Below are 112,803 nucleotides of genomic sequence, written 5' to 3'. Positions count from 1 at the left end.
CTGTAATTCAGGGCATGTGAGCCAAATAAACCCTTTCTCTCCAAGTTACTTTTGGCCACACAGCGATAGTAACCCTAACTAAGACACTCCCGATATCGTCCAGTGAACTCACAAATTGGTCCAGAAGGAGCCAGCATTCGGATGCCCGCCAGAGACAAATAAACAGCACACCCACCCAGGACTACAATCCCACTGCAAAGTGAAAACCAAGTACAGCTCTTCCTGATCTCTCCAGGATACAGAGACACCAAAGAAGCATGAGATGTGGTGGACGGCGGCAGAGAGGAAGAGGCGGGGCAGCGTACAGACACTTCTCTTCTCCCTAAGTCCTCAGAGCCGTGTCTAGCCCAGGCTTGGAGGGAGAGAGCTAGCTGCTCAGCCGTTAAGCTGAAAGAAGTCTGAAGATTCAGCCTAGACAGGACTGGCTTTGTTCGTAACCGAAAGTGACCGGGAAGTGATGGGGTAAACCTGAGAAGCCACGGGGCAACAGAAAGGGAAGGTGTTGCCGAGCTTGCTCGAAGGCTGTGGTTAGGAACAATTAATACGATTTCATCTCTGCTCGTTTCCTCCATCAGACTCTTCGATGAATCCATTACTCTTATCTGGGTCTCAATTTTCTCCTCAGGAAGTTGGAGCGCTTCCCAGCCTGGTATTCCTGAAGAATCTGACCCTTAATATCACCTGGCCAGGATTTTCCTGTGGCAGCTGGGTCCTCTGATGCTGTGTACAGTTTGTGAACCCACATCCAAACTCCATCCTCAATTCCAAGTTCTGCTCTAGTAGGAACACCATGGAAATTAATATTCTGAAAGCATGGCAAGTGAGTCATGAGCTTTCCCCAGGGCTGGTATCAGTATTCTGGAGCTCACCTGCCAGATCCCAGGTGTCCAAACATGGTAGCCCTGGTCCTGCTTTGAAATACAATTAAGCTTCTTGGCCTCTCTATTTCAGCCTAATACATATAATCAGGTTACTGATACTTGTTTGATAGATGTAGTGAGCTTTAATAATGTTCTCTTTAAGCCACTAATAATGGCTCCTGTATTGAGTTTTTCTTTGGGGGGTGTTTTCAGTTTTTCATGGAAGGCAATAATGAGCCATTTGTCTCCCACTAGTAATTAACAAATCATTTGCTCCCTTCTGTTGCAGCCATTATTAAACATTGACAACGGGAATTTTGTTCTGAGTTCTAATGAAATCTTTTCCCTTGTAAGAGTACAGCTTTTACATAAATCTATGGAAAATATACCAGCAAAGTTTACGTGTGTGTGTGTGTGTGTGTGTGTGTGTGTGTCTGTTTAAAAGGAATTCTGTATGGAAGTATAAAGCAAATCGTATTGAGTATGTTTTCTTTCCTATAAATTCCATTTTATATGCAATGTGTTACAATTGAGCTCATCTGATTCTTTCAATGTGTTGTTACAGGATAAGCTAAGAGATGGCAGAAGAGGCTGTTACACCAATCAGTACCCTCCCAAGTCCCAGGCTCCTGAGTACACCAAGAGCACACTGGGAGGATGAACCTGAACTATGTTTGCTTTCCCAGTCCATAACCCTTGCAGATGATAAGGAATTCCTGGTATTTGGGAAGCTAGGCTTGTTTTTCGATCTATTCTTCTATGAGAAAAAGTAGGGTTGGCTTTAATGGGATAGCAATAATTGAGTTCGCAGATTGTTCTTATAGCCAAAGTAGTTGGCAAAGCATTGCAGGAGTTGCGTCATAGAGGAACCCACAGGACATGGGCATAAGTAAAGTACTGTCTTTGTTCAGCTTGGGGCGGGCTATGCAGAGTACAGAATGACCCATTTTACAGAAGCATATATTTTTTCTCTAAAATCATAGGCGGTATGTAAGTGAACACTGTTTTAATACGTGTCGTTTAAATTGGTGATAATAGAAACAGACCAAGTATATTTTAACTGGGAGAATAGATCACAGAAACCTGGACCCTAGACCACCAAACTGTTTACACTCTTGTTTACTTCTTGTTTATGTCTCCTCTACTGCAGCTCTATGAACTGGGTGCCTAGGGGGGCTCTTGTTGGCTCTGCTAGAGGAGAATTTTCATAACCATCACAAATCAATGTACCCAAGAAACTCATTTGGCTCAGTGAGTTACAAACATTAACAAGCACAGAGCCATGATGAAGTGCAAAAAAATTCAAACATGAGGTTGGTACTATGGTCATTAATGAAGTGCAGCTTCTGAAATCTACTAGTAAGCCAGATGTGTAGGGCTGTGCCCATAGGCTTATAGGAAAAGCCACCATCTAAGTCACGTTTGCTCTGAATTCAGCCATAGCGCCATCCAGTGGCTGTCCATCCTCATTCTTGCCTATCTGCACCCCAAGCAAAGGGTCCAGTGAATCTCATGGCCTTTCTCACTTCCCAGCTTAAAATGTTTCTACACCATGACTATCCATCTCTACTGAAACGTGTGTTATTTAAAGCCAATTTCTCAAAGCTTTCTATTGATTTCTGTTTCCAAGTAAAACACAAAGAATAAGCAATAAAGTCATCATTTATCACTGGTGACGCTCACAGGGAGTGTCACATCTAATTTGAGTGAAAGCTGTGCCATAGTGGTGTCCAACATGAATGCCAACAAAACAGAATCGAGTTTGGAAGCAGAGAGGACCTGCATATTTCATAGCTAAGACACCTGTTTTACAAACAGAGTGAAGCTTAAGCAGCAAGTACGTTGAAGATTTGCAGCTGGGGTTTTGGCTTAGGCACCACTCACATCCAAGACCTTTTAGCATTCAAGGCTGGCACTATATGCACCCAAGTTCTCTTCACCAGCTATTGATGGAGATATTTATGAGTCCCCTAAGAAATCTCACCTGTCTCAAAATAGATGTGGTATGGTCCCCTTCCCCATGGGCATGTCTCCTTAAGACTGTGCAGACTGTCGCGAGTGATCTGAGATTCAGAGAAAGGTAACCCTTGATCTTTGCTTCCACACCTTCCTTCTCCAGATTTGTTTAAAATTGTTTTGACAATACTTCACATATTATTCTTTCATTATGCATCGTCTCTTGTGTAGAATGAAAATGAGAATGCTTTTCTGATTAGGACTCTGATTCCAACATGTTGATGTCACTACGAGACACAAGTATTCTCAAGTAACACAGCTGACTTGTGCTCACTGACTTAGTTATAGGAATGCAGTTTTGTGACTGGTACCTGGTGTGGACTGAATGTTTGGGTCTCCCCAGAGTTTGTAAGTTTAAATCCACAACTCCAGAATGGAGTCTTTGGAAATAGATTAGGTCATGAGACGAAGCCCTCATGAATGGGCTAAGTGTCTTTATATTTGATGCCTGGGATATCTGTGAAGAGAACTCTGCATTACTATGCTGCCAAATGTTTCCAGGCCAGTGCTGAGACTATTCCCTCAAATTTATTCCAGAGCAAGGACTACACCCTAAGGTCAGTGTTACGTATATCATGTTCATTATTATATGACCTCAGAAACTCTTTGGTTCTTCTGTCACCCCACTTCATAGACAAAGAAATTAACTTGTCTAATGGCTCCTACTTTGTAAGAGATTTGAGTTCAGATTTGAACTTCCGTGTCTTCTGCCTTAGCTTTTCTTTGCCTCCAGTAGCATTATGCCTGCTTTCTTGAAGCTACATCTTCTCTTTCATCTGTATTCTAAGCCCACCAACTCTTGCTTGCCTTGGGATGCTCACTCATCTGGAGACATTTGGAGTTAAATGCCCTCTTGCTCTTGGTCCCTGTCCCCCAGTAGGACTCCACACCTTCTGGCCTGTTCTTTGCCAGCTGACTACTGACACAAGGCTGGCACGGGTTTTATCTGGCTGAAGATGGTGACCTTGTGTATATCAAGTACAGAAAAACCTTGTGTTTTAAACATGTCCTTCAAAGCGTCCCTTCAATAACTGTACAGTGTCATGATATCAGACATCTAGGTGGGTAGCAGGAAAAAGAAGTATTTATGGCAAAATGTCCAGGACTGATATTTCACAAATCCTCCTGCTTTAGAGAGTGTCACTTTCTTTCTGTAAAACATTCAGAGCTGAACCCCTGCTGCAAAAGGATTATACACCTGATCACTAGGGGATCAATTTTCCATTAGCTCAGTTGGGCTGGTCCTATTCAGTCATTCTTCCCACCGTAAACATGAGTGCCATCCTTTAAGGCCCCATACAAGGTTCCTGTTTCTGAAAAGTACCAGAATCTGCTTCAGTCTTCCTTAAAGGAAACCCACAGGGAAAAGGAAAGAGAAAGGGAGAGACGGAAAAAACAAAGATCGGATCACAGCCTCGCTCTTGCTCTGTGTCTCATTTTACTTCAGCTCACCCGCACGATTATCTAGATTATGGTTAAGAAGCAGAGCTTCCCTTTTTCTGCAACCCCTCTCAGAGGTTTGTATTAGGTTGGGGGAAGGAAGGTTAAGGGAAAGTTCCTCTGAACAAACGGGCTTGTAGACGGGACCTTTCATTAGACACACAGCTCATTGATTCTAATCCGGGATTCAAATTGGAGAGGTCACACTTGACCTCAGCCCTCTTCCACTGGGGCGGATAGTAGGAACTCAGCCTGGCTCTGGTGTCTGAATATCAATTAGAGCAGAAACGTCCATAAGACATGCTTACATGGATTATGCATAATGAAATGGGGTTTTTAGATCTCTTTTATTTCCTACTTTCTGTCTCCACGGGGAACAAAGTAAGTTCCCTTCATAATCAGAAAATATGCTCTGCCATTTTAAATAGCATTACCAGATCACATTTAAAATATAATAGTAAAATGACAGTAAAAAGGAAGAAAACAAGGATCGAAAATGTAACAAAAGAAAGCAAAAGTTAATAATTTTAGAGCAGGAACTAAAGAACAGCAGCCATTCATAACAGCACACAGTGGAGACACATTTATTTAAAAATGCATAACTAGGCACATATTATTAAAAACAGAGCTGAAAGCTGGAAAATGGACAGTGGAAGCCTTTCCTTTATGAGGGTAAACCAGCGCTTATTTCTGAGTGGTAGAAAAAAAACATATTTTGTTTATAAATGTGTCCCCCTCCCCTCCAAAAAAGATACTAAAATCCTAAAGCCCCATACCTCAGAATGGAAGCCAGACTGTCTCAGACTGGATTTGTTAAGATGCTGGCGTACAGTGGGCCTGACTCTGATGTGACAACTGTCCTTCTCTTGGGAAGAAGAGAGAAACATGAAGAGAAATTGTCATGGGAAGACACAGACATTCAGGGCAAAGATGGTGGTGACAGAGGCAGAAGCTGGAGTGACGCAGCAGAAAGATGAGAACCATGGAAGATTATTGACACCTGGCGAAAGGAAGCAAAGCGTTCTCCCCCAGGCTCCCATGGGATCTCTTGATTTTGAGCGAGTGGTCCCCAATGGCTTTGAGAAAACCAATGCCTGTGGGTTTACATCATCAACTTTGTGGTATCTTTATCAGCACATCTTGGCAAGCAAACACAATAATGCTTTCCAGACTTGGGTTAGTTTGTTGTTAATTTTAATAAGCCTACCTTTTGTGTATTTAGAACACTCTTTTAATTTTAAAAGCTAAGAGAGGGAAAGAAAACTTAATGACTGACATTTTAATTATAAACCACCATAGATGGTGTCATGGGGTTATGTTCATATCTGATAAGGACTCTGAAATTCAAAACACAGCTGATGGGGTCTCTAGAGCCCCGGGCCATTCCACTTGATGATATATAGCTATGTCTTCCCCTGGGCTAAATCCTTCCTACTTTTAGCAAAGGTTTTCTGTTCTGCCACTCACACACACTTTCCCTCCATCAGCATGCCCTAGCTATTTTCAGTCTCATTGCCCCAAAGCTTTCCTCTCTATATAGGACATGATTTCATTTATTCTTTCATCAATCATTTCCAGAGAATAGCTCTGGAGCCAGGCAATGAACTCAAGAGGCAAAAAAATAAATAGGGACCATCCTTGCCCACCGAGAATTCACTGTCTAGTGAAGCAGAAAGAAAAGAAAGTTCATTAGAGTGCAGGCGATACCTTGATAGGTAGAGACTGTCAGAGGTCTGTGTAGCGTATGCTGTGAGAGCCTGGGGCAAAGCCCTTCACACAGACTTGGAAGGGTGGGGGCTAGAAAAGCAGAAGTAAATGCAAGAGGAGAGGGGGGAAGGAGGAGGAGAGGAGAGGAGGAGGAGGAGGAGAGAGAGAGAGAGAGAGAGAGAGAGAGAGAATTTAGACATAAAGGAAGAAACTCTTAGCAGATCCAGAAATGCAAAAGAGCCATGGTGAATTTGGAGGAGCCTTGAGATGGAACTAGAGAATGATGGGCAAAGCTACAAGAATGGAACTCAGAGCCCACAGACCATGAAGCAATGACAGGTCAGAGATGGCAAAATAAGAGTTCTGAGCTTGAACCTGTGCACAGGAGAACAGGTTAGACAGTTAAAGCTGTTTTATATAAATCTTATCCTAGAGTTGGGAGGAGACTGTCTGGAAGGCCCAGGGACTGCTGGCATGACTGGAAGGGCAGACAGGAGTTAGGAAAGCTGCGTGGCAACAGCAATGGAGTAAGAAGGAGTGAGCTGCAGTGGGTGAGCATAGCAGGATGGTTGGGAAAGCGGGGTGGATGGGCAAAGTGAATCCGCCTGTGTCCTTTACTTTTCAGATAAACATAGACACAGTTACTTTACCCTGTACACCTCTGCTTTCCCTCCTGAAGATTAGGGAGAGTCTTGGACTCTTTTGTTATTCATTGAGTGGTGAAGATTAAATGAGCCAAAATGTGTCAAGTGCTTCAAAATATTCTAGAATGTTATCATGGATTCTACAAGAACTGTTGTCGTTACAAATACATGCACAGAAGATGGGCATGCCAGCAGTCTTTTTGAAGGGGTGTGGAGAGCAAGGGAAAGGGAAATTCTAATGCAAGTCTATGTTTTAAGATGAGCACCAGTAGCAGAACTTCCTTCGCTTCCTTTTACTGGAAGCCTCACAGGATGTCTTCTTTGAAACATAGAGGGTGGGGTAAGTGTGATCAGAGACTATATACATATATATATGTGTATATATATACATATATATGTATATATATATCCAAAACAAAATACTTTCTCTTAAGTACGTATATTAATTTAAAGTTAATCAAAATGAATTCTTTCTCTATGAAGCGTTCCCTCATGACTTAAGTCCAGGTTAAGTAATCATCCCACGTTCACAATGCATTTTATTGCCATGCATTTTCCTGTCACATATCCCATGGTTCTGTGATTCTTTCCGTGCCTAAGGCAGTCATTCCACTGGACAACAACTCCAAAAGGCAAGGCTGAGTCATAGTATTTATCCTGGTGTTGGTACTGGGTGGCACTTTGTATTTATGATGCTTGTATGAGAACTATTCTAGATAGAAGACAGAGAATGGTGAGAGCTGGACATTCCCAAACTGAAATGTCTATAGACTATCCCACTGCAGTTCCATCATAGGGAATTGTAAACATGTTTATGGAGAGCCAGAAAATATACTAATACTGCAAACTGTCAGCATTAACAGCCTTTCTAAGCTGAGACAAAAATGAGAAGATACAGGAAGACAGAAATAATAGAAGAGATGGAAGGAGACACCACAAGTTGATATGATGATGTCTTTGCCTTCTGAACTGAGACCCTGTATTTAAAAATAAATAAGTAAATAAATAAAAACTTTACAGATCTTTCTGGATTTTTTTTTTGAAGATAGAACTTAGATCTTCCAAAGAACACACAGTGGCAGTCCATTACACTAGATGGTTTAGTCAGTTTGGACTGCTGTAGCAAGCACTATAGATTGAGTGCTAACACATGAAGGAAATGTATTCCTTGGAGTTCTAGAAGCTGTAAGTGAAACTAGAGTCCACAGGCTTAGGTTCTGGGAAGATCCTTTGCCTGGGTCACAGATGACCATTGTCTCAATGTAAGCTCACATGCCAAAAAGGTGAGAATTGTCCCTGTGGTCCCTTTATACAGGCACTAATCCCATTTATGAGGACTCCAACTGACCTACCTATCTTCAGAGCCCTACTTCATAGTGCCACCACGTCACATAGAAGATTCCAGCATTGCCTGCAGTGGGCTTGGCATCAGACACAGCCAGTCCACTGTACTACCTGTGCATTCCTTTATCAATAGGTGCTCAACGTGCACAAACATTTAGACCTTCATATGTGCCAAGTTCTAGACCAAATACTCTAGATGGGTTATTTTGATTAAACATCGCAATAGACCTATGAGTTCTTACCAATGTCCCCATTTCATAAAGATTATAGGCCTAATACAGTCTTTCAAGTCTTCCTCTTGATGATGGGATCTTGAAGCTGCCTGTTGCTAAGTAAATGGGTGAGAAGACAAGGTGACTTGCCAGGTCAATGAAGTCTATGTGTGGATTATCCACAAGGTCTGAGGGGTTTTAGGTTTTAGGAACGAAACCCCACTTCCCCCCAACAGAAACACCTCTTCCGCACTGCTCGCTTGCAGCGCTTCCACTGGCACCGGTTCCTGGCAGCTGATGGAATACATTAAATCAGCCCACAGGAATAAGCCAAACTCTATTAGTCACTCTGCAAAAACGCTAAGCCTATTTATTTATTATGAGTTATTCATAAACATCAGGACAAGACTATAATTTAGCACCACCTGCAATGATTCCTGAAAGTGGCGGTATTTTGTCACTACACGCTGATTAATTAACCTGTTCAGACAGCGCTCCAGATCAGGTGACACGGCTGCATCCATCTTCATCTCAAGGCCACCCTTCTCGACCCATCAAAGAGGAACAAACCAGCCCGTCTGAGAAAGTCAATGAAAATGATCAGATGTTGACATTGCATCCACTCAAAGAATGCTGATGATCTATTTCATTTTTTAAAAAACTGAACAATCTTACAAACTTTACCATCTCAGTCACATATGTTCAAAATCATTGGAGTATAATCCATGGTGGCAGAACTTGCTGACTTGTCCCCAGTGGCTGTCCCTGCAGGTAGAGACTAGGGCAACCAATGCCTGGAAAGAAACAAGAATGTGTGTCTAAGGCACCGCGTGTGTGTTCAGGGTGTTAGTGTCTTAACTGTGTTCTCTTTGTGAAATTTCGTATTATGCACACTTTCCCCTATACATTATACATGTAGTATGCCAATTAAAATTATCAAACGTGAAAAGATATAGAAAACGGATAGCTCATACTCAACTACAGCATCAACCAGAGATTTAGCTAAAGATGACACTATTGTAACAATTTCAAATCCCAGAGTCCAATGAATGGGCAAGCCATATTAAACGAGACTCAGCAGACTTGCTTATAAAATAAGAATTATATCTATTTCATATACAAACTAAATATGACTACATGAAATGTACTGCACTCCTAGGTACATGCATGTATGCATACATAAATGGAAATACACGTGTATCATGCACCATTTAACAATAGGGACACGTTCTGAAGAATTCATTGTTAGGTCAGTTTGTTATTGTAAAAACATAATAGAAGCACTCGGGAGGCAGAAGCAGGCGGATCTCTGTGAGTTCGAGACCAGCCTGGTCTACAAGAGCTAGTTCCAGGACAGGCTCTAAAGCCACAGAGAAACCCTGTCTCGAAAAAGCAAAAAAAAAAAAATAATAATAGAATATACCTACACAAACTAGTCCTGTTATGGCAGCACTAGACAATGCTACCATGTAGGTGACCATCCTATATATAACCCATCATTAACTAAAACATATTTATGAGGTACAGGATTGTATATACAGAATATGTCTGAGCGTGTAAATGTGTGTGTGTATATACATATACACATATACAACTGTTGGCTTATAACTTACAAATTGTACTATTATTATATTAATCATATATTCTTGCTTTCAACAATGGTACAGACCACTCTTATTTGAGGAGATTGATACCAAAACTTAAAATATTAATTTAAAAGTAATCCTACTATTCCTGTGATAGCAAATGGGTTACACTGACTAGCAGCCAGTTTCACTGTTCTCTATGGAGCCTGAACATTTAGTCTTTGTGCCACTTCTGGCAGAGGAGCCCTTTTTCCAGGATAAGTTAGCAGCCCTTGCACAAGACTCTTCTGGTCTCATCAATCTGTTATTCTAAATGAAAGAATCCCTTTGGCTGACAATAGAAAGGACTGTTCATCCCAATTTTGAAGAGAGAACCTGAGACATTATATGTAATTCAACTCTTCTTTTTGGATATATTCTTGTTTATTCCTTGATAACGTCATGCACATATGCAATGTATTTTGACTGCATGCATCCTCCATTCCCCACCATCCAACTCCTAACCCAACATCATGTTTCCCTCATAACTTCATAATTTTTATATGACAGAGTCTTCTTAGTAATGCCCATATGATATGGGTGTAGGTTCACCCACTACAGCTTGGACAACCTGTCAGGGGCCACACTCCCTAAGAAAATTGGGCATCTGATTTAGAGACGTTTTTCAGATAAGGTCAGGGACATTCTCCAGATAAGGGCAGGGAGAGGGAAGGAAGCTATGCTGTCTGGAGGGATCTCCATTTTGAGCTTCTTGGAATAAGCTGCCAGGTCATGGGGAGGCTGCAACCTCTAGATATTAACTAACCAGCAATATTTTCCAACAGATATGACCTCTGGTAGACTGACCATACGCAAGAGCAGGCCCCAATCCCAAGACTTACTGAGCAACACAAATTGAACTCCATAGAGAAAGAAAGAAAGAAATAAGGAAGAAGCAATCTCAAAGTTGGTTAGAAAGGGATGAAAATGTTGAAAGGGTGGTAAGGAGAAAGGTTGAAGAGCATGAATACACTCAAAATGTATTGTCTGAAGTTCTCAGAGAATTCATTAAAATTATATTAAATTGTGGGTTTAACTACCTATGGGATGGGTATCAAGGTAAGTATTTAGAAGCTTGATACTGTGTCCATTTAGTAGATAGTAGTAATAGGTTCTTATGACTTCCTCAGCCACAGATTCTTGGCCAGACTTTCAGTACCAGGCACAAGTTCCATCCTGCAGAATCAAAAAACAGCTGGGTATCTTCACAACATTCATGCCCACTATTTCAACAATGGGCATAGCTTGCCAGGCTGCTTGTTATTACAGCTCACAGAATTCACAGTTCTATATGACTATTAATGAGTTTTCTTTCCCAGCATTGTGCACCGCATTTTCTGGTACAGCAAAAGCTATACATTCAGGTTAGTGCCAACTTCATTTGGCCCTGTGGTCCAAGTGTGTGCTGTTTGAGCAACAGGGTTTAGCATCAAGTTCTGGTGGTCAAGCAGGAGCTATGTTGATAGGTTGTGTTGTTTTAGGATTCTGTTGGATCCCCTGATCAAAGAACTCAAAGGGAAGTGGCCCACACCTTTCACTGGACTTTTTGTTTGATAAGTTATAGTCTGTGACAAACGCATAATTCCCCAAAATAGGGTCATTCTGTTCCATATATATGCATATATATGGAAGCTTATAAATGGCAGGTTTCTATATTGCATGTTTTAACACCCTTAGTGTGTAAATCCCCTCTTCAGCCCTATCTTCCCATACCTCTCCTCACTTAAACTTTTGCTCCTTCATTCCACCTGTGTTCTACCAGCCACCGTTCCTCCCTGAGAAATCATTATTTTCTCCTAAAGTAACCCCTTTGTAGTTTTCTGGCTTCGATAGGCACTCCAAATTAAGCCCACAAATTTAAAGCTAGGACCCATGCATGCACAAGAACATGAGCCTTCTATCTGTCTTGAGTCTTGGTTACATATCTTACCCAGCATGATCTGTTTCAAATTCATTTTCTTGCAAATTTTATAATTTTATTTTTTTCTTTATAAAACTCCATTGTGTGTATACTCCATATTTTATCCATTCTGAGACTGTTAAAGGAAAACCTTGGGCGCACCCTTCCCCACACAGGCACAGGTAAGGAGTTTCTGAATAGACTCCAGTAGCACAGGAAATCAGATCAAACATCCGCAAACGAGATCTCATGAAACGAAAATGCTTCTGCACAACAAAAGGAACAATCAACCCCGTGAAGAGGCAGCACAAAGAATGAAAAAGAATCTTTGCCAGATATATGTCTGATGCAAAATTAGTGTCTGGAATATACAAAGAACTCAAAGACCTTTAAAACACACACACACAAGAAAACAAGCATCCCTACCTAAAATTGGTGATGGCACTGAAAAGGATGCTATCAAAGGAAGAGATAGAAATGGTTATGAAATATTTAAATGTTGTTCAACATCTTTTATCCATCAGGGAAGTGCAAATGAGAACTACTTTGAGATTTCATCGTGCCCCCAGTCAGAATGGCCAATATCGGTAGAATAAATGATACCAAATGCTGGAGCGAGTATGAGGAAAAGGGAACCCGTATTCACTGCTGGTGGGATGCGAACTGGCTCTGCTACTATGGAAATCAATGTGGAGCATCCTTGGAAATCTAGTAGAGTTACCACATCACCTGCTCTACCACTTCTGAGCATATTCCCAAATTACTCTACATCCTATTATAAAAGATACCTGTTTCCATATGAGTATTCTGTTCTATTCACAATAGCTAGTAAGTGGATGTCCATCAACTGAGGAATGGATCAGTAATAAGTTTTCTGAAATTATTGACTTTTCCAGCCACTTTCCAGAAAGTAAGACAACACATGGAGAGAAAGAAAGAGGAGGTTTCTGCCTCTGGACCATATGGCCCACCGTTGTCTGTTGAATAAGTAGATCCTTCTTTTCTTTTTGACTTGTGGATTATTTTCATATACAACTACCTTCCAAGTTATTTATTCTAATGATCAAGCATTATAGCTAAATACTTTCCGTGACTCAGCAATGCTCAAAGCAAAGCCAAAGTTTCCTGCCCTCACTGTGCTTCCTGGCTGATGGCAGTGAAAGCCTGTGTTAAGGGGTGAATCCGGCAGACTCTGCATACCAATTCTTCAGTGGGGAGTCACAGCCCTAGCAGTGTTGAGACCTTTCCTCTGCAATGTCTCAACCTCCTTGGCTGCTTGCATCACAGCACACGACTGACTCTAGGACTCTGACGAGCAATGATACAGTTTCAAACAGCTCCTCGAGCCTGCAAGGCAAGTTTTCACATATTGGCCACAGAGGCCACATGGGTGCTTAGGAACAGCAATTTTCAAGGGACTCTTACTCACACTAGGAACGCTTGAACCCCAAGTTAAGTGGCCAAAATGACATAAGGAACAAAAAGACAGCTCCAGAGAATTCAGTGGGGAAAGAACAGGGAAGAAGTAGGAGTGTTCAGAAAGGTTGAGATAAAGGGATCGATGCTCTCCTAGATGAACTGACTCTATTTGTCTGAGTTAGGGCTTCTATTGCTTCTTCGCCAAAACACCATGACCAAATACCAAGTCAGGAAGGGAAGGGGTTATTTGGCTTACACTTCCATATTGCTATTCATTGTTGAAGGAAGTCAGGACAGGAACTCAAACAGGGTAGGATCCTGGAAGCAAGAGCTGATGCAGAGGTCATGAAGGGGTGCTGCTTACTGGCTTGCTCCCCCCAACTTGCTCAGCCTGCTTTATTATAGAAACCAGGACCACCAGCCCAGGGATGGCACCACCCACCATGGACTGAGCCCTCCCCCAGTGATTACTAATTAAGAAAATGCCCTACAGCTGGATCTCATGGAGGCAATTCTTCACTTGAGGACTGCCTCAACCGATGACTCTTGCTTGTGCCCAGTTTTGACATATAAAACTAGCCAGTATACTCTTTGTCCTCAAGCATTATGGTGGTTCGAATGAGAATGGCCCCCAATGGCTCATATATTTCAATGCTTGGTCATCAGATAGTGGAACTATCTGGGTAGGATTGAGAGGTGTGGCCTTGTTGAATGAGGTGTGTCCATGAACTCACCATCTGAGACTGTAAACCAGTCCTAAAATTAAGTGCTTTCTTTGATAAATTGCCTTGGTCACAGTAATAGAAAAAGAGCAAAGACAAACATGAAATATGACTTTTCCTTTTCATTCCTGCAAAAAGCATTAATACAAACAAGCTGAGAACCCTGCTGGCTCCCAAGCACATGCTTAACCCACACCAGTCTGCACTATAGTCCGCACAATGGTACAGTGCCTAAATGTGGAAGCTTTGGCAAAGAAGTGGGGGTATGTGGACAGAAATACCCTCTTTTCTGGTTTCACTGAAGCTAGCCTGGTGGTCAATGGAACAGCCAGAAGGCTCTGGAGCCAAGGAGTTAGAAGAGCTCTCAGCCTGCTCAGGTGCCAAAGATTGTGTCCTCATTGGGGACAATGGGGCTGGGTTCACAAGTACATTGACAAGACTCATAAACGGTGGGGTATTCTTTCACTAATCTGCATAAGGAATTCTGTGCTTAATAAAGGACCTCACAACTATAGTTTGCAACCTATGATTGAAATCAATTCAGTATCACTCAGCCAACATTCCCCCTCTAAATGAGACAGATAGAACTAGAAATATCAGAGCATTGGATACAGAGAGAATAATTATATCTCCTGAAATATTTATCTGTGGCTTTGAGATCTGCTTCTGCATGGATATGCCTATATATGCATACGATGTGTACGAATATGCACAGTGGGTTATAATACAAAATGTCTTACTGTGAGTTGCAGCCATTAAAAATAAAGGTCATTGGTGCAACCAGTGCCCTCATATCGTATCGAGGACACTGAAGTCCAAGTAGCAAAGTAGCATAGTCAGCGGCACTGCTGCGATTACAGTGCAGCTCCCAACTCATTATCGAGTATTCTGTACTTAAACAGCTCTCCAGAACCAAACCTACACCGGCCTCCCACCTTCGCAAGCAGCGCGCTCCTGCCTAGGGCTCATTTAAAGATGTCTTTTCAGTCACTCCATTCATAATCTTAAACAAAATTTTAAGCTAAATAGTAATGCTGACCTTTGTCGAGCTCTGTGTCAGACAGATGGGGAGCCTGAGGCAAAACACCAAGGTGCTTGGCTGTTTGTCTTGTAAATTTCCTCATGAAATATGACAGAAGGGAATATAGCCGGGAGCTGGGAATGTTTATTAAAGAAGGTGTGTCTTAAGAAGGCATTGCTGATAAACCACACACGTGGTCCCATTTGCTTCTTTATGATCTAATTCTCTCTCTCTCTCTCTCTCTCTCTCTCTCTCTCTCTCTCTCTCTCTCTCTCTCTCTCTCTCTCTCTCTCTCTCTCTCTCTCTCTCTCTCTCTCTCGGTTTTTTGAGACAGGGTTTCTCTGTGGCTTTGGAGCCTGTCCTGGAACTAGCTCTTGTAGACCAGGCTGGTCTAGAACTCATAGAGATCCGCCTGCCTCTGCCTCCCGAGTGCTGGGATTAAAGGCATGTGCCACCACCACCCGGCTGATCTAATTCTCTTGTAGGCAGAGCTTAAGGGTTTTTTTTTCTTCTTAAAAGAAAAAAAAATCCTTACTTCAACTATGATGATGACCGTACCCACAACTGAAGAGATCTATCCTAAATAACAGCAATATGATCCTCACGGTTTAAATTGATTTTAAATTGCCTAGAATTCTTTCAAGAGATTTGAGTCAAAGGGGGGAAGATAAACAAGAAAAAGTTGCCAAAGGTGAGAAAAATGAATGATGGTTTTCTTTTCCTCTCCCACATCCTTCTTCCTTAAATATTTAACAAGTAATTGTATGGGGAGCTTCAAAATACTTTGATGTGGGAGTCCCCTCTGTGTGCTGTGATTACCATTGATTAATAAAGAAACTGCTTTGGACCTATAGCAAGGCAGAACTTAGGTAGGTGGGGAAAAATAAATGGAATGCTGGGAGAAAGAATGGCGGAGTCAGGGAGAAGCCATGGAGCTGCCCCACCTCCCAGACAGACGCTGGAACTTTAGCCAATAAGCCACAGCCACTTGGTGATACACAGATTAATAGAAATGGGCTAAATTAATATGTAAGAGTTAGACAATAAGAAGCTAGAGCTAATGGGCCAAGCAATGTTTTAATTAATACAGTTTCTGTGTGATTATTTCGGGGCTAAGCAGCCTTACTCCAACAATACTTAAACTTAACTATGAACCTGCAAGAAAATATTTATGCTCATATTTCTGGAGATAAATCCTCTACAACAGTAGCCAGCACATAGGAAAGTGCATGTTGACAGGCGTTTCAAAGACAGACATGTTTATTTTTATTTTGGTTTATTCCCTAGGGCAAGTCTGTGAGCCATTGTATTTCTTAGGAGATTTCTCTCCCCTGAGGCGTTCCACATCTATGCAATAATAAAATAAAACAGATGTCATCCAAAGTGTAAGGAGGGTGTAGACAGAATGGATTTTATTAGAATCCAATGGCACCAGCATGAGAATCAGGAGGAGTTTCCACTGAAGTGCCTCAATCCACTGAGTTTATGTTACAACCTGAGGGAAGAATGGCCCAGTACAATGCCCAACCTTCCACTGGTGAGCTGATAACAAAATAACTAGATTAATATGTCAAAAAACATTGCATAAATTAGGCACCAATATATCTCCAATAAAAGTAAATTCTGATGTTTCTTGCAAATATTTGAAGTTCAATATTTTCAGCATTCATAACAATAACAATAGTTCATGTTTCTGAATTACTTACTTATGCCAGTCATTGTTCTAAGGACCTTGCACATCTTAGCTCACTTAATTTTGCTGGCTAGTGGATAAAATAGCGGGTGAGCTCTAAACAGTGGAAGATTTCTGCCTGCTCTAGCTCCACTACTTAAAATTGTATCCGCTACATGTGTGATAGATGTTCACTGAATGTTTGATGTTGGAAATCTCCAGTAGACAGAGGGCAAAAGTGAAATATGTAGAAGTCTTTGGTCCAAGGACATCTTAGTTACATTTTCCTTTTAATTTTATTGAGGTAGAGGCGGGGGTGGGGGTGGGCAGGCCATATATGGAGATTCTGTTGAAGTTGTCCATATTGAGTCTCAGAGTCTAAGTTTATGAGGATGACCCAACCAGGTCTCTTCCTCAAGAGAACACCAGGTCTCATTACAGACGGTTGTGAGCCACCATGAGGTTGCTGGGAACTGCACTCAGGACCTTTGGAAGAGCAGGAAGTGCTGACTACAGTGACTTCAGGGAGAAAGTGTTTATTTTGCCTCATGGTTTGAGAATACGATCCATCCTGATGGGGAAGTGCTGGCAGCAGGAGCTCCAAGCAGCTAGTCGCTGGCTCCACCAGGAGAAGTGAAAAGGGAGTGAGAGAAAAGTAAATGTTTGCTGTCAGCTCACTTTCTCATTTTGTCCAACCTGGCACCGTAGCCCACGGCATGGTACCCATCTCCCATTTAGGGAGGATCTTCCTACCTCGGTGAATGTAATATAGATATTCTTTCACAGACATGCCCAGAGACTAGTTTCTTCCTTGTCTCAGTCATCAAGTTGACAGTCAGTATTAACCATCACATGTAGATGTTATAAAAGTCAGTCAACAACTCGGACATATGGGCAGAAGGTGGTATTGAGTAGACGCAACTGTGACTGGGTAATAGGTATTTCCTAGTGTTGGGCTCTGCATAACACACTTTTTTCAACAATACTTGGCAATCTCTACTTTAAAGAGGTCTTTTTACAAAAAACTATGAAAGTTAGGAAATAAGACTTCTTGTTTTTTTTTTCAATAGATACAGTTAACATTTCAGAGTGGTTCAACATCTCCGATAAATCTATGGTTTAATTACTGGGTTTAAATGCATGAACTCAAAAAAATATTTTTGAAATTGGCAAGGCAAAGCCTTCTGTTCTTACACAAAAGCAGGACCAGCTCACTGTGATTTCAAATTTCATTTTCACTAGCAGTTAAGAAAGTTGAATGTTCCTCATAAGCATATTACCTGTTCAAATTTACTCTTTTGAAATTGTCTATTCATGTATTTCTTATTTAAATTTTTGTTTTTTGAGAAGTTCACACATGGATACTCTATTTACATCACTTCCACCCCTCTCTCTCCCAACTCCTCCCATGTCCCCCACTTCCTCTCAAATTCATGACCATTTCTATAATCATTATTGTTGCATAAATGTACAGACATACAAAAAATCTCCTGAGTTTATTCAATATTGTTCATGTTAATTTAGCATTGACCACTTGAGATAACCTGTCAAACAGGAGGATAGTCCTTAGGGGGGAATAAAACTGATCTCTCTCACACAACAGCCACAGATTGCCTATAGCTCTTCATCTAGCTATAGGGTCTTGGAAATTTTCCCCCTTTCTCATTGGCATGTTGACTAGTGTGGTCTTTAAGCAGATCTTGTTTATATAACTAAGCATTCATGGGTGTAACAACCCTGTCCTATTCAGGAGATGCTGTCTCTCAGCAGCAAGCTTCCTGTTCTGGCTCTCATAGGCTTTCCGGATTAAGACTATCAGAAAGTGATGGAGGTATCGAGATGTGCATGGAAATGTAGGAAGTATAGCACAAGAAAACTCAAGAGGAAACAGCCTAAGACCGAATGTTTTTCCCTATTATTTCCTACTTCCAGGGAAGTACATTGGAGCATACATGTCTATCTTTCTTTCTCTTTTTTTTAAAAAAAAATAGATTCTTTTCTCACATAATATATCTTGATTACATCTTCCCCTCCACTACTCCTCCCAGCTCCTCCCACCTTTCCATCCCTTCTGGATCCATGCCCTTTCTGCCTCTCATTAGAAAAGAATGAGATAATTAACAAATAAATTATAGTAAGATAAAACAAGAATTATTACACTGGGATTGGACAATAAGAGCAAACAGAAGGACAAGAGACCTGAGAGATGACACAAGAGTCAGAGACTACTCATTCGCACACTCAGGAAACCTATAAAAACTATGCTGGAAGTCATGATATATTCACAGTAGACCTGGTGAAGACCCATGCAAGCCCTATGCATGCTGCCTCAATCTCTGTGAGTTCCTATAAACTTTGATGATGTTGATTTAAAGGGCCTTGTTTTCTTGATGCCTTCCACCTCTTTTGGCTCTTATACTCTTTCTGCCTCCTCTTCCTTAGGGTTCCCTGAGCTCTAAAGAGTGGGATTTATAGACATGTCCTATTTAGAACTGAGTGTTCCAAGGCCTCTCACTCTCTGTATATCGTCTGTCTGTGGATTTCTTTATTTGTACCCATCTTCTGCAGGATGAAGCTTCTCTGATGATGCCTTAGCAAAGCACTGATCTATGAGTAAAGTATCATTACAAGTCATTTTATCATTTTTTTTTCTATTTAAACCAGTAGTATTTTGGTTTTATTGTAGGTTCCTGAGCTATGCAGTCTAATGTTCTTGGCCACCCAAACAGTGTTGGTTATAGGTTCCTAAAGCCACTCATGCAGCAAGTGAGCCTTAGGTCAAATCAGACATTTGTTGGTTATTCCCACAAGCCTTGTGACACTATTACCCTAGGATATCTTACAATATGGATACCATTGTTGATCAAAAGCTCTGTGGCTGGCTTGGGGTTTATGCTTCTCTTTTGGTAGAGTTGAGCATACATTCCTAATAGACATTTTTATCAGGCATGTATATATCACTGTACTAATATAGTATGAATATTGTTAGCCATTTCTACAAAATAGATATAAATAAATATAAATAAAAATAGATATAAAATAGATAGGATGCAATCAGTTTAAAAGTAAGTAGGTACCTATAAAAGATCATTTTTTCCCCTAGAGAAATACACTTCAACTAGAGAGGAAAATGAGGGATAAGTCCATGAGATACAAAAGAAGAATCTGCAAATCCCATGGAGAAGCTCCTCACAGGCGGACGGGGGACACCGTGAGAATGGTGCCTGCTAGCAAGGTCGCAGGTTCAGGACACGGAAATCTAACTACAATCAAACACCCAAAAGTGAAGCTGTAGACATGCCCTTCCTTATTTGTCTGCTTCAAAGAGCTGTGCTTGACTGAAGGCATCTCACTCATCCTGCTCTTGGTACGTTTCTGTTATGTTTGTGCATGTTTCCCATATTTTGCCGTAAAACTTTATAATCAGAGTCATTTCACAGAAGAAGCTGACAGGCCAACTGACGATCCATTCTGATTCTAAGATTCAATCTCGAAGTACACATTAGGAATTCTATTATACTGGGCTGTATTTTCTTTTAATGTTTAATAAATTCATCCTTACTCAAAATATGTTTTTATTTCCTTTTGTGTATATCAAAGAAGTGCTGCACTCCCTGAGGTACACTCACCCCTTTCTTAAATTCTGTTTTATTATTTTGTATATGGGTGTTTTGTGTGCACCACGTGCAGGCAGTGCCCTGGAGACCACAAAATGTTGATCCCCTTGGAATGAAGTTATGGATGATTGTGAACCACCATATGGGGGCTGGGAATCGAACCTGCATCTTCAGCAAGAACAAGTACTTTTAACCACCAGGCCGTCTCCCCAGCCCCCATTCACCCTTTCTATTGAGGCGGTCGGTGGTGATAATTATTGCTCCTACTGGTTTTTAGTCCAGGTCATCACCATCTACCTGCAGTATTAAAATCTCCTTTTTTTCTGCACAATCTTGTCTTGTCTTGATTATTTTTCACACGAAAGTCGATAAAAGGCGAGTAATGGTTCCTAAATCACAAGTTTATTTCATATCGTTCTCTCAAACCAGAAGACATTCATTGTTTCACAAGAAGGCAATCCAAGATAGAAATAATAAGTCAATTAAATAATGGAAAGAGCAGCCAAAAGAGGGGCTAAAGATATGGCTCCAGAGATAATGGAACTTGTCCCAAGTCTGACAATTTTGATTTTGGTGCTCCAGACATGCATAGTGGAAGGAGAAAGCCAGCTCCAATAAATTGTCTGCTGATTTCCACATGTATATACACACACACACACAGAGAGAGAGAGACACAGACACACACACACACACACACACACACTAAATAAATATTGTAAGATAACACCTAAAACAGTCTTGAACGAAAAGGGGGAAACTCCAAACGACTAATACTTTCCAATCACAAGACTTAATTCAAAGCCAGCATTAGCAAGCAGAGTAGTTCTAGTTAAAACTGATATTATTGCATGCCTACATGTTTACATCCACGTGCATGCACTTTACCAGCAGAAGAGGGTCTAGGGTCCAGAATGGAGACCTTAAATTCTAGCCGAAGGATGTGTAACAAGAATGAAAGACAACTAAATGGGGAAGGCACATTCCTGTCAACAAACAGTGCTGAAACCAGATGCTCAAAAGTAAAAGATTTTGATCTCTACCTTCAACTCATATATAAAAATTAACTCAAAATTAATGTAACTATAAAAAATAAAATTCCTTACAACTTGAGCAGGGGAGTGAATCCCCATTCCCTGTTGATGGAGCACAAGCTGGTCCAACCACTCTAGAGATCAGTGTGGAGTGTTCTCAAAAGGATGAAAACTAGGTCTGCCATGTGGCCCAGCTATGCCGCGTGTGGCTCAGCATCCTACTCCATGGGTACTTGTTCAGCCATGCTTATAGAAAATGAAAGCAGCACAAGATACCCCATCAGAGGATTAACAGATAGAGAAATAGAGTACCTAGACACAAAGGAATTCTCTTCAATTGGAAATAAAAATAAAAGCATGGAAATTACAGGTAAATGGATGCAACTGGAAAATATTATACTTCCTCATGTCTAGACCCAGAAAGACGAATGCAGTGAGTAAGTAAATGGAGCAAAAAAATCCCAAGACGTAGAGAGACCCATTTCGAGACAGGAAATGTGGGAGCCCCAGAAAGGAAGCTCATAGGATTCAGGTTCAGTGGAGAGGGAAAACGGGAAAGGCCAATTTCCTGAGGAAGGAAGAGGAAAGAAATATCACTAAGGATGCTTGAAAGGGTAATAACATTATCTATATATACACTATATATACATATATAATACACATCTCCACACTTTAGTGTGGTTGCGATCTGAATGTCTGTGAAAGGATATCAAGCCTCCTAAACTAGATCTGATGACCTGATTGCATATTCCTGGGAGATGCAGCCCATTGCTCCTGTTCTTTGTCATCCCTCTTTAACTTCTTTCCCTGCTGGCTCCCTCTCATCTCAGATAACACAGCTGAGTGAGTACCTGTTCAAGGAATTGACAAAACCGACCTACTGACTACACTCTGAACACTTTCTGAAAGCTGATTTGGGTAGAGAAGTAGGAACAAGTAAGGGGATGGTTCATACATAAGGAGGAAAAGACGCTGTGCTGATGAACCCTCATGGTGGACTCGAGTAGTCTTAGAGTCACCTAGGAGACAGAGGCCTACTTCTGAGCTTGCCTGTTGGGGCATTATGAAGTGAAAAGAGAAACCTCATCCTAAAATGAGTGACATCATCCCATGATCCGAAGGCCTGAGTGGAATAAGAGTTGGAAAACCAGAAAGTCAGCAGAGGAAATCTCCCTTCTTTCTGCTGCCACTCCCCACAGTGTGACTAGCCTTCTTGTCCCTAACTGGCCCTGTGGGAATGCAAGCTAAGAAAATCCTTCCTCCTGTAGGGTTCCTGTTGCTACAGCAGAAAAAGAACAATGGAAACAAAAACAAAGCAAATCAAAAAAAAACTAATGGAGATGGACACTAAGCTGCCATTTAAACCATCATTAAACATGTAATTTTAATTCTATGAAAATATATTGATAATTTACTATAAATCTTAAAATAAGCCCAGAAATTCCCACCCCTGATGGGGAACACAAGAAAGAGAGATTAACATCCAATGGACCAACGCTGAATTTTGCCTCCTTCTCTACTTTTCCACAAATCAAACCTATCTATACGTCCTCCAATATTCTATCATGATTTTCCTCCGACCAATATTTCTAATAAGATCCCTCTGTCTGCTAATCAGCATCCTGGCTGGAAACAATCTGAACGTATAATCTAACAATTATAGGCTAATGCAATAATTTTACTTCAGCTGGTAGTTGCTGAAGGACCATCATTAACGGTTTCTTCCTGTCTCTTTATCCAAGAGATTCCAGTCTGTAGATAATTTGGAATGATGAGCCTCAGTTACTGGGTGATCCAATGACCCTATGTCCTGTAGTGCAGAGAAATCATAGTAACATCCTCAAGTGACTAGTAGTAACCTTTTCCAGCAGAAAGCAAGAGCCTGGGAAACCTTCCCATGTTGCTCTTACAGGCAACCCTCTGGAGGAAGGCCTGTCTAACCCAGAAAAGAGGTGTGTTTATTCCTTCAAACAAGCTCCCTGGGGACAAGCAGTTGTCAATACAACTAACGTCTAACCTACCCCAAATGGAGCAAAAATCAATACCTTTGCTTCCTATGCCCTTCAAGAGTGTGCTTATAGCATTAAAACAGCCAATAAAGGATTGGAGATCCGCAGCTTTATTCCATGTCAGCTGCTTCAGCTACATTTCATACTTATTTTAGTCACACCTGCAATAGCTACATATCAAGGTACCCTGGGGTACCACCGTTGGCAAGGCATCAGGTGTCGAAGGCATCATCCTGAAGCTTAGAAAGCCTTAGAGTGAATGAAGTAGCCAAAGGACCCAGTTGTCTGTGTCAAAAGCTCCCTTTCCCTTTCCAATTTTAGATTAAAGTATATCCAGTCATAAACTACCCATGCGTCTTCTCCTGAGCACAAAGGGACTCTGGGGAATCAACCCAGTTTGTATTTTACCTCTCAAGTGCTGAATTATATATGGTTGTAAATTCTTAAAACTAAAAAAAAAAATAGAAGCTAAAATAACTTGAATAGTTCAAGCAAGTTTTATACACCCAGACACTTCTAAGGTGGAAGAGGGGGCGGTGCTTGTTATAAAATTCCATTCATAATTCTGTCCCACTCATAAGAAATCTGGCACTCATTGGCCATTGCCTACACTAGCTCAATGCATGATATTTTATTTTCTTCTGTATTATGTCTTTTCGAATCCTTATTGTCACCAACGTTACTTTTAAAACCCCAAGGTGTGAGGTGTGGCCTTTTTAAAAAAGAAGTTATGACTTCTTATAACTAAGTTAGCCGCTGTAAGTGGGAGCTTTATCATGATATTACAACAGAGGCATTCAGGCATCCATGGCTCCTTCTTACGGGGTATTCATCTCAGCCTAATGCTAATCAGAAAGCTACATTTATGTCAACAGTAGAAAAAATAAATGGTGCATTATGGGAACAAAGAAAGGCAGTAGTCCAAAGCTTTGAGGGCAATTGGTGGAGCGAAAGCGCCAAGAACAAACAGCTGGTGTCCCACTCGGGCTAATGACAGTAAGCAGACAATTCTCAGAGTCCATGGAGGCACTGACGCCATCGAGAATGTGCTGGATTGTCTGCTATATGTAAAAGAAAATGTGTCTTCTTTACAAAAATAAAAATTAGTCTTTCTGTCTGCTGAGCATATGACAGAAGAAAATCCTACTGCAGTGATTCTCAGCCTTCCTAATGTGCAACCCTTTAATAGAGTTCCTCATGTTGTGGTGACCCCCAACCATGAAATGAGTTTTGTTGCCACTCCAGAGCTATAATTTTTGCTACTGTTATGAATCATAACATGACTATTATGGAGCTAGAGGTTTGCCAAGTGGGACGCCACCCACAGGTTGAGAACCACTCCTCTAGACATAATTAAGGGTTAAGGGTTTAAGTTCTGAAAAGGATGACCATACTTTATGTCATGGAAGAGGATATGTTCAGACCGGACAGGAACATGAACCATGGACCTTTCTCTTCATTTTTACTCCCCATTTTCTTAGTGAGAAAGAATTAGAGATTTCAGACAGGACCCACCTTATCACCACTGGTTATAACAAACACGTGTGGTTTCATCCTAATACATGAGTTCAGACGTTATGCGTTAATATTATCTCCATGAGTTTCTGAAGTAAAGGCTGTCTCCAGATAGCATGGAGGAGGCATACAGATACGCTCAGCACAAAGCACTCCAGCATCAGGAATCCACAGCCTAGAGAGAAAAGACCAGCTAGCTACACAGCAAACGGGACTCTAGAAGTTCACCCACCTCCTAATATTGTGCTGGCAGGTTTTCAACCATCTGAGAGAACTCCGCATGGACTTTAGCACTTTAATGACAAAGATGTGCTCTTGATTCTTGTTTCAGAACAAAACATATGGGGGAAGGCCAACTTTTCAAACCGTATCTGTCATAAGAACAAGCAAGTTTCTTTCTACTGGCCCAAGACGTGATTTGCTTCATAAATGGAGTCAGCCTTGGTGATAAGCCACAAGCTCTGGGCAGCTGGAAAGGCAAAGCCTTCTCATGGATCAGCCATAGTTCCGGTCTCCTCACCCCTAAGCTCCCTCTTCTTCCCCCTCCCCTCTCTGTACTTGCAGTGCTTCAGCTGTTAATGTTCCCACGCGGCCACACTTTCACAGGTAAAACGTATAACACTTTTGATTATCCGATAGTGTAGATAAACTGCTCCATCTGTGAAACGCGGTCATAGATTCACGTCTGGCTGGGCTTCCGTAGCTGGTTTGCTCAAACGTAAGCTTCCAGGGCCTTTCTAAAAGGGCTTACAGCAAGCTTATGTAGAATCCTATGAGGTGCTAGCTAGGCACGAGGTGCGTGAAATGCCTTGCCTTCCGCAGCCCTTAGGGGAACAATAAAAAGGCAGTGTACACTAAAGAAATACATGCACCAAATAGACACATGAACAGAAGCCTAAGAGTCCAGAGAAGCCGGTGAACCAGACAGATCTTCTGCTGTGGTTCATCAGTCCTAGCTGCTGTCTGGGGACTCCAGAAACCACTTATGTGCTGTTGTTGCCTAGAGTTCTGCAGGAATAGATCCACTTTCTTTAACAGAGTTCCACTATCTACAACGATGGTTATAGCTCAAACCAAGCATAATAGCACCATTGTTACTGTAAGCCGAAAGGTCATTTTTCTTGATTATTTTTATCCTTAGGCATCTCCGCCGTTAATCCAATCTCCATGAAGTCTTTGGTTCCATGGTGATGTGAAACAATATATGTTGGCGGATGAATAGAAAGAAGTGATTCTAGATTGTAGGCTTAGAGAAATTAGAATAAAATAGGAGAAATAAATGAGAATGGTCAAGAGCTCTTTCAGGAATGTATTAATAATGGGCCCCAAACTACTATCTGTGCAATCATGTCTCAATTTATGTATTATATGACATCTCAAAAATTGGATTGTGAATCAACATTTGAGTCAAATTCTATTTCAAATGTGCCCCAAGGCAATTTAAAGAAATTATTTAGAAAATTTTCCTGTAAAGCAGACACTCTTTCATAATGTGAATAATAATGTCCTCACTTTATAGCTTGTAAGTTAGGGTTTTATCATGTTTGACCAATAAAAGGTAAATTGCACATCATATTTTATGTTTTAAAAAACAGAGTAGTAGTTGAGAAACCACAGTATCCTGGCTTGTTTTCTATGCAGTTTAGTTACTAAACTCAAGAGATCCAGAGTTCTAGTTTTGGGTAAACTCATACTGAATAAACTAGTACTTCAGAAATAGCTAGATAAGGAAAAGGGCCAAGTCTGCTCTAGAAAAGCCTAGTTTTTCTAGATCATGTTAAACAACACGTGAATTTCGTTAAACTGCACACCCTGATTTGAGTGGTCAGGGAAGCATGGAGTTCCATGTATATAGAAGTTACCAGTAATTGAAGCATAAGAATCTGGCCCATGAATCGTACTGTGAGCATCAAATACCTAAGGTAAGTTGCTTAAATAGATTCGAACGTGTGCACTGTGTAGCTTAGTAGCAACTTGAGCAGCCAGGCACACAGTGTTAAGTAGCCAAACCTTACTAATGAAAAGGAAAGACTGATAAAGAATGGGAGCTTCGCTGGGTTCCTCATTCTGCTCTTTGCTGAGGAGGCTCTGTTCAGAGCAAAAAAAAAAAAAAAATCACTTACCATGCCATTTCTGGCTTAGACTTTATATTTCCATGTGGGAAATGGTCAAAGGTTTCAGCTTTGCTCTCGTCCAGGATCATTCCTGCACTGAGCCGCAACATGCTCCCACTTTCAACAACATTAATGCAGGCTCCGACTCCCCTTCTTTTGAGATGGACCTGGAACAATACTGAGGTGCTAGAAATATAAAGTTCCCTTTTGAACTGAGGCTAGGGGAGTACATAAGCCCCAGGAGACCCAAGCTCTAAGCCTGCTATTGACTTTGAAACTATGAGACCTAGTTCTATATTTTTAGAAACACATGCTTACTAGAAAATTTTAGAAATGCCAGTGCACCGATTTATTTAAAGCCACAGCACAAACAAAAGCATAAGAAAAAGAACTTCTCTTTATCTGGGCCGTAGAATAAGCTCTATACCTTGAGTTTCTCAATAGGTAAAAAGTAATCTGTAATATTTGTACCTCATGTCACTATTTTAAGGTTTCCCTCTCCGGGGATTCAGAGAACTCCTTTAAAACCACAAATCACCCATGTTCACCAGGATTTAGCTTCCAATCAATAGAAATCAGTCAGCAAAAGGAAACTCAGCGTCAAAATATCGCTGCCTGCAAATGCAGGGAGCTCTTCTGCAAGCTAGAAAAAAAAAAAACTCCTAAAGTGGAAATAAAGTCTATGTATCCAAATTCTTGTTCCAGAGACACGTCACACCAAAGTGGGATAGGTAAGCAAAAATTCCTGTAGAATAACCCTGTGCATATTTCTCCTTAATGTCTTCTCATGATAGCCATTTCACACATAAAACTAGAGCACCTACGACCATTCTTTTTGTCCATGTTTTTTTAACTGAGTCTTCATAAATTTTACACCATGTACTCCAATCCTGGTTCTTCTGTATCTGCTCTCCACCCTTGTAACCTCCCCACTTAAGAAAGTAGAAAATAAAACAAATTAAAGTCTCCCTCTGGAAGCCACAGTGTGTTCCAGCAGTTTATAGATTGGGTAGGTGTATGAGTGGGCAAGCTCAAAGCACTGGATTTGGGCTTGGGTAGTAGCTGAGTTGATCAACCAATTCAAGGGGAAGAATCCTAAGGAGTGCATCCAGCAAGGTGGTGAGACCTCTGTCCTGCACGCGCATCACCACCAGAACCATTATGTGATAGCTGATAAGGGTTTTGTCCAGCTCAGCACAGAACTCAGGCATACACATGGCCTGAGAAGGCAGCTCAGACCAAGGAGGTCCACATAGTCTTTGGTTGTGACACCATCCACAGACATCAACACAGACTCCTGCTGCAAAAGGGCTATGGACCCAGACATAGTCCTCGGAGGCAGCACAAGTCCGAATACCACTATGGCTTCAGGAGTCAATACAGGTCTCTCACACCAGGCTGTTCCTCCTCTCCCTAAAACTGTTCTTAGTACTAAATATTTTCTCTGAATCCATATAACCTCTTTAAAGGAAAGTGCAAGCAAGGTTACTACAATAATACTCTTATGTGTTTAAGTTAAATACTGGCACTATGTATTAATATGCTCTAGGTGCTTCCAAATACTAGAGAAAGACACAGGGATAATAGTTTTCAGATACATTTTATTATCATCATTCCCTTTGTATAATACATAATCTACAAATGTTTGAACAATATGAGTATTCACTCTTTGGTGGAAGGAAGAGATTGGCATTTCAGGTTTGCTTATCTACTTCTCATAACAGAAATTCACCCTCAATTTGAGGCCCATCTTTACAGAACTAGAAAAGGATTATGATTCCATCTTACTCGACGCCATTCTGGAAATTCGCGTCTAGGTCTGTATTTCAGGGCAAGTGGGCAATCCTACAGACATTCAGATGGAAGACAAGAAGGAGAAAATCCTTGGGGTCAAATGGTGTCACAACAGTGTCTTAGATTAGTCTAGATCAGGGGTTCTCAACCTCCCTAATACTACAACTGTTAATACAGTGTCTCATGTTGTGATAATCCCCAGGCATAAAATTATTTTTTCTGCTTCCTCATAACTGCAATTTTGCTCCTGTTATAAATCACAATGCAGATATCTGAAGTAAGCAGAGACTGCTCATTCATTTCCTGGTCTCCCAGACCTGAATAATCACACAAAAACTCTATTAATTACAACACTGTTGGGCCAATGACTCGGGTATATTTCTAACTAACTCTTACATTTAAATAATTTTAAATTTCTATTAATCTATGTATCACCATGAGGCTCTGGCCTACTGGTAAAGTTCCAGTTGGCGTCTTTCTCTTTTGGCAGCTACATGATGTCTCTGACTTTGCCTGCTCTCTCTATAAATATATCTTCCAGTCTAGCTATATTCTGCCCTGCCATAGGCTAAAGCAGCTTTATTCGTTAACCAATAAAAGCAATCCATATACAGAAGGACATCCCACATCATTCTGATACATGGAATATACAGTGAGTGCCATGGGTCACGACCCACAGATTGAGAACTGCTGGTCTTGATCAAGTCATTTTAAAGAATGAGGGCTTAATTCATCCAGAGTGCTCTTCATCCCAGATATTCTTAAAGACCTACAAAGCTAAGGGCTACCTATGAAAACTAGATGATTTATTTTCAATGTTGCTTTAGGAGCAAAAGAAACTGCCCTGGAACCAAGGAGATGTGACCTACAGCTCAGGGAATGATGGCCTTTATATCATTTTCCAATACAGTATGGAAGTGTCACATCCAAGAACCCAGACACGAAGTCGTTCTGGCAGTCTTCTTGTTTTAGAGCAGGGCAATCGCTTCAGGGTGCTAAAGAGCTAGGATGGCAAGCTGCGGATGGCAAGGACAAATATTGGTACCAATCGTGGGCAACAGCAGCAGTAAGACATCATCACAATGTCTGGCAGGATGTGTCAGGATATGTTCTGAAAGAAAGTGAAAATAAGAATATCTTATCTGACTGTTATGGAGCCCTGAACATATTTGATTATTGAGATGTCAAAGATGTTAGGTAGGAAATAGCCCTAATATGATAGATAATAGATAGATGATAGATAGATAGATAGATAGATAGATAGACAGACAGACAGATAGATAGATGATAGATAGATAGATACATACATACATACATACATACATTTTTATAAATATAAAATATAAATATAATATATTGTTTTATATGCAAAGTGATATATAAAACCATAAAAACAAGTTGACATGCATGAAAAACGTGTGACATCAGACTCCGATATAATTCCTTTTCCCAGATGACTCTAGCTTGTGTCAAGAGTACCAAAAAACTAATCAGCACTAGGCTAAAAAGGAGGCATGAGCCATCTTGTCAACTCTCATCAACTGATGTGTCTGCTCAAAACCCCAAAGCAAGATTCCAGGACTACTTCTAAGATGTCAGACTAGGTCACGAGGCTGTTAGCCAGGAGAATGGAAGCTGTGACCTCCCAGAGGCATAGGGTTGCCCAGAAAACAGGGCAATGAGAGGCAGCAATGCAGCAGCAGCTCACAAAGAAATATCTCACGGGTGCCAGACTCACAGGAGATCTGAAACGGGATGCTGGCACTGCAGCATCTGTGATATTACTGAGGGTTGTCTCAGTGGTGGGCATGAGCACCTCTGAGGGGGAAATGGAGTAAAGGGGAGCAGTTAAAATGAGCACAATGAAGGCAGACAGTGCCCTCGAGATAGGCCCAGTGTGTTATCCAACATGTTGCCATACTAGCCCAGGAATCTTGACATCCTGCCTTCTTAGTGTGTCCTGGACTTTTTCTCCCTTTTCCATACATTCTTCACATTGGTCCCACCAGGCTTCAATCTTAATTGATCTTTGATAGCATCATGAAAGAAGTTAGGGAAATTTCAAAACTGAAAGACAAAGGCTGAAGGGCATAATGCAATCAAAAGGATGGGTGCAGCCTCAAACCAAGGATTTTATTCTCTGAAAGTAATAGGGGGGGGGGGGAAGCAGATAAAGGGAGGTGAAGTGACAGCAGGCCTCTCCCCCTCACCCAACCATGAAGCTTTGAAAGAATCGTGGGAGGGGACAACCTTCTAGGTTCAGACAGAAAAAGGGGAAAGCATCGTATTTGAAAACATCACTGCAGGCCCTAAGTTTCAAATTAGAGCTGCCTTTGATTGCAAATGTTTAAACTTATATTAAAGGGAAATGGGCATCAAGGGGATTGCTTCTGAAGCCAGACTCAGCATGCAGCAACAGGACAGTTCCCTCATTAGAATGAAACAGGGACAAAGCTATGATGGGTACCTTAAGGATCCAGGCCTTAACGCCCCAGTGCTGCCATTTTTTACACTGCACTGACCCCTAGAGGCCTTTCCTTCATTTGCAGTGTGCTATGGCCCTCGGGAGAGGAGAAACGAGAAGAATAGAATAATGAATAGGGTTGCTTTGCTCTCCTGCAATCAAAGCGAGTGTGTAGAGTAGAAAATGAAGCAAAACCCTATCTCACTGAGGGTTAGCAGTTAAAACCAAGTTAACAGAAGTAAATTTTGTGAATTTCTCATGCCCCGAACTCCAGCAATTAAGCCTACTGCAGTATTAATCAGACAGATTGAAACGAGCACCTGCATTTTAAATGTGTTTCTTTGATTTCCAGCCCTCTGTGACAGCTGAGACCTCTGGCCAGCTGCCAGGCACTCAGACCCTTCCCAATACTGAGAAGGCAGTGGGAAACTACGGCCCTATCTGAAGCACATTGCCTTGTCATCTGTCACCTTGACTGAATTCTTTGGACAAGTGGGCACAGAGTCAACAAAATGCCCAGGTATCACAGTTTAAACATATTACTGTGCAGGCAATCAAACTGTATCAAACTGCTACTGAGGGTGTTGCATGGGGAGGGGTCACACCAAGACTTCCCAAGAATCTTAATGGAACAAGTAAACTCTTAAATTTGAGCTCACAGTCTACCCATGCAAAGAGAACAGAGAGGAAACCACACATATGCAGCACTGGGTTCGGTGAAACTCTCACTATACTGCAGAGACCTGGGAACAATCCTATATAGTGGGATTACTTTTTCAAGGTTACTCTGAGAGTTTGAGCTTCTTGTAGAGCAATAAAGTATCCAAAAAGGTTTGGAGCATAGGCTCTCAAAATCCAACTATCCACATATGTTGCAGAGAAGCTACAGTCTTGCTGTCTGGATAAAGAATGATGTGGATGCATATCAAGTCTTTGGAGGAAATAAATATCTCAAAGACAAGAGCACCATACTCCCCAGATATCAGGCACAGGCACTTTTATTCCTAAGCACCCTCAACTTCCCTAAGAAAGTCCTGTTCTTTCAAGACACATCTAGCTTTAAAGTGACATTGCTTGTGTTTCTGGCCCTTGGCTCAAGAATATCTAATTGTATTCCTCAAAGAGAGGCCAAGGTGCCATGAAGAATTCATAGGTCAATGGAAGAAGCAGATGGTGTCTGGGTTCTTCCCTCCCAGACTGTCTGTCTGATCATGAAAGAGGGCCAATGAGACTCCTAATCAATTTCTCTCTGAGTAGTTAGCAATAGTCTCCCCTGGAAGAGAGCTGCTCTGAAGTGTTCTCCTCCACAGTACTAATCGTTAGCATCTCAGGTGCAGCTAGACTCTGCAGAGGAAGACACTGAATTTATTGAAAATTTTTGAACCTGAGAAATAAATCTCAGGCAAATCTCTTTATCCCTGTGAACTCTGTATGAAGCACTTTAAAAGCTGTATCTGCAATGGCCAAATATTCTTCTTTTTCTAAATAAGTGCCCGCAAAGAGAAAGCGTTATATATAATGTAGACATTTGATTTGATACCAAAAAATTAAAACATAAGATGTAATTAGAGAACTGTGCTTAGCCAGTTGTTGCCTATTTCGTGGGTATCACAGCTGTGTCTTTGACATCGGCCCGAGCACTACTTATCGGGAACTTCAGGCCATCCTTACCACTAATGATCTAACCATTGATTGAGGGAGCGATCTGACTTAATGGATGAATTAGCTGAAATAATTGGATTGACAATTTCCACAGGTAAGTTCACTCACACACCATCTTGTGCCCATTAGGATGTCAGACTCAAAGAACATTGCAATTATTTACAAAATATTCCAATTTCCATCTGCAGTTGTCATTCAGAAAGCTTGCCAAGAACCGAAGCAAAAGAAATCCATAAATATATAAGCCCCATCGAACGATCCACCTCACTGTTGGCAACCTTCCCTTGAAGGCACTCCCATTCCTGCTGACTTAAGGAGCCTTGCTACAGTCTCTAGGTAGACAGAAATGTAATACTTATGGCTTAAAGGACATCTGTTTCACCCACATATGTAGATTTTTTTAAAGCATCAGATTGAACACTGATTACAAAACTGTAAGATTTTATGGCAACATGTATAAATTTAAAAAAAACTTGTAGAAAACAAACTTTACAATTCCAGAAATAATCCATTTGGACTTGTTTTTTGCTTGTGTCATTAGGTAAGCACCCTTTGTTCTGGGGATGAAGACCCTGCTTACTTCGCTTGGCATTAGCAGGTAAAAGCAAGAGCAAGTAGAGAGAAGGCACATAGGAGGGTACATGAGCAAGTGTCCCCACCCCAGCTTGTTGCAGGTGAAATTACTCTTGTAATGTAGTCCTTTGATCTAGAAGTGACAGAAGATTGTGCTTAAAGAAGGCTTACGACAGTTCTGCAATCTGTCTGCATCCAAGGGAGTCTGGATCCAGGAGCCCAAAGATACCAAACTCTGAGGATGTTTGAGCCCTTTCCATAGAGCTGAATATTTTTATAAATCTGCAAACATTCCCGGTGAGCTGTTATCTCTAGGTTACTTATAATACCCAACCCAGTGCAATGCAAACGTAACATAGATAGTGGTCTTAATATATTGTTTATGGAATCATGACAGGTAAAATGGCTGTAGCAAAGACATGATTCTTTGGTAAACCCACAGACACAAAAGCACAGATACAAAGAGGCAATGATCATCAAAACCTTGAGAGAAAGTAAATTGACCAAAAATGTTTTTTTCATCCCTTTCAAAATATTGGGTCAATATAAAATGGTTCTGGCATAGTGGAAAACCTGACAAAGTGAAAAAGATTGTGATCTGTACTGCTGAAGTATTAATGATTTGTATTCAGTGTAGAGGCAATTACCATTTTCCATACTCTCTAGTCAGACAGAAAGGTTTAATTTAAGGAGTGTGATTATAGAAAACAATATTATTGACAAAGTGGAGGTGGACGGTAGTCACACTAACAGCAGAAGTGATATGTCTCTACTGCCAAGGCTTGCACATTGCTTTTCATGTGTATATCATGGTATATTAACATGTGTATAACACGGTATATCAACAACCATGAAGATCATTGATTTCATGGATGCAAATAACATGGCTAAGTTCTCATACGTGAGATGAGAAAGGAAGAGTCAGTGGAGATTAGAAGTTAGGGTTCTGTTTCTATCATTTACAGACTTTGCTAAGTTATTTAAGCCTTGTGTGCACTCATTCCTATCTATAAATATCACCTCTCCACAACTGCCCTATGAGCAGTAAGTTCATATTGGGAAAATATGTAAAGTAGTAGCTGATGCACTGGAAGATCTGTACAGTGTTTTATATAAGTTTATATAAGTGTGTTGAAATCAGAGACAGTGAAAGCTAACTTATGTGTATGGACATGTATGCACATGTCTGTACATGCATGTTGAAGTCAAAGGATGACACCAGGTAGTGTTCTTCAAGAACCATCCACCTTGTTTTTTAAAATAGGGTTCCTCACTGACCTGAAGCTCATAGAGGTAGCTCTGCTCAGTGGCCACAGGACTCTGGCCATCTTCCTCTCTCTAACAACCTGGGGTTGAGATTATAAACACGGACCACTACAACTTGATTTTTTTTTTTTTTTGGTTTTTCGAGACAGGGTTTCTCTGTGGCTTTGGAGCCTGTCCTGGAACTAGCTCTTGTAGACCAGGCTGGTCTCGAACTCACAGAGATCCGCTTGCCTCTGCCTCCCGAGTGCTGGGATTAAAGGCGTGCGCCACCACCGCCCGGCTTACAACTTGATTTTTACGTGATTCTGAGGACTGAATTTTCTTCATGCATGTACAGCAAGTACATTCTTCTATATGGAAGACATTGTGACATGAACAACAACAAAAAAATACAAGTGTATTATTAAACCTTCTGTTGCTATAACGAAATACAATTTATAAAGAAAATTTATAAATTTATAAAGAATTTATAAAGAAAATTTATAAAGAAAAGTATTTCACATTGTGAAAGCTAAAACATATGTTACTGACTCTTGTAAAGATACTTTGGGTTCATTACATCATAGCTGATGGTGTTATGGAAGAGATCTGTGCTCGAGGGGAGATGGTGGTGTGTGTGTGTGTGTGTGTGTGTGTGTGTGTGTGTGTGTGTGTATCATCTTATTTCTGTCTTTCCATAAAAGGACCTCGATCCTGATAACTTTGTCCAATCTCAATGGACTCCAAGGATCTCTCCATAACCAGTTTCTCTTTATACCCTGTTAATGCCTCACAATGAGGATTAAACTTCACTGAAATTTCTGAGGAGCCAAACCATATTCAAGCCCTGGCAATCCACCATTAAGCACCCTGAAAGACTGTGGTGAATCTCTCTGAACGTGGCGGACAAAGAGGGCTGACTGAGAAGCCAAGGACAATGGCACTGGGTTTTGATCCTACTGCATGTACTGGTTTTGTGGGAACCTAGTCTGTTTGGATGCTCACCTTCCTAGACCTGGATGGAGGGGGGAGGACCTTGGACTTCCCACAGGGCAGGAAACCCTGACTGCTCTTTGGTCTAGAGAGGGAGGGGGAGGGGGAGGGAAATGGGAGGAGGGGAGGAAGTGGAACGTTTTAATTAAAAATAAATAAGTAAATTTAAAAAAGAGTGTGGTGGAAATGTGGGCACAATGTAGAGCCCAGTTAGTCCTAACACGTGCTTTTAGTATGTTCATGGAACTCAAATAGTCCATTGACTCTAGATTAAAAAGTAAGTCCTTGCAATAAATTGAAATTATAGGTACAGTCAGAATATGCTAACACAATGGACCTGCAATGCAAATTCCAACAATGTCACCAACTAAGATACGGTATTGCGTATTAGGATATTAAAAGCTAGGGTAGATTGCCAAAACTGAAAGCTCTGAGGTTCTAAACCTCCATCTGAATTCAGAGATAGAAATTTCAAAGAAGCAAATACAAATGAAGTCACTGAGGAATGTTAACCTGGCCCCTGTCCTTAGCAGAAAAGCACTTAAGACACAGATAGCATCAGAGCAAAGACCATGCGAGAAAGCACACGCAGGATGTTTAGGGTATAAAGGCACACCATGACCACAGTAACTCTTAAAACATTTAACTGGGGCTGGGCTGGCTTATAGTTCAGAGGTTTAATCCATTATCATCACAACAGGATGCAAGGCAGCATGCTATGCATACATGGTGCTGGAGCAGAGAGTCCTTAAATCTTAATACAAGGCAACATGAAATGAACTGAGACACTGGGCATGGCTTGAGCATATATGAGACCTAAAAGCCCACCTCCACAGTGACACACTTCCTCCAATGAAGCCACATCTACTCCAACAAAGCCACACCTCCTAACAATGCCACTCCCTTTGGGGCCATTTTCTTTCAATCCACCACAAAGGAGAAAACCACCTGCAATCCAGGGCAAGGTCTCAGAGATATCCCACTGACCCAGGGAACTTGAACCTCCAGCACTCAGAACTATACAGAGACAAGTCTGTGATACAAGCCTCTCTCCCAGCAGTTCCAGACAATTAGCACATAGAGTAGCAGGGACAATAGGCAGAGCCCCTGCATTTTTGGAAAAGCAGCAAATAAGATGAAGACCTTTACTTTGTACTTGATGTCAGGCTATCAGAAAACAGTGAATTCTACCAAATGCTATCACGAATTCTACTTCAAAACTTACTTTTAAAATGCCACATCCTTTGAAGTACCGGAAATCATAGCATAATACTTATGAGTAGCCCAGTGAGCTAGTAATAAATACAGACCTTTTTGTAGCCAGATGCTACACAACTGTATAAGAGTTCACAAGCATGAGTAACATAGATGCAGGTACTTATGTATGGGAGAAACTGCAGCTGCCCTATGTCAAAATACTAGTCAAGGTAGGGCAGAAGCAGAAGCTGTGTGTTCTCTACACAATGTCTCTGCAGTAGCCATACATAAGGGAAGGCAGGGATAGTGTAGACAAAACACCAGTGTTAACAGGACATTGATTCAGGAAATCAGAGCTCAGTTCTCTGAGTAATCATTGTCGCTTTTTCTGTCTGAGAGCACACCTTGAAAGTAAGCCTTTCGCATTGCAGAGCTAACAGGGAAAAAGAGGAAGATGAGAGGGGAATGGAGAGAGAGTGGCCCTGATGCACCATTATAGGCAAGAGCCTCCTGTGAAGACTGGAGACCCAGGACAGGCTGTCTGAATGAGTGCTACAATTCAACAGATGCACACAAAGCTTATGTTAGAAAGTGAGCAGTGGCATTTCCCCCTGATTCATGAAGCATATTTCATTTTAAGTAGTCAGTGGACGTTGATGGATGAGCTTGCAATGCTCACCTTAAATTCTCCTCCATAAAAAACCAATTCAGAAACTAGCTTGCTTTTACTTTTTAATATTATTCTTAGAAAGAATACAACATCCAGCATCCAGGGAAGATATGAAATTAATGACTTATTCTCAAGAGTCTGGGAAGTTTCCCATTTGTCCTGCCTGGGTCATTACCTCAGCTTGGCCCATCTAAACCTGGCTTATCTGACAGCTGTGGGAAAAAAAGAAAGGAAGAAAGAAAGAGAGAGAGAGAGAGAGAGAGAGAGAGAGAGAGAGACAGACAGAGACAGAGAAAGGGAGGGAGAAGAGAGGGAGGGAAGGAGGGAGGGAGGGAGGGAGGGAGGGAGGGAGGGGGGGAGGGAGGGAGGGAAGAAAACAGAAAGAAAAGATAATGATTTTTTTCCTCTGACTAGACTAGAAAATGTGAAGCACCAAAGAAATAAAAAGAGCCACTGTAGCAAAGACGCACACAAAGAACATCATATCTCCCAAGTTACCTAAATACAGTGCATTGCACCATAGAACTGTTGTCCCTGTTTTCTTTCAAGCTTGGACCCAAGTTTTTGTTTACACGTATCATTTTATTATCTTTTAAATAACTAGATAAAAGCTGAGAAGCCATTGGCGATTGATAGCAGCTAGGAGAGGGAGAGTCATTCTGTGGGCTTGTCGCCAAGGTGCCCAGGCTCCAGTAGATGGCTCCATACTCAAGTGCATCCAGGCTAAATGGACACAGTGAGGGTGTGTGTGTGTGTGTGTGTGTGTGTGTGTGTGTTTCAGAGAGAGAGAGACAGAGACAGAGACAGAGACAGAGAATACATTAGGATAAAGATGAGTTGGGTTTTCCTAAGGGAGTTGGATGGAGTAGGGGAAGTCAGGGTGGGTATGGTCACAATACACTACATCATATGAAACTCTGAAAAATAAATAAAAAAAAGAATATTTCCGTGCCAAGTCCATTTTCTCACTGTTGGAAGCCTTCTCCCGTTCCTAATCCTGTTCTCCCAGTCTCCATTCCCGCTGACTAAAGGTCACATCCTCTCTCTCTGTTAGGGACGTCCACGAGAATGTTGCCAAGAAGGCTACTTACTCTATCACTTGAACACAACCCATTTTTCTCTAAGACTAGAGCAACTCCCCGGTGGTTGCTTTGGGATGAGGTTCCTCTGACTCCGAGAGAGCAAACAGAAAAACGGAAATGGCTCCTGGCACCGCACTGTTCAAGCCCTTGCCGCTCTGCCCGCCAGCTGTGTGGTTCCAGGGCGTCAGGGCTCGGTGTCTTCCTCTGGGAAAACAGAAAGCAGTAACTCTGTTGGGGCGCTGTGAGTTTGTGCTGAGATTAAACCGATGTTTGGCACTGTTAGCATATCATGAGCTAGTCTCTGGAACTTCCCGCCGGGCTCAGCCACGGCTGAGGTGCCTTAACCATGGAAACAGACACTCACTGGAGCAGAAACAGGAAAGAGAGCGATGTCCAGCCTGGATGCATTTGATCTGCGTCACTTTCCAGACAAGAAGGCCCCCGTCACTGCAGAAGTCACTGCCCTTTTCCAGTACATGTTTTAATAATCACAGAGGTGACCCTTTACTATTTATGCCCTTTCTTTCATCTGTAGCTTCATACGAAGTTCTCAAAATTAAAAAAAAAAAATCCTGCATTAAATTCAATTACATTTTATTTTTTAGACCAAACTGACAATTTTCCATTATTTAGGATCATCATAGAGAAAACTGAAACACAGGAAATATAAATTGGAAGGTGGGAACAGAGGGGGGGATGGGAGAAGAGGAAACTGAGGCAGGATGTAAAATAAACAAATATATTTAAAAAAAAAAGAAAACATCACTTGAAGATGCTCAATAAGGAAATGTGAAATCAAATACCAGGATCAAGTTATATCTCCACTGAGACATTTTATTATCCTCCTCTCTGGCCCCACAGTGATCCTGACTAATTAGGAAATAGTATTCTCGTGTTATGCTGAATTAGGCTAGGGACAATGCTCATACGTCTCTGACCCAGCTCTTTTCGTTTTTATGATCATGGGAAAGCATGTATAAATAAAGGTCACTGTTTTAATCACTGTGGTGCACACGCACGTCATCAAGCCTAGGAACATTCGCTGTGCTGTGCAACTGTGTTGCTAACAAATGCCAGAGATAACTCAACTGATGGGGAGAAAGATTTTATTTTAGGTACTGGCTCCGTGGCTTTTGTACTTACGGCAGGGTAGCATAGCAAGATAGGGATGCCTGCTGAAGCAAGCTGGCACATTATGATAGCTGAGAAACAGAGAGGAGGATGGCTCCCACTATTCCCTTTAAGTACAGCCCCACCCCCATGACATGCAGCCTTCTCCTAGGCCCCACAGACTGAAGCTCCTGCCAGTTCTCCATATCACCCCTCAGGGGACTAAACCTTTGACATTAACATTTGGTCTGGGGAGGGGAGATACACTACATCCCAACTGTAGAAGACAACCATCGATCACCGTTCTCTACCCCAGACTCTTTGATTTTCCCAAGCTAATACTTGATATTTATTAAGCAATAACTCTCTAGTACCCCTTTCCCTCCGCCCCTAACAGTCAGCATCCAGTGTTCTTTCTCTATCATTTAACAAGTCAAGGTATCCATGAGATAGTTGTACTTTTATGACTTGCTTATTTTATCCAACAAAACTTTTAAAGTACCATTTAAGAAGGAGTAGATAAGACTGTTTGATAATACCTGCTTGCCTGCCACTCACATGAAAATTCACATACCTGCATTCTGCACATTTCTGCCTCCTCTGGACTGAAAATTTGGGGTTGATTTAGGCACGGTATATACTATATAACTGCAGCCCTAGCACTGTGGAGGTGAAACAGGGGGAAGGATTGCCTGTGAGTTCAAGGGCAGCCTGCACTATATAACCATGATCCTGACTCATAAAAGGAACTCCAGAGAATAAATATTTGTTGGCTCATGTGGGAACAAGACAGGGCAGGACTGCATAGGAATAAAATTACACAGAACTTTGCTCTACTTCGTTATCACAATCAAGTTAACATAGCCCAAAGCTTTGGAGGGATGGGGAGTGTCTCAGTTGGGAGACTGCCCAGTAAATTGACCTGTAGCCTTGTCTCCAAGGAACTGTCTTCATCTATGATATCTTAGATATCATAGGTTCCATCCCACTACGGGCAGCTCCATCCCTGAGCAGGTAGTCCTGAGATATGCTAAGGTTAACTGAGCAGGAAACACGCAGACAAGCGAGCTCCATTCCTCTGTGGTTTTGTCTCTGGGTTCCTGACTTGAGTTCCTGCCTTGGCTTCCTTTGACAATGGACTACAACCTATAAATTAAAAGAAAGCATCTCCTCCCCAAGTTGCATGGTCATGGCGTCTATCAGAGCCATCGAAAGCAAACTGCAGCAAACACCTGCCTCAAAATTAGTGTAATTAATGTTCAGATCTAAGTTACAGAGCATTAGTGACATGAGATGCAAAGGTCAGAGGGGATCGGACTTTAGTGGAGAAACGGTTTACAGCATCTCTCAGAGTATTGTATTCCAGGAAAACAGAACGAGGAAGAATCTGAGACAAGGAAAGGAGAAAGGTCAGAGCTGATGGAAAGGATTGAAAGAGGAAAGAGGAGCCCTCCAAGTTGGGGTCACCTAGCATGCCTGTCTCCTCCCCGCCCTCCCAAACACACACTATGCCCCATCCTCTGGACGCACCAATCATGCTTACCCAGTTGCCTGGGGTACCTGACCTCTGGATGTCTAACCAGAATTTGTTTCAGACACTGTCCACGTCTCTGAAAAATGGTCCTATCACTAAGTCCTTTCACACAGTCACTGAGTGACAGTTTCCTGATGGTCCCTGGCCATGATGCTGGGAAGTGGCTTTTGTTTCTAGTCATTTCCTGTTTTTATGACTGTCTCTAACACAATTCTCAGCATAAATTAAGGTGAATAAATGCACAGTACAGCAAAATTTGGAATGGCTAAGTTACTTCTGTGTGGATTTGTCTTAGAGTGAATCTGGGGCTTTGCTATGCATAGAGCACCAAACTCTTCCTTTGTTTGATCCTCTTAGCAATAAAGACATCTTCTAGAATGCATTGATATTAGTTATGGTGAGAGCAGAATATAATAATGACTTTCAATAGATGCATGGAGTGAACTTCTAACACACTATTCTCAAATACATCGTGGTGAGTAGAAGAATATGTATATATGTACACAGCCTGATTCTATTCAAATGACATTCCGGGGGAAGTACAACAGGAAGCTGGACAAGTCCCTGAGGCAGGAAGTAGGTAGAGATTCTGGGGAGGTGAGCAGTGCTGTTTGGCACAGTGGACAAGAAATGGCAACTGAGCAGCACTCAGAACTGTGCAGCAATCCCCCAAATCTTCGTCTGTCATTCTAAAAGTAAGTATGCATTTTTCAAGACAGAATGGTATTTTGCCCCCTCAGGTACTCAAGAGGACTTTAGAACTCTGCACCTACATACCCCTATATACCTCCATAGGTTAACATTTATACAGACGCTCAGACATTTCCATGTAGCCTTTAAAAGAAACACTCTGAGATGGGGTTCATCTTAATTGACATTTATTAGGCATTGTAGAATTCTCAGCAACATGCCTGGCCTCAGTCTGCTCGATGGGGTAATAAACAGCCTCACCCTTCCTCCCCAACTGTAATAACCAAAAATGTTTGGGTGTTGCCCAACCTCCCCTCAGTGGGAGGGAGCAAGTGCCCTAGATTAAGAATCACTATTTTAGAATAAAATTTGGGAGTATTTTATAGTTAGAGGTGCCAAACTCTTCTGTATGCTTTAAAGGAAATTAGAGAATTTTCTAGGACAGTAGGTAGGAAGGAGAGAGGGGTAAGAGATTAATTCTGGCTTTTATGCTGAATTTGGAAACCCGGGCCTTCCCAGATATGACTCCACTGTAGAAATAATGGATGTGAACGTCTGTCCTCCTATTCAGAAGCCCTTATCTCGTTAAGTAGTCATAAGACGAGAATCAAGAAAATGCTAATGCAATATGGAAGTTGGTTGGATTTGAAAGGTGAGGAAGAGGAAATACCTGTGTTTCTAATTGCTGTGATTAAGTATTACTGCTGAAGTTAAATGGGGATTTTTGCTATTCTTTACCAGGGGGTGAAGAGTGCATAAGATACTCTGCCTTTGATATTCAGTATCAAACCATTCCTTTGTTCCAGATTAAGAAAAAATAAAATGATTGCATCTTAATTATTTGACATAAGTCATGGTGAAAGAGCAAAAAGTCCTTGTGTTTTTTTTTTTTTTTTTTTTTTTAAGGAATCACTGAGAAAATATAGTCCTGCATGGGAAGAGCAGAACTGACAGTGAAAGCTTTGGTGGAATAATACTAGATGTCAATTCTTCTTTAAGTATGGCTTTGCCATAATATTTAAATATTAGCTTGATTATCAACAGTGTCTTGTTGAAGCCCCTAGGAATAGCCAAGTTAGCATCTGCTACCAAAACCTATATCACAAAATACTCAATCTAAAAACGTGCCTTGCCCAAAGAGAGGACTGGCTTTCATGGTTGGCTTTTTGGCAGGAAGGAGCAATGCTCCTAACCTGTCTAATGACACTATTTTTTTTGGGTAGGGCCTGATCACAGTGAATTTTGCAATTAGCCAACTGTACGTCAGAGTAACCACGTAGTCAGCAGCCACTTGAGAAAAACAAACTACCCGGTTTATGGTGAGGCTCTGAGCTACACAATAACAGTCAATCTGGAGACAAAACTCAACCACAAGAGGCATCAGCCCCACACTTAACGATGCCCACACAGTGAAGCCACAGTGAGAAAACACTACAGGCCACAGATCAAGTGACCAGTACTGGTTCATACTGTCCCACGTGGCTCTCTCCAGGACCAGGTGAGTAGTGATTCTCACAAAGGCTATGGAGGGTGCCCAAACCCTTACAGATGCTCTCTGATGTGTCTCTTTGGTGGGTGTCCATCCACACTAGCTCTCAGTAATACACTGCAACAAGAAACATAAATACAGCTTTTCGTGGAATATTCTCAATCCGTGCAGCAAATTGTCAGAGCGAGTTAGACTTAAAATTGGTGGCAAAGGGAAGACGGTCTTCTGCAGGCCTGTACCTTTAAGTTTTCAAACGGCAAGTCCTATAGGAATTTACTGTGTTGCTCATCTGAGAAACACTTGGAAATCTGGCAAATGCAGTCACATACAATGTGATGGGAAGAGCCACGCTGTTGAGAAGGGACAGATGGGAAAGGGGTGGGAGGCCTTTACAAGCTATTTGAGAAAGAAAGGCAGTGCCCTTGGGCTTAAAGAAAATGTAGGGCTGGGGCAGACTGAAAAAAAGAGAGGTACTTCTACGAATAAATGATGAAATACAGAAGCACCACCGTGGTGAGGAAAATGTGGCCCAAGAGAACAGTTAGGGCAGCTCAAAAGAGAAGATGGAAACGGTGCTGTGGTTGCCTCCCCAACCGCCACATCACACCCGTGATTAATCTCAGCCATCAGGGTAATTCCAAACCCCTTTCTCAGTGACTCGCTTAGCAATGGGCATGTTACCCAATTCTAGCCAATGAGATATAAAGGTGTGGGGACAGGCAAGGTGTTTGAGGAATTCAGTGCTGCCACAAAAAGATAAAAGCTCTAAGTAAGAGCCAGGAGAGTAGACAACGTAAAGAGCATATGAGAAAGATCTGGTGATAAAACATAGAATGAAGGCTGGAAACACGGGAGGCTCGTCCAGCAGTGGAGCAGTGGTGGAGCACGCCTTTAATCCCAGCGCTGGGGCCGGGGAGGGGGGCAGAAACAGGCAGACCTCTGTGAGTTCGAGGCTAGCCTGATCTACAGAGTGAGTTCTTAAAACAGCCAGGGCTACATAGAGAAGAGAGAGACAGAGACAGAGACAGAGACAGAGACAGAGACAGAGAGAGGAAAACCTGGAGGCAGAGTGCAGATAATGTCATCACTGCAGTCCAGGCAGGGAGGGGTTAACAAGGCCCTACATATGAGCAGCAGCTGTGGACAGCTGTGAAGTCATGACAGTTAGATTTCCTATGCCGATTGGAGTTCAAAACTGAGCCTTACATTCATGTGACCGCGCTTGTTTCCTTAAGCCTGAAGGCAAGGACTCTTGCAACAGTTATTTAACAAGCAGTATGCAAAATATTGTTAGGATTGGAGCAAGGACTTAAAAAGATCATTGAGAACACGGGCTCCTGCTGGCCTTTCATCCTCGTGTCTTAGTTTTGGTCACACAGAAAAGAAGTTTTTGTTTTTATTTGGGGATAGGAGCTAAGTTTAGTCTGCGCATTTGAATCAAAGAGTACCAAGTAATCATGTTGTGTTTTTAAAACCCTTAGTTATTGAGTGTACATTTTTCTTCCCTAAATCGCTGAGATTCTGAATCAGGGAAACTCTCTGAGTAGCTAGAATTATCTTCCTCCTTCAAAACTGGCTTGTTTCTTCTTGTGTGTTGATTTTAAGATTATGGTAACAAATTATAAGGAGATTAATTTTCTAAGAAATCAAAGATTGTTACTGCTACAGTTTATATGTGTCCTCCCCAAACCTCGCTCACCAGCCCACAGGGCTGCTGGGGCAGGCAGTATTTCTAGAGGCCTAGAAGCCAGTCACTGGGGATGTCACCCTTGAAAGGGACCCCTGAATCCTGACCCCCTTCTGTCTCCCAGCCATTAGGAAATGGACAGTCTCCTCACCACTTGTCCCCCACCATACAAACATATACCAACAACAAAGGTCCAAGAGCTAAGACCTGCAGGACAAGGACGGCAAGTCCAAGCAAACCCCTCCTGTTTGCAAACTGATTATCTCAGGTGTTCTGTCACTCTGGTGGGAAGGTGAGGCAGTGACACTTCACTGAGTGACTCTCAGGAGGGCTGAGTTTGTTTTTAACTCACTGAGTAATACTGTTTCTTTCAGGAGTTTGTGTCTCGGCCTTAGGTGACTAATTTATCCCCTTCTCACAGCAGGGGCAACCTTCTAGTTTGTACCATAAAGTCACATTCGTGGGCTGGTTTTTTTTCCCCCTTATAATCACAGCCACAATACTGGTTCCTTATGTTCAACATTATATTAAGTCACCCTGTAATTAGGGAGGGCAGAGGGGGGAAAAAAGGAGCTTTAAAAGGTGGGAGGGAAGACCAGCAAGTAACAGCTTCAACCAACAAGGCTAATGACCTGAATTCAATTCCCAGATGCCATCATGGAAGCAGAGAACCAAATCCTAAGAGTTGTCCTCTGACATCTTCACATATACCATGATTTGCATGCAGAAGCACAGGTACCTGAACACACAAACACACAGAGAGATACAGAAACACACACAAATTTGACTTTTTTTATTGAAAAAATGTTTTTTATCCAATATATTCTGATCATGCTTTTTCTCCTCCCCCAGGTCTTCCCAGATCCTGCCTACCTCCTCATTCACCCACTTCCACACCCTTTCTCTCTCTCTTGGTTTTTCAAGACAGGTTTTCTCTGTGTTGGCTGTCCAAACTCACTCTGTAAGCAAGGCTGACCTTGAACTCATGGAGATCCGCCTGCCTCTGCCTGCCAAATGCTGGGATTAAAGATGGGGACCATCACCACTTGGCCATACCCTTTTTCAAACAAAAGATCGAAACAGATAAAGAGAAACAGCAAACATACACCCCCCCAAAAAAAACTGAAACAAAAATGTAGAAACAAAGAGCCAGAAAAACAAAATATGCCTAACCAAAGCAATCTGAGACACAAAGTGTACAAAATACAAAAACATCACTGATTTTATTTAGTGGTCCTACTGCTGGGCGTGGGGTCCACTCTGAAGTGTAGTTAACATACCCAGTGAGATTCTATTGAAGAAAACTAATTAGGTATCAATTATAACCAAGTTTTTTGGTTAGAGGTCAGAGCCCACAGGCGCACATACACACATACACACACACACACACACACACACACACACACACACACTAGATTCTTTAAAATGAAGTTATCCCCATAATCAATTGCACATTCCACCATGTGTCAATTGTTGGGTTTCTCGCAAGTTTCTAACGACTCCACTTTCATACTTGTTGGGACTGCGGACTTTTTTTTATGTCACACTGTGCCTTACTATCACTTTGACAGCTCTTTAAATCATACACATAGAGCCCCAACTTCAGGTTCTCTCTCGGTGAAAGGACTATACACCCAGTCAATAAAAATCGAAGTAAAAAAGCAATCTCTCCCCAAAAGCAGTCCTGGCCCTTGAAAATGTCTCGGAGCTGTTTGGTCTTTGGCTTTAATTTACATGGGCTTTGTTTTGTTGTTTAGAAGGAAGAAGTTGGTACCATTCATAAAATATTTTCACGTGTGGGACGAGATAAGCTTGCAGTATTCGTCCACTGAATGAAGGCAGATATTAAGATACAAATGCGCTTGACTACGAGACAAAGTGAAATCCCTGGCCCAACCCTGATGGTTCCCAGCCCCAACGCTCGACGGCTCATTGTATTTTATTCCCCGCTGAGAATTTCCCAGAGGACAGAAATGGCCTCAGAAGGACGATCATAAACGTACACATTATGGTCACACACTGGCACCCTCCTTGACTCCAGAAACAAAATGAAGCTCTCCATGGAAGCAGTACCCTCAAATTCCTTCAATATCCTTTCAAGATAAAAGCATATACCCCCAGCTTAGGTTTATTCACAACTTGTACATGTGAACCTCTCTGCTGACATGTGCATAGGAAAACACTTACACATAGAAAATCCCCAACAGATGAGATGAAAATAAATATGGAGTACAGTATTCCTGCTCTTGATGAGTCAGTACTCGTCCTATATGCATACCCACCCTAAATATTCTTCCGTCACTCTTTTGTTGGGGTTTATGGTTCACTTACATATTGCCACGGAACTCAGAGAATTGGCAGAACCTGAAAATATCAGCAATAGTACTCTAAACCCCACATAAAAATAATCGTCAACATTTTGTGCTGGAAAAACTATGCTTAGGTGAGAAATCATCCTTGTAAAGATTTATCAATGAGAGGCTAGTCACATCCAGGAGCAGCAGTATCCCTCTACCTGGCATCAGCTTTCAGGCATGCAGTACCCACAATGAGTTGCTCTTTGTCAGAGAGCTGGAGGCCTGAGCAGAGACAATGTGGAGGCTGGATGCTTCTAGAAACAGACCGCTCTATTCAAATCCACTGCCTCCCCCATGTTAATTTCCATAAACCATCTATGAGTCTTAGATACCTTAACTCTTAAAAGAAAATAAAAATATACAGTTAAAACTTCAAAGATGGTGGTGAAAGTGTTAAGTTGTAAAAAGTTATATAAATATAATAAAATAGTTCTTACTTATCACCTCTTTAAAAAGTAAACTAAAAGATAATTACTACAAAAGAGCACATTCTCTGTACAATTTAAAATGTTTTTCATGGTTCAGACTGTGCAACATGCAGGTTAATCACCTCGATTCCAAGTCCCAACTCTGCAGGGCACACCCTGGATTAACTGACACCTGTTCCCTCTTGTGGACTCTGCAGCAACTAAAATGTATTTAGGGGAGGTATGGGGTGGATAGATAGATAGATAGAGAGATAAAGAAAGAAAGAAAGAAAGAAAGAAAGGAAGGAAGGAAGGAAGGAAGGAAGGAAGGAAGGAAGGAAGGAAGGAAGGAAGGAAGGAAGGAAGGAAAGAAGGAAGGAAGGAAGAAAAAAAGATAGATAGATAGATAGATAGATAGATAAATAGATGGATAGATAGATAGAGGTATCCATACTTGTATACATGTATGTACTCACACACACACACACACACACACACACACACACACACACACACACATCCCAGAGGTGGAAGTGAACTGGACAGCCCTGCTGGAGGTTAGGAGGCAGGGGTCTCGTAGGTCACAGTATTCTCTTCTGCCTCTAGGGGGCCCCAGACAGTCCTTTGAGCTCCTAGTACAGCAGAAGGACAGAGCAGCTAGTTGCTTCAGCAGTGGTGAAGGGTGCAAGAGTTACACTCTGAAAACTCTCGGGCCCTGCAACCCAGTCTAAACTCCTTTGTGTCCAGGAGCCACAGCTGTCCTTTATGGATTAAGTCATTGACGATGATTTACACAAATATTTTTTAAAGCTTCAAAATTTATTGCTATACATTTCCTCATAGCATTCACTATGGAAATAGTGCAAATATTTATTCTGAACTCTATAGCATTTGAAAGATCACAAAGCTTTTGATATCTTTTGCAATCATTTATGAAGATCTATATTAAACTTGTATTATTTTTTAAAATTTAAACATTATAACATTCAAAGAGATTATATAATGCTTTGTAAAGGAAAAATTTCTGGAAGCCATTGGGCACTCTGTCTTGATAAAACTTGTTTTCTACCTGCATGAGTCTTTTATTCCCACACAAACTCAGTCAACAAATCCTTACTGACAAGCACATCCCAGGCATTGTCCAAGGCCCTGGGGGGCTTAAGATGGAAAGACACCAGCTCTGCTTGTACTTTGATTACAGATCATACTAGAGACAGACATGCATAACATTTTTTACAATACAATAAAGTGCCTCCGCAGAGGTATTTACAAAATACAGTGAGAACTCAAGACAAGAAGAAGAGCATCTGCCTGGAGAAATTGGGGCAACAGCGTGGACGAGATCTCCATTGAGCTACTTATCCGCGAGCAGGAACTTGCCGTGTAGACAGGTAGGCAGGAGTAACAGGGGTACAGACACTGAAGCCCAGCAGAACTTCAAGGGAGAAGTGTGATGTGGCTGTTCTTGAAGGGAAAGGCAATGGGGACAGCAGCAGGGCAAGGCTGACTATGTGCAATAGGCTAAGGGCTGGGGCTGTACCAGGAAACAGCCTTGCTCTCCTGGAGCTTACATTCTACTAAAGAGTCACAGAATCAACAAATCAAACACAGGTTTCAGAATTCTCTACAGAAAAACGGGGTACTGAAAACAGAGCGAGGAAACGCCTCGTGAAAGTAACAGGGAGGATGGTGACAACATTCTCCTGAGTGTGCCCGCTAAGTGCCAGGTGCTGTACCAAGCACCTGGCAAACAGCATCTGGCGGAATCCTCACAACTCTATGAGGTAGGTATTGTTATTCCTGTTTCACCGAGGAGGGAAGAACTCAAGGAGACTGAGGGCCCTGACAGGCTCTCTAACTGCAAAGTTCGTGCTCTGACACTTGAACCTGCATTTAAAGGCATGAGGAACTCTAAGCAGGGAAGGGACGTGATCACCTCTGCTTCTTTGAAGACTATCTCTGGAGACAAAAGCAGGGGAATAGAGAGAAGAAGGGACAGGGAACAGCTGGAAAAGGGGAAAGCTATTCAAAAGTCCAAAGAGAGGGAAGAAGGTTCCTGTGAACTTAGTAGTTGTGGAGGGAAGGATGTGAGGGGTGTGGCTACCTCAGCACTTGTAACAGGACTAAGATGCTGCAAGCACAGGAATGAGCAACATCCAACATCGTCCCTGTATTTCTGTCTTGTCCAGCTGAAGTTGATTTTGAGCCAAGTTGAAGAATCCAAGATGATGGCGGGTTGTGGTGATAAAATGATGAATTTAATTTCAGACAAGTCCTGTGGGTATACTGGAAACATCACAGCCTCATGCGATGGTCACTAAGACACCGCTTTATAATGGCTTTTACATCTTGTGTCTACCTGAGCGAAGGGCACAGGGAAGAACTACTGAAGCTTTGTGGTATGGTCACTGTCAGTTTGCTTTAAAAGTCTCTTTACAGAAGTCTGCATGGTGGGTTAGATTCTGTTGTAAAAAGAATATATGATTTCCAAAACGTGATCTCAAGACATAGCTGTATGTAAAGAGTTGGGGTTTTGGGTAAGGAGAAGAACAACTTTTGGAAAGCCGTTCTAATAGAGATACTAGCTCTTTAAGAAATATCAATGCTAACTCCAACATTCTTAGCCTGAGTCACTCTGATGGCCGCTAGCTGGGATCCTCTGGCTACAATCCTCCCAGAGCTGGCAAGTTTGCCATTCATCTACCAGCAGGGATGTTTCCAGAAAAAGGGGCCTAAGGCTCAGACATATAAATTTAGTAACCAGAAATTCCAAGAAGTATTGTTACAGTTTGGCAATAAAGTTCCAAAACCAGAGCAGCCCAAACACCAGTTGGAAAGCTTTGGCAATCCTGCTGCTGTATTCTCCCCTGGGAATGAAAGGGTGCTGGAGGTTCTGGTGATAGAGGGCGCAGGTGACACACATGCACAGGTGGTCACACCTTGACTACATTACTTCAGGTCTAATTTTATTGTTTTTTGGTGCTGGGATCTGAACATAGGGACTCATGCATGCTTAACATGAGTGCTCGTTTAAAGTGAACATAAATAGAGCATAGGTCTGACACACAAATACATCAACTATCCCTATAAAGCAACATCATTGTGGCTCCATTCTTCACAGTGTCCTTAGAGCCACTCCCTCTTGTCTTTGGCTCAGATCAATTTAAGTATGTTTTAATTTAAAAACTCACTGAATAATTTAATGCCAGTTTTAATAAATAAGTATCAAGCTATTTCAGTGGTAATAAAGTCAGGCTTCAAACAAAAGAAAATAATTAATACTTTGGTCAGATACTGATTAGTAAAGCTTCCCACTCTGGCTCATTACGCAAAGGATCTGAAGTGCTCTGCAGACTCAGTAAGCTATCAGGCAGCACCTATAAGGGGGCCTTGTATCGCTAACTTGTGTCACAGGAAGAACGAGCCTTACTTTTGTAGCACTACTCAAAGTACTAGTCACAGGCAAGAGAAGAGAACTGGATGGCAGGAGACAATGTGAAGCCTCTGGAGGGATAATCCCTATAGAGAGAAGCCTGTAGGCGCACTGCAACACACCAGCTACTTCCTACCACCTCCATTTCTAAGCTAAGGCCCAGGGTCAAAGTTGAGCACGGATCAGGAGTGCTATCCAGGGGCTATTATAGTGTGTATTTTTTAACAGAAGAAGTTCCAATCAGTCTGTGAATATAATCATTTATTTGTCTTTACAGTGATGATGGAAGAATGTACAGGTATCTTCTTTCAATAAAGTATAAAAATCTGCTTATATACAGTGAAGTCATAATAATCTTTAATTGGGAAACTTATTTGGTACTCCTGATCTGTTTATATTAAAACTGTGGGGGAAACAAATATCTCATGTAAGTGCTACATTTCCAGTAGATTGCACCTGGCATCAGAAGCTCCACTTCATTTTAAGGGTCCTGCGTGCTATTATAAAAGACTAATTTTAAGTCCTAGGACTCAAAATAAACATCATTTGGAATAATAGATATATACATCAAAAATACATCTAGAAAGGCATTGGTTAGTGCTATTAAAAAGCTCTGTGTGCTCAGGTACACTGTTTTCTTACAGGCGGAACCCGGTGGAAATGTTTTCATTCCGTTTCTAGCAATTTGCTCTTGGGGAAGGTCAGTCGAAAGTTACCTGTGGAGACAGAAGAACAAAGATTTCTTAGGCGAAAGGTCAGTAAGACTCACTGAGAATCCCATCTGTACAGTCCTAAGACTGAGCTCCAGGACTGGATGGGATGGCTGCAGACCATTAGTCCCTGGATCCTTTATACTCCAGTATGTCATCCTGGTGACTTTTTATACTTTTTATGCCCAGTTCACTGCCATACATATTACTGCTTATTATTATTACATACAATATTTCTGGTCTACAATTAGCTAAACCAGTATAGAAAGGAAACTTACGGGGCACATAAATAAAACATCCTAGCAGATATCAGCCAAACCCAAACATATTTCTGAGAAAATTCAACCATTAAGAAAATAATGATTTCAGTGGTTGACTTGACTTTACAGCATTTGTGGCCGTGCCGGAGAGACTGTGCAGCTGTAAATTCACAGCCGCATGTTTCAGCCCAGGCTTGTCAGTGTCTCCTTTCCACAATCGCTCCTAAAACATTTGATGACCTGGGGACCTATCTATAAGTGCACAATCTAAGTAATACAGAAGATCCTGGCATGTTGCTTAACTAAATAAATAACCTAAGTAAACAAATGTGTGCCACTCTTGCATATATAGAATATTAGGGAGAGCACCAACATGAGAAAGCTAGCATGCCCAGGAAACCAAATCTTAGAAGACTTCATCTTTTATGAGCCATGTGAAGCTAGCCAGCCTTGCCTGTTATCTAGCTTTAAGCTAGAGCCCCACATCTTTTACACATAAGGATGAACATCTAAACAGGTTGTGTAATTCAGGTTCTTAAGGACTCGGTATGCCTATAGACTAAACAAGTAGGTTATGTGAATGTAATTTAATGTTTAAGAAGTATTCTAATTTTCCACAAGCTACAAGTCTAATGGTCTGGTCTAACAATGTCTTCTTGAGGTCAGAATATAATATACATAAGTCTATGGTTACTGACCATATAAAATAATGGCCATTTTTTAAGGCTTAATTAAAATTCAATCATTCTTCAGTACTTAGTGACTAATAAGAGATGTACACTGTATGAGGCAATGAATGGGTGCCAGCTCCTGTCCATGGAGGGGCGCCTTAACACCTGCCTAATAATATGAACTGTCTGAGTGCTGCCTGCAGAGCAATCTAGAAGACAATCACCAAGGAAGCAGAGGTCTAGTTATGTCTTAGCTACAGGGCTCCTGCCTGTCCGTGTTGATTTCAGGAGTAAATTCCAAAAGAAAGGAAAACAAAACAAACAAACAAAAGCCAAACTGACAGAAGAGATGTACCACCCCAGATTACATGTTGCCATGATAGCATAACCTATATCATGGGAACAGCACTCATGCAGACTCCCTCACTGGTTACAGGGACACTGTAGCTAGGGCCTCAGAGCACAGGAGCCTGCTCCAGATTTCCCTCTCTGAGAGATATAACACACACTGAACGAACTCATCGGATTCCTACAGTGTGACCTTTCAGCCTGGAAAACAAAGTATGAACTGTCTCCACAGTGTCTTCCTAGCCTCAGTGAGTAAATAAACAGTTTAAAACATGACTGAACCAGATTCCCCTAGAACGGACATAAAGCATTTAAACCTGGACTAAACTGGATCTAATCTAAATTTATGGTCAGGAAATGATGTGACCGAATGTTTGCTGTCCCTGGACTGTAAATAGCAGATATTATATTGACTTCTTGGGTGCAGTGTCATCACAGTATTGGATACTATTAAAATAAGGAGAGGCACTCAAGGAAAGGGAAGGGGACGCTAACAATTACACTCATCTTCTCTCAACTCCGTATCTGTGCTCGGTTGGGAGCAGTGAGACCCCAGATCCTGAATTTCTTGTAATTCCCTGATCTGAGTGTCTACAGCTGCTCTAAGCATGAGACCTGAGACCTTCAGGAGTTCCTGATGGCAGGAGAGTGGTTTCTGGTGGGTTTGGCTGGGGCGTGGCTATCTCTATATAATCTGCCCCTGAACACAATAAAGGGGGCATTCTTGGGGAATTCAAACATGACCCGTGTCTCTGTCTGTCTGTGTTTGTGTATTATAACCTCCTGCCCCTTGCCTGAAGCTCAGTAACTGGGTAAAAGCGCATCAAACGCAGACACGGGGGGCACGATGCGCGGCAGTGCTCCTCTAGCGAACAGGACTCCCAGGCAGCTGCTCCAGTGGAAGACTGATTCTCTCCACTGCTGTCTAAAGCTCACTTCCAATCAGCCACCAATCAGGCTGATTCTACCACCAAATACGTGTCTCAAATCTACCCTTCCCTGCTTGCATCTCCTATCACCTTCAGAAAGCTACCACTGTTCCTTATTAGACTACATAGCAACATCTCAACTGGTCTCCTTGCCTCCAAGCTTTCTCTACTGCAAGCCAAATAAGCAAATATGATCATACCTTCTGCAAGAAGTCCTGACTGACTCACAGACCTTCCTGATTAGACCTGCTGCCCACACAATGCCCTTCCCCACTCTCTACATTCCAACCTCTCATCTTCTCTCTGAAGAAACCAACCTTCCTGGTGTTAACCCTCTAATCAAGCCACTTTCCACCTGTGTCTCGCTAGACTCAATTCTACTCGTCCTTTAGGACCAAGGTAAAAGATCCTTCCTCAGAGCAACTTTGCTGAGCCTTGGCATCATGTTCTGCTGTGCTGTCTTTCCCTCTGAGATTCGGGTTCAGAGGAAACAAGTCATTAGCATAAGGATGGCAGAAGCTAAAACAGATCTTGCCAAAACACAAGAGAGGGGCTGGAAAGCAAGGTCAGCCACAGAGTGTGAGCACTCAACAAAACAGAACACACACATAAACAGAGCCTACATTTGCATCTTTAAGGAAAATTCATGTTATACTTGTCACCGTTCTGCCTGTTCTGTACCTAACGTGTGGTATGAAGGATCTACATAACGGGTAAGATTTTGCTCATCTTATTGCTATAATTCTAAAGAGAGCATGCCATCCCTCTGAAGGCGAGTGGGGCCAGCCATTCCTCTTAGCCCAAGAGTCCCCTTCCTCTTTCCTCTGCTTTCTCTCAGAACGTCATTGGCATTTTTTCACCACTGATCAAAACCATATGAAGTAGACCAAAGATCCCTTGTAGGTAGCTACTGTGCCAAGAATGTCCTCACAGAATCAGGACAGATGTAGTAACTTAGGGGTCCTCAAATACAGAGGGGGACCCATGAAGGACCCATGAGGGGAACAACTACATTAGAGTGTTGAGCAAGCTACAAAGGGAAACTACCGCCGGTCTCTGCACCTGTGTTTGCTGACCTGCTCATATTCTTAAGCGTCATCTCCACTGTCCATATCGATGTCTACCTCCTCCGTGTCAGCAGCCCGGGACAGGATGTCCGCCATCAGTGCTTCTTCCAATTTCTTGCGTACTTGTTGGACTCGCTCTTCCTGTTTCCTTTTCAAAATCAGAAGGAAATGAAACTGAAAATTTGGAAAGTAATAAAAATGAAACTACCCTAAGCACCCCCGAATTACTTAGAAAAGCACATTTGCTTAGACTCCCAAGTCTACCTCTATACATACAAACCAAACACTGCAAGTTTCTCCAGAAAAAAAAAATTAAAGAACAGCTAGCTGTCCAAGGGTTGTGATCTCCTGTCTCAAGAGAGTCTGGAAGGAACAGGTGAACTTCAGTGGCCTTTTCCTCAACTTCACGAATTTCAAGTGTGCGAAGATTTGGAGTGATAAGTTAAAAATAAGTAGAAATAACTTGGAAGCAAAGATATGAGAGGATGATAACACAGGAAAGGAAGGAAGAACAACTTCTTAGGTGAAGCATCAACAGAGACGTGCTAGAGGCACAGCAGGCCCGGCTTGCTCTGGCACTCTATGGCTGAGTCAGGAGAGAGCAGTACTGGGAAGCCAGGTCCACACAGAAGAGTCAGGCCCACTGAAGGCTATGACTGGGGACAGAGACAATCTCTTCTGAGATGAGCCTAGTAGGCCAAGACTATTATCATGACCTTCCCTAGCCTGGTGACAGCAAGGTGATCTCAAAGTGACAATACCTGCACATCATAAAGAAGGCCCTAAACCATTAGAAGAAAAACAAAACCCAGGATAAGAGGCTATTAGAATGCTCTGTAGCTCTATGAAGTACAGGGGGGCAGGGAATGATGCAGTTTCCTGGGAAAGTAAGGAAACAGAAATCCGGAAGCAAGCAAGGAAGCCGGAGTGAAAAATAAGGAGGCAGAGGAAGCAGTGAGTGGGTTAGCTCCACGGAGAACAGGTCGTGCCCTCCTGTGTGAGGAGAACTGGAATGGTCAGATGGATGCAGAACAGGAGAAGCAGCTGCAGTAACAAGGAAAACCAGGGACTGTACTGGGGGTGGGGAGGAACCAAGTGCTTTCCTCCAATAAGGCAGACAGATGGCAGCAGTGTGCAAACCTGGGAGAGCCGACAGGGAGAAGAAACATGTTTTGAGGACTCCCTCAAGTCTCTGAGATTAGCCAGCTGTGCAATCCCTTCGGTTCTAACGCCCAGGACTGAATGACACTGCGTCCAAAGTAAGGAGTAATAAGCACCTTCTAGCTATGAAAATACTTTACACTGCTTTATTAAAACAACTAGCACAAAGGATTCCTAAGAACAGACTTCCAGTTCCTGAGTGAAGCTTTGGATCGGGCAGGCAGGAGGAAGGCAGTACGGGTCACTCTGACCTCTACAGTTTCTTCACATCAAATGAAACTGGAGTTCCAGCAAATGCTCGTGTAATGGAGCAGGCTCCAGAAGAAAAAAACTGTTCATTTCTTAACATAGTTGTCTCTTCTCTGGCCCAGTAACTTGTAATTTATGCCAAATGACATATATAAGTCACACTGGCAGTCTCATCCCGAAAGCCAGAACAGGAGAGATGCCAGAATGACGCATCAAGAAAGACGGAGTGCTCTAGAAACTACAGGGAAACCCTGTCTCGAAAAAAAAAAAAAAAAAAGACGGAGTGGGGTACACGGCATCTTGTAAAGAAGGCCATCTCGAGCTCTAATGTCTGTCGCTGAGGGTCTTTTACTTAAACCATGACAACAAACAGGCTTGCTGTCGGGGCAGGCAGAACCCTATGACGTTCTCTAGGGATCTCCCACATCCCATATATACTCCTTGGGCAATTTCTCCCAGTACGGATGGGGGACGTTTGTTGACATGGTCAGATATCACTCTATAGTTAGTTATTAATCACAGAAGCATCAATTAATCAAGAGACAGCTGAATCTAGTGAACCTAACCCAATACAAAGTGTCCTGAAAGAAACTGTGAGGTACAGAGAAGCCACATAGTGGGGAACTGCAGGCACCTTCAACAGTACAGAGCAGTCCTTTCCAGCAGTCAACAAGCAAACAGGAGTCTCAGCCCCGGAGCACACTGTGAATTTCATATTAAGTGTCTGAACTTAACAAAAGACCCCATGCTCCAGAAGGGAAGAAGGTCCAGACATCCCTGATTTCAGCCTAGTGGGGCTGAGCAGAGCACAGGCTGTCCAACCACAAAACTGTAAGCTTGTAAATGCCTGATGCTGTGACTCCCAAGAATGTTACTAAGCACAGAAAACAATTATACCCATGACCGAAAATATTGTCACGTATGCTGAAGAGGTATACTCAATGCTGAGATTTTGAACCAAGTGCTCACACAGAAAGTATACACTACAACTAGAATAACAGAGGATTAGCAGGCTCCCGTGCAAGAGTGAGCTCTTTAGTTAGCAACTTTGCAGAAGCAAATGCCTGCCAGATGCACAAACGCCCACCGGATGCAGTGAGAGGAAGAGCAGCAATGCTACTCATGGTCTCTTCTGAAGCTGTGCCAATTCAATAAGGAATGCTGCTTAATAATTCCTGTTACACCAGTTATAGCAAATGATTTGTTAGACAATTAACCCAAATCCCAGCCTGGTTTTAAGAATCCTCTACTATGAAAAGGTCTAGTCTTGAAGCCATTGGTATTCCCAGAACCCCAGTCCAAACCCATAACAACTCGGTGAAAATCCTGATCGCTATCTCTGTGTTCATACCAAGAAGGAAAAAAAACTTTGGTTCCCAGATAATTATCTTCCTCAAAGTCACAATGATCCATAGAGCAACCTCATCTCTTGCTTTTTTATATTTTCTTTTTAAAAATTCTTCAAAAGTAAAGTTGATTGCAATTTTGCAATTTCAGGAAACCAAAGAATATGAATACAAACTTGAATTTTTTTTCTTTCTTTTCAAAAAAGATTATTTTAAAGTCGAAGGATCGTTTTCCAATTATAGGCTCATACATTTAGGAACATTTCCATATCAGCCCTTATAGATTTAGATGGAAACAAATACAAACAGAAAACTATTTCAAATTGGATGATTCCAAACTGCCATCTGCTGGTTTCGTTTAGGAATGACAGTCCAGGAAAACAGAAACAGTGAAGCACATGTACATACTGCACAACACAATATACTGAGGATCACTATCATCACTATAAAGTAATGGTACAATATCCCAAAGGCTCAGAAAGTCACTTCCTCGTGATCTCCCTATTCAGTATATTACTTCTCTGAAATAATAGCTGGCTTATACTTCAGGATGCTGCCAGTCTAAATCAGGTTTTCTTTTACTGTTGTTGCTAAACACCTGCTTTGTGGCCCAGTCCTAAAAAGACTGAAAGATATTTATAGAGGTAACTATGTCCTCTCTTCATCCTGACTCTGTTTACCTCTTTGCTGTGTCTTTATCATTTGCTTCCCATCTTGCTCTATTGTGAGTATGTATATGTGTATATGCATGTGTATGTGTGGGTGCATGTGTGTATGCTTGTGTGGAGTGAGGTGTGTGTGTATCTATGTGTGTGTGTGTGCATGGATGGGTATATGTCTCTGGAACAATTTGAATCTTCACATGTAACAATAAAGCAGTTATAAGCAAACCTCTAAACTGAGCTTGAATGAAATAAATATACTCATGATAACTAAATTGAACTTTAAAATGTCGTAAGGCAGAAAGGCTCACACCTGCTTTAAAGAAAGGCCGGTTTGCAGACAAACCAATGCACAAAGCATCAGAAAGGCATGGTGGAAAAAGTAAATGGTGTGGTTTGGGAATAGAACACCTGCCTTGAATGCTAGAGGCCTGGGTTTCAATTTCAAGCACTATAAGAGGCAAATCAAAACTAAAAAGAACTGGCATAAAAGGCCTGGTGGATGAAAGGGGCTCATTAGAGCAGAGTTCCAGAGGCAGGGCTCTCAAGCTGCTGCCTTGAGAGTGTGACTCATCTGGTGATGACACACATCCTTGTGACAGTCACTCTCATTCAAAGGCTATTTTCAAGAATATTTTTCTTACAAAGATCTTTATCACATTCCATTCATTTCCGAGAAGCTCTGTCTTAGTCAGGATTTCTATTGCTGTGATGAAATATCATGACCCAAAAGCAACTTGGGGAGAAAAGAGTTTATTTATACACTTCCATATCACAGTTCATCACTGAAGGAAGCAGGAGCTGATGAGGAGGCCACGGAGGGTGCTGCTTACCGGCCTGCTTTCTTATAGAACCCAGGGCCTCCAGCCCAGGGGTGGACAGTGAGCTGAGCCCTCTCACTTCAGCAGCTGCCCTACAGGGCTGCCCGCAGCATGGTCTTACAAAGGCCTTTTCTGAACTGAGATGCCCTCCTTTCAGATGACTCTAGCTGTGCTAAGTCAGCATAAAACTAGCCAACACACTCTGTGAAACCCGAAGTATGATTTTTGATAGATTCATCCCTTATAGATTAGGATTCTTTTTTCAATCTAAAAGGCTTGTAACCAAAACAAATTTCTTTTCCTTTTTCCTTTTTTTTTTTTTTTTTTTTTGAGGATTTGCAAATACAGAGAGATATCTTAGGTATGGGACCTAAGACTGAACACAAAATTCACTTATGCTTCACATAGACTTTATACACCTCAAAAGGCTGAGATGTTGAACTTAGTTTTAAGTTTCGAATACAGAATGATCAACTGTACCCACTGTGACACTGAGCGTAAGGCTTTGCTAAAATTTATCTGACGGCAAAACTGAGGTGTTTTAAAGTTAAGTTACAATGCCTTACCTAATGTCTTCATCTGTGACAATGAAAGCTTTGCAGAGGGGTTGGGATGTGTTAAGCCATACAGCAGGGTTCTTTTCCACGGCTGCAGAGACTTGTCCTGTGATTGGTGCAGAGCTTGTGTGCAAAGCACTGGCCACAGCAGACAGAAGGGTCTCGTCATTACTACCCGGACCGACTCCTGCAATGCGAAAGCAACACTGCTGGAAGGGGAAGCATCCCTGTGCCAGTAGGCCAGCCACTGCCTCACAGAACCAGAATTCTTATGCTCATGTATGGCCATACAGGTAAACCTGACACCCGACAACGCAACGAAGAACAATACTTACCTATTTAACAGCTACTATGCACCAAATGATTGACATTAAACAACGACAAAACAGTTAAGTACTTTAAACAAAATTTCAACTTTAAAACACATTTCCGAAGGCCCTAAACTTCTGAAAAGTTCTGTGCATTTTCTCAAGAAGGGTCAACTATTTAAATACCTTAAAACCCCTATACAAACACTATGCTATATTCAAGCATCCCTATTAACATAGCCTAGATCAATTTCTTCCTCTAGCTTTAATATCAATTTCCAAAAGGATCTCTATTCTTATTGTTATCCTGAGACTTCATGGAATGTCAATGCAAGCATGGCATACCCAAACTTAATCAGTTTTTCCAAATGACCAAAAAATAGTTCAGATTCCTAGAAATAACTGCATACCTTTATGCTTTTAGGAACCTCTCTCCACAGCAAAATTTAAGTAAATAATTTAAAGCAATAATTCCTACAAAATACAAGAATGAGATAATAGCAGAACTATACATTTGGAAGTCTTTTGAGAAGTCTACACTAAGTCAAGACTGAAATTCTAGTCCTTGAAAAATAATGCAACTCTTAAATGAGGCATAGCCATACAAAATGACAAGTAGACTGGCCACTGAGGCCCCTACCCCAGAATCCACTAGGCACCATCAAGGACCAACGTGTATATTCCCACTGCAATTTACAGCAGCAGTTTGTAGAGATGGAGGAGGTCTTGCAGTAGCTCTTTTAGTGTAAGAAGATAAGAGAAACAAAGTGCTGGGGTGACATGGTACTACTTGGGGAACCCTTTGTTCATCTGTAGTTAAGGCTAAAAGCAGCACACGGGTTAAGGGAAATGACATGGCCAACCTGGAGCCAAACATTTCACACAGAAGAAAAAGAGATCCTAGGTGACATAATATACAGAAGCATCCCTATGACACATTAGTCATCTATGCTTTCCCTTGGTTTCTAGCACAAGAGGAATCATCCAGCAAAGCACATGTCCCCCAAAGCGAATGCCTACTGGTTCAAGCCAATTATAGATGCACAATACCTAATTACAGTGCCTGGTACACAGTAGGCCCCTAATAAATATCTATTCAACTAAACTTAGATGATACCTTGAAGGCCTTTGGGTAGCTCCATGGTTTTTATAATTTGTTCTGTTACATCTGATGCACTAAGTCCTTGCAGTCTCTTCTCCCAGAAAAGCTGTAAGGCAAAATTCCACCATTAGTAGACACGGAGACACTGACGCTGCTGGACAGTACAGTGTAAGTCATTCCAGTGGTCCCTACAGTTTTCTGAACAGTACAGTGTAAGTCATTCCAGTGGTCCCTACAGGTTTCTCAACAGTACAGTGTAAGTCATTCCAGTGGTTCCTACAGTTTTCTGATGGTTTTCCTTACAGCATGCTAAATGAAACTTCAAACAAGAACTCTTTCAGCACATCCTAACTCCTTCCGATGAAATTACTCAAAAAGAGTTGTTTTGATTATGTGAACTCAACTGTTACAATATTACAGGTAGTTGTACGTTATAAGCTATACATAATTCTCATAAGGTATCTTCAAAAGAATGTCATAATTTGAATTTTTGAAAATTAATTTATCATAAAATATCAATGTTAAAATTTACCAGAAAAAGAAAACAAATAACAACATCCAACATCTTTATGGAAACATGATGTTTCTAAAGCATTTAAAAGTAGTCTTTTAATACACTTCAGGGGAAAAATACTATACTTATTTTTGATATAAATTTTTCCCAAATATCTTAATACCAGTCATGAATCATTTTCTCCCTGTCGCACAGGTACCTGGGTCACCAAACCACTCAGTGGTCCCAGATGACTGTTCTGTCCTTAGTGAGCACTCCCTGCCCCAGGGAGTCTACATACTTTCCAGATTTTATTCTTATGTCTCACTGAATGTGTCCATCCATGTAGCATAGTCTCTGAGTTCCTATCACTATGCTTGTCTTCAGATGCATAATCAGCAATGGTTCTTATCCTCCTTTTAAAATCTGTATCATATTTACTGCAGACAAGGAGAAACAAAGAATTCTATAGAACTCCCTTCCTTTAATCCTAGACAACAGCACATATTGCATAGTTGCTACTGAAGAACAATGTCTGTAATGAGAAACAATGGAGACAACAGAGCTAAGGTTGTGAAAGACACACGAGCCCATGTGGAAATTCTATGTCCACCGCCTGTGAGGTGGACAGCGCTGGCCATGTCTGACTTCTTCAGAAGCTGTCCTCCCTTTCACAGACGTGGAAGCGATGGCTATCACAAGACTGCTGCGGAGAGTCAGTAAGGAATCTATGTCAAGCCCCTATAATACAGCAGTCATAAAACTTACTACGTTTACTTTGAACAAGATTTAGCTACTTTGAGGGCCTTGGGAAACTTAATAAATAAAGTATCAGATAGCCACCTGTCAGATAAACGAGAAGATATGGTAGTATAATTCTCCTTATGGCAGAATAATAATATATTGTATTTATAATAACCTCAAAATTAGCAGCAAGAGCAGACTCCAACAGACAGTCCTAAAGACCTTTCATGTACACTTATATAGTTCATGTGTCTTACATCTTCCCGCAAGTAAAAGTCACAGTAGAAAACTTAGCCAATTAAGCAGTCAGTCAATACTTGGGAGATGTAAGTATATTAATCAAGAATTCAGTGAAAGTATGATGATTATCATAAATGTCCCAAGAAATCTTTTCCCCATTCTATTTACACCTTGATATGAAAATGTTTTGTTTTTAATACCACAGTTACTCTTTTTAATAAATAAAATAAAATCTAGTTAAATTTCTAATTAATATATGCCGAATTTAGAACTGGAAGATGATTGTCAATAAAGTGTTTGTCTGTAATTATGAGGACCTGAGTTCAATTCCCAGATTCCAAGTGAAAATTCCAAGCATAGTGGCATAGGACTATAATCCTAGCACTGGGGAGGGAGAGAGGCAGATCCTGGGGATCGCTGTCACATCAGTCAGCTTAGGCCAACTGAAGAGACAGGCCATCAAGAGAATATGTCTCAAAGGAGGTAGATGGCACTCATGAGAATAGGAGCTGAAGTTGCCTTCTCTCTCTGTGTGTGTGTCTCTCTCTCATACACACACACATATATACACATACACACACATACACACAAATATGTGTGTAGAACCCAAAGATACATATGTGTATATTATGTACACACTACTCTTTTGCCAGTTCATATTCACTGGTCAACTCACTACAGAAAACTGCCTATGTACTTACTAGACATGTGCAAACTCTTTTCCTTGCAATGACTCTATAGTATAATAATGATCAAGTTACATTCACATCATAGTAACCTGGGTATACGCTAAGGGATAGAGGAGGCTGTGCAAGGCTAATGTGCTGCTATTATACCGTTTTACACTGTATAATACTGCCACATACACAGAAGACTTGGGCATCCTGTGGATTCAGATATTAGAAGGCGTCCTAGGACCAATCTCCTGTGGAAGAAATGACTCTATAATATAATTTGTAAAAATTAAACAACAGTACCAAAAAAAAAGTATGGGAACTATGGGTGGTTATGATTCCTAGTATTTTACACCTAAAATTCTAATTCCAGATATTAAAAGATAATTTTTGAACTTATCAATCTTAATTTTAAACTTCTTGTCAATCATAAAGAAAATTACACAAAAAGCTAGAAGAAAATAAAGAATTGGACTGGAACATGGGTACATGTGTCTAGTTTTCATCAGATTGTAACAGTGCTGCAGCAGCTCCCCAAACTCTATGATCTACTTTCACTATCCTCAGTTTATAACTCATAATCCTTGGGGAGAGGAAGGAGAAGGAAAGTCGTCTTTCACCTAAATCAGTGGTTCTCAGCCTTCTTAACACTGCAACTCTGTATGTAATACAGCTTCTCATGTTGTGGTGACCTCCAACCATGAAATTATTTTTGTTGCTACTTCATAACTATAATTTTGCTACTTTTAGTAATCATAATGCAAATATCTGCTAAGCAGAACATCTGATATGTGACCCCAGTGAAAGGGTTGTTCAATCCCAAAAGGGGTCATGACCCACAGGTTGAGAACAGCTGGCCTAAATGTTTCTCAAGGTCTTCATGAACTTGAGATGTTTACTAGGAATAGATTATGTTCCTCTGAAGTTTTCCTCAGTCGATCCATGCGCAACAACAGTAATATTCAAACTGGAAGTCTTTCCACATCTGCGAGGTGGCCTAGTTTCCTTTCTGTGCTGTGATAAAATACCCCAACAAAAGAAATCTGGAGAGAGAGAGAGGGTTTATTCAGCCTACAATTCCAGGTTACCATCCTTCATTTTAGGGGAAGTCAAAGGCAGGCAAGGCAGAAACCTGAGCCATTACTCGTTCAATGAAGAACAGAGAGTGCATGGATGCCGACCTCTAGGGTTCAGCTTACTTGCTTGGTTTTTGGTTTGGTTTGTTTTTGCTTTTGCTTTTCAAGACAGGGTTTCTCGTGTACAGTGCTGGCTGTCCTGGAACTCGCTTGGTAGAATTCTGGCCTCGAATTCACTGAGATCTGCCTGCCTCTGCCTCCCAAGTACTGGAATTAAATGAGTGCGCCACCATTGCATAGCTGCTTTCTCCATTCTTACTCTAGTTTAGAACCCTCAAGCCAAAGGAATGGTACTGCCCACAGTGAGCTACACACCTCAATTAACATGATCAGGACAGTCCTCCACAGACACGTACACAAAGATAATCTGGACAACCAGACTCAGATAAACTCTTGGAAACTCTCTTCCCCAGGGATTCTAGATTGTTTCAAGTTCACAAAACTATCACAGGAGTTCCCATTTCACCATAACTGCCTAGACTCTCTCAGTACATTTTGTAAACACTAACACTGTAACTAATTTTAACATGAAAATCTGATTTTACCTGCCTAATTCAATGATTTTCTCAACTTAATCTTGCTGCCTGCTCTGATACCTAATGCTCAATAAACATAATATTTAAGAGAAACATTGATTTAATAATTGGATCAAGTCCCAAAATCAATACACTATCACCTTGGGTTATTAAGTACCTTTCTAATCCTTACCAACAAAATCCCTATGTGCCTCTCAATTCTTCTTGTCACACTCCAGAATACTAGAAAAATCAGATAGCTCCCAAGTGAACATCACTTTTTATTGCCCACTGACTGTGGGAAAAATATCAGGTGGGATTAAACATTACTTGTGTATAAGCACTGAGCACCTAAAACATTGGCAATGAACAATGCTGGAAGAGTATCCTGGCCAGTACGCGGCTGACACCTCACTGCTCCTTCTGTAGGGTCTTGGTTTAGTACGTACATCAGGGCATTATCTGGCACAACTGCCTACACTTTATCTACCCTGGCCTCCCAAAGAGGCAAAGAGGATGGTGTGTCACCAAAGCCACCAAATATGTCAACTGTAAGTAAAATTAATCCCAAACATAGCATCTTTGTTTTTTAACTGCCAAGGTTTAATTTGGACTTTGGGAATATATTAATTTGTCTTTTGAAAAGCATCTTTATACCCGTCACCACCCTGAGAGCATTACCTCACTCTGAACAGATCTACACTCTGAGAAAGTCAGGTGCATGGTAAGGCGGTGAGTCCTGAGTGGATGAGTGTTGCTGACATGAATGGGCCAACATACTAACCTCAATATTAAAGAACTGGGGAAGAAGAGGTAGCTCTAGAAAATGTACAGGAATATTCTATAGGTACACAGAAATGGAAAATAATGCCTGCCCAAAGAAGTAGCTTAAGCAGTAACCAGCATTCCTTGGTTTTACACAGAGTAGCCAAAGCAGGTTATCTGAACTGTATATACTGAAGCCTGACTCTCAGAAACTCTACAGGACTGTGTTTCAGCAATCAATTGTTAGTTTTGGTTTTCTTTTCTAAGACTGTTAGGTGACTCTGACGTGGGCAGAAGCCTAGTTTGAGCTGTGGTGAGAGGATGGCACCATCCACAGAGGGTGGTGTACTGCCAACACCACAATTGCACATTTTAGCTCCAACTATGCATGAAGATAGAAAGCATGGATTATCCTCTATGCCTCGGAGTCTAGATGACAATAGTGGTCTCATCCCACTTTATTTCACTGTAGGAAGATATGTTAATGTAGTCAAAATTTTACTGATTGTATAAGGAAAGGGCTCGCCCAAAGTTCAGCTGTGCGGCACAACTATACTCAGCCACAGGACCTCAGTGGCATAGATGAGAGCAGCTGTAGCTGACAGCCACCACTTAGCGACCCATAAGCCCAACCTTAAGGTAAATGGTTTATTACAGGAATTTAGTCACTCTTTGCTGTATCATTTCGGAAAATATAAATCCACATTTATAGACAAAGAAACTGAGGCTTGGAGGGCTGAACACGAAGTGAGCAATGCAGCTAGAATCACCCCATGATTCCGATAACTAAACACCCTGCTCCAGACAACAAGAGCAGGAACAGCACTCAGTGTCTGCTCTCCACGGGACCACACAGCAAGGCCTTGGACTATTCTATGTGACTTCAAAGATGAATGACAGATTTATACCTGTTAAGAAAGCTACTGAGTTAGTCTGAAACCACTTAAAGTACAAGATCCATTTAAGGAACCTACATGCACTCTGCAAGTCGTGTCTGATGTCCGCCTTCTCCTTATACAGAATAAAGAGGCACAGGTAAGTAAGGCCTTTAGCTAAAACTGGTGTAGAGTCTTGGGGAGACAGAAAACTGCTCTTTGGCTAGGTCACATGATTTTCTTAAGTATTATTTACAGTCTCTGCAAATAAGCTTTCTTACACCCAGCTACAAATGCCAATCATCTAAGTCAACAAAAGTTTCAAAGGATGGAAATTTCAAAATAAGACGTTCCCTCTAAAAAAACACCTCCAGGAACACAACACTGACAAGGTATATGAATAAGTATTTCATGAGAGAGAAAAGGTGGCTCACTACGAACATGTATCCGAGAGCTTCCATTTTATTCTGTAAGAATACTGTTCTAGATTACCTATACCAATGCCTATTGTCATAACCACAGGGGAAAGAATGTGTACCAAATATACCATCATTGTTTACGTCTACAGTTTGGAAAGCATCAGTGTCTATCTGTATAGTCTTTAAAAATTCACTTGGCATAAAAACACCTTCCATGTTTACTCAGGACCTATCTTGACAGTCAGCTGGGAAGATACAAATATCTAACATCGAATGGCTGAGTAAGAAGGAAGGGCCTTAGAGCAGACCAACCTATATTCTAAGACTTGGTTTGTCAATTCCTTTATAAATTTGGCAACTATCCTCCTATGAGTATCAGTTTCATTCCCTATAAAATGTAACAATAAAAACACTCTCAAATGGTTATAGCCACTGAATGGGGTTTTCTAAACACCTGAACAAATCCAGAACACAACTACCAGGTCACTAGTATGCCTGCTAGCAAATGTGGATCAAAAATTAAGTTTATTAATTTAATAAAAGTTATAAAGTAGAAAGAAACAAGACAAAAATCAATCTTGAAGGACATTAAAAATTGAGCCTGAGCACATGCATGAGAATCTGTCCTTCTCTCCCAACTTTCCTGCTGGGGATTTCTGCTACTTCAAGTATCTCTAAATTCGTCTCCTCTCGCTCTCATTCACACAGACTTCCTCCCAATTGGGCTTGGTGTTGTTGGGAAGACTTGAGAAGCAGTACCTACTACCTAATATGCAAAGCTACTACAAAATGGAAACACAAAACCCCTTACTTAAAAAGGGTTAAGACTTCCAAGGCACCAAGAGCACAACCTCAAACCAGGCACAGGGCTCTTTCATCTACTAATAAGGAGCTCTTCCAAATCCAGGGCCCTCAACAGCTGCACACAGATCTGGTAGGCTAGTGGTATAGGGCAGCAGAGGATAGGATGGAAGAGAAAGGAGAAATCTATGCCGGGCAGCAGCACTTGGGGACATGTTGTAACATAATTTCATCCTGTAAAATTTTCAAAAGAACAACAGAAAATCATTCTGTCTGAACTATACAGTAAAAGCTCCCCACCTCCAAATTCCTGATTAAAATAACCCAAGGAGTTTTTCTCCCTGTAGTGCCATGTTGGAAGGAACAGTGCAAAGGGGCCACTGTCAAGGCTCTGCACAGCGGAGCCATGTGAGCAGGAAAGGGAAAGCCGAGGACACATGTGTTGAGAAGAGACATATTTAGGTTGTTGGGAATGGGATGGTGCCATGGGTCCCGAAGACCACCATGAAGCTAAAGCTCCGTGGGAATTGTCTCAGCACCCGGACTTGGCAAGCCCTGCTTTAGACACTGTGGCTGGCAGTAGCTTGGCTTTGCAAACTTCTTGCTACTGCAGCACAGGTGCTGGTTGTCACTGTGATCTTCTAAGACCCACCAAGCAGTCTATCAATTTTCTGAACAAAATGAAGCCTACAAGAAGCTCAAAATCCTTTTCTACTTCAAGTCCAGTGGATGGCATGGGCAGCTTTTAATTAAGAGATCCCCAAACTGTAATTTCTTATTATTTTTAGTCTGTCTATTTCTACACTGTGATGATGGTAAAGTCTCAGAGAAACCTCAGGAGAGCTGAGCTCATGTCCAGAACAGCAGACAAGAGAGAAGCAGGGAGCAGACAGTTTCTGTGCTGAAGTCATCAACAAGTTTGGAAAGCGAAGCCCTCCCTAGCCACAAGGGTCTAAAGCAGGAGGGCTTCCCAGCCTGGCTTTCTGACAATTCCAGAGCATCTTTAGCAGCCTTTGGGTGTCTGACACACCATGCCATTTCCAACAACCCAAAAAATGTCAGAACCCTGCCAGGCATCCAGGGTGCCAGAGAGGAAGAGAAAGAAACAAATTGGCTTAGGATGCAAAATTTTGATCAACAGAGAGAGACAGAGAGTCTGGGCATTTACCACTAGGGGACCCAGAACTCAGAACTGACAGCTAAAGTAGCTAAACCCTCTACTCTGAGGGGATCCCCGCTCCATCTCGCCCTTTCTGGGCCTGTCAGACCCACCTAACCACCTGAGCTGGCTGCATCTTTGTGCACTGCCAGACAAATAGGCAATGATCAGGAAGCCAGCCAGCAAGATTAAGACAACACAGAATGCAAGTGACAAGCTTGATGGTATTTTGTGGACTTTTTGTTTTATTTTGCTTTGACAGCTTTTCTCCTATTAGTCTTTTGCCCATTTGTTTAGATTTTGTTTTTATGTTTCTTGTGGACTTTTTGTATTTGTCTTGTGGACTCTTTTGTATTCCTGGTTTGTTTGTTTGGAGAGAGAGAAAGGAAGAACATAATGTTAGACTGGTAGGAAGATGGTGAGGATCTGAGGGGAGTTAGAGGCGGGAAAGACATGATCAAAATAAAGCGCATGAAAAAATAAAAATATTTTTTAAAGTTGAAATTCAGTTAATTTCTAACTAAAAATATTGCTATACACAGCAATTATTAATTACTACCACTTATTAATAACTCAAACACATTGGATAAGTCATGTTCTGTGGTACTAGAACCATTCAAAGATTGTTGATTTTGGAAGATGTGGAGTTCCAAATGTCTGAACCATCTACAGACATGACATACATTGCAATGTAAATACATGCACAGAATTTAGAAGGAGCACACAGCAGTCTGACGCAGACAACAACTGGAAAGGCAAGATTCCTACCAGAGTGACTTCTGGTGCTCAAGGACAGACACAGCGATAGAGCAGAACAGCTGAGCCACTAGTGGACACGACGCTTTACGTAAATCCTAGTGTACAGCTATCAGTAGCCTCGGATCTTGCTAAAAACCCACAGCAAAAGCATCTCCTCAAACTCAGCAATGCAGAAGAGAACATGTATTTTGACCCTCACAAATCATCATGGAATACAGTTTCCCTTTTGTAATATATTCTCCACTGGGAAAAAAATAAACTCAACACTCGGAAGCGTGTTGAAGTTCAAGAGTGAAACTACGCAGAAGTCTTTTAAAACTACCTCGAAACTCTACGTCTTTCTGTTTATTTTCAACACCATGAGCTCCATATTAACACCTAAGCCAATGGGCCCATGAGACTTGATCCCATGGCCGACTAGAAGCGCCAGACACTGAGCCTCTGCAAAGTCCTCGCACCTCAAGTGTCCCCTCCAGAGCAATCAGTGTCCAGCTGCCTTGCTAAGCCAGCTCCTCACCCAGACTCCTGGTCTCTCCTGTCTCCTCCTAGGCTGCCTTACCCAATTCCCACATTTGCTCTCATCTCCCTTCATCTGTTTGTTAAAAGTACAGGCTCGCTTGAACTCTGACCACCTAAAGCACATCCTGGACCATGCTGTTCCTCTCTCAAAGCACATCTTTACTCCCAGAAGAGAAGGCCATCTTACTTCCTGACCTGCCATTCCTTCTGATCCTTCTCCCAGATATGCCCCTACCTGCTATCATATTAGCACTGCTTAAGATCACACCATTTTCTAATTCCAAATCCAATTTTGTCTCAAGACCTCTGCCCAACTCCACTGTCACCTGTATCTGCTGTCAGGGGAGTCTACCTTTAGGATGGTTCTCTGTTGGCCCCAGTATTCTCTACTACGATAAAGCAGCATATTAAAACACCTAAACATCAGTACCAAAGAAAAAAAGGATTGTAAGTAGTCTTCCAACAAAATACTCAAATGCATAGGAAATGGTGTAACTTTTAAAGCATGCAAGAAGAAAAATGCTAACCCTTTATCACACACACGAAAAAAAAAAACAAGATGCCTTAGGAAAAAAGCTGCAGTCTTTAACTTGGTCAAGAGTAGCAAGACAGCAAAGCTGGCATACACACACCCGTGGGTGTCCAATCAAAGGATGGTGGAATAACAGAAAGAGTGCTAGCTTGGCAGCTAAATGTTTAATCCTAGTTCAGCGCTAAACACATGTATTATCTTAGGGAGAGTCTCTCTTAGATGTATTTTCACTAGTACACTACAAACACTAGTAATTGTGACTTCTATCATAGGTTTTCATGCTCAGTGGTAGAGTACTCTCTGGACTACACATGTAGTTCGGTGGTAGAATGTGAACTTGAATTTACAAAATTCTGTGTTTGACTCCAAATTCCACCCAACAAAATAAAAAAGGGAGAAAAAAATAAAAAGTTCTTGTCACATAATTATAAACTAAAGCAAAACCCAGAAAATGTGTACTTTACATCCACCAACTTTTGAAAAGTTAAACACATAAGATACTAGGTTACAATTATACAGGCAATGATGTTTCTGACTAAAAGGAATTCATTGTTCAATGTTTAAACTGCTCTATTTAAAGTCAGTTCCATTTAACATCTGAGCTGCCTGGTTATAGCCAGCTAAGGTAACTCAAATACCATGACATGTAGAAATCAAAGGACAAACATAAGCCACTCTATATTTTCTCAAGGTGTCCTAGGAAGAAGGGACTAGATAATGATGAGAAACTTATTGCACAAACAAGGTAAATCTTGATTTACGTGGTTGCAAAAAATAATAATAATAATGTGATCTCATATTAAGGCTAAATAAAAAATAACAATTTGGTCTAAAGAAAGATCAAGAACAAAGAGTAAGGAAAATGAAAGGCTGATGAAAAATGAAGGAATAGAAACCACCTGCTATAGTGGTTTCTTTACATTTTGCTGACTACTCTCTAATCTACACATAGCATGATATATTCACCAAATGTCTGAAAGACTAAGATCATCCTAAGATGCCTATGAAATGAGACCACCGTCCACAGCACTAACATTTCAGGTGCTGCTCCCACTAAGTTTAATCCACAATATGGGAGGAAAGAGAAGAAGAGTGGAAGGAAGAAAGATACGAAAAGATCATCTTGAACCAAAATAGTAAAACTCCAAAACTTGCACTGCCATATGTCAAGAGGTTTTGTGACGCTAGTAATTATGGTACTGCAGCATCAGGAAGGAACAGACAAAGAAGCAGAATAGAGCAGATAGCCCGAAATAGATCCATCTGTACAAACATATCAAACGAACAGAACAAAGGAATCCATGGGGCTGGGAGATGGCTCAGTCAGTAAATGCTTGCCGGGAAAGCACAAAGACTTGATTTAGATCCCCATGAAAAAATCCTACGCATGATGAATAAACAAGGAAGTTCAAATGCTGCCTTTCACCTACGTCAGCATTTCATCTACAACAAAAATGACAAAGCAGAGCAATGGAAAAATATTTAAAAAAAACGTGCTGTGTCAGTTGGATGTCCTTATGTAAGAAGCAAATCCACCTTACGTCAAACACAAGGTCAAGTCTTGGTGAACAGAGAACTAAATGTAAAGCAAGCTCTTGGAAGATAACCCACAGGGTCATGCTGATAACCTTCAAGTGAACCAATAGTTAAGAAGAGAAAAAAGTGACTGAGGTTTAACAAACACACACTGTGTAACTGCTACCAGGTCAAAAGAAAGGGCATCATCAGTACCCAGGTCTCTGTACCCTCCTAGCCTCAGCCACCCCTCAAGGTCCTTAAAGCTATGAGCAATATTTCTCAAAAGATATTAGAAGAGTAAAGCAGTAAGCCGGGCAGTGGTGGCGCACACTTTTAATCCCAGCACTCAAGAGGCAGAGGCAGAGGCAGGCAGATTTTTGTGAGTTCAAGGCCAGCCTGGTCTACAAGAGCTAGCTAGTTCTAGGACAGGCTCCAAAGCTACAGAGAAACCCTGTCTCAAAAAAACCCAAGAAAAAGGAGGAGGAGGAGGAGGAGGAGGAGGAGGAAGAGGAAGAGGAAGAGGAAGAGGAAGAAGAAGAAGAAGAAGAAGAAGAAGAAGAAGAAGAAGAAGAAGAAGAGTAAAGCAGTAACCTAGAAATACAAGTAAACATTAGGATTTATATCAAAACATACATAAGAACTCTTTTAACCAATGGGAAAACATAATCCATAATACTAACAAATAAAAACTTGCAAAGGTATCAATGAGATGTCTCAGTGGGTAAAGGAATGTGCTGCCAAGCTAATAGTGACCTTAGTTCAATCCCCACACTCACATAATGGAAGGAGAGCTCTGAGTCTGGCACTGCCCTTTGACTCCCACAGCAATCAGATGGCATGACCCTCACACACACAAAGAATAAAGTAATAAACAAATGAGAAGCCTTGAAGAGGTACTACATCAGAAGAGATTATCTACATGATCAAACCATAAACTGGTTATTAGCCACTACTTATCAAAAAAAATGCACGCATGTAAGATCCATAAGAGACCACTGAGTACACACCAAAACATTCACAATTCCTAGAACTAATGACCGTGGGTGCCAACAAAGACTTGATGTGCAAGTTACATTTCTGATGGACATGTAGGTATGTACAACCACTGAGAAAACTGAACATATACTGAACATATACTCTATGACCCAATAGCTCTACTCTGGGTCTAAACCCATAACTAAAAACCATAGCAGAGCATTCACTTGAAGCAGTATTAAGAAACAGCAATTTTAAAAAAAAAAGGAAAAGGAAAAAGATAGAATCTAAGATGAACAAACAAAACAAGCCAATACAGAAAAAAAAAAAGCATCAATCAAATGAAAGCATCCTTATAATTAAAATGCTAAGAAAGTTAGGAGTAAAGATTTGATCCAAGGAAAAAGAAGAGCAAATGACAAAAAAAAAAAGTCATGCAAAATAAAAAAAAAAAAAAATGATCGTCAAAATACAAGCTGTGAAGGCCTAGAAATTAAAAATCAAGAGAATAGTTCACAAAATAAACAACAAAATAAAGAATATAAAGAATATAAAAGCAAAAACACAGGCAAATTAGAGGAAAATTCTGAGAAGCCAACACAGAAAGATATGCACTTGGGAGATTCAAGAGAGAAGGAAATTCTGAAAGATAAGATAGAAGAAATGTCCCCAACAAAGGGCAGGAATCACCTGTCTCCTACCCAGGCCCAGATTGAATGAAAAAACCTGAGAAACACACAGGGATATTTTTCTTTGCTCTGCTTTTGAAGATAGAGTCTTTTCACAGAGTCCAAACTGGCCTTGGAGTTTCTATATTCCTACATTAGTCTCCTGAGTGCTGAGATTACAGGTGTGCACCCCATGCTTGCCTATCTCTGTCTCTCCACCTTTCAAATAAAACGTGTGTGTGTGTGTGTGTGTGTGTGTGTGTGTGTGTGTGTGTGTGTACGTATACTTCCTTTTTGAGTGAATCCCTTAAAAATCCACACATAAAAAGTTAGAAGAGCATGCAAGCTATGTATGAAACCAAGTGCAAGTCTCTCCACCAGAAATCTTGAAGTTGGAGGATTATGAGACAAAGCCCTTAGGAAGCTAAGAAAATGATTTTTTCCAATCTAAGCTCTCATCAGAAGAAAAATGAATGTGTCCGAATAAAGTCATTTCTAATATGCAAGTCTTAAAAAACTTCATCTCCCATCATATTTCCCTAGCAACCTTTTCTTTTCTTTTCTTTTGTTTATTTGTTTGTTTGTTTTTGAGACAAGATTTCTCTGTAACTTTGGTGCCTGTCCTGGAACTAGCCCTTGTAGACCAGGCTGGCCTCGAACTCACAGAGATCCGCCTGCCTCTGCCTTTCAAGTGCTGGGATTAAAGGCGTGCACCACCACCACCCGGCTTCCTTAGCAACTTTCTTAGGCTTGATTACAAACTTGAGGAGCATCCTAAGATAAAGATAGAAATGCAGAAACAAATTTGGGCACAGAAGCTCAGCAGAAGACAGCCCAGGGCTCCAGCTGCACAGCAAATTTCAGGGACTAACCCAGCTGCAGCAGAACAAAGACAACTCCAAAAACTCCAACAAGAAACAGCAAGCATTACTGACAGGCATGTGGCGGAAGTTCTGAAGACTAGCATTATGTAGAAAGTCTAGCCTACTACTGTGAAGGCTACAAAACACGAGCTACATGGCTTGCCCCACCTGTGAATGTTTTTGGTCCTAAGAAGGTAAACCATGACTATTAATTCAACCAAAGCTGTGATGCAGTCACGTTGGGAGCACAGCAGCGGAGAGGGGGAACTGCATCATCAGCCACCGGAGGAACTCAAACAAAAGCACCAAGAATTAACTGTAAAAGCACCACCTGTGAGTGCTTTGTTTCTAAACACAGAAGTAGCTCTAAAGGGAAGGACGGGAACTGAAAACACAGGCTCTATCTAGAATGTTTTCCCAATATCCCTCTAATTTTGTAATTGAATGTGCACAGGTATATGCCTGCATGCAAGTTTATGCACCACTTCTATGCCTAGTGCGCTCTGAGTAGAGAAGAGAGCACTGGATCCCCTGGGACTAGTTACTGGTGGTTACGAGCTGCTGAGTGGGTACTGAGAATCTGAAGGGGCAGCAAGTGCTCCTAAGCACTAAGCCATCTCTCCAGCCTTACTTTTAAAGACCACACACTCTCTCACTTCTGTTGCTCATCCCATCTACTCACAACACGGTAAACTATGTAAGTATTCATCTACCTAACTCTATCACACCAGAGAGTCAGCCCCAGGACAGCAGGGACCTGTCTCGTCCACTGCAATATCCTTGTTGTTTAGAAAAATGCCTTGCACAAATTAATGTCTCAAAAAATGACCAAGCTAGGGGCATTTGGGAAGCAGGACTCTCTACTGAGAAAGTGCCTCCATAAGATTGGGCTATGAGCAAGTCTGTCAAACATTTTCTTGTTTAATGATTAATGTAGGAAGGTCCAGCTCTCTGTGAGTAGTGCCATCCCTGGGCAGATGATCTTGAGTTATACAAGAAAGCAGCCTGAGCAAGCCATGAGGAACAAACCATGAGAAACAAACCAGTAAGCAGCGTCCTCCATGGCCTCTGCATCTGCTCCTGACTCCTGCCTTGATTTCCTGCCCTGACTTCCTTCATGATCAACTGTGATGTAGAAGTACAAGCTGAAATATACAAACCCTTTCCTCCCCAAATTACTTTTGGTCATTAAGGTCATGGTGTTTTATCACAAGAAAAAAAAAAAACCTAACTAAGATAAGTATGAGGAATAAATTGAAAGAATAAGGCAGAAAGCAAAGGTGAGATAAAACAGTAACTATGTAGTATAGGAATAAAGAAGGGATCATTTCCTGTTGGTTTACCATCACCGCAGAACCACAGCACACAACAAGTGAGGACCTGTGACATTCCTACTCCGTGTCTCAATAACCGTTGGTCTCTGTTCTCCATGACACCTTAGAGTTTGGGTTTGTTTGCTGGTTTCTTTTAAGTGGGACAATGAAAGTGGACACATGTACTTTAGTACTAAAAAGTTCTATTTTAGTTTGCTGCTGTTTTGTGACTCTTGTTTTTGTTCTTTGAGACTATGTAGTCCTAGCTGTCCTGGAACTCACATGTAGACCAGGCTGGCTTTAAACTCAGAGATCCACCCGCCTCTGCCTTAAAGGAGTGTGTCATCAAGCTTAGCCAACAGGTTCTTTTTCCAAATCCCTAAATTTCTGATTTCCATCTCAGCCTTTCAAACTTCTATTTTCTTGCTAAGAAGCAGAAGACTCTGTCTTCCAGCGGGAAAGTGGGCCATGCCTTCAGCTGTGCTGTGAACGTCTACTGAAATGTCTCTGCAAACACAATCGGTGTGTTCAGTTTTGTCGTAAACTGACTCACCAAGCAATGAACCACTGAAGCTTCCTGGTGTGTGCCGATAAGAGTGATAAAATAAAACTTGCAAAGAATTTTTTTAAGGGGAGTGTTAGGGTGAGGCCAGCGAGGCTGACTGGATGGTTGGGGTAAAGATGTAAGAGTAGCAGGACACACGCAGGCCTCTGGCTTCCCAGGACAAGATGAACAGTGGTGTTTTAATGAAATCCTGCACAAACAGGAGCTAGCTGGTTTGACAGGACAGAGTTAAACAAGTTGACTCAGAGGGGCTTATGACACTTCGATATGGACAGAGCCAAACAACTGAAGCTCTGGAAAAAGACAGATCTGGAAATCCTTAGCACAGGAGGTGAGAACTGTGGGGGAAATCCATGGAGGCTACTCACATGGGAGGACGCACCAAATGCCTGGGAGTCCAACAGTCAAACAGGAGAAAAAGGAGGGGAGGGAATGAAAACAGACAAATACCAACACACACACACACACACACAGGGTAACAGGGGAGAAGGCAAAAACAGAAATAGCAACAGTGCGTAATACTAGAGCCGAACAGGAGGCAATTTAAGGAGAATATTTTATCCTTTTAACAAACAACTTCAGTAAGCATAGTAAGAGCAGTTTTAGTGGCAGAGCAAGAATAAAAGCTTTGTTTTAGAGTTGCAAAAACTAAATAGGTATAATGCAAATATACAAACACCAGCACAGAAATTTGGCCAAAGAGAAGAAGGAGAATAAATAAAAGTGCATACGCAGTAAAGTGAACGTTTTTCCTGAACAACTTGAATACATTTAAATACTTTGGGGTAGAAGCCAGTTTATATAGTCTGAAATGGAACACATTTGTAAGTAGCATGTCACCGATGACAAAATGAAACTGAGCTCCTTTACTTACTAATGGATAGTCTTTTAACTTGTTTCAACTGAGTGCAGATCAATTATGCTTTTCAAAATGCACTAAAATATTCAAAGAAAGTATTTTAAATGCTTAAAAATGTTCTGATTAGGAAAAAGAAATTATGAGTAATTTTTTTCTTTGTCTACTCCAAATTTCTTTCTCTTATAGAAACAAGCAACAATGTAGTTTAAACTTCTAAAGGTCAGCATTTAAGGAATCCTCAGCAACATGAACTACTTTCAGTTTCTATTATTTCCAATTAAAACCCTCATTTCTAACTTATCGACTTGGTCTTTGCCTATTGCTCAGAGCAGTTTTACAAAAGCTGCTCTCCCCAGTGCAGCATCCCCTTGCTCTGCTGGCTGTCCTTCTAAATCTTCAGCCCTCTAGCATTTCCAAAGCTCACCCCAATTTCCCAGCCACAGTGGCCCTGCTCTTCCTGACACCCACAGCACCAGTCTACGTATTTATCTAGCACTCTGTACGAGACATCTTCCCAGAATTCCTTAGGGGAACACTTGAAACTCATATTCTCTGCCCAAGCAGCCAACTTTTCTATCTGGAGAAGACAAAAGGAATATAATAAACTTCAGGGGCTCAGTCATAAAGCCATTCTAGAAGGAACTGTTGACGCTACAAAGAAGAAGACGGCTTGAATGCCCGCAATGAAGGGTCATTTCTAGATTGTAACAACTAAACACACACTGGATCACCTCATAAACCTTTCATATGCAACTGTACATGTACTTGGTTTTAACTTTCTTTCATCTGGGAGTTTCGTCTAATATAATTTAACCCCTCATTCTAAAGAAGAGGCGGGCTGATTCCCAGGAGGGAGGAAGGGAAAGCTACATATCCTTTCAAAGGACTAGAAAAACAAAAGACAAAATAGACTGAGTAGGATACTCAAGTGTACATCTTCACTTGCTTCAAATATTAACTCCTAAAGAAAACCATGATTACTCTTTAAGAAAAACAATGTTCAGAGACAGTCAACAACACTGAAGGTTTGTCAGCCCTGATAATTTCACAATTATTTCAAAAGGAAATGAAAACTCAAAAACGAAACTTCAACTTGAAGATAAAAGAAACGCACAAGACCAGAAAGCATCAAAGAGTATTAAAGAAAAAAAAGACTCAAAACAGTGAGTTACCCACATATTCAAAGAAGTAAACAGAAAAGACAACCTTAATAAAATTGCAATTCAATTAATTTTTTTAAAAAACATGAATGTGTCTTATATATCTAGATGTCTGAGAGAAGCCTTCCGTCCATCCTCTCCACCTATGAAATGATAAATGTGCAGCTACTACATACAAAAATGACTTACCCCATTATAACCAGGGTCAATACTTCCCATTTCTACCTTATGATCTTAATTTATGCACAAATAACTACTTTGTTTTGTGTTAAATTCTGTTTTAATGCATTCTTTAAATACACTAGTTTGCATATTTAAAGACAAAGCATTTAAAGAATCAATGCATATAAATTCATAGTTTATATGGACAATTATATAATGACCTCAACATAAAGTACTTCTGGAAAGAGAGGATTTTTCCTCTTCTCACCTATTACTTAACACCGACTGAAAGTAAAGCTCAAATTAACATGCACAAACCTTTTTATTCTAGGCCTAAAATTCAGTGCTCATACCACTAACTTAAATACCTTAAAAGAGAATGATAATATTTAAAGAAAAAAATATATGTTCCCTATGGGAACTTAAGAAATACAAATCTCATTCATTCACTGTCGAATAAAAATAACTTTGCCAAGTCGAGTAATGGGTAATTTATACTGCTGACCTATTTTACTGGATCCAAATAATAAGTAGCAAAACTAAGAATTATTTTTGTCTTTGTATATTTTTGTCAATTATCTACCCAACAATGGTGAAGCAGTCATACAAATACCAAAATATAATTAAAACCAGCATCATTTTATTAACAAACCTGTTTCTAAACTAGACTTTTAAGATGACACAACTTTAAAATTCTCTCTTTACTATCTTCACATTGGTGACACAACACTCAAATGTCACTTCAGCTGCTACGTTGAAGAAATGAAGAAGAAAAGATAACTGTCTTGGTGTAACCAAAAAATCCTAAAGATTAGGTTATTCTCAAGTTACATGAGAATACCAAGAAAAACAATCGCGTATGCAGAAGCAACCTGCTAAATTATTACAATACTACCTGCCTACACTAGCTCAAAGAAAGAACCTTCAAAAGATCTCTGTTAGAACGATGCTAAAATTCTCTGACAAGAGACGGGGGGAAAGGAACACACACTTTTCATGAGAGTAATTCCATAAACCATAATAAAAGAGAGAAGACTCAAAGCTATTCAACAAAGCAAAGAAGGAGAGATACCATTCTGTTCATTTCAGCTTTAAGCTTCTCGATTACTGATCTCCATAGGCAGCTAACCATCCTGCACAACACAGGCACCGCAACTTTTGGGCTCAAGTCTAGTCAAATCACTGCTAAAATGACCAGAATTTGTCAATCAACTGATCTTTAAATAAAGCACAAAGGTTTATAGTGTGTGGTCTGGCAAAGAAAAAATAAGGATAAACCAGGCAGTGGTGGCACGCCTTTAATCCCAGCACTTGGGAGACAGAGGCAGGTGGATCTCTGTGAGTTCAAGGCCAGCCTGGTCTACAGGAGCTAGTGCCAGGACAGGCTCCAAAGCTACAGAGAAACTCCGTCTTGAAAAACCAAAAAAAGAAAAAGAAAAAAGAGTATAAAAAATCTATTAAATAATACCTGTTCTCATAGGACAACTCAAATTTCCGCTATGTCACTAAAGGTTACATTCTACCTCTGTCTTTTGGGATTTGGGAAGCATTTTAATCAGTTATAAACATCAAAACTTTCAAATAACAAAAATTTAGTAAGGAAACAATTTTAAGTCACCAAAAAGCCAAAAGACAGATATTCAAGACTGCATACCTTATCTACAAAAGAATACAACCAGAGAACAGCTTGATAAGACAGGCAGAGTTCAAGATGGTAGAATCCCTTTCTTGTTGAACTTAACTGAAAACACTAAAACCACCATCCATTTTGTTTTTATCCTGCACATGGTAGTAAAACAGAGGGGAAAGCCTCACACAGAAAGCTGAATGGCCCAAAGAAAACCTATGTGTTGACAAGAACCTAATGGCACATGCAGGTACGCATCTTTTATACTTGATGTGATACACTTACATGGCCCCTGTTGAATCTCTTGGGGACCAACAGTAAAGCAAGTTTAGAACTTCAAATCTTGAGACATCTATAGCAAGATGCTGATCCAATGTGGCTCCAAACATCTTCTGTTTTCCTGGCTCACCTGAAGAGGAAAAAACACTACAGAGGATGTGGGAACTGAATTTCTTTCTGTAGTTTCTTCTAGAGCAACTGTCTGAGAGATCTGGCCCTGTCCTTTGTGAAGTCTGGAGATGAAACACTTGAAGGACTAGTGAAAAATAATTTCAAATGAAAAGATGGAGTGGAGAATATTTGAGCAAAAGCTACTCATTGTAGGCCAATCAGTGTTTCTAACCCACTAAGTGGGAGGAAATAGAAAAAAGAGAAATGCAGTGTTTCTCCTCCACCTCCTCCCCCAGTTGTGACTGAAATTCATGGAGCACCTAACTTCTAACCACATGAGGGAGGAGTCAGTAGAACAACCAGGAGGCTGAGCACTTGGTCCAGTCTCATCCCTGGCTGTGTAACCTTGTTAAGCAGCAGGGAGGCCTTTCAGATAATACCCTTGTCTAAGAAAAGTTCCTGGTGGATATAAGTTGAAGAAATAATGAAAGAGAAAAATGCACTGAACTTATATAAAAACGAAACTCACAGTGATATACCCATACTGGCAAATTATATCTGATTCTGTTTTGCAAAAGGTTTGGAACAGATTCCTTGAAATTAGAAATCAGAACAAAGGGGAGAAGAAGCAATTTCCAAATAATAGAAAATGTTTTCAAGCCAAACACAACACAAGCTGCATGATTCATCTTTCTAGGAAACACTATTCCTAGAAAAATCATTTTTGAAAAGCTAAGATTAGTACAACCAAGTCTCAGGAATATTATAACACAGAGCATTAAAACTGTTGCCAATAATATTAGTTAGATTCACTTTAATTAACTTCTAGAGTATTTTATTAAATCTTATATTTTGGTTATTCTCTATAAATAGACATAAAGCTTTTTCAAATGTATTCTAATATAATCAGAATTTATTTGAATTATGCTTGATAAAAATACCAGAATTTTCTGGAAAATATGATTAGAGGACAAATTAGCACCTTACCTGACGTGGTTGTTCATTCATCCGTTGTGGGTCTGACTTCACTTTATTGTTGGGGTGGTTTGTGACTTTGGTGACTGGTTGCTTGAAAATTGATGCAGTTTGTCTAATTGGCAATGTTGTGTTCAAGTCTGGTTTACCCTGTAAATAGAAATGTTTTCATTAAAAAATATGAAAAGAAAATTGGATCAATACCTTTTTAAACTCAAAATCCATAACTTTAAAAAAATTATAACAATTATTCCAACTCTTGGTCTGTGTCAGTTGTTTGCTTGTTTGATTGATTGATTTTCGAGACAGGGTTTCCCTATAGCTTTGAGGCCTGTTCTGGAACTAGCTCTTGTAGACCAGGCTGGCCTTGAACTCACAAAGATCCACCTACCTCTGTCTCCTGAGTGCTGGGATTAAAGGCATGCACCACCACCGCCTGGCAGGACTTTGAATATTTTAAAGGTACATTTAAAGAAAATGCTTATTTTATGATGTGGGATTCCCCTTTGTATGCTGTGAATACCACTGGTTAATAAAGATGCTGCTTTGGGCCTACTGCAGCACAGAATAGGACAAAGTAGAATTCCAACCAGATAGAGGAGAGGGTAGGCAGAGATGCCATGTAGCCGCTGCAGAAGACAGATGCCAGACACCGGATGGAACCTTACCTTCCACAACCATGTGGCAATATACAGATTAATAGAAATTGGTTAATTTATAAGAGTTAGCCAGAAATATGCCTAGTAGGCCAAGCAGCGTTTTAATTAATACAGTTTGTGTGGTTATTTTGGGTGTGGATGGCTGGCAAGCAAACAAGCAGCTTCCGCCAACAATATTGTATGTGTATGAGCCTGTGTATATGTATGTTAACCATGTGCATGCAAGAGCATGAAAAGGTCAGAAGCAATGCTAGGATGCCTTGGAATTGGAGTCACAAACAGTTATGAGCCACTGTGTGGGTGCTGAGAACTCAACTCGGGTCCTCTGAAAGAGCAATATGGGTTCTTAACTGCTGAGTCATCCCTCCACTTCCTCTAAAAGTTCATTTTAAGCACTTTATTGTGTATTTTTTCATATTTAAGGTATACTTTTAATTCTTTGTATAATATTAATTATCTAATTAGCAGAATACTAAGGACATTAATATATCTGAGAAAGAATAAGAACTTTAAAATAGCAATCAGGATAACAGTTATTTCTATATGCTAAGACTAGGACAAATATTAGCCTTAAATATTTAAGCATTAAATCTTTTTCTTAATATTTATTTATTTATTATGTATGCAATATTCTGTCTGTATGTATGACTGCAGGCAACTTGATTGACTAGCAATGAGACCAGACTTAACATAAAAAAATACATTAAATTATTGATTCCAGTAAACAGAATTCATTCTAGAAAATGTTGATAAAGACATGGCCAAATTAAAACATCAAAATTTGAGCACTGCTAGTAAAAATGGAAATTTCACATGTGATCTCATACAACTGGGTGCAAACAAGCAAAGGTCCCCAGAAAGTAGTGCATTAGCTTACCTTCTGTACATGTAATTGGTGCACGTGTATGAAAACCAAAAGATTGTATGCACCAACTTGGGTCTGACCATAATGTGAGGCCTACCCACTTTCATATGTGGAAATATTCCAAAGTCTGAAAAAAACATTTCTGGCGGAAGTATTCTGTATAAGGAATAATTGTCCTGTATTCCTGTTTAGTTTATTGAAACAATCTCTCACTACATATCCCAGGCTTGAACAGAAACTCATTACAGAGCTCAGGCTGCCTGTGACAAGCACGCGCCTAGCCTGACAGCCAGTCCTTAGTTCTGTTATGTGTCACACTTCAGGCTTTTGGGAAGACTTAAAAAGAAAGCTTTGGAAAGCCATGTGACAGGTTATTCAAATTTGGATCATCAAGTAAATAAAATGTCAGACATGTTTTAGTAAGGTCAAACTGTAAAACAGAACTGCTCTTAACTTCATTTGCAAAACCCAATGGAATGATAACAAAAAGGACGGAACAAAAATTATGGCTATTTTGATACTGACAAAAGATGTAAAAAGTTGATGTCGAGAGTCCTCTTCTCTTTACCTTACTTTTATAGACAAGATGTCTCACTGAACCTGACACCAATTTGACTAGACCGACTGGCCAGAAAGAGCCAGGGATCCTCCTATCTGCCTCTCTAGCACTGGAGTTACAGGTGCTTTTTTGTGGGTTCTAGGGGTGTGCATTTTTTAAAACTTCTGCAGTAATTCTGGGGTACATACAGGGAATCAAGCATTCTGGCTAACAACATTTAGAACACCACCAAGGTCCTAAACAACAAAGTCATCCAACCTAAGGCCAATGTTCAGTCTTCAAGAATCAAGGAAGACAACCTGCTGTCATTAAGATTATCAAATACATCACTAAAGAGTATCTTGTTTGGTTAACATTTATGTTCTTTAATAAAGAAACCAATATGCTTTGCTGGTACTAGATCAAATACGGCATGAGCAGATACAGAAGTAACTGCAATTGTTTGTATACACAAGTGTATCCAAGTCAAGACTCATACTAGAAAGGATAAAGCTGGACCTACTCTTCACTATAATGAACTATGAATCTTAAATCCACAAAGACTGGAAGTATGGAACATTTGAAATCAGTAGTGTTGGGCTGGAGAAATGGCTCAGCGGTTAAGAGCACTGCCTGCTCTTCCAAAGGTCCTGAGTTCAATTCCCGGCAACCACATGGTGGCTCACAACCATCTGTAATCTGGCCTTCAGGCACACACACTGACAGAATATTGTATACATAATTAATAAATAAATAAATAAATAAATAAAAGAAATTAGTAGTGTTAAAAATGCTAAGGTTGGCAGGATAGTGGTGGCACACACCTTTAAACCCAGCACTCAAGAGGCAGGGGCAGATGGATGATCTCTCTGAGTATGAGACCAGCCTGGTCTACAGAGTGAGTTCCAGGACACCATTACAAAAAAAAAAAAAAAAAAAAAAAAAAAAAAAAAAAAAAAAAAACAAACGCTAAGGTTGGTGAGTGTGTGTGTGTGTGTGGGTGTGTGGGTGTGGGTGTGTGGGTGTGGGTGTGTGTGTGTGTGTGCGTGCGCATACTCTTGGACCAATAAAGAAAAATTAGAAGAACCTGCTAAAAATATAAGATACATTGTTAGGTTCCACTGTCTAATTGAAATGGTTAAAGATACTATCTTAAAGTACCCTAGCTTAATTCCTAAGGAAGACAACTGCATAGAGAAAGGAACATTAAGAATGTACTTCATCATTCTTCTCGACTTCTCAAACACTTTTAAACATTTCTTTTACTTTTGACTAACATTTTTGACAATTTTGTATTTAAAACATTCTCTTGAGCAATCTGCAAAGTAGACTGACCAGCTTCCCAGAAGCTTACAGAACCAGTCAACTGCATTACCAGGCTACCCTAAGAGTCATTTAATTCATGGCCACCTGTTACCTGAGTTGTCCTAGACCACTGACACTCTGCCATAAGCTTCGGCATTAAGAACAATCACCTTGGCTTGAAGCATGATTATAGCTGTTCACAAAATCAAAATCATCTCTTTAAATATTAAAAAAGTGAAATTCCTTTACATTACAAACTAAACCAGCAAATTCACTGCAACATTGTAAACAGCCTAGCTCACAAACTTTAAAATTCTAAAAAGATGTCCCGTTTCAACCTAGAAGTAATTGTTGTGCTAAATAACACAATCTGCAAGCAGATTTCTTTTTTCTTTTACATTCAATGATCTTCCACAAAAGCCTGTAATGTAAGACTTAGGCAATAGCTGGGCAGTGGTGCTGCACACCTTTAATCCCAGCACTTAGGAGGCAGAGGCAGATGGTTCTCTGTCAGTTGGAGGCCAGCCTGGTCTACAAAGAGAGTTTCAGGACTACCAGTGTTGTTACACAGAGAAACCGTCTTGAAAACAGAAACAAAAAAAAAAAAAAGAAGTATGCAATAAAGGAGACTGTGGAGAAGATGGAACAATGGGGGTCTCAATACCATGGAACACTTCAGTGACCCACACTGGTTACAGAGCTTGAGTGACGAAGAGCACTTCATAAACCAGTATCCCCTGTTTGCATCCTGACCCCCTTAGGACTGTAAGAACACATGCAGCTCACTGCACTGTGAAGCTGACATCAGTTTGTATTTTACCTAATGTAGATAATTACAAATGCAACTATCAGAAGTTATCCTTAGTTACATTGTAACAAACTGATGGAATGCTAGCAACCCATACATTAGCCAACACTTCAGCAGCCTACATTTCATATACTCCTTTTCAATCAAAACTTCCATTTTAAAGTTATTTCCAATTTCATACTTGAACTTTACTGATATTTTATCAGTATTAATATTAATAAACAATCAGTGTTTTATCCATATTGATACAGATATTTAGTGGGTTTTTTTCCACTTCCCGTTATCACATAGTTCTCAATGATGTTTAAAAAATAAATTCTCTGGTTTACCAAAGATGGTGTTATTATAATTTTAACATAATTACTAAACATAAATGATAGCTTCAGATATGAAATACAGCTCAAAAGAAAGGGGTGGGGGTCTTGCCTAAGATGGCCTCCCAACTCCTGCCCCACCTTCCCCAGTGACTGGATTATAGACGCACACAACCATACCTGACTGTAAGTATTACAAAATAGCTTCATGCTGTTCGGTAAGTATTACTAATTGCGGGCATCACTTCTATTCTTATTCCCTTTTCAGTAGATGAGGTGGCAGGGAAAAGTCCTATTCACATAAATAAGCAGAATGAGTTCACCTTATGTGACTCAGACCTTCTTGAAATTGCTTTTAAAAGAGTTTGTGCTAAAATATCAGTGAACCAAAAAAAACCTTTAATAATCAGTAGACAGGTACATCAAGTTCCCCGCATTTTATTAAAAAGAACAGGATTTTATTTGTGGAAGAAGCTATCAAGAGATTCATTTCTCAACTCAGTATTTCCAACTGCCTCTCTGTGGAAAGTGCACCATTTAGTGCCACTGTAACACTGCAGACAAGGGAGCTGCCCTGGATTTGACTTCCAGCACCACGTCTTACAGACAGATATCATGTAAAACTTACATATCATATAGCACAGTGACTGGACCCTAAATATCACCTTCCTTGGCTACATTTATTATTATTAAAGATTTGTTTGTGTGTGCAAGTGTGTTTGCCTGAATATATGTACATGCATCACATGGGTATAGTGTCCACAAAGGCCTAAAGAGAGATCAGGTCTCCTTGTTGGTGCTTCGAACTGAACCCTGGTCTAAGTGCAAGAGCTTGAGGTTCTCTTAAACCTGGCGCCAACTCCAGTCTTGTCCATTTTTTGAGAAAAGCTATATAAGACACTGTGTAGATTCTATAACCAAAGCATTGAGGTTTTACTTTCCAATTGTTAATTTTTCACTTTTAATTAACTTGTTAATTTTAAAAATTCACCTTATTGTAGGGTGAAAATTTTCACTCTACTTACCCAATATACATATACAACTGACGTTGCAAAGTATCATTCACATACCATTTTAATTCTGTAGCTTTTAATACACGTTCCAAAGAGATATTTATATCCCAGTTGAGAAACAAAGATTCAGTACCACTAAGGTCAATTTCCTTATTGGTTAATGAGGATAATTATTACAAAAGATTCATATACAGATGAAATAGAATGGTATGTGATGACACCAATGCAGTTTCTAACACTGTCAGCTTCCACCAGGACCTCGGCACAGCACTGCACCATTCCCTGTGCCAGCATAAAGCCCCAGTAGACTCGTCTGCTTCTCTACCCTCAGCTGGGAACCTCTCCACTCACTCAACTCCACCATCTTGACTTTCTTTCTGTCCTTACATACTGGGGCATCTTTTCTTAACGATTTAGCGCTGGCTCTTTCCTCTGTACAGAATACTTTCCTCTCAACTTCTGAAGAATGGCCACAATGGTGACAACCCAAAACTCAGTCTGAAAATTACCAGCAGAGAAACCTGTTCTCATCATTCAACCTAAAATATCACCCAGTCACATTTGCATTACTTAGCTCACTGCATAGAGTTAGTATTTTATGAGTGACTTACCATCCCACTCAAATATAAACCACCTGAGACTTCCTCTACAGTATTTCCAAACTGAAACTCATGCTCGCCCAGACTTTGAAAATTGCATACAACAAGCAAATTAGAGGCAAAAGGCCACCACACGTTTGGTCCCACACTGTGCAGCTTCAGTCTGAGTAGTAGCTTTCTACCTTGAACCTGAAAGTACTAAAAGAAAATATGATAATTAAATGTAACCTGTAAGATCTGCTTCAAAATTGTTATGAAAAGGACCATTGTCTGTTCAATTTAAAATATAAAAGAAACAATCCCTAGACTCATTCTATCACTGAGCTACCTCTCATTAATTTTTTAAATCATGTACATTATTATTGTGGGGGGGGAGTGTTTGTGCCATGACACATGAGTGGAGGTCAGAAGAGAACCAGTTCTCTCCTTTCATGCTTATGTTAAGTTACAGAGATCTAACTCAGGTCACTGGGCTTACAGAGACAGCAAGCACTAACCCTCTGAGCCATCTCCAGCCCTCCCCGGCCCCTCCAAACAGTGTGTTAAGGACCAGGAAGCAGGTTTCTACTCTCCCTACTTTCTTCTCTCTTGCCCCACTTTACTAACTAGTAATCTTTTTCACCCATTTTTGCTGATTCCATCAACCTTAGCCAAACTCCAGAGCTTCTCAGGGCTGGATCCCTGTCTGTGTCTGGGACTCACCAGTCTCATTACTGGGAATATTACGTGTGCCAGTGACTTTCCAGCTTACCTTTGTTCTAGCAGTGTGCCCACTACACACGGCATCTGCATCAAGTATTCCAGGAACCTCAAACTGGCATTATCAGTTCACTTCTATCCAGCCTTATTCATTCTTCCCCTAGGATGCTTTCAGTACCCCCTCCATCTAAATTGCAAGAGTTCACCTCAAGTCTTCTGTTAGTCTCCACATCCAATTTGCTAGCAGATCCCATTAATAATCCCATTGTGTTCAGCACCACACATCTCCCAAGTCTTGGCCATTCCTCACTAGACAAAACTATTTCCTCACTTCCACTTTTCCCCTTTTCCTATCAAATTAACAAGGCTCTATATTCGATATGAACCCACACTTAATCTAAACACTAGCAGCTCCTTGCAAAGCCTTCCCTGTCTTACTAATTCTATCACCTGTGGAGTACTCACTCCGTCTCTACTCCTACAGGCTCTAAGACACTGCAACCAGCAAGAAATACAGAGCACAGGGGCTTTGGAAGAGACTTCAGTCACTTTCTCTATAGGTCAGTGTTGGGGACTGCGGACCACCACACCCTGAATTTCCTGTAAACAACTTGTTTTCCTCTGCTCTGGGCAGCCTGCAGCTGCTCTGAGCAGGAGACCCTGATGGCAGGGGAGTGGGTTTTGATGAGTTTGCAGCTGAAAGATTCCGGGAGCTGGGGCGTGGCCAGAGCCCTATATAAGCTGCCCCTGAGCACAATAAAGTGGGCATTCTTATATCAAGGATGACCCATGTCCCTGTCTGTCTGTGCGTGTATGTTTTTAAATTTTCAGTCTAGTTCCCATGGCACGTAGCAAGTAGAGTGCAGAAAAGAACCGGTGGAGTTTTACAGGTCAGAAGACATATTCTCTTTGTATTCAACTAGAGTAGAAATCCTAGGAATATTGAAGTTAAGGGGTAGTTCTTACCACAGTATTTGTATGGTGATACAAAGTATGGTCATAATGATGAATTGACCATAGAACCCTCAGACATTTACTCGATAACTGAGAAGTCCATAATCAAGCAAATAGTTATTCTGAACCACATCAAATGGCCTGGCCCCTCTTTTCCCCCTAACACCTTGCTCTCCTTCCTTCTTTAACACAAACCAATGGATAAGTTTTTCAGGTACAGATCCCTTTGAAATTCTGATGGAGATAAAAATTTCAGTAGGAGAAACACTTCCCCCTCAAAAAAAAGTTATGGCATACAATCCAAAGGATCCTGGAAGTTTCTAAGGCATGCATCCTCAAGCTACAATCCTCCATCCTCATTCTGCTTCCTTCTAAGCTGTCTTTCAATATTTAGAAAAAGCCATTCTAACCATTTTATAGGGAGGTTAAAACATGCAAATATAACATACAAATATAGTATGTTTATATTTGCATATGACCTAAAAGAACATACAAAAAGGAAGAACAACAGAAACAAACTGGTGTCCTTCAGGGAGCAGGACAGAGACAGGAGCTGAAACACATTAGCAGGAGGGCGATACTCTGCGCTGGCCAGCCAGCCTTTCACTGTTTACCCAGCTATTTCAGCTAACAATAAATCCAAAGTATAAAATTTTCAAAGACCTGGCATTCCAGTCCCTGGAAATTGGCTCTATAAAGGTCACCAGGTCCATTCCAATTCTGATGTAGTCCTCACCCTCCTTGATTTCTCCATGCTTCTGTAATACTACACTTTCCTGACTTTGTTCTTACCTTTGGGAAAGTTCTTGTCACTTTTCCACAGGATATTTTTATTCATCTCATTTGCATTTGCAATATGAAAACGTACCTTTCCTATTTGTCTAAACACTGGGCACAATAAATGACAAATGACAAACTAGGGTAGGAATCTTCACACGATGAATTTATGAGAGCCCAAGAAACACAGCTACTGTAACTCCACCAGCTTCATCCCAACCCACAGGTTCTCCTTGTCACCAACCATCCCATGGATAACTTCACACATGCATGCACATAACAAAATACCCTGGACTAAGGCAACTTAAAAAGGGTTAATTTAGCTCACAATCTTATTTACTGGAGAACCCAAAGCATGGTGCCAGCACCCTGGTGTGGGCCTCTGGCCATCATAACAGGTCAGAGTAGCCGTCTACAAGCATAAGGAGCGTATACAAACAGAGAAGCAAGCAGACAGGGAAGGGCTAGGTTTGGTAACAACCCACTGCAATACAAATGCCTACAAAATCTACAATGTTCCAGAACCCTGGCATTAATCCATTATAAAAGTGGAACCCTATTACTTAAACTTTCCACCCTGTCCACAGTTCTTCCCACCTCAGAATCACAGGACCACAGGTCAAGCCTCCAGACAAGAACCTCTAGGAGACAAACTATGACCAGAATATAACAGTGACCAAAGCCACAATTTTACAAAGTGTTGATTCTTTCTCCCTGTGACCAGCAGGCACCTAAACCTACTAATTTCTTGATTCTCCTCTTTCTATACCTAAGGTCAAGGCATTAATTTAGGTCCATTAATTTTTTGGACTAAAATGGCCCAATTAGCTTGCCTACATCCTGCTTCAGGCCTTTCCAATCCATTCTCGAGACTGCACACAAGTCTAAACTGAAGTGCAAACTACCCACTAACTTACAAGCTTTTTTAAACCTTACAGCTGCTGCCCTGGGCTACACTACTGAGCTATAAACTGTATGTCTGATAACTTTGTGAAAATAACTGGAGCAAGTGTCTTCTCCATGTGTCTGGGGATCTAGGGTACAGTCCTACAGTCCCAAGCCTATGCCTGTAAATTACAATAACTTACTAACTACTCTTACTACCCAAGATAATTCATGAGGAATTCAAGACGGTGGATCTAACACAGAATTGACCTCTCCCCCTCCCAAAAAAATAAAATACGAAGCTTCTATTTCTATTTTTCAAAGTACCAAGTCTGAGAAAGCAGAAGAAGGCAGCGAAAGAATTGTGCCCTTCCAACGTAGCGGCAGTGCTGTTAAGTTAAACTCAGAAATGGACTTGTTCCAAACAGTAATTATTGTAAAGAATATACAAAATTTATCATAGGTCATATTAACACCAGGTTATTTGCACTTCATTTCTAAAACATTTATATTACAGCATTAAACAACAGAAACGTAAAGAATCTAGTCTAATGTAGAATTGAACAGAAGCAAGCTCCCTAAGTTCTGTAAATATGCTTTGCATTACAACCTAATGTAGCGCATCCCAGGATAAATCCAACTAAATTTTAGAAATTATCTTGTCTTAAATTTTTAATATTTATTTTCTATATCTTCCCTCTCCTTGTTGTGCACGTGCATGCACATGCGTGCGCGCACACACACACACACACACACACACACACACACACACCCTCTTCTCCCACCTTTATGTGGGTCCTGGAAATGGAACTCAGATCACCAGACTTGGCAGCAGGGCCTTTACCTGCTCAGCCATCTCACTCACCCAAAATTACCACCTTGTCACCACTGTCTCCTTAAAATGTTCAAAGCCATCTCTGAAACCCTGAGGTATCTTTGAAAGTGTGTGTGTGTGTGTGTGTGTGTGTGTGTGTGTGTGCGCGTGCACAAAATGTTTTACATGTAAAGCTAAGATTTCGTCTTTTCATTCTAAACTGTGTTGTTCAACAGGGTAAGCACGAAGCACATGCAGCCGCACATTAGCTACATGTGTGGCTATAGTTAACAATTACATCCCAGCATGCTCCACTGTGAGAACACTGCCGTCACTCCACCACACCCCAGTTGGTCACTTTCACACTGCTGTGAGCCACCTGCCCCATTAGCTCCAGAGACATCTTCAGTAATCTACTTGGTATTTCAATTATTTTATCACCTTGAGAGATGAGGTTGCCTACAAATAATTATAGCAGTGGCAAGAAAAATCAATAAACAATGAAAGCAAGAATGCAATCAATTTGGGGAGTTTGGTTAAGAAAAAAATTTGAGAAAAGCAGAGACAAGTACAGGAGCTGCAGTGCATGTGGACCCAGTCAGTGCCTACTCCATCCTACCCGCCCGCTGGAACGTAATTAAACCCACTCTGCAAAGGTCCTCCAAGCAGTCTTTCCAATCACACTTGAAAATACTCATTAGCAATAAGCTCTTTAATATAGAAGACATATGGCAAGATCACAGTTTATGGTTGGTCAATCCTGTTTAAAACCTTACTTCACTGACTATATCCTCAGTTTTAAATTTTTTTAAACTTAAAAAAATGGGTAATATACTTTAGCCAAGCTAAATCTTATATAGAGACTCCTGTCAGCTACATTTCCCAGACTTCTTTATACAATACTATCACTAAACAACAGCATTCAGCTAACTACACCACAAATATGCTTTCTGCTTGTAATGATAGTGCTACTCCCAAAGGGAGTCTGCTTTTCAAACTGTAACAACTCCCACTGTAGTTACCTAAAACTTCTAAAACTCAGATCAAGGCAAGATCAGACACCACAAACTTCACACAGAATGTCAGAAAACAATGAAAATGAAAGGCACCTCAAACTTGTGTTACACGAATTTATTAAATAACATTTATTACCACTATAAACTTCTAGAATCAGGTGGCTAGTGAATCAAACATCAAGTGTTTATTTAACAGGCTATTATGTGCAAGGTTTGGGGCTACTGTACAGAACAAAACCAACCAGAGTCCCTGCTCCCAAAGAGCTCACAGTCTAGCTGAAGCACAGACACAAATGCAAGGGCCAAGCACAGCGGTCACCAGGGAGGAAGGGACAGGATTCCCAGAGATGCAGGCAATGGAGCAGAGCCTCAGCTGAGGAGTTGGCCAGATGGAGGGGGAGGGGAAGCGCATTCCAAGCAGAGGGAGCTGCACAGAAGCAAGCAGGTCCTGAAAGCACATGCCATGATGCAGTGATGAGCGGTCCAGAGCAGCTAGAGCAGAAAGATGCACACAAACTAGAAACGAATTAGTTTTTAATGAACCACAACTGTCAGGAAGTAAAGCTTTAAATTGCATTAATTGAGGCGAAAATGTGACTCTGGGAACAAGAGGAAAATTTATAAGCATTCTTGTCATTTCATAAACAGTTAGGTCCTTCTGTAGATACGCAAGCGGTACTGTGCTAGAGTTTAACTGTCGTGTATACACACGTACACTAGTGTGTGTATATGCTTCAGGAAAGGAAAAGGGCTTGCCTCAGAAAGCTTCCTAAACTGAACACTATGCTAAGCAGGGTAGCGTGCTGCTCAGAAAGCTGGCTGCAGTTTAGGGAAGGAAAGGACATTTACGAGGGGGGAAAAAGGAAATAGCAGAGGTCAATATTTTGCTAAATGCTTTTATGTAAACCCCCACTTCGTTTTCACAATAACGCTATGGGAAAAGTTTTATTACCCTCTCCAAAAGGTCTCAGGCCTTCAGAGGCTTCAACCTCAGAAAGTTGTTTATCTGTATCAGATATTACACTATGATAGATTGTATCAGCTAACACAGAGCACAGCCAGTTCACCAAGCCCATGCCTGCCGGAGTGCAGAGTCTGGTTCCTGTCTGAATGCTGCACTCCTGAGGGCCCAGCAGGGTTATATCAGTCAAATCCTATGTATGAAATGACTCTACTTTCACAAGACTGTCCTGAGAAAGTGGAGATGGTGATGCACAGACACAGGCTCCTAAAATACATAGGGTATGAAAACCTTTAACAACTGATAACAAAATCATTAAAACCACTGGTCTAGGCATCTGTAGTGGTGATGTCCACCTCGACTCCCGACTCAGCACCAAGTGGTCACTACTTAGAGGAACCATGTAATGAGTTGTCTGTGGGTCATACACGGCCAGTTGTTCTTGGAAGAATAGAACCTTTTTATAAGACACTAAATCTTTAATCAAACTAAATTAATATATCCAAATGTGACTTGTTTATACTGCTATATAATAATCAACCAAGCAGTTCCAGAGAATTAAGGGCTAGGGAACAAATCCCTGAGGATGAATAAGTGATGTCTGCGTTGGTGTCGTCAAAATCAAAGTCAGAGTCGCACCGCCCCCCGAGACTCTCCAAAATCACTATGCAGTTACACACTATGTGGTGATGTTGCCTCTTTTTAGGAAACAAAAGAAATACACTTTTTTAAAAAAAAAAACACAATGTGTAGTACAGGCTGGTAGTCTACTGACACACTGAAACACTGTTTTCTACTGTGTACAATCACACTTTCTCTGTTCAAGCACTTCCAAATACAGAAAAATACAACCCACTTGTAAGTTTTAAAATACTCTGTAGTGGGGAGAGAAACTTAGACAACAGAGAGCTCAATGGCACAGGAAACACGTCTTGGGAAGCGCACGTCTATGCTAGAGTACAGTCACCAACCTTGTTCTGATTCAGAGGATCATTCCGTAGTCTCTGCTTGTTCTTCTGTAATTTACTAGGCATCATCTTGCCAGTTCTGAAGTCAAAACTGCTGAGGTCAACGGCATTTCCCAGATACCTTGCCAGCTGAGGCTTACTTCTGAACTTCTTACCACTCGGACTAGAAGAAAAAAAAAGGTTATTTGTACAAAAGGAAATATTAATAGCCTCTATATAGCCTTTTTAAAATACATCTCTACATAACCTTTTTTAACAGCAATTTCTGTTCCTGATTGTTACAAATTACAATTACATGTGTTGGGCTTCATTTTGGAATTACTACAAGTCTTGAAGGAACTTCTTAACTTTCTGCAGAAAGAGAAAGCATACCATTCAATGCAGCTCTCCCTGGTGTGCGCGAGAGCACACTGCACATGCTGCTACACATTACCCAGCTAACTGCCTGAGAGCTGAGCACAGCCCATGCAGCACACTCCCTACAAGAGTCTGCATTCTCACCTACTTCTTTCCAAACTGTCTTTTGAAAACACTGGTTTATGCACAATGTCAAGAGCTCAGAAACTGTTAAAGTCAATAGCTAGTTTAAAACATGAATTTGGACTCCACATAATCTGGCATACACATATCTATAATAGAAAAAAAAATTTGATGTGTAAATACTTCTACTAAAAACTACAACTAAAAAGAAAAACAAGAACATCTGTGAACCTATTTATACAATTCTGACATGACTTTTGTTTGACAAACTGTCTAAAATAAGCGTATCAAGTGAGCAGGTCATATTTAGGGATATAAATGTATATATGCATGCAATAATAACTAATAAAAAAAGAGGCCAAGGATTTGAAGGAGAGCTGAAAGGAATATATGGAAGGATTTGGAAGGAGGAAAGGTGAGAAATGTTGCAATTATATTATAATCTCAAAAGTAAAACTTAAAAAAGCACAGAGATCTAAAGAGAGAAAAAATTAAGTAAAATAAGTTTATAAAAAATAATTTCTTTTTAGCCAGGTGTCATGGCAGAGGCCTGGCCTGTAATCCCAGCTCTTAAGACAGAGGCAAACATCAGCTTCAACTACAAGGGTACTTCTAGTCTAGCCAGGGATATGAAACCCTGCCTCAAAAAAGTCCAATAAATAAGTAATTTACTTCTTATAAACAAGAACTGCCAAAGATGGAAAACTGTAAAAGTGCCAGAACTGCAGAAAATAGACTCCCTAAAAAGGAGTTCTGTGTCATTAATCTGTAAGAAACTGCTTTTTAGGGACAATATTCCTAAAGTCTTATCTAAAAACTTTTATAAACCAAATATCTAAAACAAACTGTGACTGTTTCGGCAGAAGAAACCCCTTAGAACTTCAGAAAGCATCTCACAGAGGCTGGCATGCCGCACCTAGAATTTAACCTTGCACTAACTAGTCAAAATAAGTAAAACTTAATTCAACAAACAAAGAACTTTAAAACACTGGGGAACAAAACAATACAACATTACGCTGGACTGAACTATCCAGGCTCAGGTCTAAGAAACAAAGCATGTCATCTGTCACACTGCATGGTATTCTGTCAACACAGACTCCGGATGGCTGGAAGACCTATTAACCTTTGTTGTTCACAATCCCATGACTTAAGTATTCTTGGAACACAATTCAAATTTGACAAAATTGAACCAATGATGAAGATTACAACCAACACCAACCAGACCATAAGAGAGTAAGTAAAGTAGCCAAAACCAAAATCCAGTCTGGGAAGGAAGACACATAGACTATCTCAAATCAACTGCACTTTACACTGGAAAACAGGCACAGCACCACAAGCGAAGCCATCAGGGTACTTTCAACACTGCCTCAAGCTCGATCATCACTATCAACCACACGCTTCCAATCTGCCAAGGACATCACTGCCCATATAGCATCTCCTCCTCCAAGCTGGATGAACACTAACAATGCTTCATCTCCCATATTCCTCTGCCACCCATCCAGCACCAAATTCAAATTCTCAGATTCCCCAGTGGTGACAAAATGCCTTCCCCTCCTTAGTACATCATCAAAAGAACTCAATCAAATTTACTGTTTGCAGACTTTATCCTGTCGACGTTGGTATCCTAAATTACAACCTCAGTCACTGAAATATGCCATGTACCTTTGATTTCAAAGGTACAGTCTATCTTTCTTTCCAGATGGGATGAACCTGTCAATGAGATATTATGTCCTTCAAGCCCACCTAAATCGTCATGGGGCTCGTTATTCTCCAGTCCAAATGAAAAACAATTGCACAGTCCTCTGAAATTTTATTTCATTACAATTCCTTGATTCCTATATATTTCCAACAACCAAATATTATAAACCCCTTTTGATAAACTCTCAAAAGTCATTATACTGAGGCAACCACTGAACAAAGTAACTGAAAGCAAGAAACCTATCAATTGAGTAAGAAAGAATGTAGTTTTCTTTTGCAGGCATATACTTAATCATATACTTAAAATTAAAAATAAAAATTTCACCTTTAGTCAGTTTTACTACATAAATCTCACTAAATCACTCAAATCAATCTGAAAAAATTATAATTATTGTATTTATCAGTCATTTATATGATTACAGTTTTAATTAAGCTAGAATACCCATGAAGCCCTTGTCATCAAATAGTCATGTGACTGATAAAGAACACCCTGATAAACTATCTTTGACACGTAGTGAATAAGGGAATGAAGGAGGGAGAGAGAGAGGAAGGAAGCTAAGCCAGTAATGCATGCTGTAATCTCAGCTACTTAGAGGCTGAAGCAAGAGAGAGTCCAAGCCCAGCCTGGTGGCTTTAAGAAGGAAAGAGTGATATAGCTCAGTAGCAGGATGCTCACCTAGCATCTACAAGGCCCTAGGTTCAGTATCTCCAGTATATAAAAAAGAACAAGAAAATATCTTTCCACAAAATAAAATGACATTCTTAATTGGATTTCCGCCTAAAGATCCTTTTAATGCAATAAAAACTTGAGCTCCAGTGTGGATCTTCTTCCAGCTGACTTATTTTCAGAACTTGAAAATATTCAGGCAATATAACATTTACCAAAAAGATAAGCACCACACTGCTTAGCATGTGGCTGAGACAAACAGAAAGTCATTTTGGGAAGAACCAATGAATTTCAAAGTTGAATGTGCATGAGGTGTTCCTTGTATGTTAAAAGTCACTTTGAAAATATGCCAGTACCTCAATGTCAAGGCTTCCACAGAGCAAAACTCACTAAGGAGGTTACTCTGGACACTTCTCAGACTCCAGAGATGTAAATACCCAAGGACAGGGCTCACTCTCAAGACTATTCTGGGTTGCAAACACAGTTCAGGGGTACAGAGCTGGCCCAGCAAGCACAGGGCCCAGGATGAAACTCTCACATACTCTACTAATTATAATCCAAAAAGGGTAAAGTGAGAAAATTGCAAGATTAGCAATATCAAGTGGTGCCTCCCAAGTTCTGCTTCACTCCTGCCATACAGACAGGACTCTGTAGGACATCTGGCAGATATGTGCCATGCAGAAACTCAGGACAAGCCACTGTCCTTTCAGTAACAGCTCAAGAAAGTAAACCTGCCTGCCCCAGGGAATTTGGACACCAGGGACCTTGCTCTGTAGGAGAGAGGGACAAGCAATAGGAAGACAAGGCCCAAGAGAACAGTTAAGTAGGAAATGTGTCCATGAGATTCACACCAGCTGCACAGCAGCACTGACCCTGAGTGACCGGCTGAGCACAGACAGGGACTACATTCCCATCACCCTCTAAGATGACCGCTACCTGTCCACATCACAGAAATACTAGGACTTGCAAAGTGACTAAGCTTTTATTCTAGGATGTCAATTACTTATTCTAGAAGTATCAATTCATAACTTAAGTTTACAGTATTGTTTTTTAACACTCGTAGATTCGTGAATAGATTAGTCATTTTCAGTTTGCTCTGACCAAAGTAATGAAATACTATCTCAGTTTCAACCACAGAGAAAATTTCCCTGTTAACCTACCCCATTCCTGAACTAACTTGCAATCATGCACTTAATTTGTTATCCACTATTTAATTAAAAATCGAACTATGAGTCGAATCTCAGTTCATATGAAGACATTTCATCACTTGAACCCAGCCTCCTTTAATTTCTGTCAAACTGCTTAAAGTGACTGTCAAACAGTAACTCCATGTTAAAGATTCTTAAATATAATTGCCCAGAAGAAACTTTATGTAAAAGAAAATTTAGAAACTGTACCTGAGATACCAGAATGTGCAGTGCCATCTGCATTTCTGCCACACTGTGAACTCACCTGGAACCATCAGCTCCTAAGCAGACAACTCATCCTGCTGTGCCACCCTGTCTCACAGACCTGTGGTGTGCAACTGAACCATCCTCTGAAGCCGTCGCTAACAGCGGGACACATGTGATGACTAGTGAGCTACAGCGTTAATAGCTGTTACAAAGACCACACAACCCTATCTTCAAGGCCGTTTCTGACAGATGAGCTGTGGGCATGGTAGTCACTACAGTGGAGTGACACACAGCAGTCTGTAAGGGACGGGGCCTCTCAGAAGGCAGAGGGCTACTTACACTGATGAAGAACATGCTCAGAACTACAGGACTATGCACCACGATCAAGAAAATCTTTATAAGGAATTAAGAAAAACCCACCCACCCACCCACACACACACACACACACAAAAAAAACTTCTATATACTTTAACACTGGAAAATATTAACCAAAACCTCAAGCTTTTAAAAGAATAGTTTTATGTTTTTAAATGTATGGGCATTTTTGCCTGCATGTATGTCTGAGTACCCTTGTTGCTCCTGGAACTGTAGCTCCAGACAGCTGGGCATCACCATGTGAGCTGGGAAGGAAATGCTCAGCTCTGGAGGAGTAGCCAGTGCTCTTAACCACTGAGCATCTCTCTAACCCTTAAACTTTGTAAGTTGTTTCTTATCCCACCCCTTTAATTTGTTCAAACTTGAGTAAACATTCAAAGCAAAAGATTTCAGTAACATTAAAAACAATTCCCCAAGAAACCAAATTTTATCTGAAGCTAAAATGTAAACTTCGATTTATCTTTTGTACTTAAGTATAAACCCTAATTGTCAGAAAATTGCCAAATAATTTTTTAAAAATGCATACTCCTGCTTCCAAAACACCAGTGTGCAGTGACAGGAAGACTGACTCAGCCATTCCTCACAGCTTCTCGCACCCCTGCACACGCACTTGTCCCGAAAATGAACACTCAGAAGCCCCTGCACAACATGCCCCAGGAGACTGCCACCGACTTTGATACTATTTCTATCTCCATGTCTATCAGTTACTAATCACCTTTGAACTCATCCTGCACATGGCTACAGTCAACATGGTCTTAACCACCTCAGGTCGCCATGACAGACTCTCTGCCAGCTTCTGCATTCTAAAGTATCCCACTGTCCATCCTAAACCAAGACACTTGAACCATAGCTACTCTTTAAAAGCCTTCAATGTAGACTTAGTTTTTAGAATATATAAGTACATAATTTTATATTTTATGCAAGTTTAAAATAAATTTAAAATGTAAAACTACTAGTGTTCAGTGGATTTCCCCACCAGCCCCGCATCTGTAACCTGGCTCCTTCAACCTTTCAACCCTACTTTCCACTTCTCTTACCCCATGACCTTTGTTCCAACCATGTTGGTTAATTCATTCTGTCATGAATGAGCTGAATGACCTGTCTTTACCTGGTCTATAATGCAACACTCCAAACTCCAAGATCTCCTCTGGAGACTCCTACTTTTATGAACCTAACATCCTCTGTCTGCCATGAAGACCCCACAGCCCTCACAGTAAATGTGTTTCCCTCCTCTGAACCCATGGAGAGAGCACCACTGTGGCAGGAGTAATCCTGACGTGACTGCTGACTTTTCTTCTCATTTTGCAATACTGAACTATGTGTGGTTATAAAATTCCCATGTTTCAGTCTTACGGCCACAAGCAACTTACTGAAGAGGTTCTTTATGAATGAAATTATATTGTATTAAATTTGCTTCAAATACTGAAGGTTGAGTCAGGGTAATAACCTGGAATAATAGGGCCTTCCCAGCCACAATGAACTGTAGCCTCTGGAACTGTGAGCAGAAAGAAACTTAATGTCTCTCCTTACTCAATGTGTTGCCTATTTGAACCCATCCTGCAAGAACAGTATTAATCCTTGTGTCAAATATTCTGAGGTTCATGTGACAAGCAGACCCCACTAATAAGTGGGCAAACAAGAGCATGGGGAAAACTGTGGCTTGTTCACAGTACACCACTGTTAGGCCCAGGAGGTGGAGAACCATGCCCAGATCTAACCTTACACCCAGCTGCCTCCTCTGGAGACTCCTACTTCAATTTAGATCATTTGTGATTTTTATGGACCTCAGCAACACCTGAGTCCTGCTCTTTTTAGTTCAAGAAAGTGAAGACAGTTAAGAACGATATGTGTGCCTCCAATTCTAGCATTTGGGAAGCACGGAGATAGGACTGCCACGACTTCAAAGCCAGCCTGGGATTATATGCCTAGTACCAGGACCAACAAGTGCTGCACAGAGGGGGAAAGGAGAAGGCAAGAGAGAAAAAGGTCCTAAAGAACCCTATGAAGAGGAAAGTATTTCAGAAACACAAACCAGTATGTGTTGCACAAAAAGCCAAATACTGGAAATAAAGGATCACAAGGCCAATAAGAAAATTACTGCTTTATGGGTTCAAATGTGGCAATGAATTTTTTTCAGAAACTGTACCAGTGGACCCAGTAGTTTAACAAACCACACCCTTTTTGAAAACATGCTTTGGATGATAATATACGAACCGCCAGAGCACTATCTCAGTAATCCTGACAGAAGGCGTAATTACAGTGCTTAACTGGCAACCAGAGGTGCTTCTATTACACACAGTTTCAAGACGCAGCCAAAACATATTCCACCAAAACCTGAGGCTTTCCCTGTGCATTAAAGTCAGCCCAATTAATAAGTGTTGGGCACACCCTCAGTAAATAGGCATGGCTTAGTTCAAATTAATCTCCCCAGGAGCAGGCTAATTCGGGGGTTAGTAATGTTAGAATCTGTGTGAACAGCTGGGTGACGGTGTTCACATTACCAGCAGGAAGGTTCCCACTCAACCTACCATTAGCAGACATTCTGAGCTCCTGGTTTAAGGCAGGTACCACATGGACACCAATATGTAAAACTAAGGCCGAAAAGTAGTGTGAACTGAGTTTCACTGGTCCGTCACCATAATCCATCACAGAAAAATGCATCACAACTAAACTAATGTGGTACAAACTTCACGCTGTACTTCATGCGTGGGTAGTACAGCCTCTGAAGAGAGTCACAGCAGGTAACAGAGTAACATCTCACAAGAGGACAACAAACCACAGACAACACTCTTTTAGCCCTAAATAAGCACAACAGTGCAAAGCTCCGCTGTGTGTGTGTGTGTAGCACTCGGTGTATAGTGGTGGCCAGGGTGTAGTGACGGCGAGGAGGCAGCTAGAGGACGCCCTCTAAGATCAGTCTCCTCCTCCCACCGGGTGGGTTCCAGGGATCAAACTCAGTCATCAGGCTTTGACAGCAAGAACCTGCACCTGCCAAACCATCTCACCAGCTTCTAATGTGCTTCTAGAAACAAGAGTCTCATTACATTAACCAGGCTGGATCAAATCTCCTGGGCTCAAGTGATCCTGTCCCCTCAGCTTCCTGAGTATCTGAGACTACAGGCATACGCAACCACACCCAGTTTGACTTTTGAATATCTTTTCCAGCTACGTATCCAAAAAAGAAAAAGAAAGAAAAAGAAAAACACAAGCTTTTCTATAATGCAAAGTTCATTTGAATAAATACATCATTCCAAAACCAAACAAACCATATCGCAAGACAAGTTCCATAAGCGATGAAATACAAATTCTACAATGCTCAACTGAGAATGGATTCAATCCCAGATACAAAAGACTCCTGTCGAATATAACTGTCTCCGAGACATCAGCAGCAGTTCACACAAAGCCTGTGCAGCCTGCCTACGAGAAAAGGTAACAGTAAAACAAACCCTAAGCAAAGAAGAACTGTAAGCAGCATTAAATGAAACAAATGTATCTAACCGCAGCAGCCTTTTAATTTCTTGTTTTGTTTTTCAAGATAGGGTTTCTCTGTGTAATCCTGGCTGTTAGGCAGGGAACTGGCTCTGTAGACCAGGTTAGGAACTCTGCCTGCCTCACCTCCTGAGTTCTGAAATTAAAGGCGTGGGCCACTACATCCAGCTAGCAGCTACTGTTTTATTTTTAGCAGCATCATAGCACTGTACTGAGCAGTGATGGACAAACTGAAACCCACACAATCACCTTCATACTTGAAGCTTTCTGAACTCCAGGCCTGCTGGTACAGGTAATCCCAGCAACCCCGGGGGCTGTGCAAGAGCATCACCAGCTCCAGGCAAATTCAAGTCCAGCTGGGAAACTCAGTAAGACGCTTGCCACAAAATTTTCAGAGGGGGCAGGGAAACAGGACGTAACTCAATTTATAGTATTCGCCCAGCAAGTGCAAGGAATAGATTCAATCCCCTGCACTAAAATTAAGTTGTCTCAAACAAAGTGAATGAGTTGGAACACAACACTTTTTTTTTTAACTTCAAGAGCTGAAAAGAATAAGCTAATCATTCCTGTATCTGAGCATCCGGCAAGAATGTGTTCAGGGTCTGGCAATGCTCCTCAGTGGCAGAACACTTGACTGTAGATGGACTAGGCCCTGGGTTTGACCAACACCACCAAGGAGAAAGAGAAAACAATATGCTCATATCTATGCGCTACATCAGCAGTAAATACACTCATGTATTTTGATGCATACTTGTACACAACTTTTTAACCCCTTAAACTCTGTTCACATATATGAACTGGAATTACTATACCCAAGCATATTTCCCCCGCGCCAGTTGAATGACCAACAGGAAAATTTTCACGTTACTCCAGCTTCTGAACGACTAAGAACTGGTTCCCAAACACTCAAATATTACACTGCCTGAAAACAGTTCCACCCAGGGTCCTCCAAGCTACTGAAAATAACATGTTTATACTCAATGATAAATGGGAAGGTGCGGAGGAACATTTAGTTCGTTCATAATCCCACTGGTATCAGTGGCCACTGACCCTTTCCTGAGCTTGCCACCCATCACAAACGAATGGCGTCAGCAGTGTAACTACAGTACTGCAAGATGACATTCAAGTGAAAGACCCTGAAGCACTTCGGCTCTATTTCTCAGCTGTACTCCTGGCTCACACTTGGGGGAAGCTCATTACTGCAGCAGCACCTCCGACCTTCCCTCACAACGCCAACAGCACCCTCTCCCCAGGTGAGACCCAGAAATGTCTCCAGACACTGCCACATGTTCACTGGGGGAACAAATGTTGGTCTGGGAGTCTGACAACTTCCGTTGTCAAACGAAGAGGACGGACTGCCACGCCAAAGCATTCCACACGGCTCCTGGAGTCACAAATGCCGATTTCTACGTGAGACCTCCCTGGATCCTACAAAGTTAACTGAAACTTTCTTCCTGTAGATGGCTAAATCTTCCACACGGGCACGAATAAACGCACTTCTGATGATGAATCTGGGACATGCTGGGACAGGCGCCAACAGTGACTGGGTTTTAGAGTTTCGATGAATTACACCTTCTTTTAACCCTTTCATGGCCTAAGTAACCATCCTTTCCATTAACCCTTCGTTCGCAAACCATTTTCCCCGGAAGTCTTCTGCAGAACGTGTCTTCCTCACCTTTCAGACACTTGTGCCCCTCACTCCACTGAGGTCTAACCTCTGCCAAGGGCCTCAGCACCCCCTCCCATACCAGCTCACCCGGTCCTTGTCACAGATCTTCAGGACTCTAATCCTGCAACCCCTGCCCAGGCCAGCTCGTGACCCCTGACCCCTACCTGACCCTGCACCCCCACCCCACCCCCGCACCCTCAGAGAGGTACCTGAAGTAGTAGACATCGCTCTTGCCAGCACTGAGCCCTGATTTTCGGATCACTTCCTCCTTCTTCCATCCGGGGGGGAGGGCCGGGCAATCCATCCTCTTCCCGCTTTCCGTGGCCCGGGGTCCCCTGGGCCCCGGCCCCGCGCTCCCCGACGGGAAAGGGACAGGCTCCCGCCGGGGGGCGACGCCGCCACCGCTGCCGACGCCGCAGCCGCCCGCGCCGCCGTCGCCGCCAAGGCCGCTGCCGCCACTCTGGGGACGGCCGCGGCCCCGGCCCCGGCCCCGGCCACGGCCCCGACCCCGGCCACGGCCACGGCCACGGCCACAGACGCCGCCGCCCCGGGCCGCCTGCTTCCACCGCCCCCGGCCACGGCCGCCGCCCCGAGCGCCTTCCCTGCGCACGCCGCTCACCGGGGACGGAGCGAGCGCGCTGCCCTGGCCCCCCTGCTCTATGGCGGAGTCGCCGCCAGCGCCGCTGCCGCCCGCCGCGCTCTCCCCCTCCTCCTGCTCCGGGCAGCAGCGGCCTCCCCCCGGGTGCGCGCGCATCCAGCCCCCTCCCCAGCCGGCTCTGCGCTCCTTCCGTAACCGAGCCCTTGGAATCCCGGAGACCCGCCCCGCCCGCAGCGCGGCGCGCGGGGGACGCGCGCAAGCATCATAGAGCGGGCGCGCACAGAGCGGCCCTCCCGCCCGGGGCGTGGCCCCGGCCGCGCCTCTTAGGTCCTCCAAGCTCTAGGCCCGGTCATGTTGTCGTCTCCGCCTCCTCGGAGCCACGCCCCCCGCGCCCACAGGCTCCGCCCCCGCCGCGCCCTTCCTGCCCAACCCCCACTGGGCGGGCGCGCGGGGTGCTGGAGGTTGGTCGGGTGGAATCGGGCCGGCCAGTGTCCGGGGTGACCTGGGTACTTTGTTTCAAGTAGGGTTAAACTGTAGCCGTCGTGTGCGCTTACCTAGGTTTGCGTCCTCAAGTAAGGCGTAAACAAAACATCTCATTTTGTATTTTAAAACTCAGCTGTTCTGGGAACGCCATAGCCTCCTGTCCACCGTGGTTTCCCCAAGGACTTCAGATTGAACGAATGAAGCCGTCCCCCCCACACACACACACCCCACGGAACGGTTGTCAGTGCCCTCCAGTGCTTGGGGTCAGGGCTACTACTTCTCCTAGGACGTTTTCAGTGCATAGGAAAGGGAATAATTTGGAATATTCTCTTCAGTGGTAAGGGTTTGGCTTCTAGATTCTCCATAGAATGCCTAAAATCCTTGAGTTCATCTAGAATTGATCTCACGTCGGGGGGGGGGGGTCTTTTCTTGATTTAAAGCCCTTTGTCTCACATAAAAAGATCAGTGGTCTCTCACTTGGTAAATATATCTTTATGTGGAAAGCCCAATTTAACGCACAAAACTACACCTTCAGGAATCTGGGTGTAAGTCAGCCAACTCATTCAGGAGTAATTTTAAAGGATGATGGAACTTTATTTAAAGAATCTGATTTAAATTTTAGAAAGTTATGATTTACTCATATTTGAGAGGTGGATCTTGCTGTGTTGTCCAGACTGGCCTAAAATTCTTGGCATCAAATGATCCTCTAGCCTCAACCTCCCATGTAGTTAGAACTGCAGTGGCATATGCCACTCCAAGCCAGGCTTAAAGAATTTTAGATTTTTATAACTGTCTACTCTTTCCAGAGATGTGCTATTGAAATCCAGGATGGTATGCTATGAAATACTTGGAAGACTGAAATATATACCATGTCAGACTGGATAAAGTTGGGTTTCTGAACATGGAGAACCTAAAACTTAAGACCAATTTTAACATATGGAAATATGTATTTAATGTAATGTAATAGAAAATTAAAACTGGTTTTTTTCCTAGCATGCAAACAGTAACTCATACACACTAACTTCCCTTTGAGCCCAATCATAAACTTCTTCTAATGTAGTTGATTAAAGATAAACTAAATAACAACTTCCTGTAGGTAAGCGCTCTAGAAATATGGCCAGCAAAGAGCTGGGTTGTCACGAAGAGGTCAGTCCTGGAACTGTGTGCTTTTGAAGTCATTGGTCAGGGTGGAAACTAAAGGAGACAGCCGAGCTAGGCATACAGCTCAGCGCTGTGTTAAACAAGTGTACATGAGGCCCTAGGTTTACTCCCAGCACTATAAAGAACTGAGCAAAATCTCTTTGGAAGCAGTAGTGAGAACATAAATGAGAAAATATATACTTCTGGAAACTTTTACATTTCCATTTTGTGCCTATATCATACCTATAAATGCATTTTAGTGGAGTAAGTCGCATGAATTTAAGGTCATTATTTTAACTTCTACCATATTCAATTTACTCAATTCCAGCAAATACCGTTTAATGTTCCTCTAGTAAGAAAAATGCATTTAGGAATTCCAGAAGCTTTATTGTCACATGTGACTTTTCCTACTATCATCCCATCAGGTCTTTTTAAAGGTCCCCTTAAGACTTGCAGGGGAGGGGTCTTGAGCTAGTTGGAAGAAATATAAAGGAACATCCGTTCTAGGAATGTTTCAGAATTGGATTAATGCAGGGTTGGGAGCTATGAAACCTTTTACAATCCAGTTGATATGAACCAGGGACCCAAGATGTTGGCCATTCCATTATGTAGTGGCCAAAGGCAAGACTTTTCTGAAACACTGAATAGACTTCCTTGTCTTGGAGCAATAAAACTTAAAGACGTGGGCTCTCATGGGACTGTGCAGAGCAGTTTCAACTTTATGGAGAAGACTGATAGAAAAGTGATCAAGTAAGAGAAATCTCCATGAGGAGGAGGGGCTTCCAAGAGAAGAAAAAAAAGCCATGGAACTCCTTTGTCAGGAGGTTTTCATAGGGCAATGGCAGAATCTGGACAAAGACTGAGAGAATGTCTACTGAAATTGGTTAATCTGTGCTATCATGGGCGGAGAAAATGTAAGCGTCACAAGCTATATGCATGCCCTGCCTGCCCAGCCAGGAAGATGGTCATGAGCTGTTCACGTGGTACTTTCCCAGTTCGATGTGGCTGTCCCTCTCCTCTGTCCATCTCTTACTCCAAGTTTGTTAGTTATTGACTGATAACTCTTAGTCACTTAGACAGTGTTACTATCATCTGACCTTGCAGGTGTCTCGCCAGGGCTGTTATTAAACTAAGCTTCCTTTGTCCTCACAACTACGTGACCAGCCTATAGTTTAATTGTGGCAGAGAGCTAGCTCTATCACAGCCACCAAGATGTAGCTTCGGTCTTTCTTGGCTGTGTCATGTTCAGTTCCTTCTCTACAGGGTAGTCTGCAGTTTCTGAGGTGGAAGTCTTTTGTTGGAAGCAATTCTTAAAATTTAGTCTATTACAAGCTGGGCGGTGGTGGCGCATGCCTTTAATCCCAGCACTCGGGAGGCAGAGGCGGCGCATCTCTGTGAGTTCGAGGCCAGCCTGGTCTACAAAAGCTAGTTCCAGGACAGGCTCCAAAGCTACAGAGAAATTCTGTCTAGGAAAAAAAAATTGTCTATTACAGTTAGCTGTATAACAAGCAAAGGCATAAGAGAAACCAATGGTGGCATACATAGGCCTCTTGAGGGTGTGAGGGATGTCTTAGTCTGTTTCTAGTGCTGTGATATAAGATCATGACCAAAATCAAGCTGGAGAGGAAAAGGTTTATTTGGCTCACATATTCCGAGTCACAATATTGACAGAAGCCGAGACAGGAACCCAAGGTGTGAACCTTAAGGCAGGAAGTGAAACAAAGGCCATGGAAGAAGCTGTTTACTGCCTTACTTCTTACCGCTTGCTCAACCTGCTTTCTTAGACCACCCAGGATCACCTGCCCAGGGGTGGCATTACCCCCCCCAGTGGGCTGTGCCCTCCCGGATCAATTATTAATCAATAAAACGGCTCACTGGCTTGCATACAAAAAAGTCTGTTGGCAACATTTTCTCAGTAGTGGTTCCCTCTCCTCAAATGACTCACACTTGTATCAAGTTGACAAGAAACTAGCAGGACAGGTCCAAGTGGGAGGGGACAGCTGGTCAGCCTTCCCTGGCCTAGAGTCCCTTGTCCCTCTTATCTGTCTAGTCTGGTTGTTTCACGTCCAACTCTAAGACTTCTTCCTCGGGGTTTCAGCCTTTGCCATGTTAATCTTTAATCTTCCTTCTAATCCCAGCCTCTGCTCTCCTTAGAACAAGTGTGAGGAACCTGCTGTTTTCACGGCAGAGCCTTACCATGTGCCACCAACATCGTTACTGCTATCATTTACTACCTAATACAGAGAGCTGGCTCCCTATTAGGGTCATCAGTCGAAATCATAGGCTGATGCTTTTAAAAGATATGCTAAAAAAAATGCCAGAGTTTAGGGGTAAATTATAAGTTAGCCAAATATAAAGCAAAGTACTCCAAGAAGAAATCTATACCTGATGCCAAATAAAAATAAAAATGTGTGTGCATATAATTTTAGAGACTGTTAGGAGGAGTCAAATAACTTTAAGCAAAATGAGCAGACACACAGATACAGATATTTAAATTCAGGGATAGTTATGAAGTAGAGTCTAGTTTCGTGAGCCTATTTTATGACATTTATCCTGTACCATTTATAGGGAAAGATGAACACTTTGAGTCAAAGCTGTTGTACAAGGGACTACATTAAAAAAATTGTAACTGTCATATACCCAAATGTTTATAAACTGAATTTGAGGTCTGTTTTTAATGAAATAAAATATGTGTTACATGTTTCTCAGGGCAGTTAACTGTTTTTTATTATTCCTAGTCCATGGCATGGCAGGTGTGCTACTCACTCTTGAGAGTACATGCTTTAAAATGAGGCGTATTCGTTCAGTGCATGCATCAGGTACCTGACGAGCCCTTCGCTGGTGTCAGGAAGGCCCAGCAACAGGCACTAAGGGAGACGGTAGTGAAACTAAGAACCATGAAATGTGTGAGCAGATGAGAAAAAAAGTTAAATGATCCCAATAAAGCCCAGCACGAGGGTGAGGGCCGCACCTTACGGCCGAGTGGCACCAGGAATAAAAGTGGGGAGTTTATGCGGATGTTGGAGACCAGGCGTGGTAAGGACGGTTTCTGAGAACAAAGTGGGGGTTAGAGAGAAATGGGATGGGGGTGTCGCAGACCGGTTCTGCTAGATGAAAAGTGCAGCTTTGAGTGGCAGAAGTGTGCAGATGAAGAAACCAGGGAAAGCAGGGAGGGTTTAGACAGTCTAGCGAACCAGGCTCTGAGCTTGGGATCAGGCGACAGCTTCTGCACTTTCTCGTGTGAGAAGCTGAGACCCTGGGAGAGCCAGTTGCAGGCAGGAACTCTGTTGTGTTGAGATGTAATCTCTGATGCAATGTTACCACTCTACCCAATGTTCCCTCTTCAGCCCCTGTTTCCCTTTTTAGTTGTTTGAGACAGACTTTTACTATACTGACTGGGACCCCTGGGCTCAAGCGCTTCTGTCCTCAGAGATCTTGGGGTGGCTTGCATTGATAACAGGTGTTCTGCATTTGTCCCTGCCAGACCTGATTTCAGGTGGATCATGTGTCAGAACATTCTGGTGTTTTGCAGGCCAGATAATGGTTCAAAACCACAGTTTGGTATATCAAGTGTTGCCTCATGGTCCTTAAACCTAAAAGATCCACTTTCGTCTCCTGGCAGTGTGTACTTTTATACTTTTGTGCATTAGCCACGAGCACTCACTTACGGATAATGTTACAGGCAGCAGAAATTTTAGATATGTAAGTCATTTCGTAAATGATTTTTCTGTGGCTCAAAATTCACCCCTTCTTGTTCTCACTCGCTTTTTAGATAATTAACTCTTTTTAGTTGGAATTATTCAGCGAGAAATTGCTCTGTAGTCATTCCAAGTGGATGGTTGTTTTAAAAAAATAACTTTATTTATGCCATGGGTACTTGAAAGTGTCATTAGGCCTTTGACATGCCTTGCCAGCAGCATTTTGTTTTCGTTGGAAATTAGGTGAACAGTAGTTGTGCCAACTCAGTGAATCATAAGGCCTGCTAATTAGAGCTGGAGGCCGTCTTTTTGGTCGCTCTCCCCCTCTTAAGCAATGTCTTACAAATTCTAGTCCTTAGCCTCTGAGCTCAGGAGGCAATAGGGGGAAAGGGGTGATGATATCCTCAACCGACACAGATACACTCATTGGCAAAAGTAAGATTGCTTTCAGTATTCTAGTTCTTCTTTGGTTATTTTATTACTCTGGAAGACCCCATCGAGAGTATCTGCTAGTCAGTGAAGAGCACAGATCTCAAACCAGGCCTCCCCTCCTAACAGTTAGCTTTTGATCCCTGAATTCGTTCTATTTTTTCATAATAAAATATAACAACAGCATATTTTTTAATTAGTTTTCTTTTTTTTGCTATTGGCTTAACCCCCTCTTGGTAAACAAAGAGAACATTTGTGAAAGAGCAGATAGTCTTTCAGGGTGACAGCTGGTGTTTTAGTTCTTGCCTGTCCACCTGGGGAGTGGAAAGCAGAGGTCGTTAAAACTCTATTGTTTGGCGAATGGGCCAGATTTCATACATAATCTTGCGTCTATGGCTTTTTTTCCCCTAATATAAACCAGCAAGATCTTTGACATTGAAAGACAAGCAAAAATCTCAAAATTTGGTCCCAGCCTCACAATGGTGGTGGGCTTTTGATAAATGATGTAAAAGGCATTTCCCTAGGATTATGAAAAGTACATTGTCTTCCCAATACTCTAAACGCAAAACAGTACATGTATTTTAGGTATTGGGCAACTTTACTATTAGTAACTTTAGACTCTTCTTCTAGCCCCAGAGGAAGTTACTGGTCTCTTCATTGGAAGAGCTTCTTCGGTGGGAGACTTGGTGATCACAGTTGCTTGCTTCCAGGCATCATTTGTTGTCCCATCTTCTTCTGCATCCCCTGGGTGGAAGAGGAGAACACCTTTTCTGTTCCTATCTGTGGCAGACACATTAATGAGCAGCACCGAGCACTCAGTATGAAACCCTAGCTCCCTTGCCCACCTCCTCTGTAATAACTAGAAAATGTGAATTGCTTTCTCATTGTAGCTCAGATGAGCATCTCGGGAGAGAAGCGGGAAGGCTGAAAAGCATTTCCCTCTTTGTTTAAAATAAGAGAAGACACGATGGCATTGCCCTCTTCCGTGTGTTACTAAAGTAATAGATATGATTTCTGAAAAGCGTGACAGCCATTTTGCAACTATGAGGCAAAAAACACAAAGACAAAAGACCGTGAGAGAAGAATAACAGAACCAAAGAGGAAGAGTCAGTGACAATATAAAGCGACTGAATGACATCTGGCAAGTATTATCTCCAGACTTCTTGTTTCCTGGGAGCCAAGATCATGGGCACATGCAACCAAACACCTTATTTGCTAACATGCAGGCCATGCTATGATTCAGGCAGTCCCCAAGTATAGCGTGAGCTCCTGGGTTCAAGACTACTAGATTAGAGGAGGCAGCCAGGGAGGAGTGGGTGGAGAAGAGGGAAGGGTGGTTAAGAGGTGTTAGCAGAA

General features: G+C 41.5%; 1 protein-coding gene across 4 annotated transcripts; it reads right to left on the bottom strand.

Annotated features, from left to right (window-relative positions):
• Nucleotides 1–51,499: 51,499 nt before the first annotated feature.
• On the bottom strand, nt 51,500–105,931 carry Mbd2 (methyl-CpG binding domain protein 2). 4 transcript variants are annotated; one of them, XM_038330700.2, is made up of 7 exons: nt 105,309–105,894; nt 95,331–95,490; nt 82,165–82,302; nt 61,462–61,552; nt 60,046–60,223; nt 55,236–55,388; nt 51,500–51,971 (listed from the first exon to the last, which is right to left on the bottom strand). In XM_038330700.2, the coding sequence occupies exons 1-6, from the start codon at nt 105,851–105,853 to the stop codon at nt 55,262–55,264; spliced, it is 1,239 nt and encodes a 412-aa protein (XP_038186628.1). In that variant the 5' UTR covers nt 105,854–105,894; the 3' UTR covers nt 51,500–51,971; nt 55,236–55,261. The 4 variants fall into 4 exon arrangements, 3 of the variants coding, with proteins under 3 accessions (XP_038186628.1, XP_038186627.1, XP_038186629.1); XM_038330699.2 differs by having other exon boundaries at nt 55,250–55,388; nt 105,309–105,891; XR_005285454.1 differs by lacking the exons at nt 51,500–51,971; nt 55,236–55,388 and adding an exon at nt 81,073–81,196 and having other exon boundaries at nt 60,183–60,223; nt 105,309–105,912.
• Between the last annotated feature and the right edge of the window lie 6,872 nt (nt 105,932–112,803).

The sequence above is a fragment of the Arvicola amphibius genome, chromosome 5 (assembly GCF_903992535.2).
Source record: "Arvicola amphibius chromosome 5, mArvAmp1.2, whole genome shotgun sequence".
In the NCBI taxonomy this organism is placed as follows: domain Eukaryota; kingdom Metazoa; phylum Chordata; class Mammalia; order Rodentia; family Cricetidae; genus Arvicola; species Arvicola amphibius.
This window is presented reverse-complemented; position numbering and strand designations above follow the sequence as displayed.

Coding starts and splice junctions, on each gene's coding strand:
- Mbd2 (XM_038330700.2), bottom strand. CDS start 105,853: ATGCGCGCGCACCCGGGGGGAGGCCGCTGCTGCCCGGAGCAGGAGGAG. Junction 60,224..61,461: donor GCTACCCAAAGGCCTTCAAG/GTATCATCTAAG, acceptor TTCGCATTGCAG/GAGTCGGTCCGGGTAGTAAT. Junction 55,389..60,045: donor GTCACAGATGAAGACATTAG/GTAAGGCATTGT, acceptor GATTTTGAAAAG/GAAACAGGAAGAGCGAGTCC.